Source organism: Enhydra lutris, unplaced genomic scaffold, assembly GCF_002288905.1.
Source record: "Enhydra lutris kenyoni isolate GAN:26980312 unplaced genomic scaffold, ASM228890v2 scaffoldscaffold15, whole genome shotgun sequence".
Taxonomy (NCBI): Eukaryota; Metazoa; Chordata; class Mammalia; order Carnivora; family Mustelidae; genus Enhydra; species Enhydra lutris.
The window spans coordinates 34,558,733-34,698,143 of NW_019154099.1; the positions used below are offsets into that span (position 1 = coordinate 34,558,733).

The 139,411-nt window shown below is 37.9% G+C and overlaps 1 protein-coding gene across 1 annotated transcript; it reads left to right on the top strand.

Moving 5' to 3' along the window:
* Nucleotides 1-12,201: 12,201 nt before the first annotated feature.
* Nucleotides 12,202-77,407, top strand: LOC111146923 (Nedd4 family interacting protein 2). The gene is made up of 9 exons (XM_022502686.1): nucleotides 12,202-12,286; nucleotides 12,516-12,775; nucleotides 45,762-45,927; nucleotides 51,670-51,803; nucleotides 56,536-56,629; nucleotides 66,528-66,652; nucleotides 71,383-71,449; nucleotides 74,115-74,220; nucleotides 76,996-77,407. The coding sequence occupies exons 1-8, from the start codon at nucleotides 12,202-12,204 to the stop codon at nucleotides 74,216-74,218; spliced, it is 1,035 nt and encodes a 344-aa protein (XP_022358394.1). The 3' UTR covers nucleotides 74,219-74,220; nucleotides 76,996-77,407.
* The last annotated feature ends 62,004 nt before the right edge of the window (nucleotides 77,408-139,411 follow it).

Genomic DNA, 139,411 nt, shown 5'->3' on the forward strand with positions numbered 1-139,411 from the left:
ACCTTTTGGATATGCCATATCTATATGACCTAAGATGACTTTTTCATAAAGCAGGGGATGCAAGAGATACATTAAGTACATGGGTCTGGACTTCTGAGACGTATGGAACAGACTTTTGAATTGTTTACTATCAACATGAATCATTATGTTACTAGCTACCTTTTATTTAATACCAATTATATGACAGGCACTACACTAGGTATTTTGTTATCTTATTAAATCTTCCCTCCAGTGAAGTGGGTAATTTCATTTCCATTTTATAAATGGGGAAATTAATATGCAAAGAGAAAATTCAAAATGGGCAGAGTCAGTTGCTAGGTAAGTGACAGTCAATTTTCCAATTCAGGCCAGCCAAGGCTACTAATTGTGAAGGTTAAATAAAATAACCCAAGTGGAAACAACCCAAATGTCCACTGATGGGTGAATGGATAAATAGTATATGATATACACATTCAACGAAATATTATTCAGTCTTAGAAAAGCAATGAACTTCTGACACATTCTACAACATAGATAAACCTGAGGTCATTATGCTAAGTGAAATAAGCCAGATACAAAAGGATGAATATTATATGATTCTACTTATATGAGGTACTCAACAATAGTCCATTCATAGGGACAGAAAGTAGAATAGTGGTTGCTAGGAACTAGGAGGAGAGAGGAATGGGGAGTTAGAATTTCATGAGCACAGAGCTTCAGTTTGGAATGATGGAAAAGTTCTGGAGATGAACAGTAGTGATGGTTGCACAACAATGCAAAAGTATTAGTGCCACTAAGCTGTACCCTTAAAAATAGTTAAAATGGGAGACCTGGGTGGCTCAGTGAGTTAAGCCTTTGCCTTCAGCTCTGGTCATGATCTCAGGGGATCCTGGGATGGAGCCCTGCATTGGGCTCTCTGCTCAGCAGGGAGCCTGCTTCTCCCTCTCTCTGTCTGCCTCTCTGTCTCCTTGTGATATCTGTCTCTGTCAAATAAACAAATAAAAACTTTTAAAAAAATAGTTAAAATAGTAAATTCTATGCTAGGTGTATTTACCATAACAAAAAGTAACTTATGAAAACTCTTTGGTAGACCTATAGGCCATTATAGGACCAATACAAGGTTGAAAATCATGAGATTCTATTTGTAATAATAAATGAAAGTGGGAAGGTGATCATTAGTGAGATGTCATTTAAGTGATCAGACCTAGTTCTACTTATGTTTACAATAAAACAGGGAAATTGTCAGGGAGAAACATTAGAAATTTCCTAAACTTATTTATGGAATATGACATTTTTGGTTATCTCTTGGAATGTTTTTTATTGATACTAAAAATTCTTAAAAAACAAGACAACATTCTATGAAAGGATACCACTCTGCCTCTATTGTGTAGCAATCAAGTGGAGGCTTCTGTCAGTTGTAGTCAACAAATCAATAATGAGGACTTACTGTATGCAGGGTTCCATATTAAGCACTGAAAGCTGACACATACATCTTATCTTTCTCTGCAGCCCATGCCTGATGCCAGGGAAAGTAAGCCTAGAGAAAAAGCTGTAAAAAAGAGGTGAGTCAGCCAAGTGGCTAAAGTCTTTTGAAAGGAATGTTACAAAGGGACACAGAGATAGTCTGATACACAGATGAGCATGTACACTCTCACTCTCTGAAACTAAGTCAGATTTTTAAAAAAGTTCTAGAAGACCAGGGGCGCCTGGGTGGCTCAGTGGGTTCAAGCCTCTGCCTTCGGCTCAGGTCATGATCCCAGGATCTTGGGATCAAGCCCTACATCGGGCTCTCTGCTCAGCAGGAAGCCTGCTTCCCTTCCTCTCTCTCTGCCTGCCTCTCTGCCTACTTGTGATCTCTATCTGTCAAATAAATAAATAAAATTTTTAAAAAATGAAAAAAAAATTCTAGAAGACCAGATGCTGATGGATAGTTTTTGCATCAATTTTTTTCCTCCTGTCCCTATTTTAGGGTATGATGTTTCCACCTTCTACCTTTAGCATTTTAAACACATGCCTAAGAGAAGCGTGCAGAAAGTGAAGCAAATCACCTCCATCTGTCCACTTGCCTGAAGCCAAGTTCCTAACTCGGAGTGAAAAGGGATATATGTATAGATACAAAGTACCCATTATTTCTGGAAAAACATTGAATTATTGCAAATCCAAGACAAATGCAGTTACTTCAATTGAAAAATAAGCAAGGGACCAGATCAGCAAAATGATCTCCAGATGGTCAATAAAGATATCAAAAAGAAGTTTAACTTTATTAATTTTATTAATTTATTAATTTATTACTCATCAGAGAAAGCCAAATTGAAATCACAGTGAAATACAACTGTATTTTCATCATAATGGTTTAAATTAAATGGTTGAAATTAAAAAAAGACACTATCAAATGTTTGAACATTTGGAATGTTTGAGCCATGGAATTCTCATATGCGTATGGAATTCTCATATGCTGATGAGAGGATGAGAGAAGGGAAAATTAGCATAACCATTTTGGAAAACTGTTTGGCAGTTTTCTGCTCAAGTTGAATATACATACATAAATATATATATTCACTCTAAAATCTAGCATATCCACTTGTAAGAATATACTCATCAGAAATAATTACATATATTCACCCAAACATATATAAGAATATTCTTAGCACTGTTGGTCATAGTAGCCTTGTTATGGGTTAAATTGTGCCTACCCCCCCACTTATTTATTTATTTATTTATTGACTACTATAAAAGTTTATTTAACAAAAAAGTTCGATATGAAAATGCACATGACCTGATGTTTATATTGTAGTAAAACAGGTACTATGGAGAGGGGACATGTGGAAGCAGTTGATTCTTCCGATGAACACATCCATTGTATATACTCCTTCTAAGGCTTCTAACATGATGATACTAGTTCCTCGTATTACCACCATCCCAGTATTTGCCACTAGTTGCCATCTCCACACATTCATCTATCACAAGATTCATAAATGGAGCGAATCCCTGCAATATTCCTTGAACATGTCTGCCACCATTTAATTTCAGTTATAATTTCTTGTCCATAAATTTTTTCAACTCGGGAGGGTGAGCTTTGCTCATGGTATCTACTGGCAAGCTCAAAGATGCCTCCCCCCTGCCCCCAATTTATGTCTTGAAGTCCTAACCCCCAGTATCTCAGACTATGGTCTTATTTGGAAATAGGGTCATTGCAGATGTTATTAAAGTGAGGTCATAGTAGGGAGTAGCCCTGATCTGACCGGTGATCTTTAAGAAGGGGAAACTTTGGACACACACACACACACACACACACACACACACACACAAACACACACTCAAGGAGACTGCCATGTAAAGATGAAGGCAGAGGGTGGGGTAATGCTTTTACAAGACAAGGAATACCAAAGTCTGTCAGACAACCACCAGTAGCTAGGGGAAAGGCCTGGGACAGATTTTCCCTTATACCCCTCCAAAGCAACCAACCCTGCTGACACTTGGTCTCAGACTTCGATCCTCCAGAACATGATATAATAAATTTCTGTTGCTCAAGAAACTCAATTTGAGATACTTTGTTATGGCAGCTCTAGGAAACTAATACAAGCCCCAAATTAGAAACAAGCCAAATGTCACAGTAAAACAGGTAAATAAAGTAGGGTATATTCCTGCATTGGAGTACTATACAGCAACAAAAATGAACTAGCTACAACTACACTCAACTATATGGATAAATCTTAGGAATATAAAGTTAAGTAAAAAAATCAGACTCGAAAGCATACATATAGTATGACTCCATGTATATAAGTCAAAATGATAAATTAGCCAAAACGAATTTGTGGTGTACCGAGTCAGGATTTTAGTTACTTTTGTATGGAAGAAGAGACAGGAATAGGGCCAAAGTTTCTTCTGAGGTTCTGGAAATATTCTATTTTTTTTTAAATTTTTTATTTTAAAGGTTTTTATTTATTCATTTGTCAGCAAGAGGGAGCCCAAACAGAGGGAGAGGCAGGCAGAGGGAGAAGAAAGCTCCCTGCCGAGCAAGGAGCCCAACACTGGACTGGATCCCAGAACCCCAGGATCATGACCTGAGCCAAAGGCAGATGCTTAACTGACTAAGCCACTGAGGTGTCCCAGAAATATTCTATTTCTTAATATGGGTCCTGGTTGCATGGGTTTGTTCGGTTTATAAAAAATCATTGAGCTGTACACTTACGAATTGCATACTTAACTAAAGTATGTGTATTTCAATTAAAAGTTGTTAAAGTGGAAAAAAAAACAAGAAAATCCCTTTTCCTTCAGTTGTTTGTGTCCTTTGGTAAATTTCTTAAGACTCTAAGTGTCAATTTCCTAATACATAAAATGGTAGTAACAATAGTACTTATTCCTATTGTTGTGAAATACAGGGAGATAATATATATGATGCACTTGTCAAAATGGCTCCCAGCATTTAATAAATGTTAGCTATCATTACCTTAATTATAATGATTGACAAATATACTATGGAGTAGTTTTACTTCTAGGTAAACAACTGGTATATTTTCTATGGTTACACACATTGGAGTCTTTTATTTATTTTACGATGACTCATGCAGAGCATAAGCCGAGACACTTAGCCTAGAAAAAATATGATGTGGCCTAACTTAGGAGGCCTAACCAGCTTCTGGGTTCTTTGACATAATCTCTGCCATCTCTAAATTGTATTTATTACACATTTTAACTATAAAAGGTGTTAAACATCACTTTTTTTCTGCAGTCACTAGAAAGGAAGAGAACCTCCAGGATTAATATTATTTTATATTTGTTTGGTTGCATTTCATTTGAGCTTCCCAACCAGTGAGACAGCTAGGGAAGGAATTTGTATTCTGATATTTAAGATGAGCAAACCAGCTCAGCCGGTTAAATGACTTGCTCAGTAGCTGCATTGCTAAGTTGTGCAGAGCTGGGAACAAAGCTATAAGAAAATTATGTAGATAATTCAGGAAGTAAAAGGAGGATAATTTAAGGTGAATAGTAAGAATCTTTGCTTGAGCAATGATGCCCAATGGAACTTTCTGTGATGATGTAAATGTTCTTTATTTGCTCTGTTCAACACAATAGCCCCTATGCACTTTTGGCTGGTGTCACCCAGGAACCAAGTTTTTAATATTAATTTAAATGTAAATGGTCATGTGTAACTATCGTATGTATATGCAACTGTATCGTTTCCAGGAATCATGGCCAAAAGGTTGGGGATGCACCGAGAGCTGGCATCCTGTTCACTTTACCTGTCTAGGTCATCTTATCTGAATGGACATGCATGTATGGGGTTGGGATTGTTTGGTTTTTAAGCTTGTATGTATACAACTAATGTTAGGTATCTATTGTATGTTTGAAGATTGTCTTTTGGGAGGGCTTATTTACTGCATTTTAAAAAGTAGACATTCATAGGGAACCTGCTGCTAAACCAATTTTTAGACAATCTTCTTCTGGGTTGGGGTTTCGTAGTTAGCAAAGGAGCTCCCTTGCTGTGATCTACTGAAAGTCAACCCTCAACACTAGGGTTTAAAAAAAAAATAATAAGAAGAAAAAAAAAGAGAAAACAATATCTAATATATGTTTATAAAATAAAAATTAATCAAGCAAAAGAAGTGGTTGTTTTACTTTTTCAAAAGCAGCAACCCCTGAGAGAATTAGCAACGATCTTAGAATTTTATCCTGTTAGGTGGCAATACATTTGACTATATTTCTTCCGAAAAAAATGTTGAGTTCATGATATTGAGCTCATGATATGTTTATGTTCTATATTTAGTTTTATTAGTACTGTTTCAGAGGGCTCTTTCTTGTTGGATGTGGTAGGAACATCAATGGAACATCAATGGAGTATTTTTTATTGTTTTAAGAATTACCACATTTAAACCAAGCTGGAAGTGGGGTGATAGATTCACAGATAATCACTTCAAGGCTGCATTTACCTCTCTGAGCCTCAGTTTCGATATATCCAAAACAAAGTTTTTGGAATAGGTGACTAGGAATGTCCCCAGAAAAGCTAAAGTTTTATGAATCTATGAAAACACACATTTCTCTCTTTTCCAGATAGTTGGGTTCTAAGGAAATTTCAGTGGCCTGTAAGTAAGCCAAATCATCTGTTCCTTCAAACCAAAAAAAATTAAATTTGATTTTCTACTCTATGTGCTATATTTGCATGTACACATGTGTTTTTGTAATATTTATGTTTTTTATTTTTCAATGTATTTATATTTTAAAAAAATATTTTATTTATTTATTTGGCAGAGAGAGCGAGATCACAATAGACAGAGAGGCAGGCAGAGAGAGAGGGGGAAGCAGGCGCCCCGCTGAGCAGAGAGCCTGATGCGGGGCTCGATCCAGGACCCTGAGATCATGACCTGACCCAAAGGCACAAGCCCAACCCACTGAGCCACCCAGGTACCCCTTCTTCCAAGTTTTTACTTTCTCTACGAGGCCTGTTATTTTGCCTGCCTGGCATCCATCCACCCTTTTTCCAGATCAGATTTAACTTGGAGACAAGGGGCGCCTGGGTGGCTCAGTGGGTTAAAGCCTCTGCCTTCAGCTCCGGTCATGATCTCAGGGTCCTGGGATTGAACCTTGCATCAGGCTCTCTGCTCAGCGGGGAGCCTGCTTCCCCTCCTCTCTCTGCCTGTCTTTCTGCCTACTTGTAATCTCTCTCTGTCAAATAAATAAATAAAATATTTTTTAAAAAGTTAATATCTGAATGCTATGATCTGAATGTTTGTGTCCCTTTCCCCCAAATTCAAATATTGAAAATCTAATGCCCAATTTGACGTGTTAGGTGGTGTATCTTTGGGAGGTGATTAGGTCCAGAGGCATGGGATTAATGCCATTATAAAAGAGTCCCTAGATAGATCCCTCATGGCCCCTTCGGCCTTGTGAGGATCCAATGAGAAGCTGGCAGTCTGAAACCTGAAAAGGGGCACTTACTAGAACCCAACCATGCTGGCATCCTGATATTGGCCTTCTGGCCTTGAGAGCTGTGAGAAATAAATATCTGTTTATAAGCTATCCAATCTATGGTGTTTTGTTATAGCAGTCCAAACAGACTAAATACTATAAGGAAGAAGGTTTGAGCTTGAGGTCTTTACCTTTATTGGGGAAATCATACCAGATTTCTCAGTGATCATTCTTCATAAGCAGAATTTATAGACATTTCATGGGAACTTTACATATTATTGACAGGTGAAGTGGGACAGTATAAATATTTTATTTTTTTTTATCATATCTAGCAGATATAAGAGGAACTTCCTTTTTTCATTATCTTGGCTTACTTTGGCTCTGTCAGTCCACTCACTTTTCTCTCCCTATTTGAATCTTAAGACCAGGAAATGGGTACGAATTTCTTCTTAGTTCTGGAAAGGCAACATCTTGTGAGTCACTCCATCTAAATACTGTCATCATTTTGTCCCTTCAGATATTGAATGCCCTTTATGCTCACTACTGAAGCCAGGCAACTTTATCATACGGAAACCTTATTGTCGTACTGTGTTGTTAACTATGAAGAGCATTCTGACTTCAGATGATTTAACAAATGAGGCCTGGTTCTTGTTATGGAAGAGTGTTTAACATGTTAAGAATACCTTGATATATAGAAGACATTTTTCTCTCCTAGTATTTTCTGCACACACCTACACCCACATATAAACACAAATAGTATTTGTCTTCTTACACAATGATCTTGCATTAGTCAGTCAAGAGAAACGTGTCATAATAGGCAAGATGCTCAGTGCCAGCCCTGCTCTTCTGTGATGAAAGTGATTATCAGGCTTGCAGAGAAAACAGGAGACAAAAAAGCACATAAAGTCCTGCTTTAATATGGTCAAAGAACAGCCTTCTGTATGCAAGGTAAAGCAAAGAGCGTATTAATAACTTATGATTTAGCCCAATTTAAAATAAGTAATCCCTAAGGCAAAATGGCTGCGGATTTGCTTACATTTGTTGCTCATGACTAAACAAACAATGAAAATGCTAAATAAAAATAGTGTTAGGACAGCTTCTCAGAATTCAGATCTTTTCTAATTGCTACCTGGTGATGCCTCCATATATAATAGTACATATATAATATAAGGCTGATAGGAAATACTTACTATGGAAATTTATTTTAATCTCTAAGCTTAGTCTCTGGTACTTTTCTTTCTCCCTTTGCTCTCTCTCTCTCTCTCTCTTTATCCTTTATTGTATAGAGACTATTTCAGCTTGTAGTATTTAAATAAACATGCGATAGTCAGTTTTCTGTGTCAACTTGGTTAGGCTATACTCTAATTACTCACTCAAACACTAATCTAGGCGTTGCTGTGAGAGTAGCTTCCAGATATGATGATCAAAGTCCAAAATTGTTGACTTTAAGTGAAGGAGATTATTTTGTATAATCTGGGTGGACTTGATTTAATCTGTTGAAAGGTCGAGAGCAGAACTGAGGCTTCTCTGAGGAAGAAGAAATTCTGTCTGTAGACAGCAGCTTCTAGAATTCTAGAGTTCCAGTGGCCTGTACTATGGATTTTGGAGGCTTAGCTAGACCTCGCAATAGTGTAAGCCAATTCCTTGCAATGAATCTCTTAATATGTATGTCTACTGGTTCTTTTTCTTAGGTTGAACCCTGAATGATAAAAAAACATTAGCTGTATTTTAGGTTCTTCCAACATAGTGTATGAGAATAAATAGAGGAAAAGGAAGTAGATACCTGATTGTCAAATTGCTCACTTAGATATTCTCTCTAAAATTACAGAGCTGAACAGATGACAGGAATTTCAGAAACAGTTAAATAAGGAAAACTATGTGAAACTAAATTGAGGTCCAAGCCTCCAAACTGCTTAAAAGATCCATATACATGGTAACAGAGATGAAACGTTGGGGTAGTAATTATGCTTATTTTCATTTACCAAAGTGGCAATAATTTCTTGTATTTTCTAAAACCTAGTTTAGAATTTAGTGTACAGAAAACAATGGCTAGTGAATTTTTATTATGTAGAGATAGAAATCTTCACAGAATGCAATTTTATCTCTTTCAAACATTCTCTAGGTAATTATGCAAAATCATTTATATTCCAAATACAATTAACTATTAGGACCTATGGTCACACTTACCATTAGCAACTACTTGAGGAGTAGTTCTATGTTGCATGTTCTATGCTGTCTGTTCTGTGTTGTAGGGGAAGTGATAAAACACTAAAAATCACTGAAGAAGGAAGGAAAATTTGGAACATTTGCCTACCTGTGATTTAGGCCTGTGTGGAAAGCCATCTGCAGGCAATAGCATGTCTGTCCACTGCTCTTTAATTGGTGGGAATATCAACAAACAATCTTGGCACATGTATATGCAGTTTATCATACCCCGTTTGAACCGAGAGGAGACTATGGAGGGTGTAAGAAATCAGTTTACCTATGGCGGGAATGACTCTGCTTCTGGGAAGATAGGAGGGATTCCAGTGAGAAAGTATCTCCCAGGAAAAGGGGTTCCTGTGACTCGAAAGCATCACTCTACAGAAAGCATCAAAGTTATTTTTGGGGCGCCTTGGTGGCTCAGTGCGTTAAACCTCTGCCTTCAGCTCAGGTCATGATCTCAGGGTCCTGGAATTGAGTCCTGCATTGGGCTCTCTGCTCAGCAGGGAGCCTGCTCCCCACCCCCCCCCCCCTTTCTCTCTGCCTGCCTCTCTGCCTATTGTGATCTCTCTCTGTCAAATAAATAAAATCTTTTAGAAAAAAAGTTATTCTTAGTGGGAAGACGTTATGTTCACATGAGAAAATGGTAATGATGGGGGGTACCAGGGGTTATTCTGGAGGTGAAACATCAATTATGTGAAAGGACCTTTGTAGTCATTTCACGCAATTTTGATATTGACAATGTTCTATCACTTTACATTTTGCCACTTGTCTAGTTTGGGTTCTCCAGGAAGAAAATGCAGATATGAAGTTATGAGTGCAAGAGATTTATTGGGGAGTTAACATCTGTGAAAGGAAAAAGGACCGAGCAGGGAGATTCATTACAACACACTGCAGAGCTAACAAAGGCTCTGCCAGTTTAGCAGGGCATTCTGAAGCAAAGATTGCCCCTAAAAGGGTCAGTGCTAGGCAAAAGTGATTCAACCTGTACACACCACTCAATGACCAGATGCCACGCTGAAAATAACAAACATCTCAGGTTGAAAACTTAAGGAAACCCTGACATAGCTAACAGCTGGAGGTTGTTGGTTAATCACACTCCTTGCAACTGGTCAGAGCGTTTGCTGGATGGGGCATCTTGGCAGTTTATCTCCATGTCTGCCCCAGCACTGCAATGTGGCACTCATGAAATTATAGTTGGCTGTGTATTTGGAGATGAAAATTGGTGAGGTGAAAAGGGTATTAAAATTCTAACTTTCCACTTGAAGTAGTTTATAAAGAGGCACACTACCACCAGTTCCTTAGGTAACTTGAGTTGTCACCATGGAAAGACCAGGGATTGAATATATGGGATTTTGCTTAAATCCTCTAAAATGATAAGAATATTGTTACTCCCATTTCATCCCAAATAAGTTGCTCTTAGGGGACCGTGTAGGGCCTCCACTTGCGAAGGCCTATTGCAGGTCCCACTGGCTTAGTTGTGCAATAGATAAAAGGAGCTCAGAGTGGCTTTTTTGGGGATGATGAGAAAAAAATCATTTATTTCATATAGATCAAGAAGGTGGATTTAAAGAATCCACTTTTTTTTTTTTTTTAAAGGGCATATTATAGTATAGTGCTTAATATGGAGGTGACTCTGGAGTCTGTGACCACTTGATAGTGATTTGGCTTTTGACAACTTCCTGAACCTCTTGATGTCTTACTTACCTGATTTGTTAAACAGGAATTATAATCGTGCTTACATCATGGAGATGTTGTGAGGATAAAATGATATAACACATGCAGCCCCTGGCTTGGGAAGGGTTCAATATCCATTAGTTATTCTACTTCTTTTCCCTCTTCCTCTTACTCTTTTTCACTGAAAAAGTGCTTTTCTGTTGATTTCTGTCTTTTGCTCTCTAGATTAGCAAAATGTTCACAGAACTTGGGAGGAGGGTAAAACTGAAAGAATCTGCTACCCTGACAGGATTCAGGATGTTGACTTTTGTGTCAGGTGTTTAGCTTTCACCATTATGTTCTCAGTTCTCAGTACTATTCTGGGTGTGTTAGGCATAAAGAAATAGCCTCTGCCCTGAGTAGTAGTGTATTTCAGAAACAACAAATAGACATATAAATGATTAATGAAAACACAAGCACATATAAAATTAAGTTCTAAAGGAACCGTATAGGCCATAAGTGATGCAGGAATCTAATTTCATTTTGCTGACACTGTCTGCTGTTTTGACCATGAAAGATGATATCATTTGGGTGAAATTGTGAGGGTGACCTCTTGTACAATAATATAATAAAATGTCCTATTTCATCGTCTTCAGATATGAAAAATATGAACTTAGATCAAAAGAAAACAAGTTTAAAGACATTTAAGTATGATATTATTGCCTCTTTTTGTTGTTAGCCTATTCATGCTCTCTACCACTAATGTGCCAGGATGGTAAAATAGGAAGAACTGGTCAATGCTTTGAATAAAATTGTCAAGAAGGCTTAAATTTTTTTGGTGATGATCTCTCAATGAGTTTCTGTCTTTATTGTATTTTTGCTACTTTAACTAGCTGATCAGGCTCATTCAGGGGCCTTTTTCATTCCATGAAGTAAAGTAAAAAGAGATAGCTGGGCCAGATTATGTGGGATCATAGTTTTCAGGGCATAGAAAGCTGGTCTTTGGGTTAAAAGATACTTTATCCTATCATACTCTTCTACTTCCTAGGGAAATACGCTTTGTGGCCTTTGGGAAATATTCACACATAGTAGGTCATGTATGGTTAACCAGACAATGAGATGGTCTTACAATGTTGCATACAAAGTGATTCCTTACTGTTAGATCCTTAGAAATTATTGGAGTATGATGACAAAACAGCCCTATCTTAGTATTTTTTTGGTATCCTTCTAGTAACCTAGGGCTCTCTAGAGGCCACCTTCCTACGGGAGATATTAAAGCTATGATTGAAGAGTCTCTGTTAGATTCTTAAAACTCATACTGTAACCAAGAGGGGGTTACCATTAGTGAGGTATCCCTTACCTCACTAGTGATTTTGAATGCGCGTTATAGAAACGCCCTAGAGACGGATCTCCCTGTATTGTCCTATGCTGGGTGGGGGATTAGAAGACTTTGGGTAAATGGGTGACCTGTCCTCAGGTGTTCTGGGTACGCGTTCCCTTTCTCCTCAACTCTGGTCTCTGCGTGGTGTGACTGTGCCCGCCGGTGCGTGCGCGAAACCGTCCAATAGAAAAGACGCATTAAGGCCCGTGATATATATATATTTTTTCCGTTCGCTTTACCACCGCCCACTCTCGAAAACCTAAACAGTTCCCCGGACTTGTCTTACTTTTCCATCTCCTCCCACCCAGCCCAACCCCCCGCCTCTCGCGACGCGAATGGGACGCCTGAGGACCCAATGAGCATGCGCAACCATTCCGAGCATGCTCAGTAGCGCGCGGCGTTGTGGGGCTTCACCTCGCGGTGGCGGACGCGGAGGTTTCCGCGGCTGCTGCGGGAGCGACAGGAAGTGAAGCGGCCCGGCCGGGCAACCGCGGCGGCAGAAACAGAGGCGGAAGGGGAGCTGCGGCAACGACGTCGGCGACTGGGGTGGACGAGGGGGTCGAGCACCGAGAGGACTCGTCCGCTCGGACGCCGGATCCCGAGCCGGGCAGGATGGATCATCACCAGCCAGGAACTGGCCGCTACCAGGTGGTGAGTTCCTGCGCCCCCGCCCCGGCCTCCTGCCCGGCGCTGGACCCGGGGACTGTTCCCGTGGACGACCAGGGAGTCCCCTTATTCGGGCTAAAAACTAACTTAATTTTCTTTTTTTCTTTACACCTCTCCTTTTGGAGCTTGCCTCTGACTCCTTCGAGACCCCTCGACCCAAGGCTGCTCCTATCTCCCCACCCCTCTCCCGCGCAGTATACCTTGCTGTAGGACACGCTCCGTCCCCCGCTTTCTTCAACTTATATTTGTTTTACTTCTCACTTTCTCGATCATTTCCTTATTCCCTGGCCCAGTCACATCTGAGGTATTTCCAGTGGATTGTCTTCTGGACATGGTTTTGAGTTCACATATCTGCTAGGGAGATGATCGCCGTCATAAATGGAGCGGGTAGAGGGGAGGGAGGTGTAAGCGCGATGTAGGGTGGGATGTGGATTCGGTGAGAAATGTGGGTTGAAAAAATTGTGTAACTATAGAGAATAATGGTGCTGATCTCGTGTCTCAGCTCTAGTTAACCTTGTCATTTTGTCCTCCTTCATTTTGTTAGTATTAAAAGTGACTGTTTTTTCCTATTCCGACTTGGTGGGGGGTAGGAGAGGAAACAGAAGTTTTACTAGGAAAAAATGGAAATCTTGTTTGAAAAATTATTTTTCACTACATACAGGGTTTTCCATTCAACCACATAAGCCTTTGTATGTTAAAATGTGTGAAAAGTGTCCCTCTCTGTTTTCAGTGTCAATTTTTCAAACGTAGTTTTTCCTCTAGCGTTAATTATGGTCCTGGAATTGGAGGTTTCTATTGTAAGCCCTCTTACAAATGGACTCAGCAGTAGTTGATTCTATTGTTGTTAGTAGGTAGCCTGTTAACAATATAAACTTTCAGATGGCAATTAAGTTAAACCTTTTTACTGAGGAAGAGGAGGAAAACGTTAATATGTATCATTGATGGTGCAATTAATAGTACTGTTTATGAAATTTTACAAATACAGAGCAGATTTCACTCAAGTATGTATTTGCACATGTGAGCCTTAGTTGTGAACTAAGAATTTCTTTTAATAATTGCATTTTGACAAATATGAAGGCTACTGAAAGATGAAATCCCAACATATGTGATTTTGCGTTTTTCTGAGATAAAAGCTCATGATGCTTTCATTTCATGTGCTATACATCTTGTAAATCTTCGAATGATCTGTGTTGAATTTTGTGAAAATTTGTATTTTCAGAATGCTTTGGAAAAAATTGCTGCCAGTATGGAAGGCATTTTCCAATTGTCAGTGTATACACTTCTGATAGTTTATTTTTTGTTTTTAAAGGTATTCTTATTTTTGCAGATGTTAGCTAAAGTAAAATTCAGTAGGTTGATATTGAATACTATTTCCATTGTCTTTTTTCTAATCTCTTTTCTTTCTTGTTCCTGTTTTTTCCCTTAAAGGCATTAGCTGATTTGAAGTCTTTCTCTTTGGGGATTTTGCTTATTAGAATCAACCATGTTCTCATACACAAGTCACTACTTAACATTTTTAACTGATATAGTTGTGCCTTAAAATAATTTGTTATATTGTCATATTTGCTTTCAGTTAGGACTTGACTTAATTATCACACAAAAAAATTACTAACACCAATGTTTTAGGATACTTTTTTCCTTTTCTCTACAACAATAAGTGGACAATATCATATTTTATTGCACCCCCCCCCATTGGAGATGTGTCCTACATAGACTTAGACATAGACTTTGATTGGGTGGAAGCATTCCTTCAGAGCAGAGGGCAAAAATTTGTATTTTTAAAGTTACTGTTCACTTTAAGTAGGTATGATATTGATTTGTTTTCTTTGTAAGGCAAAGTGTTTGGGAATCTAAGCATAGTTTAAATTTGGATGTTGATTCCTGTTGCTGTGTAATTATATGATTATTTCATTTGTCTAGTATAACTCTTGGTTTTATTGAGAATGGCCTGATGAATAACTATATCTAGTTATTCCAAAGAAGCAACTGAATTGGTGCCTAGTAGACTTTTTGTCAAGGACAGATCTGCAGCTCTGGTTTGTTTATGTGATGAACACAACTGCTGTGTTGCTGTCTTTAGCTCAGTTTTTTTGAAAACTCTGGAATAATTAGTAGATCATTGAGCAGCAGTAAACAGTTTCAGTAGTTGAGTGTTTAGAGATGACTAAGTAGGAGACAGGCACTTTGGGGTGAGATAGTATGTGATGTTAATTTATCACTGATTGATAGAGTTAAAATTTAGCTTTCTGTATTGGAAAGCTGGTGGTGATGCCCAGGACCATCAGAATGACTCAGTATCATTAACCTGTGCACAGGTTTTATGTGGAAACTGGTTTTTCTGTGGTCTTTTCTTCTTTCTCTTGTTAATGTGGATCTGAATTTTGTTAAGTAAAGCAGTAGAAAACAATGTAGAGCTATAAAAACCTTAATTATTACCCTTCTAATTTCAGCCAAAGCTAGGTATGCCCTATAGTTTCCTTGTGTTATGGGGAATTAAGTCTCGTTTGGTAGAAAATGAGCAATGTTGCCAAACTATGTAGTAGTTGCTTTGGCTTGAAGCTGTTAGGCACATTCTAACTTTGATGTTCTCTCTTTTAAAGGATTATGTACCTGAACCAAGCTGACTACTGAGGTTTCAAAGATAATTCTGTATACAAGTCAGGTTGGCACTGTTGATTGTAGCAGTAGTTTCCCAAACTCTTTTCCAGAAAGATGATAATAGATGGTCTTAGAAGATTTATGACCTATATTAGCTTGTTAAAACATATTTGCATTTTAAAACCATGAGAATTCTGCAGTAGAGACAATCCTTTGGATTGTTTGACCTAGCTCTTCCTAAATTTTGATCACGGAATTTTGAAGAAAATTTTAAGATTATCACTTCCAAAATGTTAATTTTTCTGTGAACATAATGAAGTTTTCATACTGCAGGGGTCTAGGTACTTTGGTCTTATATCTGAAGAATTAGAGTTGTCCTTGATAAATCAGCTGAAGAAGATTGACTATTGATGGTTAAAAAAAAACCACGTTTTAAAGGTATCTGGGCTTGTATTTAGGTTATGCTGTTTACAGCTTGTGAGCGCTTAGCTTATTTAGTTTACTTAATATATGAAGCCTCAGTTTCATCATATTAGTACCTACCTCATAAGGATTAGTACGAGATGTATATATTGTAATATATGTAAAAGATATAATACAGAGGCCATTACATGATAAATAATATGAGTAACATAAGGTATATAAAGTGTTATATATATTTCAGTTTTTGTTTGTGACCACTTTTGTGTCTTTTTTTACACAGCAACATGAATATCAAGTAGTTCTTTGTTGCTCATTTCAAGTACTGTGCAAAGTCTTAAGATGTGATTTTACCATATTTATAGACTAATAAGTTAGTTTTGTTAATGTTTAATTGTTGCTAGCAGAAAACAGGAGACTTCCAGATCAGAAACAACTAGCATTATTACTCATAGCACAGCAAGCTGCATGAACGTCAGCATTTTTGTGTAGGTTTTCCTTATACCCAGGTCCCATCAAGGTGATGAGTCTGGATGGATGCACGTAGTGGGTCACAGTGGAGTAACTCAGGACCAAGGCTCCAGCACTTTTTAAGCAAGCAGCAAACATTTGAGCGAGCAACAAACATACTCTCTCTTGGAGTATAGTTATGTGCTGTGGTAAACTTGACCTTCTTTGTTGCCTAGGTGACTTATTACAAGAATCCACTCAGTATCAGGAAGTAGATAAGTTTTGCAGACTTTCACACTCAGCAAAAATAGGCAGGGACAGTCAGGCCTATGGCAGACAACCTTACTCAATAGTACATGTTCTTGATGAGATAGTGGATGGGGAGTTTTAGGTGTAGTCGTTACTTTTGTTTTCCATGTTAAAGAAATACTTCAGTCTCTTATATTGCTCTCTAGTTTTTGCTTTCTTGGCTCACCTCTATTTCTTTGATCCTCACTTGTTTGTTTCCTTTGAATTTATCAGTATTCTTTATCTGGTTTATATTCTTACCACACCACTTTTACATCATCGGTGTTGCCCATTGCTTAATCTAAGAGGTATTTTTCTGTGTTCATCTTGCTTGATTTCTGTTACATTGACACTGGGAACTTCCTTTCTCCTTGAAACTCCTTATTCCTGATAGGAAGAAGCTTTCTACTATTCTCTGACTTCTCTTTGTGAACTCATTTTGTACTTTTTAAATGTTAATACTGTCTGTGACATCGACTATTGTAAGAGCCTACTTACTACTTTCTCCCTTCATCTGACCATCCTTCCGTGTCTTTTGCATTGTGAGTCATATTTGTAGAGCATAAATTAGTATATCATCCTTTTTATTGCTGAATAGTATTTCATTGTATAAATTGAATGACTGCACTACAGTTTATTCATCCATTGCTCTGTTGATGGACATTTGGATTGTTTCCAGTTTTTGGCTATTATGGATAAAGCTGGTAGAAATATTTTCGTACAAATCTTTTTATCAACATACATTTTTATTTCTCTCGGGTGGAATTACTGAGTAATAGGATAGGTGTACATTTACTTTTATAAGACACCACCAGACTTTTTTCCAAGTTGTACATTTTACACTTGTACCAACAATGTATGAAATTTTGGTTGCTCCACCAACTTGCCAAATCTTGGTGTTGTCAGTCTTTTTTAATTTTGGCCATTTTGATTGGAATTTTGAAATCTAAATTTCTGGTTTTCAACATACAAGTTCCTTGAATGGACCTTTGCATAACTGTACAGTACAGTATCTTAGCAGTTCCTCCTCTTAATTTTTAGGCACTAACTTCTCTTTTCTAGCAGGACCTCCTTATTACTTGTTTTTCAGCCATGATGTCTTCTCTTTTACTTCTTTGATTTTATGTATGTTCTATTTCTCATCTGCAGCTCTGTACCACACCACGCTGGTTTGTTTGCTTGTTCTTAAATGTAAAAACTCCTACAGAACTATAATTGGAAAAGGGAGAGAGGGCGAGTTACTTGTATCTCATCTGCATCAAGGCAGAGAAAACTTGAAAATCACAGTATTAGAGAACTTGTTATAATGAAATGTTTTTGTGTGTCTTTCTACCTTCTAGACCTGGTGTATTTCAAAGGTGCTTCAGGGTACAGGGTTCCTGTGAATGTCTGATTTTTATATCAACTTTAAAATAGGTTTGAAACTTACAAAAACTGTAATTGAGGAAATTCATACTCGAATCTATTTTATACCAAGTTTCCACAGGTTGAAGACTAGTATTATGTTGTGTGTTGCCAGGTTTATTTGTTTTTGATCAAATTAAAGTTTCTCTGGCTATTTCTTTGCTTGTAGTGATATTAAATGAAAGTGTGTCACTGATTTGATTGAGGGCAGCTCTTTTTTTTTTTTTTTTTTTTTTTTTTTAGTTATACAAAACAAGAAAAACTGTTGGCGAGGATGTGGAGAAATAGGAACCCTTGTGCACTTTTGTTGGGAATGCAAACTGGTGCAGTCACTGTGGAAAATGGTGTGGAGGTTCCTCAGAAAGTTAAAAATAGAACTCTGCAATTCAGTAATTGCACTACTGGGTATTTACCCCCAAAATACAAGAACACTGATTTAGAGAGGTGCATACACCCTGTGCTTATGAAAGCATTATTTATAATAGCCAAATTATGGAAGCAGCTCAAATGTCCATCCATAGATAAATAGATACAGCAGATGTGTGTGTGTGTATACATACATATATCTATAAAATGGCGTATTAGTCATAAAAAGAATGAAATATTACTATTTGTAATATGAATAGAACTAGAGAATATAATGCTAAGCCAAATAAGTCAGAGAAAAAGAAATACTGTGTGATTTCACACTCATATGTGGAATTTAAGAAACAAAGCAAACAAAAAAGAGCGAGACAAATCAAAAAGCCCGTTCTTAACTATAGAAAATAAACTGATAGTTAACCAGAAGGGAAGTGGGTTGGGGGATGGGTGAAATGGGTGAAGGGATTTAAGAGTACACTTATCATAATGAGCTCTGAGTAACGTATAGAATTGTTGAATCACTATATTATAGACACCTGAAAGTAATGTTAACACTGTATGTTAACTGTGCAGGAACTAAAAAAAAGCTTAAAGCTTTATTAAAAAAATAAAGTACAGATGAGTATACTACATTAGCACACCCAATTGATGCTGAATCAAATGCTAGCCATTGCTTAGGCATATTTGAGCAGTACATGATCTAGTAATGACCAAAGATTCGTGCAGTAACAAGTAAGTGTGTGGAATTATGTCATGAAAATACCACATTATAGTTTATATGCTTATTTTATGTTTTGAGTGCTTCTTGTCAGATTTATGCTTAAGGTATGGGAACAGTTTTTGGATATCGTTATTAACTATGAAACAGAGCTCCTGAAACTCATTTCTTCAATATATAATAATTTATGAAGTATCTCTGTCTGCTCAATTCTGTTTTAGGTGCTGGTGAGTAAGACAATAGCCGAATGTTGTATGGCTCATACTTTGGTGGAGGAGGGGGTGCAGATAAATAAGTAAGCATAATTTCAGACAGTACTAGGTAGGTTTTTTTTTTTTTTAAATAAAGCAGTTGTGGAATAAATAATACATTTTATCAGTACTAAAGTAGCAATAATAGAACAGTAATGACTTTGCATTGTGTTAGGAATATGCTGAGAACTCTGCTAAGCGCTTTACACATATGAGTACATTTAATCCTTAGACTACTTCTGTGAAATAGGTGATATCCTTATCCTCCCTTTGCAGATGGGATAAAATGAGACATAAAGAGGTTAAATAACAGGCTTAGCCTTAATGGATTTGGCATTCAGATTTTGTTTAGTTTTATATTGCTTTGTAAAAAACTACTGCATATGCAGGCATTTTATTATGTTTCAAGATTCCATGGGTTGGCTCTGATCAATAAAGAGGTTCTTCTGCTCCATGTGATGATAGCTGGGGCTGCAGCTGTTTGGGGGCTTGATTGGTTTGGAAGGTTCAAGATAACTCATTCAGTTGGCTAGCAGTTGATGCTGTTAATTGGGAGCTCAGTTGGCACTGTTAACTGGATTATTTCAGTTCTCCTCTGTGTTAAAGTTTAAAGTAGTCATAGGTTCGGCCCTACTCAAAGGGAAAGGAAATAAACTCCATCTCTCAGTGAAGGAGAGGCAAGCATATACATGCAGGTAAAAAATTGGTGGTGACCATCTTTAGAGATGTCACACCAGTTGGTTTGACCCCTCAGTTGATTGGAATCAGGTTAATCAGAGAACTTCATCCATTTGAAGAATACGGCAGTCAGGCTAAGGCTTGATTGAACTGTTCTAATTGATGAGTATTTCAAGTGATAGTAGCTTATAGTGAAAATTAGTTCGTTGGTTTAAGAATGTGAAGAAAACTGTGGCTAGAGCAAGATGAAGGGAGTTGGCTCAGAGTGAAATGGGACAAACTATAGAAATTTTATGAATTTGATAGAGGAATGGAACTTTGATTTACAACTGTGGTTTATAATTTTTCTTTTGTGAAAGCAGTGAAGTCTAGCTCCATAATTTGTAGGTCCTAGGGCCAAATGAAAATATGGAATCCTAGCCTGGGGCAGGGAAGCCATTTACCTTCCTATAGGTCTGCTGTCTCAACTCACAGCAGAAGGACAACTCCCAAGGGATTGCATCCTCCATGCCAGGACTTGCTTCACACCTGAATTAGCCAGAGAAGGAGACCTTGCTGGTTTGCCTGAGGATGTGTTATGTTGATGCCAGCCTGGAATGGGGGTGGCTGGTGCCTTGTTATACCAGAGCCAGAGGGTTTAGCTGACTGAGGATCTTTCCTGGGGAGGCAGACTTACGGCTTCTTAAGAGCCCTGGCATATGCTCTGTTTCCCAAGTGGGGTTTACTTATAAAACTCAGATTCAGAGATAAAATTATTAAACATTTTAAGATGGTGACCATAGAGCATTAAACCCCAAGCATGGGGCCTTCCTGAGGCAGGGTTCTTAGTGAATACACTGGTCATGTGCTCATGGAGATGGCCCTGAAAGTGGTCTTACTGTGGGGGGGGGGGTGGTGGTGATGAGACCAACTTCTGTGAAGGGCCGGATAGAAAATATTTTAGGCTTCCCAGGCCATGTGGTCTATGTCATAACTTCTCAGATCTGCTCTTGTAGTGCCAAAGTATCCATACTTAATACATAAACAGATTAATGTGGCTCAAAAACAGTGGGCTAGATTTGGCTTGCTGGCTATAATTTGCCCATGTCTGATATAGATGTTATGGTAATGTACCTCAAACAGTCCTGAAGCTTGGTCCTGTTGCCAGATGGTTCTAACAAACTTTTTATTTCATCCAGTCTAGAAGCAAACCCTTAGGAATGTGGTAAGGTGGTTTTGCATCACTTACTTCTACCTGGTAATCAGTCAGCCTGTTCAGCAGGGAGCCTGCTGAACCCCTAGAATTGGGGTAGAGATGAATGGGTAGTGGAATAGAGTGTAACATTTTTCTGTGAGAATGGCAAAGACGAGCTTCTGGTGTCCTGTAGAATCTTCATTCTGTTGGAGTGGGCTCCTCATTGAGGCCATTCTTGGCCATTTTATTTAAAATAACTATACCCTGGGGTGCCTGGGTGTCTAAGTAGGTTGAGCCTCTGCCTTCCGCTCAGATCATGGTCTCAGGGTCCTGCGATCAAGCCCCACATTGGGCTCTCTGCCCAGTCGGGAGCCTGCTTCCCTCTCTGTCTCTCTGCCCACCTCTCTACCTACTTGTGATCTCTCTCTCTGTCAAATAAATAAATAAAATCTTTTAAAAAAAGACAAACAATAAATAAAATAACTATACCCTTTTCACAGTACTCCCTAACCCCACTCGCTGTTTCAGTTTTTTCCATAGTACTGATCACTGTCTGATATTCTAAATATTTTGTGTATTTAATTTCTACCTCTTCCCTTCACCCCAGGTGTAAACTTCATGAGGACAGGGATTTTTGTCTCTTTAGTTTATTGCTGTATCTTTCAGTACCTGGTGTATGGCAGGCATTTAGGAGTATTTGTTAAAAATGAATGAATGAATGAGTGTTGCTAGCTCAAGACCAATTTTGTACACTCAAAATCTTTCTTATTTTATTCTGTTTTTATACTTGTTTTTTCATTGCTACTAAGACTTGGGCTGGTGGTGGTGGTGGTGGTGGTGGTGGTAGTTGTGTGTGTATCTGTATTACCTTCCAGTTTAGTGTAAATTGCGTAGTCTTTCTGTGTGTGTGAATGTGTGTATATGTGTATGTGATTGGCACACCCTAGAGTTAGTATGACCTGTGAAGCCATATGCAGTGGCCCTGCTTAGTCTCTTTTTTGATTGTGGAGTTGTGGGTACTCCTTTGATTTTCTCGTCTGTTTTATTTTATATTGATTACTTTATCAACTATTTTCTTTTTATTCTTTCCTTTATGTTAGACTTACATTCTAAAACATTGTCTCATTGTATATCTATTAATAATATTTTAGAATTTTATGTTTTTAATGTATGTAGGCCTGACTTAAATTTAAATAGCTATGAAATACATTCTGCTGACATTTATTAAATGTAAATTTACTGACAAGATCCTTGTAATTAGGACTAGCCTAACTAGCATGTGATTGTAAATCATCCTGCATCTGTGTTTTAACAACCATATTGTTATGGTTCCTTCCAGAGTTTGATTACTTAGCTGGAATTAAGGTGTGGATAAAATTCTTGTTAAAGACATGCTAAATGCAAGTTGGGAAATGCTGTAATGGTCTAATATTTACTATCAGATTATCTCAAAGGTTTGACTCGCTTACTTTAAGATTTGTTGGAACATGAACTGTTTAATATTTTCGAAGTTTAGGAATGTGCTCTGGTTTAGTTTGTCTATGATGTTTCTCTGTAATTACCCATTACATTATGTAAAGAAATTGTGCTGTTTTGTGTAGGCTTAGAGTCAGGAAATAAACTGGATGGTTTTACTTCTTTACTAATTTTGAGGTGCTTACGACTTGTAGACTTTAGATGTTAGATTGAAGAAATCCAGCAGTGACAGTTTTTACAGAACATTTGTTCTCACTTAGAGCTTTCATTTATCAACGTGACTTTTTGTGTGATTTCCCCCCAAAAAGGAAGGGTTTTGAAATAAATCTTGACCCCTTTTAAGTTTTTGTTTGTAACCTTTAGAGAACAACATGAGCTTCTGCTTAGCTCCTCCCTGCTTGGTTTGTTATTGCCCTGCACATGAGCCAATTTTTTAAAAAAAATTTTATTTATTTATTTGAGAGAGAGAGTGCAAGAGAGAGCACTTGCGGGGGGAGGGGGAGAAGCATACTCCTTGCTGAACAGGCAACCCGACGCAGGGCTTGATCCCAGGACCCTGAGACCATGTCCAGAGCCGAAGGTACTCGCTTGACCAACTGAGCCACCCAGGTGCCCCCATGAGCCAAATTTTGAACTATATTACTTTTGTTCTCTTGCTCTGCCCCTCTCTAACCACCACTATAAAACATGCCTTCTGGCCTTTTGGCATTTGAACATATTATTCCCCTTTTTCCTTTTCTCCCACCTTTCTCCAGGATTAATTTCTGTTCTTTGTTCAGATCTGTTTAAATGTTCTTTTTTTCCAGAAAATCTTCCTTCACCCGTTGCTCTCCCTCCCCCCTTCATTTCCCACCTTTTACTACCAAGTTCTGTGTGTTCTTTAACACTGTGCACTTATTCCTTTCTTTTCTTTTCTTTTCTTTTTTTTTTTTTTTTTTTGAGATTTTATTTACTTATTTGAGAGAGAGCATGCACTAGCTGGAGGGGGGGTGAGTAGGAGTAGCAGAGGGAGAAGCAGACCCTGCTGAGCAAGGATCCTGATGTGGGGCTCGATCCTGGGACTCAGTGGGATCATGACCTGAGCCAAAGGCAGACGCTTAACCAACTGAGCCACCCAAGTGCCCTGCACATACCCCTGTCATAGTTCTTATTCCGTGGTATGTATTTTGTAAACTCAGTGGGAAATAGCGCTTAGGTTTCTCTTGTTTATTAGCATAGTTCTTAGCCAATTATAAGTGCATACTACATATTTACTGAAGAAATAGATGAAAGTCTTTCTCAGTGACTTCAAGTGTATGCATGAGGTTACTGGTGTATTATCTTATTTATGAAGTGAATAGTTTTGTAGAGTTAATGTTAAAACAACAACAATGTATTGCCTAGCCTATACAGTGATGTTCTTGGTGTCCATAGTTAGGGTAGGTATTTTCTTTTTAGAATAGTGCTGAGGGATTATTTAGATGAATTCTGCTGTTTTTACTGATTCATCATCTGACTGTTGGCTTATGTTTGCAAGATAGTTAACTATGGTTAGGTTATTTGGTCTACCTATGGAAAGAAGGAAAATAAACTGTTTCCAAGTATGTAAGTTAGTGATCATTTTCTTCAACCTTTTCATTTTAGAGAAGATTGACTGAAGGAGGGACTAGTTGAAAAGCTTGGAGGACAAATTTTACTTTATTACCAGCAAACATATCAGTTAAGTTAAAATGTTACATATTATGATATATACTATATTAATATAAAATAATGAGAAATATGAGTCTCCTTTTGTCCTCCAAGCCTTTCTCTTGGAAAGAAAAAGAAGCAATCTTTTTAAGCTGCTTTAACTGTGTTTTTAACATATATGTATATTCATTTGTTTGTTGATTTATTAACCTTTCGTGTTAATTTAGCGTGAGGGTTCGGGGTGCTGCCTGCTTCCCCCACCCCCGTCAGCCCAGATGCTTGTATAACTTGACTCCCCCAGGACTTAGCCTATTGCTGACTAGAAGCCTTAATGATTAACAACATTTAATTATCACTTATTTTGTATATGTATTACATACTGTATTCTTTTTTTTTTTAAGGTTTTATTTATTTGACATAGAGATAGAGAGCACAAGTAGGCAGAGCAGCAGGCAGAGGGAGAGGGAGGAGCAGGCTCTCTGCCGAGCAGCGAGCCCAATGTGGGGCTTGATCCCAGGAACCTGGGATCATGACCTGAGCCGAAGGCAGCCACTCAGCTGACTAAGCCACCCAGGCACCCTATTATATACTGTATTCTTACAATAAAGTAAGCTAGAGAAAAGAAAACCTTATTAAGAAAACTGAAACTATCAGTACTGTACACTATCAGAAACAAAGCAATGTGTAAGTGGACCCACACAGTTCAAACCCATGTTGTTCAGAGCTCAGTTCCACCTTGTTCCTTGCATGTCCCTTTTCCCCTCCCAGATCGTGATCTCTGTAGTATCACCTCTGGTGTTCAGATTTTGGCTTCTCACTTAAAGCAGTGTAACGTTGGGCCTATTACTTCACCTGTCTATGCCATTGCTTCCTCATCTATAAAGTAAGGATAGTACAGATATAGGACCTACTTCATAGAATTATTGTGAGGATTAAATGTATGAAAGGCACCTAATTTTTGGCTGAATCAGTAGTTAGTATTTCTATTTTATGACATGACAATATATTGTTCACTACTGAGTCAGGTGGTGTAATTTCTCTAACTTTTTTAGAATTTTTAATGGAGTTGCCTAATTTTTATTTCTTTATTTTTCTTTGTATCTTTGTTAATTCTTTGCATATCCTGTGGTGATTTTTCAGAATTTGCTTTTCAGCTGTATTCTTTGTATGGCCAAAAATTATTTGTTCCTCTATTTTGTTCTTTGAAGATGTTCTTTTATTTTATTTTGTTTTTTATTTTTTCAGTGTTCCAAGATTCATTGTTTATGCACCATGCCCAGTCCTCCATGTAGTATGTGCCCTCCTTAATACCCACCACCAGGCTCAACCATCCCTCCAACCCCCCAACCCCCCAACCCTCCCAAACCCTCCGTTTGTTTCTCAGAGTCCACAGTCTCTCATGGTTCGTCTCCCCTTCCGATTTCCTGCAATTCACTTTTCCTTTCCTTCTCCTAATGTCCTCCATGTTGTTCTTTATGTTCCACAAGTAAGTGAAACTATATGATAATTGACTTTTTCTGCTTGACTTAATTTCACTCAATATAATCTTCTCCACTCCCATTCATGTTGATACAAAAGTTGGGTATTCATCCTTTCTATGGCTGAGTAATATTCCGTTGTATATGGGAACCATATCTTCTTTACCCATTTGTCTGTTGAAGGGCATCTTGGCTCTTTGAAGATGTTCTTATAACCCTTCCCGTTTCATCTGTACTGTTTGTTTTCTAGGCCTAGTACAGAGCTATCATTTTCATTGATTTCAAGGTAATTTTGCTTTACTTCCTGGAACATAGTTAGAATAGCTGCTTTAAAATCCCTGCCTGGTAACTATAATCTGAGTCACCTTGGAATTGGCTTCTCTTGATTGCCTTTTCCTCAGAGACTGTTTTATATTTTCTAGTATTTTTTATTTCTAGTAATTTTGGATTTTATCCTGGATCTTCTGAGTTTTGCTGTGCTCCTCTGGAGAATATAGATGTTTTTGTTTTGGAGGCAATCAACTCAGCTTTAGATTAAGTACTGTTTCACACTCTGTACAGTGCATTTGAATTATATTCAAGTATAATATTAATTCCTTAGGCCTTTAGTAATCTATTTTGGGTCAGTCTTACACATGCATGATTCCAGAGTTAGTGATTTCTCTTCACTTTCTGGCTGGGCTCCATTTCATGCTTCCCTTGCTAGAAATAGCAGGATTTCTATTGGGTTTTTGTAGCTAAAGCTATGGTGCTTTTCCACAGCTGTGGTTCTGCCTTAGCCAAGCTGCGAAAAGAAAGGTGGGGGGTGGGGTGAATTTCTGCTGGTTGTTTCTTCAAGTTTTAACTTCCCTCCACATCCCTGTTTTTTTTTAACGATCAGATTGTTCAGACAGTTGGGTTGTTTTATGTGTTGTCTTACATTTATAGTTGTAATCAGTGGGAGGCTTGAACTGTAGGGGGCCTGTACTGCCATGCTGGAACTAGATCTCACTGTAGATTTTTGAGATTTTAATATTTCTACTTCCTACATTAACTTTCTTCCTAATATTTTTGTTTTGTTTTTCTTTCATGTTGGAAGTTTTCTCTAAATTTGGGTCCTCCTTCTCTGCCCATATGTATTTTATAAGCTGTGTTCATGTGTTATTGACTTATTAATTGGTGGGCTTCAGTGTTGGTTTATTTCTTGGTGAACCAACCAATTTAGTTAGGAGTGTCTGCAATTTAGTTAGGAAGCTATGGCAGTAGTTGAGCTAAGAGAGAGTGGTGGCTTGGATTTGAGTAGTGCCATTGAAGGGCAGTAGATAGGAGGATTCAAAGATACGTGCAGTGTATGTGTGTGTGTGTACTCCATCAGCATTAGAAGTACTCATGAAGGTCGTATTGTGGCAGAGTAGACGACTACTTTTTATTTTTTATTTTTTTTTTGGGGGGGGGGAGGCATCTTGAAATACAAAGAGCCTGAGTTTGGAGACAGTATAACCTGTGTTCGAATCTTAATTTTGCTTCTAACTAGGTGTGTCAGTTCAGTTAGCTCAAGTTTGTTTCACCATAGTTCTCATACTCAGAAGGTTATGGTAGAGACTAAAGTTGATGATATATATAAAGTGCCTTTGTTTTTTAAACCAACGCTTAAGAGGTTTTTACTGTCAGGCATTATTCTTAGTATTTACCGGTGTTAATTTTTGTCATCCTTACAAAAACCCTATGAATAAGTATTTCCTGTTTTAGATGATAAAACTGAAGCCCAGACAGGTCACCGAGTTGGTAAGTGCTGAAGCCTAGATTTGAAACTAGAAAAATTGATTCCAACTCTCATTATTTAAACCTACTATGCTTCTTATTCTTAGCCCAATACAGGTGTTTGGGGATAGGTTCAGAACTATTTGTGCTAGTATTTTATTTCATTTATCTGTGTATATGCCTACACAGTGCTTTTCATTGACTTAGTTAAAAGCAGAATTACTGTGTAATGAAATACTTTAAGTCTTCATCAGTGGTTAGTTATGCTAACTAAAGATTTCTCTTTAAAGCAAAATGCAGTCTTTTAAGAAGTAAAGCATTTAGATTACCAGGTTTTTCCCGTCCTCCAAAACTATTTGGTAAATTTTTTTTATTATGTGTGCTGAGGTTTGCTGACAGTTGGAATTTGAGTATCATAGAGAACCACCTACTCAGTTTCCTTCTGGAAAGTAATTTTGCTTTGTTTTTTTCTCTCTGGAAAGTACTTCTGCTCAAGTTATAACATTTTTTTGTCTTGTACATCTTTGTTGCTAGTGCAAATCAATATAGTAATGGAATTCATTTGTGTAAATTTTTGTTAGAAAATGCCAGTCATGTCAAGTTGTGTGGAAAAACTTCAGTATAATTGTGTTTCTGTATTGACCAGTATTTAGAAATGTGACATTATAGTGATCTCTATGAGGATGATATTATATATATAGGAATAAGGAAATACATGGAGTGAATCAGTAGGAGTACATGATTGCGGCCTTTTTTGAAAGGAACAGAGGGAGAACGTGTATGTTTGGCTTTGAATATTAGGAAGTTATTGAGATTATGTGTTTAGATTTATTAGCCAACTTTTGAGGGTTTGCTTTTTCATATAACACTGATGGATGAGTCTTTCAGCTTTTGCCCGCAGCGGCATCTTGGCATTTGCTGTGCTTCCTGGATGAATCATTAACAACTTCTCTCTGTAATTTATATTATTATACTTAGTTTTGCTTGAGGATTCTGTTTGTAGCTTCTCTGTGTTTATTGAGGGAAAACTGATGTTTCACGGGTGGGTCCTAACTGGTCTTGGCTCTCTGGTCTACCTGTGATAGAATATGCAGACTTTTATTTGCCTTTATTCTCTCTGTTGCAGCCCTAGTCACACTGTATTGTGGCCTTGCCTTAGAGCTCCTGCTTGTTAGAAGCTAGAAGTACTGGGGATTGATGGGTTGGGATTTATACCCATTTCTTGCAACCAGTGTATGATCTAGAACATAGAAGGCACTTAGTAAATGTTGGTTAAGGAACTGTTGGGTAAGTGGCTACTGAATGGAAATGAATGATTCACAGAAAGAAGATGAGACTCAAAACCCAGTCAGGATTTTGCAGCTAGAAGGTGGTGGAGATCTTGAATTTATATCTTCTGGCATCAGATTATCTTCTTTTCTAGTTTATTCATTTAGCAACCACCCAGTCATCTAAGAGAATGTAAAATCAGAAAGACAGTACACCACACTGATTTTTTAAATGACAAATAAATGCTTGTAATAGTAACTTTAACATTATTACAGGGGCTAGTTGCATTATGCCCTCGCAAATGAAACGAAATCATACCAATTATACACTGTTCAGCTTCAATCCGGTCTGTGTGTTAGATGCAGTTTCCACAGCTCTTGATTCAGTTTTAGCTAAGTCTCTTTAAAGTTAGCAGAGTAAAATAAGGACCCCTACAAAAGAAACAAAATGAGTCGTCAGAGGTAGGAGGAAAACCAGAAGGAAACAGTTCTCTGGAGGCTAAAGAAAAACCAATTAGAGGTACACTAAATCGTGTTGAATGTATTAAAGATTTTCTTAGAAGAAGGACTGAAAAAAAGACTTTTGGATTTAACAATTAGGAGGTAGGTGTTCTTAGCAAGAGCTCTTTGAGTAAAAGCCAGTTGGTGATAGATTGGGAGAAAATGAGAATTAAAAGTGCACAGAATAAGAATAGCGCTCTCTCTCTCTCTCTCTCTGTCTCTCTCTCTTTTTTAGGATGTTTGTCACCGAAGGAAAGAAAGGAGAGATGGAAATAGTTCAAAAAGCACAAGGGGAAAAAACTCCCTTTATTTTTAGCTAATGGCAGTTTTTCTCTTTTTTAAGTATGGCATGAATAGAATATACATGTGGGTAGAGAAAAAGAAACTGTGGAGAAAGGAAGGAGAGACATAATTTAAAGCAAAAATGATCCTTTGGGAGGCAGGATCTTCTCTGTACAGTTGTCTGGCATTTAGGAGCAAAGAGTATACATTAGGATGGATTCCATAATGCTAAATTTAGAGATGCAGGGGAGAGAAATTGAAAGAATTTTTGCATGAAAACCTGTTTTCCTCTGTGAAGTAGGAAGCAAAGATTTTGACAGAGAGCTCCAAGGTTGAAAGTGAGGAATAGGAGATTGGCAGAGCTGAAACACCTGCCATGGTGCGCACTAGTTCTGATGGCCCTGCTGGGATTAGAATCAAAATTTGTAGTGGCGCAATAGTGTGATTTATTTTCCTCTCTCTACCAGGAGAATAGCAGTCAGACTCATTCCAGGTTGGATTCAATGGGGTAGATGTAGTTAGAGGATACAGGAAGTAGGAAATTGCGTGTGAGTGTCATGCAGGTTTTTCACTTTATAATCCCGACTACGTATGATAGCACGTGAAACATGTGGTAGTGAATGGAGGCCCCGAAGAATTGATTTAGTGGAAGTTAAGGGAGAGAGAGAGGTAAAAGCCAGGAGGTTGTGACCAAGTTCTAAAGTGTAGAAATCTATCTTTTTTAGTAGAAGAGGAATAAATGAGTATCATCAGATCAGGAAAGTAGTGAACTAAAGTAGTCTCTGGACCAGTCAACTCTGAATATTATTACTTTCTGTCTTATAGCTGAGGTGTTAAGTTGGTTTAGTGATCCTGTAATACAGTAGGATTTAGGGCAGGGGGGATGATATTGGGGATGGTTAGAGAGCTGGCTTGTAAGTCTTGTTGACTGGGGAATGAGTTGTGACCCTTGTAAATAGTAGTAACAGGATGCGAGTGGGTCTGACAAACTGTATAGACAGTGTGAATTTTAAGAGAGCCTCTTTATCTAGAATTGGCAATATCTAAGAAAACTTTCCTTGTCTTCTTGTTCCCAAATAAGGGGAGCTGTGGGAGGATTAACACTTTTGAGAGGTCTTTGAGCAATATAATGCCATCCAGGGTAAGTTAGATTTTGATTAAATATAGAGAAATCATTTTGTACAGTGATGGAAGGTGTAGAGGTTTTTCATGATCTACAGGATTTCTAACACTGGATTGAAAATTGTTAGAATCTGGATTGTAGAGTTTAAATTAATCTGTTGGTTTTTATGTAATATATTGTTCTTTTTTCTTATTATATAGCATTTTTTAACTTTAATTTTAAAATAATTTTAGACTTACAGAGAAGTGTGGAAAAATATTGCAAAGAATTCCTATATACCATTTATCCAGTTTCCTCAAACGTTGACATTTTATTATATTTGCTCTGTGATAATCTCTTTATATGTATGTACACATACAAACATATAACTATGTTTTTTTCTGAAACATTTGAAAGTAAATAGTGGACATGCTGTCCTTTTACATCTAAATATCTCAGTGTGTGTTTTCTAAAAACAAAGTCATTCTCTTGTAAACTACAGTGCAAATTACTGAAATCAGTTCTAGTGGTATAATAATATGACCTGTAAACAAAGTTCACCAGTTTCCCAAAGATCTTTTAGAGTGAGAGAAGATACATTTTTTTACAATATCAGGATTTAGTTCTCGATTAAATATTGTGTGTATTGTGTCTGTTAGTCTTTTTTTTTTTTTAAGATATTATTTATTTATTTGACAGAGATCACAAGTAGGCAGAGAGGCAGGCAGAGAGAGGAAGGGGAAGCAGGCTCCCTGCTGAGCAGAGAGCCCAATGTGGGACTCATGGGGCTCAATCCCAGGACCCTAAGTCCATGACCTGAGCCAAAGGCAGAGGCTTACTTAACCCACTGAGCCACCCAGGTGCCCCTCTGTTAGTCTTTTTTAATCTTTTTAGTCTTTCATGACAATGATTTGGAAAGATTTGCATTGGCTGTTTCATGATATACCCTACAAATGTCCATTTTTTTTTTCTAATTTTCACCCATTGGCTTTAGAGTTCATTGGTTATTATTGCCTGAAAAATAGTTGTAACTATGATGGTTGTCAAATGGTGATTTCCTAATTCTGTCATTTCTTCTACCTTTATTTAGAATTCTATAAGGAGACATTTTACTTTTGTCCTATTTATTTATTTATATCAGTGTGAATGGGATTCTTATTTTATTCTACTAGTTATAATCCGATGCTATTATAATTTATTATGAGGCTCAGCTCATCTCAGGTTTGACCAGAGCGTGCCTCTTGCATTGCCATCTATGTCCTTTGATATGTCCCCATCATGTTTGTACTTTCCTACCATATAGCATCTAGATAACTTGAAGTATCTGATTTCTTTTCCTACCATATAGCATCTAGATAACGTGAAGTATCTGATTTCTTAAGAGTTGGGTTGGGTTGAAGAAGTACTGTTTACACTTACACATAGGGCTGTAGTGGAAGCGCGCTGACCAACAACACAACAGTTACTGCCACAGTAGCTTAATACTGCTGTACTGGGTGCTTAATGAGGATTTTCTCATGGAGTTGTTTGTGGAAAGTTGGGAGTCCTTTATCAGCTGGGTCGTTGAATAAAGCAGTTGGAACATTGGTGGCATGTTGCTGACAGTGTTAGTGTGCCATCCTTAAAATTGCAGTACTAAGGGCTAGATAGTATTACTGTGAAAAAAGAATGCCTTTGTAGATTATGTAGGTGAATATGTAATGTGATTAGCAAAGGCAAAAGGACACCATGAAGAAAAATCTGTTAATAGATGGAGAAGAGACAAAGAAAAAGCCCTTATGAACCATTTTGACCTTTAAAATGGGTTTCATTAGAAAATCATCACACTAAAATGGATACATGTTGGTATTTAGTACAGTTAACTGATTGATAGAAAATAGCAAACATGATCATATCAGGGTTTAGTGCCTGACTTTTCTTGTAAAGATAATGGTTATAAACGGTTATTGAATGGATGTAGAGTCTGTGATAATTTTTTTCTTTCAGTATCATTAAGAAATTTTACAGTGTCAGTTTTCTGATTTAGAGAAACTCCATTAGGCATAGATGGAAATCTTTAATGTATCACACTGTCTTACATTAAGAACAGAAAAGAATGCTTCTTACTTTCATCTCAGTTCTAGAGAACTTAGAAAAAGTGGAAAAGTAAAAAACAAAAACAAAAAATACAATTTGCACGCATTCATGCTGCCCATTTTTAAAGATGTCATTTTGTAACTTTTTCTTAATTTAAAAATAGAATAATTTGATTTAGCACACACACGATTTTGTTACTTTTTAAATACAATATCATGACCATTTCCTTATGTCATTAAGTATCTTGTTAGAAACACCATCTTAAATGGCCATATAGTGTTCCATTATATTGATACTGTGTGTTTATACTCTTTTGGATGACTAGATTGTTTATAGTTTTCCATTATCATAGAACTGTGGTTGACCAGCTTTATAAAGAATCCTGTTTTAACTTCCTGATTAGTTAGTGTGTAGTCTCAAAATAAATGTGTTTTTGTAATGACCTTTTTAATTTTTATAAAAAGTGATGTCTGCTGATTTTTAAGAATACAGGCAGTTTAAGTACAAAGAAAGAAGCAATCTAGGCATCCATACCTTACCAATCAGAAATAACTTAGGCAAGCATTTGGTGAGGATGATTTCATTTGTGGTTATAGAATGTTATAAAAAGAGGATAATGCTATTTATGCTGTTTTAAAAAATGAAAACATGAAATATGATTTTGTTTGAATTTAATACCAAGGAAAAATATCGTAAAGAACTGTTGAATTCTAGATTAAGGTTTCGTTAACACAGCCATTAGGTTATGTAAGATTTCACTAAAATTAAGAAAAATACAAAAACCAGTAAGAACTTAGGGTAATTTAAAAAGCAGTCTATTTTAATTTTAGATATTAGAGAGTAAATCCCTGCTGTGATAGATGAGGTGAGTGATACTAATACTTTCTCTCATCTCTTTTCCCTGTTTTCTGATTTTTATGTTGCATACATTTTTACTTTTTCAGGGTGTATGTTTCCTTTCTCTTTGCCAGCAGCTATTTAGTCGTTAGCTCTATATTTAGCATTAGTTCTGTAAGAGGATTCAGTGCTAGCCGGTGTAGCCGCCGTATCTTTTCTTTTTCTTTGATTCATTTTCTGATTGCCTGGTTTTCATTACGAAGTAATTTTTTTTTCAAGGAGTCATGGGCGTTTTAAATACTTTCTACATGGAAGACGACTTGGCTAGCTCAACTTTTTTTAAAAATGTAAACATTAACACGGAGGACATTGGAAGTTGGAGAGAAGGGAGTTGGGGGAAATCAGAGGGGGAGAGGAACCATGAGAGACTGTGGACTCTGAGAAACGGAGGATTTTGGAGGGGAGGGGAGTGGGGGGTTGGGTGAGCATGGTGAATATTAAGGAGGGCGCATATTGCAGGGAGCAGTGGGTGTGGTGCATAAACAATGAATCTTGGAACACTGAAAAAAAAATTGAAATAAAAAAATAAATTGCTTGGGGCTCCTGGGTGGCTCAGTGGGTTCAAGCCTCTGCGTTCGGCTCAGGTCATGATCCCAGGGTCCTGGGATCGAGCCCCGTGTCCTTCTCTCTGCTCCGCAGGGAGCCTGCTTCCTCCCCTTTCTCTTTCTGCCTGCCTCTCTGCCTACTTGTGATCTCTCTCTCTGTCAAATAAATAAAAAAATCTTAAAAAAAAATTGCTTAATGGAAAAAAAATAAGATTACGGAACATTTCAAATATAAAGAAAAGTACAGAAATATAAAGGTAGTTTTATATTCACTGTGGAGATGATGGCAAATGGGGATAATAGGATTTTGGCATATGTGTTTCAGGTTTTGAACATTTTTTGCTTGCTTTAAAAAAAAATTTTTTTTTTAAAGATTTTATTTATTTATTTGACAGATCACAAGTAGGCTGAAGGCAGAGGCTTAACCCACTGAGCCATCCAGGTGGCCCTTCCTTTTTTTTTTTTTTTAAAGGAAGATAATTTTAAAGCCTTACATTCATGCCTCTCCCTTCTTCCTCGAACACTATCTTGAAATTGATCTATATGATTTTTGTGATATTTATACTGCATAAAATAGACACGTTAGTTTTAGATTATGTGAAAATGTATTTGTTACATTTTGAAAATTGAAATACATATGGAATATACATTGTGTTTGTATTTGCTGTTTATACTTCCCCAGCTTGCTTTATTCATCTAGCAGATTCATTTAGATCTGATCTACCAATTTGAAAATCGTGGAGTAATGCTCATTTTCTACTGGCAGACTCAGTATCTTGCTCTTACAAATAGTACTTCTGTGAGCATTCTTGTACATGTATCTTAATGTCCAAGTGTGGGAGTTTTCCAGTGTTGATATCTGGAAGTAGAATCATTGCATCCTACACTCCTTCAGCCTTACTAGGAATTGCCTCATTGCTCTTCAGGGCAGTTGAGTGAATTCATACTCTTATTAGTTTGAGTCCCAACTCCATCCTTTTTAACAGACAGTTTCTGCTCTTTTCATTATTAGGAATATTTTCTTTTATAATTTAATAATTTATATTCCTTATGGTAATACTGTTTTATTTCTTTTCTCCAGTAACATTTGTTTTCCTGGAGTATTCATTTCTACTAGCCTTTATCAAAACATCACCCCCTTTATGACCTATTTTTGGTTCTCTACCTGTATTCTTTTGTAGTAAATTATTTTTTGATGAATAAAAATCCTGTGTATGACTGTTTGTTACTGTTCTGTGCTCTAAGTCACTGGGGACTTAGGGACCCTTGGCAACCTATCAACGTATGTAGAGTCTCAGGTAGTTTATCTCTAATTCAGTGACCTCAGTGATCTTAGCTTTGCTAACTCATTGATTTTTGTTGTGGGAGAGGATAGCTGCTTGTGATTTTTTGAATTTCTTTGTTGTTGGCTATCTTGTCTAGCTGTGGTAAGAAGGGCTGTCTCTAGTGTAGTTGTTCTAAAGACTTGGATGATGTGGGATTGGAATTTATTTTCTTGTTTAGGATGTACAATTCCGGGTTTTTGTTTTATTTTAAATATGGTTTGAGGGGCGCCTTGGTGGCTCAGTCGGTTAAACCTCTGCCTTAGGCTCAGGTCGTGATCTCAGGGTCGGGATCGAGCCCCCATTGTGGGGGGGGGGTCTCTGCTCAGCAGGGAGCCTGCTTCCTCCTCTCTCTCTCTGCCTGCCTCTCTGCCTACTTGTGACCTCTCTCTGTCAAATAAATAAATAAAATCTTAAAAAAAAACAAAACAAAACATGGTTTGATATGGTAAGCTTTTAGGCCCAGCACTTGCTTATTAAGTTACGGTGAGTGCCCATAAAGTTGAATGATTAAATAAATATTTCAGGTTTCTACTATGTGTAAAGCACTGAGGAAATTGTAATAATAAATGAGGATGATTCTTGATCTTGAGTTGTTCCGTGCATCCATTAGTTGACTAGGCTCCCTTCCCCATTTTGGTAAAAGAAAAACTGGGAGGCTTAGAAAACAGTGAAGTTTACTGGAAGCTCTAAACTCGGCTACCTGTTTTAGGAGGTACCAGGATGAATAAAGCATACTTACTAAATTTCAGATGGTTATGATCTGATTGGAAAGGTAGAAACATCCCCAAATCTAATTAGAGGTTGCCAAGGGTCCCTAAGTCCCCAGGGCATCATGAAGCACATACAAACTTGCAAGAGATAGTTTCCTGGAAGGAGATGTTGCAATTAGAATTTACTAGTTCTTGTTTTTCATTTTTGTGCCTAAACAGTTTTGCTTTTAAAAGCTCTTGATGTTCAGACTCTGATTGCTGAAAGGGTCTTATTTCATGTCTAATGATGTGTATCTTGATGTTTTTACTCTCTTTTAATGTCTGAGATCTCAGTTTGTTATTATGAAGCATACTCTTTAGCCAGTTTTGCTTTTTAAACTTTATCAAATACCACATTTGCTGACTTATTTTGGTGCATGCAAATCAGAAAATCTATCAGTGCCTTCTTGTTTAATTTGATAAAGGAAACAAAACATTTCATTACAAGTTAACATTATATTATCAATGGCAATATATTGTCATTGTATTACTAATGCCTATGTGAGAATACTAGTATGTTAGCTTGTAAAAATCAGGCCGCTGGAATATTTTGAAAACCAAGGATTTGAATAGTTTTATCAAGTCAAACATTAAATTTTTTTTCTGCTTTTGAAACATGCATAGGAACACCTTTTTCATTGGGGTTTCTAAATCATGAGCCCTAAGACACTTATGGAAATCTTAAACACTGGCGTTGCTCCGCATCTTTGTTTCTAAGAAAGAATAATTTAATGGAAGTTGGGTTTGTCTCAGAAATTACTATCTGTGTTACTCTAGACAAATAATAAAAAGTGCAGTGGTGTTTCCTCAACCACGTTAAGGAAGATGAGGGTCTCATCTCTCTCCCAGCTGCATCTTTTTTTTTCTAGTCATCAGTCCTCCCCTCCTACCCCCCATTTATGATACTTTGGGTATCCTTTAAGTGAATCATCTTAAGTTATCTTATTGCCCACCCTTGACCCAGGCACCCTGCCCAGAAGGAACTCCTTGCTGATTGGGAAGCACTTGCTGTGCCAAAGGAGAGAATTGTCCTGATTGATGTAGTCAGTCAGGGTCTGGTCCTTGAGTGGGATGGGCTCAGTCTTACCTAAATTACTGTGAATCTGTAATGAAAGAAGGATGGAAGGGATTTTAGAAAGACCATCACATGTCTACCACAGATACCCTAGATGCTTAAGACCATAGTATAATCACTAACAGATCTCAAAAAGTTACTTGCTTTGATCAAGTCACGATAGACTAGAGACAGAAATCTAAGTTAGTGGCCAGAAAAAAGGCAACCTTTATAAAGCAAACCTAAAATATTGTTACATGTAACATATTTTGGTATAAAACTGCAAATAGGAGGCTGAACATCTTCCTCTGATGAACTGTATAGACATTTACGGCATATATTATGCTCTTTTCATACTAAATTGATGTGAGCTAGATTGTTAGATAGGAGACTTTGAGAAGGTCTGTGAAGGCTGACAAGCAGTTACCTGAAGACAGACATCTTTAGATGAAAGGAAGTAATGAGAAGGCATCAATCCAGCATGCTTAAATATTTTTCTCTCCTTCTGTCCCCCTCCCCCTCCTTTTTTTGAGGACTGTGAGGTCAGGCAAGTTGTTAACAGTCTGAGTTAAGATCATAATGACCTTTTGGTAAGGAGATAACCTTGTAGGACATATTTGTAATAAATCGATATTAGGTAAGATCTGTGTAAGCTGAATAGACTTTGAGGAAAAAAAATTTACTATTTATAACAATTTAAGAATTAGGTCACATATTTGTTGTTAATTAAAGAGCTATGAATGCAACTAATGAGGGTGCCCTATAGGACCCTTCAAATTGGGGTGCCTGGGTGGCTCAGTCGTTAAGTGTCCGCCTTGCTCAGGTGAGTCCTGCGTCAGGTCAGGCTATCTGCTCAGCCGGGAAGCCTGCTTCTCCCTCACCTTCTGCTTACCACTCTGCCTGCTTGTGCTCTCTCTGTGTCAAATAAATAAATAAAATCTTAAAACAAAACCAAAACAAATCCTTCATATTTAAAGAGGGAATCTTAGGGTCTAGTTTGTTGACATCGCAACTTGAGCTTATGAAAAGAAATTTAACCAGAGGGTGGCTGCTTTTGAACTTCATAAAATCTTTACCCCATCTGTTTAGCTTCTTTGTTCTTTGCTGGTCTTAGGGGTGTAAATATGCTCCAACTTTTTGTCCTTTAGTTTACTTAGTAACTAGCTCTTAAAGACTTCAAAGTACGTAGGTTAGCAAGGTTATTCTCTCTCAAGGCTTCCAATTTTACACTGTTTGACTGGTGACCTATCTTTAAAAGAATTAAAATTCTTTTTAATTTTAATTAATTTTTTATTTTTAACCAAGGCTGACTTCAGATACTTTGGAGCTTTTATTTTGATAATTCTCTGCAAGGCAGATATAACCTTCATTGTGTAAAACTCTTACTGCAGCTGGGAAAACAGATTGGAAATGAATGATTACATAAATAGTTTTCGTGATAGGTACTCTGAAGAATAGGGTGCTTTAAGATTACATCAGAGTCCTATTCTACTTTTGGGAGATGGGAAAGGCTTTTGTGAGAACTTAATTTTAATCTGAGATCTGAATGATAATGTACGAGTTAGCTAGGCATTTAATGTGTGGTATGGGAGGGAAAGAATTGAACATATATAGCCCAGAGTTGGTTTTTTTTTTTTTTTTTGGTATGTGATTATGTTTAATGTTTCAAGAAATAAATTAATACTAATAAGTGGATGTATAGGTCTGAAGCTCAGAGAAACAGTCTAGTCTGGCAGTATACATTTTGCCTTCTATTCTTTAATCATTCTGTTGTCCCATTAATTATCCCTCTCCTGATTTTTTCCTTAAAAAAAAAAACAGATAAAGATTCTTTATTACATTTTTCAAGTGTCTATTTTTTTTTGCTATAATTCCAGATTATTTTTAATAGAAAATTGCATATACATAAACCTAGGGGAACTATTATAATATTATGTAATATTTTATGTTGGAGAAAGCTTTTTATCTTAGAATACAGTGCTTACCTTTATTACCTCATTGCTTCTGAGATACACCAAGACAGAAACTAGAGGTTTCATTTTTTTTTTTTTTTTTGCATTTTGGGTTTATTAAAAGTTAAAAATTTCAAATTAACTTATGCTTAGTGTAAAAAATTCAAATAGTAGAGAACGATGAAGTCACTTTCCTCACCTGCAGCTCTTTGCTGTTTCTTGCTTATCTTTCCAGAAATTTGATTGCACATATGTGTTTTACACAAATAACATCTCTTATTATTTTAAACATTGTTACACTGTATGTACTCTTTTGCATGGTTTTTTTTTTTTAGTTGACACATTGTGAGCAGACGATAGCAGTTTTAAAATGAAACAGCCCTTTAAAATGAAACACCCCCCTCCCAAAATGAAACAAACCTTACTTACTTAAAAGCTTAGTTGTGCCTTGATAAAATATCTGATGAGGCTTGGTTTTAAACAGTTTTTTTTTTTTTTTTGCAGACTTGTTCAGGTGGTGGAGCATCTGGAGCTCATGGTACTTTTTGTGGAACACCATGAATTAATGATATTCTTTCATACTAAGAAGAAAGGTTTTACTTGCAGAAGTATGTTTATAGTATGAAATATAAAGCCAAACCAGAATTCTGTACTTTCAAGAGAAGAAACTGAAAACTGGGCATGATTGCCAACTCACAGTTTTTGTTTTTGTTTTTGTTTTTTTTTAATTAATACTCATTTGTTGCTTATACATTCTTCCCTAATTGTTTATGTTTTTGCTTTATCATAAGCTAGCTCTCATTAGTGGAAAAATGTCCAGAGACGGCAAAGTTTTAGTGTAAAAATCCATAAAATTAAGACAATTCTGTTAATGTACTTAATAGTGTGTTTATGTACATTAGGAAGACTCCTGTAATTTAGTTTTATTCGTAGACAATCTAGCTTCATTTGCCAAGCAACAGTGCTTTGTGGGAACCTGTCTTCTGAGCATATTGGTTTCGATCACTTGGCTCTCTGCAGGGATTTCTTAGCTCCTGCTATTACCTTATCCCTAGCAGCACAGTTAAGATAGCTCACTTCATTCTTGGGTGATTAAAATAGGTAGCTTGACTCTACCAGTTGATTTTATTGCAACTCTAATCTGTTTTTTCCTCTAATTCAGGTGTTAAATAAGGCAACATAGAATGATAGAGAACTACCACAGGTTTTTGCTAGAGCCTTATCATCTTAGAGTTCATATTAATATCATACAAAGGGCAAAAATCCCATTATATGTAGGTTGGCCATTCAATTTTCTTGAGAATGGAAGGGGTGGAGAAAATGCTAAATTGAATGGAGCCCTGAAGTAGTAGGTGTCGAGTAGGACTGTCCTGGGAAAAACAGCTCTGTGGTCATTGTAGGTATACAGCAGCCTTGAAGGAGTCATCCAAAATCTGCCTGAAATTATTTGTTGCCCTGCAGAAAAGTTAGTGTTCTAATAATTTAAAAGATCTAATGGGGAAAAAAAAGATCTAATTAAAATTTTAAAGATCTTTTATTTAGTTAACATTTAACTTCTTGCAATTACGAACTTTTCTTCCCAGTTTTTGTCTTTTGGTACTAAATGTAGTCAGAATATGGCAGTATACAAAATACCTCTTCACATACTTTTTTTTTTAAAAGATTTTATTTATTTATTTATTTGACAGACAGAGATCACAAGTAGGCAGAGAGGCAGGCAGAGAGAGAAGAGGAAGCAGGCGCTCTGCTGAGCAGAGAGCCTGATGCCGACTTGATCCCAGGACCCTGGGATCATGACCTGAGCCGAAGGCAGAGGCTTTAACCCACTGAGCCACCCAGGCCCCCCCGCCCTTTTTAAACAACCTTCATTTTTTTTTTCCAAACACCGCTTGCTGAACAACACTTTATAGTATCTCCATATATTGTCATTTTGATGTATTTAGAAAACATTTGTTGAGGTCTCTAGCTTCTCAAAAGCAAAGGTTACAGTTATTAATCTTTTATCATTTTAAGATAGACTGAAGTGCTACAGTAAAGGAGAGCTGCCAATGAAAGGAAACCAAACTGTAGTTTACACATGGGAAAGTTGGATTTCCAGCCAGATATTTCTTATGGTTGTCTTACCATTAAAAGTGATTGATAAACATCAAGTCAGGACTAGCTACAGACACATTTTAAGACAGCCAGCCCTCTTGTTATCCTTTTATCCTTCATGCTAAAAAATGGTGGCTCTATATGCAACTTTTCATCCCCCTGGTCACTGTATTAAAGACATATTTTAGTATTCATATGCTCTTGCCCATGTATTTTCCAGAAGGCTCAAAAATAGAACAAGCTAGGAAGATAACTTTTGAGGTGATGTGTGGACAGGATACAGAGCCTGGTTCATTATTGTATATATGTAGTTCCCACCCCACTTATCTCTGCCCCGCCCCCCCCCGTTTTGGCTATTTATGATAATCCTGAAAGAATGTAAAATAGAACCATTGGATAGCATGAATAAGGAAAAGTTTCCAAGATGGCGTTAATTTGGTGAACATGTAGTTTTGTTATGCCCCAATAATGGGTCCGTGATTAAAGGAGCGAGACTGATACAAAGTGAAGGTCATGTAAAGCTTTATTTCGCGCCAAGCATCAAGAATCTAACCGAACGTTCGGGGACGCACCTCTTACAAGAGAGGGCAACCCTTCTCTGTTTCACAGTCTAGCTTTTAAGGGCAAAGGCCATGCGGTTGGGCCTGGCCACGCACAGGTGGCCAATGAGATTGTAACACACACAGGAAACTCCACAGTGATGCTAGGTGACTAATTGAGTTACACTTTACCCTAGTAGACATTTGAACCAGCCTATTACACCTTGATTGGGATTGGCGCCCAAAAGGCTCCCAAAGGGCAGGGCCCATACTCCTTGGTAACCAGGGAACAGTATGCAGCCCCCCACTGATCTGGTGTCTCCACCTGGCCTGACCCACCTTTGTATCTGGGCTTTGTTACCTTGTCTCCAAGTAAATCCCCTGGGGGAAGGGGAGCAGGGACAGTTTCTAAATAGGTCCTTACAGTTTGATTTTAACTTTTTTTTTTTTAAAGATTTTATTTATTTATTTGTCAGAGAGAGAGAGGACAAGCAGGCAAAGTGGCAGGTAGAAGCAGAGAGAGAAGCAGGCTCCCCCCCTGAGCAAGGAGCCCGATGCGGGACTCTATACCAGGACCCTGGGATCATGACCTGTGCTGAAGGCAGCGGCTTAACCGACTGAGCCACCCAGGTGTCCCTGATTTTAACTTTTGAATGAATTTAGTTAAAAGGCAACCAGAGTATGTTAATTTATAGAGACACCAAAGATATCAAAATTAAAAAGTTGAATTTTGGAAGTTCTCTGTTATAGAGGTAGAGATTATTGACTGAGTTATTGGGTTTTACTGTTGATACATGGCAAATGTTCACTGTATATTATAATTTTGTAAAAATGAAACTGTGAAATGTGAGATAGGGCAGTTGAAATAATTTAGGGTGTGTTTTACAAGTTCCAAAGCTTTACTTCTGAGATCATATGTAAAAGTATCTGTAGTTACTCTTTTTTGTTGGTTTGCTTTTAAATATTTTGTTTATTTATCTGAGAGAGAGCATGAGCGGGAGAGCAGAGGGAGAGGAAGAAGCAGACTTCTTGGTGAGCAGGGAGACCATAGCAGGGCTTGATCCCAGAACCCAGGATCACAACCTGAGCTGAAGGTAGATGCTTAACTGACTGAGCCACCCAGGTGCCCCTCTGTAATTACTCTTTTTATTACAGTTATTTGAATACATTTAAAAAAAATACTTATTTTAGAAATTTGCTTACGAGCACAGGGAGAGGCCGAGGCAGGGGAAGAGAGAGAACAAGCAGATTTTCCCCACCGAGCCCAATGGTGGGGAGGGAGGGCTCCATTCCAGGACCCTGAGATCATGACTTGAGCTGAAATCAGGAGTCAGCCACTTAACCAACTGAACCAGGCGCCCCTGAAAACATTTTGAAAGGTTTTAAAAATGAGTTGGTCGTTCTGGGGAGCACATTCATGTATTTGTTATGGTAGGGAGTATTTCCTATGAGGAACCAGAGGAGAGCAATTTTGTTATACAGGATCTTTTTCCTTAGTACAGTTCATCCACATTTGCAGCATTAAGGGTAGAGATGGAACAGTGGTTTTCTTTTTTTGACACCATCACTGTTAATTGTTTAGTTGCTAATGCTAAGTATATACCTATACTTTACTTTTATTTGCCTTAACTTGCTCATCTAACATTTTTGCTCTTTGAAGTATGATCAGAGATGACTGAGTTAGGAATTCTCCTGGGTACTTTGTTCCAGGAAACATGGAAGATGCTTGGTGACACTGAGACAGCGTACAGGTAGTCAGGAGAATGCTCATGTAGGGCCAACGTAGAAAACTGTGGCAAGTAAATACAAACCTTCTAGAAAATTTACTTTATGATTGTTTGACCTTACAACTCAGTTTCTGTGACGGAATTTTATTACCTAAACCTTGGTGCTATGGAAAAAAAACCTGTCTTATTAACTTGAGAAATGATTTTAGATATGTTTATGGCAGTTCTGGTAAAATAAAATTTATGAACTCACAGAAGTATTGTGCTAGTGTGATCACTCACTAAGACATGCAAACAGCAGTGAAGTAAATTTTACTTTGTATTTAGAGGCAAATGAGTGACTATTTATTGGACTGATAGCACCAAATTATAAAGCATATTAAATTAAAGGGGAAGAAGGAGGAAACCAGTATTTCCTGTGTGCTAGGTGTTAGTGCTAGATGCTTTTCAAATATTATTTTATAAGTCTGTGAGGATTTTGGCTGCATTTAGAACTTAGACTTGAAGACACTGAGGCACAGAGAAGAGGTTTATCAAAGCTCCTTAAAAGGCAGAACAAGAATTTACATGCTCTTCTTTTTTTTTTTTTTTTTTTCTTTCTTCCCACCACATCACAAAACTCAGATTTGTGTGTGTACAGATTTGGTCTGTGACAAAATTTATTTGGGGGATTATTTTTAACATGGAATTTCTTAAAGGACAAGAATAAATTAAAATATGAAAATCGAATAATGTTGAAGGCCTGTATTATTTCTCCAAACCAAGATTCTGGTGGATTTATAAAAATGTTTTAAAAATTTTAAATAATAACTCTTTCCAAGTATATCTAAGGATCAATTATAGTACCTTTTTGATGAGCCACTTTTTAAAGTACTGATGCTTTTGGTTGACCTACAGTTAGGTTGCCTACATGTAGTTATTATCACCGCCTAACAAACGAGCATTTAAAAGATTACTTATAAAGTAAGAAGTCTATAGCCCTTACCACTTAGGTTTGATTCTTGGCCCTACCCTTCCTAGCTGTTGGTTTTTTTTTTTTTTTAATTTTATTTATTTATTTGACAGACAGAGATCATAAGTAGGCAGAGAGAAAGGAAGGGAAGCAGGCTCCCTGCTGAGCAGAGAGCCCGATGCGGGACTCGATCCCAGGACCCTGGGATCATGACCTGCCTGAGCTGAAGGCAGCGGCTTAACCCACTGAGCCACCCAGGCGCCCCCTAGCTGTTTTGATGTCTGGCAAGTTACTGTAGGTGTCTGCACTTCCGTAGGTTGTTTCCACTCCCACCCCCATTTTAATCTGTCAAATGGGGATGACGTTCTCTGTTTCATAGATTTGTTGTGAGGATTAAATGAGTTAAATGATTGCAGATCCAGCATATTATCTTGCACTTCCTGAGCTTTCGATAAATTTGTTGTGTTGAAGGACATCTTCCAGGATTTTGTATACACACTGATTCATCTTGCTTTGTAAGTAACTCTTTTGGTACTTGAGAAGACCTCCTTTAGAGTATTTTACATTTTTAGAATGTTTATTATTATTGCATTTTATTAATTCAGGTTACATTTTCAATTATTCTAGATACTAGTGTAATAGAAATGGTATGGTGGTTTAATTTCTAGATGCTTTTCTTTTTTTTCAAGGTTTTATTATTTTATTTGACAGATCACAAGTAGGCGGAGAGGCAGGCAGAGGGGGTGGGGGGAAGCAGGCCCCCTGCTGAGCAGAGAGCCCCGTGCAGGGCTTCATCCCAGATCCCTGGGATCATGACCTGAACCAAAGGCAGAGGCTTTAATCCACTGAGCCACCCAGACACCCCAATGCTTTACTTTTCTTTGTAGTACACAGTGATTAATATATTGTAGTCAATATTTACTGTAAGATTGAATGAATTTGAATCTGTTTGTAGTCATGATTTTTTTCTTTATAAATTCTTAATTTGAACTTCCTTTTCTATTGTAAAGAAACTACCAAAGTCTAAATTTCTTAATGACTGCTTTAGTCTCTTCAAAGTTTTGTTCTTTTTAAATGTTATTTCACTTTGTTTTTAGCTAAAAGGTGATCCTTTGCCTGAAATAATCTTTAAAATTTTCCTTAAAATTTTTAAAAATAATAATCCGAATGACATTAATGTTTCTTTTTCTTTGTTCTCTTAGCTCCACAATGAAGAGGATAATTCAGAGTCATCTGCTGTAGAGCAACCATCAACTTCAAACGCAGTGCCACAGAGCGTTCAGACTGCTCCTTCAGCATCAGTACTTGAAACGGACTCTTCTCCTCCACCTTACAGTAGTATTACTGTGGAAGTACCTACAACTTCAGGTATTATTTTTAGTATGAGACAGCTAGTAATATTTTTAGTAACTCAGTTTTTTTTTTTAAACCAGTACAGTTTTATTTAATTATAGTGTCTCTTAACATCTTCTAGGTTTAAGGATTTTTTTTTTTTTAACAAAAAACGTTTTCCAGAGGATAGTTTGTAAAATATTAACTTAGATATTACTTGTCTCATATTGTTGTTTTCAAAAAAAATTAAAAGTGTAAACTTCCTTATGCTTACTAGAATCTGTTTCCAATGGAGTGGCATATTCCTTTTGGAAGAAATAAATAAATGTGTATATATATACATTTATGTGTATAGATGCACATTATCTATAGATATATAGATATATGCATAAGTGTATGTGTATATATATATATACATATGTATTTGTGTTTGTGTATACCTACCTACATAGTTACAAAATAAGGTGTGAGCGGACATGTGGTATGTGTGAACGGAGGTGAAGGGTGTACATAAGATGACCATATACACATGGTAATAATTCCTGGACACAAGGCAGTGTTTCCTGCTTCCTCCTATTCATTTTATCCTTTCTAGTCATTCTAAAGAACTACCCTTATTTATTTCTCTGGCCACAATTTATATTTTCCCAATAATGCTAAGTTAATCATCATACAATTTATTTTTTATTTTTTACTTATATTCCTGTTACATTAGTTTCAGGCATACAATATAGTGATTTAGATGTTCTATATTTTACTTAGTGCTCATCATAATAAATGTATTCTCTATCTCCTTCCTGTTTCACTCATCCCTCTACTCACATGCCCTCTGCTAACCATCTTATTTATTCTCTGTGGTTAATAGTCTGTTTTTTGATTTGTCTCTGTTTTGTTTCTTAAATTCCACATATGAGTGAAATTCTCTGGTATATTGTCTTTAACTTATTTAGGTTAGCATTGTACAGTCTAGCTCCATCCATGTTGCAAATGGCAAGATTTCATTCTTTTTTAAAACGCTGAGTAATAATTCCACTGTGAGTGTGTGTGTGTGTGTGTGTGTGTGTGTGTGTGTGTGTGTGTATCTATCTTCTTTATCCACTCATCTGTCTGTGGACACTAGGGCTGCCTCCATAATTTGACTATTGTAAATAATGTTACAGTCAATACAGGGGTGGATATATCCTTTTGAATTGATGTTTTCCTATTCTTTGGGTAAATATCCAGTCATGATTACTGGATTGGGTAGTCTCTCTCTCTCTTTTATTTTTTATTTTTATTTTTATTTATTTATTTTTTTAAAAGATTTTATTTATTTATTTGACAGAGAGAGAGAGAGATCACAAGTAGGCATAGAGGCAGGCAGAGAGAAGAGGAAGCAGGCTCACTGCTGAGCAGAGAGCCCGATGTGGGGCTCGATCCCAGGACCCTGAGATCATGAACCGAGCCGAAGGCAGAGGCTTAACCCACTGAGCCACCCAGGCGCCCCTCTCTCTCTTTTTTAAAAAGATTTTATTTATTTATTTGAAAGAGAAAGAGAGCATAAGTACAGGGGAAGCAGCAGAGGGAGAGGAGGAAGCAGGCTCCCCACTGACAAGGGAGCCCAATGTGGGGCTCAATCCCAGGAACCTGAGATCATGACCTGAGCCCAAGGCAGACGCTTAACTGACTGAGCCACCGGTGGCCCAGGGTAGTTCTATTTTTAATTTTTTTAATCTCCGTATTGCACTAGTTTTCATTCCCACCAGCAGTGCATGATGGTTCCTTTTTCTCCACATCCTCACCAACACTTGTTTCTTAAAGTTAATCATTATATAATTTAAAAATATTTAAAATATGGTTTTGTATACTATTATAAATGATCTCTAAATATTTTATATGTTCATTATGAAACATTTTTTAAACCTGTTATAAAAAAATGCTTTAGTGTTAAAAAACCCTTCACTAGAGTATTTCATCTTTCTTATTTCTTATTCTGTAATTAATATCATTATTTCTCTTAAAATCATCCCAGCTTTCTCTGGTTACTGTGGTTTTATCTAGATCATAAAGGTTGTGTAAAAAGACCAAACCGTTTACTTTTTTCATTTATAATATTATGCAGTTACTGAAAATCATCTTCTGTATGAAGGTATTCTCACTAATAAATTAGCAGATGCTTACTCCTTTTATTTGTATATAATGTTTATTTGATCACTATGCTTGTTTAGTGCCCAGTTTGACAGAGAGTTTTTATATTGATTTATAGCAGTTTTATTTATCTTAAAATTTAATAGCTGTATTGGTGCTTGCTAAAATTTATAATGGGCTAAATTTTCTTCATTATTCTTCAAGTTTCCAGAATACAGTTCAGTGAATTTTCTACCCTTAAACAAACAAACAAAAAAACCCAAACTATTGGTAGTCTTGAAGAAAGAAAATAGAAAATTAGTTGTTTTGCTGATGCCTATCTGTGTTTAAATGATGGAAGATGCTAAGATTGAAATTGTAATTTTTTTTTGTTGTGGCCACCATTGCCACTGCTGTGTAACAAACCAAATGAAGTGCAGTATCAACCATTTTTATTAGTTCTTACGGTTTTTGTGGTGGGCTAGGCTCAGTTATGGAATTTTCTCCCAGGATCTCATGTGATTATCATCTTTTGGTGACCTGGAGCTCGAGTCACCTTGATGGCTTCCTTATTAACATATTTGGCCGCTGATGCAGGCTTTAGCTAGGGCATCAGATGCGACTGTTGGCTAGAACACCTCTGTGTGGCCTCTTATTGTGGCCTGCACTTCCTCACTGAATGGAGGCTGGGTTCCAAGAATAAGCATTTTGAAATCCAGATAGAAGCTGTATCACCTGTTATGGCATTGCTTCAAAAGTCATATAGTATCACATCTGCCAGGTTTGGTTTGTTAGAAGTGAGTCACTAAGTTTTATCTTTATTCAAGACAGTTGAGGAATTAGTCTCGACCTCTTGGTGGGAAGAGTTTCAAAGAATAGAGTAAGTTTCAGCACCGTCACAGCTGCCTACTGTCTTTCCCCCCATCACCAGACCTTTCCCTTTGTCATTCTTCTTCATTTCCATAAATGGCTCCAGGAGGCCAGAAACCTTGGAGTCATCTTTTTGGGACTGTATCCAAAATTGTATGTTTTTTTCTCCTGTAATTTTTTATGTAATTAAATATGTTACTAATTTCTGTAAGCCAGTCAACTTCTGTATTCCTAGAATAAATTGTCACTGTGCTCTAATGTCTTCTGTATTTAGATTTGTTAGTATTTTTTAGAAGTTTTGCGGTTTTATTATGGGATCTTTATGTACTGTCCTTATCATTTTAGTATTAATATTGTGGAAGCAACATAGCATGAATTGAGAAGCTTCTCATTTTTCTTTGCTCTAGAATAGTTTTGAAAATGAAGCATGCCGTTTTTAAAGGTTAGATAATTTTCAGTTGTAAGACAAGTGGAGCCTGCTACCTACCTGGGTGTTCAGTTATTCTTATAATCTGTGTTATTCCTGGTCCCAGAATTTTATTTTTACATCTATACTAAAATGACTGTAGTTGAGCACGAGAAAGTCATTCTAGAAGTTTGCATGTCTTTAATGAAAACCATTGATACTATTTTTCAGCTTCTCTTAGTGTTGTATTTGAAGCATCGGCAGGACCAATTTTCAGTGATTATGTTTTTCAGTAGGTCACTTTCTGGCTGGTTTTATAGATCTCAGCAGCATCAGTAATAATAGTTGACATTTGTATAAGGCTTTACAGTTTACAGAGTCCTCTTGAATACTCTTAAATTCTGTCATAATAGCAAGTAATAGCCTTGCTGGCTCAGTTTTATGGATGAGAAAGTAGAGCTTCATAAAGTGCTTAAGTGATTTGCTTGGGGTCATACAACTTAAGGAGCTGGGACTGGAGCTCCCCAGATGCTAAGTTTTCTGCTTGAGAACCGCTGCCTTAAAGGGTAGGCAGAAAATAAGTAGAATTAAGCAGTGGAAACTAAAGCAGTAGTAAAACAGTGCTCCTTCCCCAGTTTCATCTGTTACTGGATAGGATATTTTTGTCTGTTGAGGGAGTTAAAGCTTTTTGAAAACTCACATATCTGTTGTTAATGTAAAAGATCTCTCTCTTCTTGGATAATGTATGTCATTGTTCCAGTTTTTAAATTTCTAATTTTAATGTTAGTGCCTTAAAATTCATAACAATTGCTTTCACTTAAATTTTTCTTCTATTTTAGTCTTCAGACCTAAAGAAATCTGTTTACTTGACTGTGTGTTATGTTTTTACATCTGAATAACCAGTCATTTCTAAGAATTTATGATTCTTTTTTTTAATTTTTTTTATTTTTTTAGATTTTTTTATTTTATTTTATTTTATTTGACAGATAGAGATCACAAGTAGGCAGAGAGGCAGGCAGAGGGAGAGAGAGAGGAGGAAGCAGGCTCCCTGCCGAGCAGAGAGCCCGATGCGGGGCTCGATCCCAGGACCCTGGGATCATGACCTGAGCCGAAGGCAGAGGCTTTAATCCACTGAGCCACCCAGGCGCCCCAAGAATTTATGATTCTTATGCCTTTTTGGTGGATAACGTTCAGTATTACACTGCTACTAGCATTGGAATAAAGGTTGCCCAGCTTCAGATCCTTCGCTCTTATTGATAGCATTTAAAAATTTTATTTTAAAGTCAATATCCATTACAATACAATAGGAAAAGTATTGCTAGAATGAAGTGTGTTTTTGTGTTGGAAATGCAAGAAATTCTGATGGAGAAAATGTACAAATACTATAGTTACAATAAGGAAATCACAGAAGTGATGTCAGACATTATAGTATGGACTACTATGAGAACTTACCTGTTTTTCATGACAGTGATTCTAGCATAAGTCTAATCAGTTTATTGATCTGTATGTATCATTTTACTTGTACCATTCAATTTGGTGATAAGTGATGCAGGTTTTTTGTTTTTTTTTTTTTTTTTTAATTAGCATTCTGCACTTACTCTACTGTGTTATATTTCTGGAGATCATACTTCAAAAATAGTTTAAAAGTTGGGGAGGGGGAGAAATTCTTCATAAAAAACTAGATAGATATGGGGAAGAATGGGAAGGGAGGACAAGAGTAAAAAAGAGCTAAAAATACTCAGTTTTTGTTTGTTTGTTTTGTTTTGTTTTTAGCGAAGAGAAATACTGAATTTGCTGAAGAGATTCAGGCAGTTTCTAAAACTGACATGTAGAAAAATGAACCTCACGTGTTATCAGAACAGATAATGGGATTCAGGAAATCCCAGGGTTCTGCTACTTAATGGTTGTGCAGTACTGGGCAGATTACTTCTTTGGACCTCAGAGTTGCTAAGATTAATGTATATAGCAGTAGTATATTACATGGTTAGTACTATGTAAATGTTGTTATTCCTGATATTTTTGCTTTTTGGGCTATGAGATTATGAGCAAGTAAATTAAATTCTTTGAGCATAGCAGTGGGTACAGAGGATGCCCATATGTGGTGAGTTTCTCATTTCCCTTGTACGTAGATTTTTAGAATTTCATTCTTGATATTTTTGTTTTGTATATCAGCCTGTAGGTGATAGTTATCAGTCTTTTCCCTTTGTAGTAAATATGGGGCTAAACTACCATGTACAGTTGTAGTAGTCATTTATGTTACATAGTTTATAAAATAGGACTACAAAAAGCAGTAATAGTCTTTAGTGGCCTGTTGCAAGTTATTAAATTACATTTTTGGCTGTAAAAAATTTATGAAATAGTTTAATGGTTGTCCTTTTTTTAATCCCTTTCTTCAGATACAGAAGTTTACAGTGAGTTTTATCCCGTGCCACCTCCCTACAGTGTCGCTACCTCCCTTCCTACATACGATGAAGCTGAGAAGGCCAAAGCCGCTGCCATGGCGGCCGCAGCAGCAGAGACAGCCCAGAGAGTAAGGCACCCGATGGCTTCCTTTTGAGAGTACCGTTTTTAGTGATTTTCAGTACCTTTAGTAATGTTAAAAATAGTTCTCTGAGTTTGAGAGTGTGCATGTATTGTTTTTAGTATCTTCTCTATTCCTATTTATGTGTGTCGTCATTTTTTGGTGAAATTGGCACAGTCCTATCCATTCCTTTACCTTATTTCTGTTTCTGTTTCTATTTATTGCTATTTCTACCGATCTTTCTTTGTAGCCCATCTTAATTCGTGGGACTCCTCATCCTTATCTGTACCAGAACATTTCCCAAGTCTTGATTTCTCTCCTTTCATGTGCTTTCACCCTTCCATCCTCTGACTTCCTCACTCTAGATGCTCCACCCCATCGATGTCTTCTCTGTTGAAGTCCTTATCTCCCTCCTCATATAGTTTAGATTCTGTGATCCCTAATTAAAATCATAAATTATCTTTTTTCCCTACTCATTTGTATGTATTAGAGCCAGTCTGCTCTAACTCCACGAATGAGCTCAGTGTAGGTTAAAAATCACAGAGAATAAGTTACAAGTTTTCAAATTACGTTTGTCAGCTCACTTTGTGTGTGTGTGTGTCCTTTTACACATCCCACCCTAGAATTTTAGAACGATGGTCAAGGATTCCACCTGTCCTATCTTCTCTTACTGTCTTTGTAGTAGAGTCAGTGATAAATATGTGTATATTCTTGTTCTGGTAAAAGGAGTGACTGTCTCAGCAGTGGAGAATCAATGAGATGCATCCATGCTATTCTATGGTCAGAGAATAGATGGAAGTTATTTACATTTTATTTATTTATTTTAAATGATTTTATTTATTTACTTGGGGAGAAGAGACCACAGAGGAAGAGAGGGAGAAGCAGACTCCCTGCTGAGCAGAGAGCCCGAGGAGGGGCTTCATCCCAGGACCCTGAGATTATGACCTGAGCTGAAGGCAGATGCTTAACCGACTGAGCCACCCAGGCCCCCATTATTTACATTTTAGTGTGGCTGCAGGCAGGGCTAGAGTTTGTTGCCTTTTTTTCTTGCTTCAGACTTTTTACAGATATCATTTCAGATTCCTAGGTTCATCCCATGTTGTTTAAGAAAAGACACCCAAAAAAAATCACTTTACACAAAAAGCTAGAATCAGGTGAGGGACAAAAGGAGAGAAAGGTGATTCTATGTAAAGCATTCTTCTTCTGCCATTAGGCCAGAGCCCAGCGAGCAGATGATCTGATAGGTGAGCGTTTTTTCCTGGATGGGTTTTTTTCATCAGTACATACCTTTCCATGACTGTTCCCACTCCCATATTCCAACACACAGTTAAATGTCAACATAAATAGCTTTGGGCACATAAGTAAGGACAGTAAGCCTCAAATTTATTATTTATGCCATTTCCCTTGGAGGGTGAAAGTAAGTCTTTGTTAAGACAGTGGCATAAGATATAGCTCAGTCAATAAAGATTTTTGATACTTGGAGGAGAGAATCAGGGAGAAGGAGAATAGATCTGTAGTGTGGAGTTTCTGTCAAAATCAGTTTTAGGTTGCTTCGCACATACATGGTTGTACATGCATTATTTGCATGCATGCACTCTCCATGAATGAGAAGAGCATAACTCCTTTTCTCAGGGAGTGTCTCCCTAGAGAACTTGGAAATGGCAAATGTCCTTAAAAGGATGCTACTGACCTTGGGACCTCTACTGGCCTAACTTCCACACTATAGAACTCTGAAGAGAAAGAAGCAAGCATTGTCTTGCTTTCTGTTTTGGGAAAAGCACGAGGCTGATTTTACCTTTTGGAGAGAAAACTCTGAAATATTTCTACTCCAACCTTTCATTGTCATCATTTCCAGTGTCTTGTTTTTAGAAAGTAATATGATTCCAGTCTGAACTGGAACATGTCCAGAAGAAAAATTTTCTGTTTTCAACTGTTTCTGATATCATCGTAATGCCAGCTTGTGAAGACTGTGGAAAATTTCATGGAAAGCAAAATATAATTGAACAGAAGAGACTTATTTATAAAGACTCTTAAATTCATCAGTTTCTAATGCAGTGCTCCAGCACCCTCTTTTTGGCAAAAGATGATTGAGTATGGGTTTCTATACCTGATTCAGATAGAAAACTGGTCAGATTAGCATTTGAGTATGTATTCAGTTGTAAATGAATCTCACTTTTCTTAAATCCATGCTCATTGGGAGAATACAGGTAGTAGCCAGGAGACTTGGGAACAACACTGTTTTCTACTATTTCCTGTTTCTGATGTGCAGGATTGCATGCAAATTATGGGATGATTAAATAGATTTATAGATACGAACTCTTTTTTAAGAAGATTTATTTATTAGAGCATGTGCACTAGTGCGAACTTGCACTAGAGTGGGAGGAGGGGCAGAGGGAGATACTCTTCAAGCAGACTCCTCCCTGAGATCAGGACTTTGAGATCATGACCTGAGCAAGAGGCGGATGCTTAACCGACTGAGCCACCCAGGCACCCCAAACCCAGTATTTTCTAATGGTCACTACACATGCCCACATCTCTCTTCTGGGGAACGACACTCTTCCAAAGCTGTCTGCAATGTAAATAGCCTTGAAAAGATAGTACGAAAGAAGGGTGGCCAGTGCCTCTACCTCAAGGATGTATGGAAATATTAAGGACTCGTGGAGAATTATCTCCTGACTAGAGCCCACTATTGATGGGCATTTAGATTGTGTCTAATCTTTGCTCTTAATATTATTGCTGCAGGGCACCTGGATGGCTTACTCTGTTAAGAAAGAGTCTTACTCTTGATTCCGGCTCAGATCGTGATCTCAGTAATGTGATATCAAGCTCTGTGTCGGGCTCTGTACTAGGCATGGAGCCTGCTTAGGATTCTCTTCCTCTCTCTAAAAAAAAGCGAGCAAATCCAAAAAACATTGCTGCCATGAATTACCTTTAATACATCATTTCTTGTAAGTGGGAATATATTGTATATCTGTACAGTATATTTCAAGAGCTGGAATCGTTGGGTGTGTACATATTTTTCTTTTTTTTGAGTTTTTATTTAAATTCTAGTTAACATATACTGCAATATTAGTTTCAGGTATACTTCTTAGTAATTCAACATTTATATACAAAACCTGGTGCTCTTCACAAGCGCACTCCTTATTCCCCATCATTTTTTTAACCCCCTTCCCCTCTGGTAACCATCAGTTTGTGTTCTGTAGTTGAGTCTGTTTCTTGGTTTGCCTCCCTCCACCCCCCGTCTTTTTAACCCCTATTGATCATCTGTTTTGTTTCTTAAATTCCGCGTATGAGTGAAATCATGTGGTATTTGTCTTTCTTTGACTTATTTTGCTTAGCATAATACCCTCTAGCTCCATCCATGTCATTGCAAATGGCAAGATTTCATTTTTTTTTTTTAAATGGCTAAGTAATATTTTACCATATATATACACCACATCTTTATCCATTCATCATTTGAGGAACACTCAGGCTGTTTCCATAACTTGGCTATTGTAGATAATGCTGGTGTAAACATTGAGGTGCATGTATCACTTTTGAATTAGTATTGTTGTCTTCTTTGGGTAAATACCTAGTAGAGCAGTTGCTGGGTTGTAGGATAGTTTTATTTTTAACTTTTTGAGGAACCTTCCTCCATACTGTTTTCCAGAGTGGCTGCAATAGTTCCCACGAACATTGCAGGAGGGTTCTTTGCCAGTACCCATTGCATCTTGTGTTGTTGATTTTAGCCATTCTGACAGGTGTGAGGTGATATTTAGTGTAGTTTTCAGGAAATCTCGATGATGAGTGATGTTGGGCTTCTTTTCATGTGTCTGTTGGCCATCGAATATCCTCTTTGAAAAATGTCTTCATGTCCTCTGTTCATTTTTTAATTGCATCATTCATTCTTGGGGTGTTGAGTTTTTAAGTTCTTGGTATGTTTTGGATACTAACCCTTTATCAGATATATCATTTGCAAATATCTCTTACCATTCCGTAGGTTGCCTTTTAGTTTTTTCGATTGTTTGCTTCACTGTACAGAAGCTTTTCATTTTGATGAAATCCCAGTAACTTATTTCTGCTTTTGTTCCTCTTGCCTCAGGAGACACATGTAGTAAGAAGTTGCTACAGTTGATGTTAAGGAGGTTACTTCCAATGTTCTCCTCTAGGATTTTAATGGTTTCCTATCTCATATTTAGGTCTTTAATCTGTTTTGAATTTTATTTTGTGATGGCTGTAAGAAGGTGATCCAGTTTCATTCTTTTGCATGTTGCTGTCCCGTTTTCCCAACACCATTTGTTAAAGAGACTGTCTTTTTCCCACTGGATATTCTTTCCTATGTTGTTGAAGATTAATTGACCATATAGTTGTGGGTTGTACATTTTTATTTTTGATAAATATTGCCAAATTGCCAGCCATAGAGATCATACCAGTTTAGATTCCACCACTGATTATAAAAATTCCTCTTTCCCGTTCGATGCAAATATGTCAGTCACATCTTTCTTGATAAAATTTTCATTAATCTAACGTTCAGTTTTTATCTTTTTTTGTTTTCTTTTAAAGTTATTCTTTTCAAGTGAGCTCATGAAAAATTATTTGCTAATGTTTTTGAATACATACTTTGTGCCAGACATTGTACTAATTGTATCATTTTGTCTGTACAAGTTGAGAATATCTGATTTTATTTCAGTTCTAATCTTTATACTTAATAAAGTTATAATTAGTTTTTTAGTGAGCTCTTCTAATGTTATGTGTTTTACAGATTCAGGAGGAAGAGTGTCAACCAAGAGATGACTTTAGTGATGCAGACCAGCTCAGAGTGGGTAACGATGGGATTTTCATGCTGGCATTTTTCAGTAAGTGATTTTTCATTTCCAGATTGTTTTTTTGCATATACTAGCTGTGTTTGTATTTAAAGTAACCTAGTGAAGAAAGACAAATACTGTTCTTGTGTGTTTACTTTGTTTAAAATATAAATTGTTCCTGAGACTGAACTGTGTGGTCATACGATGCAATAAAAATCCTAGTATTTAGTATACTTATAGCTGTGTATTGTGGTCATAATGCTAGATGCTGACTCTGTGGAATTATATAAGTATGTTTCAGCTAAGTATGTTTTTGCATGAGAAATATTTCATGTCCATGCAGTGATGTAGGAGCATGCAGAATGAAACTATAAATTTTGCTTTTGGAGCAAAGGACTTCCATTTGAGTGTCTTTAAGCAGGGAGGAGGGTTGGAAAAGGAAATGTTCTGGGCAACTGAACAGAGAAATGCAAACATACTTTGTCTGGGGGGGTAGTGGTAAGGAATTAGAAGATCAGAAACCTAAGTATGATTTTTTTAACATGTTGCAGAATTCTTAAATACCTGAATTTGTAAAATGGACTTTATACTTTGAGGGAAGACTGCATTACAGTCTTTTATTTCAGTTCCTAACATAGGGATTGGCAGATAGTATACTTAGTATATAATATTATGACACTTGAATTGTTTAATTGCTAAAATTAAGTTTTTGAAATCCAGTATTTATAGAAGAAAATATATTACACTAGATATGATAAATTTCTGTCCTCAATCTGGTTAAATGATCAAGCACTCATAGAATGCTGATTTAACTCATTTTAGTATAAAATTTATTTTGATAATAAAAGTGAGAAATTACTTATTTAAAGTACTTTAAAAATAGAAAATAAGGAAAATATGTATTTTGAGTTACTTTTACGTCTGGGTAATCATTAACTCTCCATTTTGAAAGACTTTCTTGCTTCTTTTCCTTCTTTCATTTCATCTGCTGAAGTATAGAAGTAGATAACCACTCAGAAGTGGGTCAGTGAGTGGGAAAGCAGTTACATTTTTCTCTTCAAATTTAATGTTATGTGTGGCCACCAGCTAATGTATATGCAGTATTTAAATCTTGTGTCTTTAGTTAAAATTTGTAGTTAGATATGATGTACCTGTAGGTATCATGGAAGGGAAAATGAATACTTTGATTACAAATAACTATTGTTTTGTACTATTAGTCTAGTAAATGTTAATTTTGTTCTTAGTTTTAGTTGAACAGGTAAACCTTTATTATTAGTAACAGTCTTCCCACATATTTTGTTTATAAAAAGATTAGCATAAATACTAATTCTTTCAATGGTTATGTCTTAAAAATCTTAATTGGAAAAGGAAATTTAAATTTATTGTACTATATGTAGCATAAATACCTGTTTCTTAGGTATAAAAATGTGATTTGATATCATCTGTATGACTCAGAGCTTAGTGATTATTTCTCTTATTTCTATATTTCACTTCTACTATCTTCTTTTTAACCTTTTTTTTTTTCTTTAGATTTGAAAACATTTTGATGATAAAAACAGTGTTGCAAATGTTTGGTAACCTGCACACTTAGTTGCCTTTAGTTTTGACCTCTGGTGGTATATTAATGTAAATACATATTTATATTTCATATATTTAAATTACCTGCCTTTTCTACGTTTTTACTAAGTGATGTCTTTATAACTTTTTTATGCTCTATATTCTACAAATACTGCACCAATATTATAAGAGTAAAATTATAAATTATTTTCAGTCTTCATTTCTTCATATATTTTTTCTGGTAGGTTGTAGCCCAGTGTTTGAGCTTACTTGCTTTGATAAGCATAGATTTATTTGTAGTCACTACCATCTAGTGGCTGTTCTTCATATTGCAGCTTGCTATGTTTTTCATGCTGCTTCAGCTATCTAATAGCTATTATTTAGATTCTGTTTTCTATTTCTGTGGTTCAGAAATATATTTTATTTTTAAAATTTTATTAAGTTTTTAAATTTAATTTCAGTACAGTTAATATATGGTGCTGTATTAGTTTCAGGTGTACAATGTAGTGTAGCAACTCAGTAGTTTTGTATATTGCTCAGTGCTCAGCATGATAAGTGTTCTCTTAATCCCCTTCACCTATTTCACCAATTCCCCCCACCCAACTCCCCTCTGGTAACCATCAGTTTGTTCTCTTATGGTCTGTTTCTTGGCTTATCCCCTCCCCCCTCCTTTTTTTTTGACTTTGCTTATTTGTTTTGTTTCTTAAATTCCACATACAGGTGAAATTATATGGTATATTTGTCTTTCTCTGACTTATTTCACCTAGCTCCATCCATGTTGTTGCAGACGGCAAGATTTTATTCTTTTTTGTGGTTGAATAATACACTTTGTGGTGTGTGTGTGTGTGTGTGTATGGGTGTTTACACACTTCTTCATTCATCTATGAATGAACACCAGGGGCTGTTTCCATAATTAGGCTATTGTAAATAAGGAGTAAACATAGGGGTGCATATATTCTTTTGAACTAGTGTTTTCTTATTCTTGGGGTAAATACCCAGTAGTGTGATTATTTCATCATAGGGTAGTTCCATTTTTCACTTTCTGAGGAACCTCCATACTGTTTTCCACAGTGATTCTACCAGTTTGCATTCCCACTGACATGTGTGAGGGTTACTTTTTCTCCACATCCTCACCAATACTTCTTGTCAGAAACATTTTCTTTAACAGGGTTTATAACTTAAACGGTTCAAGTGATATAAGTTCAAGTTGTGTGAATAAAACTGCAGTGAATATCAATAAAAATATTTCAGATCAGAACTTTTTGATGGTTTAATTCTTCCCTTCTCTCTTACAGCATCCACATTTCATTCTCTTACCACATGTAATCTTAAAAAGTTTACACATAAATTTGGTAAAATAATAGCATGTTGATGTTCAGAAAATGTAAAGAAAAAAACATACTGTATCTCTTGATAATTTTTGCTTCTCATAATTCCTTAAAGTGTCACAGCAGAATGCCTTATCTATGCATAATCTGCTTGTATCTGATCTTATTTTTAAAAGTTTTTAAGACAATGGAATGGGAGTCAATTATTTGTTAGTTAAAAGCTAGAAATTAAGATTTAGTCCATTGGATAATTGATAGTCTGTGGAAATGACCTTGAACAATAATGCTTAAAAATGTAATGGACTCTGTTTAGAAAACTTTTCTTCTAAGGTTTAGCCTTTTGTACCATGTATGAATCTTCATATATGTGTGTTATGGTAAAAATTAGTTAGCTATTATATTATTTATATACTACATATAGTAAAAATTAATCGGCATTATTCCCTTTTTATTTTATTTATTTTTTTTTATTTTTATTTTTTTAAGATTTATTTATTTGACAGATAGAGATCGCAGGTAGGCAGAGAGGCAGGCAGAGAGAGAGGAGGAAGCAGGCTCCCTGCTGAATAGAGAGCCCGATGCGGGGCTCGATCCCAGGACCCTGAGATCATGACCTGAGCCGAAGGCAGAGGCTTTAACCCACTGAGCCACCCAGGCACCCCCCTTTTTATTTTTTTAAAGATGTCTCAATTTATTTGAGAGAGAGCATAAGTGGGGAAGGGGCTAGAGGGAGAGGGACGGAGAGAATCTTAAGCAGACTCCTTCCTGAGCGCAGAGCTCCACATGGGGCTAGATCCCACAACCCCTAAGATCAGAACCTGAGCTAAAATCACAAGACAAGACATCTGACTGAGCGTCCCAGGCACCCCCATTATCTCCTTTTTAGACTCGAGGAAAACACAGTTAAAGACATATTAAATTGTTGTAATTTTAAAAGGAATTAGAATATTGTTTTGAAATGTGAATTCGGAATCGTGAGAAATTGCCAAACTGTCTTACCAAAGTGATTGTACCACTCTGCATTCCCACCAGCGGTGAGTGAGTTTCTGTTGCTCTGATTCTCATTTAGCATGAGGTATTGCCAGTTTTTAAAATTTTAGCTGTTATAATGGATATGTGGTAATATCTCATTGTGGTTCAATTTGCATTTCCCCAAGGATTGATGATATTGAGCATCTGTATTCACTAATAAGCATTTTTGAGCACCTACTATGGACAAGTCATAAAAGATACAATTCTTAAAGAGGTTGTCTGGGCATTACACATACTGAAGAACAATACATTGATTACTTGTTCTGTCCAGGTAAAGCTATGTTTAGGTGATGTTGTATATGGTAAGTGAATCCAGAAAGGGAAAACTATAGGGCACCTGGGTGGCTCAGTCAGTTAAGCCTCAGCTTTTGGGTCAGCTCATGATCCCAAGGTCCTGGGGTGGAGCCCACATCAGGTTCCCTTCTCAGTGGGGAGTCTGCTTCTTTTCTCCCTCTGTCCTTCCTCCGGCTTGTGCACACACACACACACACACACACACACACACACATATTCTCTGTTTCTTTCAAATAAATAAATAAATGAAAATCTTAAAAAAATTGTAATTATACCTTAAGAAAGTCATATAATATTTGTATTTTTTTTTTTTTAAGATTTTGTTTATTTATTTGTCAGAGAGAGAGAGCGCAAGCACAGGCAGACAGAGTGGCAGGCAGAGGCAGAGGGAGAAGCAGGCTCCCTGCCGAGCAAGGAGCCCGATGCGGGACTCGATCCCAGGACGCTGGGATCATGACCTGAGCCGAAGGCAGCTGCTTAACCAACTGAGCCACCCAGGCGTCCCATATTTGTAAAGTATTAAAGTTACTTTGTTTATAAGGAAAAATTCGTTTTGGTCATCTCATTGCTTATAATTTAGCTGAAATGTCTTAAAACTAAAAAATGTTAGCTTGTCTTTCTTAATGACTAATTGTTTAAATGAGGGGAATTGCTTGAGGTTAAGAGAGAAATTTACCAGTATGCAGTTCGGAATTAAGTTTAGTGAAATTGATTCCTTGTCTAGGAACTTACTGTCTTTGAAACTTGGTGCATTTATATGTATTGAGAATTTTTCTGTGATTGAAGAAATCAGTGCTCGTTGTTAGTATTATATGTATATTCATTTATGATTTTCATTTGTTTATTTTCAAAACAAATATCAGATTTTTAAAAATGTAAAACTTTTTAAACTTTTCATCTTTAAATTAAAACAGGAGAAATTTGCAAAAATAATAGTTGCCATGTAACTTTCGTGTGGATTTCTCAAGTGTTAACATTTTATGTAATGTCAGTGCAATGACCAATATTAGGAAATTAACATTATGAAATAGTACTAACTAGTTTACAGACCTTATTTGGTTTTTTACTAGTTGTTCCATTGGTGTCCTTTTTATAGTCCAGGATTATATATTGTATTTCACTGCCATTTTGCTCTAGTCTGGCCTTAGTCTGCTCTTAATTGAAAAGTTTGTTAGTGTTACTTTGTTTCTTATGACTTTGATTCTTTTGGAGAATATGGGCCAGTTTTGTTTAATGTCTCTCAATTTGGATTTACCTAATATTTCCTCGTGATTATATTGAGTTTATGCATTTCTTCTTTCCTCCTCTCCCCTCCCCCTCCCTTTCCCTCCTCCCCCCCCTCCTCCTTCCACCCTTCTTCTCTCTCTCTCCCTCTTTTTTTTTGTTTTTTGTTTTTTGTTTTTTGTTTTTTGTTTTTTGTTTTTTAAGAATACCATAGAAATGATGTGCCCTTCTCAGTGCATCATATCAGGAGACAGTGATCTGGTTAGGTCTTGTTGATGGTGATGTCAGCTCTCCTCAGGTTAAGGTGGTGTCTGCCAGCTTCATTATAAAGTTTTCCCCCTTTGTAATTAATAAGTGTCTTGTGGCTTTTGTAAATTTAAAAGTAAAGTCTTATTAAAGAATAAACTGTAGTATTTAATACTGCCTTCTAGGTTATCCTGCTGCACTCTTTATGTAGACGGGTGTTACGATAAAAAGATCACTGGCTATGAGAGGTGAAAGACTTGGATGCTTCTGTCTTACCTATAGCTCTTGCTTTGTGAGTTATGTGGCACTTTACTGTTCTAAGTCTCCTGTTAGTGGAATTTAATTTTGACCTTGCTCTTCTTAAAAGACTAACGTGAGGATCAGTTAAGTTAAAATATGTGGAATGTCATAAATTACAGATTGCTGTTAGGTTAAGGTAGTAGTAATGTTCTCCTTCCCTGTCCTTACTTGAGCATTCACCTTTTAGAAAGAAGGTAAGCCTTCCTTCAAATCTCATTAACTTGTCTGACTCACTTTCTTATAAAGAAGTGCACTGGGAAGGTGAATGTGGAAAGTGTGACTGGAGCAACACTAAGCATTCTTTTCACCAACTTTTCTGAGTTAATCGCCCTGCTTCTTGCTACCCCAACTTTTTCTAAGGAATATAGGCTATATGAGCCTATATAAGTCTTTTGCTTCTGTGGATTCCATGTTGGGCCTTGCTGTGTGGGGAATAGATGCCTTAAACCTTTTAAGCTTTCTAATTTGTCTTAGGTTTCCAGGGAAACATGGCATGAATGAAGTACAGCTAAGAGAAAAGTGTTCTTGTCTTTTTTTCTAGGCATGTATATGTTTGCTTGCCTCTACTATATGTTGTTCCTAATTTTATGGATTTTACACACTAAAAGTTTAGCATACATTTATTAAATTCTTTTTTGCCAACTCAGGCATGTCATAGAGGATTTAGAATTGAATGTTTCTGCCCTTTCTGTATTTTAAAGACCTGTGCAGCTCTACTTGCTATCTTATAGGACAAGGGGCATAAAAAGTGAAGCTATCTGTGCTTCAGTAGTTACCAACTTCACTGTTTTCCCAGTGTTTAAGCCAGGTGCAGAATACATAATGTTATGTATTAGTCTCTTAGAGCTGTCATGACAAATACCACCAACTGGATGGTTTAAACAGTGGAAATTTATTTTCTCACAGTTCTGGAGACTAGAAGTCCAAGATCAAAGTGCTGGAAAATTGGATTTCTGGTGAGGGCTTTCTTCCTGGCTTGTGGACAGCTGTCTTATTGCCATGTCCTCACATGGTCTCTTTTCTACATGTGGGTGGAGAGAGTGCTCTCTGGTGTCTCTTCTCTTCCTATGAGGACACCAGTCCTAGTGGATTAGGGCTCTACCTTTACAAATCTTCCTGAAGGCCCTGTTTCTAAATACAGTCACACTAGAGGTTAGAGCTTCAGTCTCTGAATTTTGAGGAGATACAGTTCGGTCCATAACACATTATATCACATGAACACAGCTTCTAGGAATCCATATTTCTGACAGCAAAAAGAAAACACAATGACTTGGTAGGTACTTTTTTGTTCTTTTGTATCTTACTTCTGATGTGAGTATAATTATATGTATAGTAGATATTGGTAAATCTGCTTTGAGGAAAACAGTGTTTGAATTAATTTTCCCCAAAACTAAATATACACGTACTCAGAGGTAAAAATGCACTTCTGGAATACTTTGCTGTTTTGTATTTTCTCCATCAGTACTTCCTATGTTTTAACAACGTGACATGCTTACAAAATGATAGAGTATTTATAGCATACTGGGATACAGGAATAAGGTGCTCAGGTCTGGTGGCTGTCTGTGCTCTGCCCCAGATCTCACCTGCTTGCTGAGGAGGAAGAGAGGAGCTCTCTCAGCCTGTCACTAAGCACATACATGGCACACTGGTTTGGGAATCTCTACTGCTCTTCATTACTGTACATTATTTTAAAGACCAAATTATTTTTTGATCAGCAGTTGCATGTTTTTCTCCACAGATAATACAAATATTAACCAATTAGATGTAGAGCAGCTGTGTCTAATACTGTATTCTATGACCATGGAAATAGTCTCTATCTCTGATGTCCAGTATGATAGTTAAAAGCTCAGTGTGGCCGATGAGTGCTTCAAAAGTGGCTAGTGTGACTGATGGACTAAATTTCAAATTTAAATTTAGTTTTAATTAATTGAAATTTGAATAGCCCCCTTTGTAGGGTAAGGTAGGTGGAACAAGTGGAAAAAGCAGTGTGACTGGTGGCATTAGATAGCATAGATGCAGAGGATAGCCAGATGCTGATCAGTATCTAGGTTTATAAAGAAGAAAATGTAGAATGTAAGTGAGTTTTATCTCCAGTAGTGTCTCCTGAATTTTTTTTTTTTTTGCAGAAAAGATATAACCTACTCTAAAAATATCATTTTGTATGGGTAGTAATAATGGTTAACATTTCTTAGCAGTCACCAAGTGCCAGGTTCATTATCTCACTTAATCCCCTTACCAGACTTGTGAAGTAGGTCCTGCAGATCGGAGGTCTGTGGCTCACAGAAGTCAGCAGCGAGTCTCATGAGTGATACCTGTCACACTGTGACTCAAACACAAGTCTCTTATTTCAATTTTTTTTTTTTTTAAAGATTTTATTTATTTATTTGACAGAGATCACAAGTAGGCAGAGAGGCAGTCAGAGAGAGAGGAAGGGAAGCAGGCTTCCTGCTGAGCAGAGAGCCCGATGCGGGACTCGATCCCAGGACCCTGAGATCATGACCTGAGCCGAAGGCAGCGGCTTAACCCACTGAGCCACCCAGGCGCCCTCTTATTTCAAAATTTATTCTCCTGACTGTTGTACTGTATAACATAGCTTACCATAAATGATCAAGAAAGCTGTGTCCAGGATGCATTAGGAAGGAAGAAATTATCGGAGTAGGGGAATTGCTTTGAAGAAATAGCTATTTCATTTAAACTTATCCTAAAATGTTTCCTCTTTGTCTTCATAATTCTGAAAAATCAGCATTTCTTTAGGTAATTTACTTTGTTTTCCCTGAGGTTTGGTTACTTCTAACCAAGAAATATTGAGAGTGAAAGGATGGGCACTGAACAGGACCAAAGTTCTGCTTAAATTGATCTTCAGTTTCATTATTGTTACTATTATTATTTTGATAATGTTAATATCTTGAAAGATAAGGCACTCTGATTATAGCTCAGGGACCTGTGTCAGAATGGTTTCTGTTACAAGTAATAGAAAACCCTTACTTGGCTGTTTTAAATAGTTAGGAGATTATCTCACAAAACAGAAAATCCATGGACGAGCAGACCTCAGCCACAGTAACTATCAGTTTTGGGGCTCTGCTTTTCTTTGATTTTCTTCACTCCTTAATCCATGTGAAGTTACACTTTTAATTCTCATCCTGATAGCACAGTCCCTGTAGCAGTTCCAGATGTTATATCCAAACGGACATCCAGTGGATAAGGAGTTTAAAATAAAAAAAATTTATTGTAGAAATTCTCAAACTAGGCAAGACTATAATAACCTCTGTGTATGTATCACTCAGTTTCAACAATGATCAATTTAGAGCCACTGTTACTTAACTATATTCCATCCCCTGTCTCCTTGATGTGTTCTTAAGAACCAAAAAATGCTGTTCAGATGTCCTATTTAAAAAAAAAAAAAATGGCAGGGAGTTTTGGCCTCCTGTGATTTTCCCAGACTACCAGGACCCACCTTTTGGGGTTAATTATGGGGTCCAGCCTTCCTTAAAATACTCTGTAGGTAGGTGGGATCCTGAAAAGGGGGAAAGGCAGATAGGAGGAAGAGGCAATGAACAATACCTTCTCTGGAAATACTGTATAATTTATTTGGCTCATCTTTAATACTGCTTTTAAAAAAACCCAATTTGGTTGGTTGATTGGTTAGGTTGGAATTCTTGGGTGGGGTCACATGGGAGCTACCTTGTGACTTGGTTTTTTTAGGTGGTTTAAAAATGCAGCTTCACCTATTGGTGATAAATTTTAAGGAATTGATTCCTGTTGATCAAACTGACAAGAAACCAAGCTTATCTGTTTGTTAATGCATAGTTAATTAATATATTTGCAAGAGGTAAACTATAGTCTATGAAGAAGACATAGTAGGTACAGAGTCAAAAGAAAGAGAATTGTTATTTCCATTGTACAATGAAGTACTGTTAATATTATGTCCAAAAGGTGGTCTTTAAAAGAACTATTTCTCTTGCTTTTAGTGGCATTTATTTTCAACTGGCTTGGATTTTGTTTATCCTTCTGTATCACCAATACCATAGCTGGAAGGTATGGTGCCATCTGTGGATTTGGACTTTCGTTGATCAAATGGATTCTTATTGTTAGGGTGAGTGTTTTAATAACTTCTATCACTTCTATCTCTAAAATTAAAATTTATAAATTTAAAAATTTCTTGTGTGGTTCATAAATGTTTGTTTCACATATATGGATCAGTTATTTTGAGACTTATTCTTAACTTTTATACTTATTATTGTAGTGATCTCTGTGGTGTGAACATGTAACTTTATTACATGAGAGCTTGTTACTAGGTGGAAAGAGCTTTGAAGTAAAAAATTTGAGTTTGACTCTTATTTATATCAGTGTTTTAACTGTATGTTTTTAAGTTGTTGTGAGCATTTCTTCATAATAAGCTGGTAATACTGCCTGTTAGGATTTCTGTGTGGTCTAGAGGTAATACTGTTGAAGCACGTGTCCAGTTGCTGCACAAATGCAGGTGCTTGGTAAACCAGGGCTGTGACTCGTGTGATAGAACGCATGCATGCCTACTGTCCGTTAAAACAGAACATTTTCTTTTGGTTAGTGAAATTCTCAAGGATTTAATTATCTTTTTCCTTTTCATAACATTAAGAGCTCAGAAGTTAACTAAGACCTCCTAGGTAGCTCTCAGAAGTTTTTTTTCCCTTTTGATCCTTCTCCACCTTTCTTATTTCCCTGTTGTTCTGGAATTTACCCTCTGTCTGTTTCTTATCACTTACAAGACAGGATGTAGGGAGATAATGCTAAGTCCTTTTCTTTTTCTCTTCTCAGCACCTTGTCCCAAAATAGTTTTTCATAACCATTCCATGGTAGTATTATTATCATAGTCTTCCCCAGCTTTTTCCCTTTGTCTCTCAAAGGCCCTTTTTGGCTTCTTTTTATAAAGCCTTATCCCTGGTTTCTTTGGGATAAGGCCTAGGAGAATGATCAAGAGTGGTTTTGGGGCACCTAGGTGGCTCAGTAGGTTAAGCATCCAACTCTTGATCTCAGTTCAGGTCTTGATCTCAAGGTCATGAGTTCAAGCCCCACATTGGGCTCCATGCCCCGTGTTGGTCCCCACACCACAGAGATCACTACACTACACTACATGACATTGTCACTTAAAAAGAAAAAGTGGTTTTATTTATTGTTTTAATAAGTTTTCTTAAATGTAACCCACATATCTCAGTGCTATTGTACAATTGATAAAATGCTTAATTTCTACAAATCATATTTATTTAAACATTGATTTCTAACTGAATGAGTCACATCCTCCTAAAATTTTCGATAGAATCATATACTAAAATGTCAGCTTTACTTAAGTGCTGCAGGCCTTCAGTTATGCACCTAGATCATCACATTGATTTAAAAAAACTGTAGGCTTAATGTGTTTCTTCCATTGTTTTGAAGCCTACCATTTCCCAGAGTGTTAGTAATCTTACCAGACCTTGGCTCTGTTCAGACCAGATTATAGGTTTTGGTTATTAATCCAGTGATTCTTGGGTAGTACCTGTGACTTGCCTTCTTCTCAGATGATCAGAATCTGAGCCAGTGTAAGAACAGCCCCTGACAGATTCTTTTTCTAATTTCATTTTTAAAAATATGAGGTGGATTCTCACCGTGAGCATAAATCTGTTAAGGTGTTAGGGAGCACACAAAGATAAAGCACAATCCCTGCTCTTACAGAAGTGATTACTAGAAAAACCATCTAGTTGAAGCTAGATGTGTCTAGTGATTATTATTATGTCAGTAATAATATTACTACTAACTATAACTATATTATGTTAGTAATAATAACTATTATTCAAATGGATCTCTCATCGTAGTCACAGAACACAAAAATGATTTGAGGACTGCTTTCTCAACTCTCCTAAACTTAATAAGTTTGTGTATTCTGGAGTCATTAAAAAAAAAAAAAAAAGAAGTCCAGTCCGTAATATGCAACCTATGCTTTCAGGGTATTAGGGCCTAATTCTCTCATAGTACCCCTAGTTGAGAGGCAGTTGTTTATCTGGTAAGTAATGTGATGTGGTAAGATGGGAAACCTAAATTCAAAGACTGGGGATTCTCAGAGTTTTCTGAGGTATATATTAGCATCAAGTTTGGTCACCAGAACTGTTTCATTTCCCTTTAAAATACCACTACTGAAGGGCATGAGGCTAGCTCAGTCTGAAGAGCATGTGACTCTCTGTCTTGGTCTTGTGAGTTTGAGCCTCACGTTGTGTGTAGCGATTACAAATAAATAAATAAGCTTTGGGGGAAAAAAAACCCCCACAAAATGTGCTTTAAAAAAAAATACTGCTATTGGATTAAGGTTAATATGTCTTTGGTGTATACTGAGAACTGATACAAGAAAAAGATTTTTAAGAATCTTTTTTATCGAATAGTAATAGCCGCCTTTCATTGAATACGTGCTGCGTTTCGAGCGTAATTCATTACAAACGCCAGGTTCTTGACTCCTCCTTGCATCAGTGACACTCATGATAATCCAGCCGCTTTGTTGATGATAAAGCTGAGACTAAAAAAAGTTGAGTGAGTTGCTTGCTATCCCAGAGGTTGATGGATTTGAATCTAGTTTGGTCTCAATTCAGTGCCTGTTGTCCTAATTCTGTCCTGCCTCTGTGACCCTGCACTTTGACTGCTTTACAAGGCTGGAAGCGGTAAATGCTCTGTGGAGTGCTGAGAGAAAGGTTTTCTTCTCAAAGCCTGGTGTTTTGTTTTATTGGGCAATAAGTAATTTATAAATTTATAATTTATAAATCATAGCTTTTCTTTTTGTTTTTGAGTTCCCATGACACTCAGATTTAGTGTAAATATCTCTCACTGATTCTGGTATTATTTCTAAGGCTTTTGGTGTTTTTTATTGTTTGTTTAAAAATGAGTATGTGTTTTGTTAAAAACTAACAACCCTTTTTGAAAGTAGAATGTAAATAGTAAACTACTGGTGTTATATTAATAAAATAAAATTAGATAAATTCTTAGTGTCAGTTTGGAAAACTTTATTTTCCAAAGTTTGATTTTTGCATCCTGTGATTGGCCAATTAACATGATTTTTGCTCATTAAATAACCCCAACTTGGCTCAGCGCTCTGACTATAGGTATTTTAAAACATTTTTGCTCACTCAGTAATGAGCCCAGAAGCTTATTTAGGTTATCCATTTTACATAGTGAGTCTTTCTTTGACTTCAAGGTGAAAGTGATTTTATTTTTTCATTTGGGAGTAAATAAAGACTAGCTTTGGCAAATATTTTTGGTGAAGAATGATGTTCTTACTTTCCTGGTTGCCTCTTGCCAGGTACTATTATTTATTAAGCATTTTCTACAATATATTTAAAAATTAGAAAGTTAAAAATGTATTGCCTTGGTTCTTTATTTCTTTTCGTTCTTATAGACTCTAAAGCCTATATGAAAATCTTCTATTTTTAATTATTAGTCACTTGATTAAAATGTGTAGTGCAGTCCTACTTTACCAGCTATATTTCCCCAATTGTTTAGTTCTCCCTTGTACATATTTTAAAGATGTTGAAGTGTGTGGGATCTGCATCTATAATGGTACTTTAGAAATTTTAATTTTTGAAATTTCTAAAACCCTAAGCTGGTAATTTAGATTATGGTTCATTTATTAATTGTAAATACTTCCTGTAGAAATACTTAAAAGGTTTTAAAAAACAAATCATTAGTACATATGCTTCCTAAATAGTGTTGTTATTTACAATTTGTAAGTACTTTGGTTATTACAAACCTATAGGATTTTTAAACTTTTGTGGAAATTACCAATGAATAGTTGGAAGTAGTTACCAAAATAAAGTTTGAGGTACTTTTAATTTCAGATTTGAGGGCAAATCTCCATTTGACAAAGTTATTTTTAGTTAAATCGGATTCAGTTTGGAGGCCAATGAATGGAAACAGAGTAAATAAAACAAAGTAATTTATAGTAGTTTTAGACTAGGTTATATAAAACACTTTCAAAAAATAACTATTTGGAACATTGTTTAGGTGCTAAAGGGTAATAGGGAAGAATTAATTATCTGAAGTAACTGAAGAAAATTAGATTGGCTTAAAAAAATTTTTTTTAAATAATAAATCATGACATCCAGAGGCTAATCAAGGAAAAGATACCTATGTTCAGTATCATCAAACTCTGCCTTCCAGCTGCCTGTTTATATTCTCATTTCACAGAGAGTATAAAACTGTCTACCATGGTCACTAATAACTGTTGAAATGCCACTTCAAGGTTCATTTAGCTGTTCGCAGCTCACTGTTGGGAACTGAATACTGGAGCATCTAGTTTGAAAATAAAAAGACTAATGAGTTGGGGGTCTTTATGTGCCTAGTATTCTTGGCAGTGATTAACAGTAGGGGGTGTACAGAAGGTCAAAAGCTCTTCTTTTTAGAGGTCAGGCGAACATCCCCATCTGATAAGATTAAACTAATGTGGCTTTTGGTGTTAATATCTAAAGCAGCGGGTTGCTGTAGTGTGTTTGGGATGGTAGTTGTGGCTTTGAGAGATTATGAAAAAAGAATTGACATGTGAACTCTTTAATGAGAAAGTTGGATTCAGATATATAGATTTTACCTTTCTTACAATTTTGAAACTGGTTTTTGTTTCTAAAATATTTTGTATAAGTTTGTTATCATATATAAGATTTTAAAGTTTGTTTCCTCAAATAATTATGTATGTCATTAAGCATCTTTTTCCTCTTTGTGTTGTTTTAAGTGCAAGAGATGATTTGAAGTAAATTGTTCTGAAACTGAGGTTGATTTATGATTTTCAAATTTAGGTATATAAATATGGTTAATATATTTATGTTCACTCCATAGTTTTCTGATTATTTTACTGGATATTTCAATGGACAGTATTGGCTTTGGTGGATATTTCTTGTACTTGGTAAGTTTATTTCTAATGCATTTCAACTTTGAATTTGCATTTAGTTTAACTTTGATATTTCCCCAGATTGTAAGATGTAAATACATTGTGTTGAAACTTAACGTGGAAATAAATTTTTTTACTGTAAAATTCTCATATCCAGATACTTAATATCATCTCAGCTATTGGGATAATTAATTATACATTGCACTCTAGATTTCTGATTGAAAATCCAGAGTCTGTCAATTTAAAAAATCAGTAGTTGGATGATAATTGAATGTCGCAAAACTTGAAATCCTGAAATGATTTAAAAAATTGTCTTCAGCATTTATTTTAGAAAATATACACGCATAATTTCTTTGAACAATCCTAGGATATGTTGAGAGTAGGATAGTTGGATGTTCTATGCATTTTCTTACTTTTGGAGTATTGAAACATTCTTTATACTTTTGAAATGTACCCTGCATTAATCATTAATCAGCCAGGCATAAGGAAGGGCTTCATGCCCAATGATCACAGTACTTTTGTTGGGTTTTCTTTTTACAAGGCCTGTCTTTTTATTAATATTGATGAATTTTATGAATTTCCAATTTTTGTTCTAGTGATTTTCACTTTAGATGTATGATAAGTTAGTCTCAAAATCACGTAATGCCTTTAATCTACATTTCAGATTTATTTACTGACATGAAGAATATCCTCTCTACTGAGGTTTAAAAGCCCACATTTCTTTAGTAACATAATTGTACCAGAAAATATTGGCATTTCAGTAGGTGGCAGTGTTCTCATTGAGTTTTTGTTCATTCCTGGTGTTGGATCTTTAGGATCTTTAGGAAAGCAAATTCTTAGTGGTCAGTTAAGGTCAGTAAAGATCCTGTATTCTTTCTCTTAACAATTAATAGTGAAATTATTCTATGATTTTGTTAGGAAGCCAGACTCTTAAAAGGGTTTAGACAGTTTTTTGTGTTGTTAATTGTGTTCTTACTCCTGAATTTTGTGCCTGTTACTGAGTTTCTTACTTAAAAGTGAAAAACAAAAAGTCTTTTAAGTATTTAAACATATTAAATAAGTATATTTGCTTCTAAATATTGTAAGGATTGAATGTTAGGAGGACAACTATAGGCCCCAATGAAATGCAGAGGACCACCCCATTTCCACATCAGAACCACAGTCTAGCATTTAGGGAATTGTGAAAATTTAATCCGTGGTGAAAATGTTCCTCTCACATACACCCAGAAGAATGTTGAGTACATTGTAGAACACCGAGAAACAATAGCTGCTGAATGATTGGTTTCTAGATAGGAACTGGCTTATTTTAGAAAATGCCTGAGCAGGACAAAATAGTCTTAGAAACAGCAATTTTCATAGACAAAAGTAGGGATTTCACAAATAATTTTGGTTTATATTTTTCAATAATACTTTTACATTTGGATCACAATACCATTATCTTTGAACAGCATCTGGAAGAACATGAGCATGGAATTCAGAGTGGGAGTCACAAATGGAAGGAGTGAGGATATGGGAAGCAGATGGGCTCAGATTTAGCTAAAATTTATACCACTCGCTTAAGTCATTATTTGTGTATCTTCTATCCTTTCTCTTTATTATAACCATGCTTCTTTTTTTAGTGCTTTGGTTACTGTCTTGGAGTTGGGGTACAAATTTAGTTTGGGAGTTTGCATTTTAAATTGACAGACTCTTGATGAGGAAAGTTGCATGCATGTATATCTTAACGTTTTTCTGTTTTTGCTTTGCCCCCACCCATTATCTAGTTAAAAATTTACTGAAGTTGTTAAATGTTTCCCTTAGAATTCTGTGTTTAAAAAGTCTATCAAAGAATTTACTAATAATGCTAATGCTTTTTATACTTTGCTAATATTTTCCATCTGAAACTTTGAAGAATTTCACTGGCATTGTTTTATTAATTAACTACGGATACCTGTTATGTAAATGGTTGTTATTTAAAAAAATCCTGTTATAGGGAATACTAAGATAGAAGATCTGTCCCACATCGTTAAAGAAATCACTAGAGTGGTTGCTTCCCAATTCTTTCCTGATTCTTCTTATCTAAATTTGTATTACAAATTAGTCTTTTATTATTACTTGAAAATAAGAATTAACAATTAAATTTTTATTTAAATAACTTGTATCTTCAAATACAGATTTCATGGATGACAGGCACTTGATATTGGTAGACAGGCTTATTGGTTTTATCCCACAATTTTTAGCAAATTACTTGCATATATTCTTTCTTGAATAACTTATATCAGTAAATATGTGTTAGTTTGCTTAGTCATTATATTAATTGAAAAGTTTCATATAAAAATGGATTTCCCTGAGTTAAATCAGCTTAAATGCATTAGGTATCTTTGCCATTTTAAGAAATCATGGAATAAATGTATATTTTTGTGTAATTCTGGATTTTCATGGCTGACTTTGGTTTACTTTAATTTTTATTTAAATTTAGATACATCTGGACTTAACAAATTGAAAGAATTTGGGAAGGCAGTAAACTTGTATTATATTTTTTCGTGATTTTATCATTATAGTGTAAAATATCATGGAATGAATAGAATTTTACAGATTAAATTCCTTAAGCCAAGAGGATCTTGTTTATAAGTGTCTATTTTAAATTGATGCCCTCTCTGAATAAGAACATAATGCAGCTGTATTATTTTAACGGTTTCAGGCCTGCTGCTTTTCTTCAGAGGATTTGTTAATTATCTAAAAGTCAGAAACATGTCTGAAAGTATGGCAGCTGCTCATAGAACAAGATATTTCTTCTTATTATAGAGGTAAGAAATATATATTAAATCCATTCCCTTCAGATATTCATTTTCACCAGATGAATATTATGTGTACTTTTGTTGGTTACTTAAGCTTAGCATATTTAATATGTCGTTATATTGTTAACAATCAACTAATTAAGATTTAGTAAGTTGTGAACTTTTTAAGATTTTTAAAAATTGAATTTCATAAATTTTAATTTTTAAAATATATGATGAATAAAAAACTTTAGGTCAGACTTTCTAAACTTATTTTTTAAGGATTAACCACAGGATATAAGTAACTATTAGCACACAATATAAAGGATAAAAAAACAAAATACAACAAAGCACTTACACAGAAGGGATGGGGATTTTGTATAAAACAATGAGAAATCCAGACGTGGTTTAAAAAAAAAAAATTGTGGTTGAAAAGAAATTTTCCATGCACTGATCTTAAAAAAAACTGGATCAAAGAATAAAAGTTGTGTGAAGAAAGTAGGAGCTCTGATAGTTTCCTTAATGTCTGTCAGTTTGTATCAACAACGAAGGCTTCAACTTGAATAAATGGGAATAAAGAAATGAGCAGAGTTGTCTTACTAGTTATCCAGTGAATTTCTGGAGGCTGCATTCAGCTTGTTAGTAGTTTCTGCACATGAGGAGACCTCATATCTCTATTTTCTATAATAGACTATTTTTGTTATTGAAATACACTTAACATACAGTATATTAGCTTAGTACACAGTATATGTGTACAACATAGTGATTTGACATTTGTGTATTTTGTGAACTGCTCACCGCAATAAGCCTAGTTACCATTTGTCACCATACAGAGTTAATACAAATACGGTATTACTGACTATATTCCCCATGCTGTAATTTATGTCCCCATGACTTACTTGTTTTGTAACTAGAAATTTGTAGCTCTTGATCCCCTTCACTTATTTTGCCCCCCATCCCCAAACTCCTTCCCGTTTGATAGCTACCACTCTGTTCTTAGTATCTATGAGTATAGGTGTTGTTTTATGTTATTATTGTTTTGTTGTGCTTGTTGTTAATTGAACTTGTAAGTGAAATCATGCAATATTTGTCTTTCTCTGACTTCTTTCACTTAGCATAATATCCTCAAGGTCCATCATATTGTCACAAATGGCAAGATCTTTTTTATGGTTGGGTAGTATTCCATCCTGTATATGTATTCCATATATATGAGTAGTATTACATCATACATAGATCATATATATGAGATACATATATAGATAGATATATCTATCTATCTATCTATATATATAGAACGTACACATATCCTATATCTTTATCCATTCATCTATTGATGGGCACTTAGGTTGTTTTCCATATGTTGACTTTTGTAAATAATGTTGCAGTTAACAGGAGTGCATCTATCTTTTTGAATTAGTATTTTCGTTTTCTTCAGAAAACGAGCTATCTAGCTAGAAGTAGAGTTGTTGGATCATAGGATAGTTCTATTTTTAATATTTTGAGGAAACCCCATACTGTTTTCTAGAGTGGTTGCCTCAATTTACTTTCCCAGCAACACTTTACAAGGTTTCCCATTTCCTCATGTCCTCACCAACATTTGTTTCTTATCTTTTTATTATAGGTGAATATTCTGACAGGAGTGGTGTGATAATCTCATTGTTTTTCATGTGCATTTCCCTCATGTTTAGAGATATTGAACTTCTTTTTATGTGCTTGATGGCCATCTGTATGACTTTGGAATACGGTCTATTCAGATCCTCTGTTCATTTTTTTTTTTTTTTAAAGATTTTATTTATTTATTTGGCAGAGATCACAAGCAGGCAGAGAGGCAGGCTTACCCACCCCCCCCCCCAACCACCCGAGCAGAGAGCCTGATGTGGGGCTCAATCCCAGGACCCGGGGATCATGACCTGACCCGAAGGCAGAGGCTTTAACCCACTGAGCTACCCAGGCACCCCCTCTGTTCATTTTTTAATTGGATTGTTTGGTTTTTTAGTTATTGAGTTGTATGGGTTCTTTTTAACTATTTTGGATATTAACTCCTTACTGGATATATGACTTAGAAATATCTCCTCCCTCTATACTATTTTTATTTTTTATTTTATTTTATTTATTTTTATTATTATTATTATTTTTTTTTTTTTACTATTTTTAAAGCAAGTGCCATATACTTCCTGTCTATAAGTGACTTGAACTTTTAAAGTATTTGAAATGCATAAGCAAAGTGTCTGCTAAAACATTTAACTTCTAGATGTATCTACAAGTACAAAATGTTTCAGACTTACTATAACTGTTCTTTTGGTAAATAAATTGTATGGTTTGGGATTTGATTGCTTAAACTTTATAACATAGGAGTTTTACATAATCTAATATAATTTAGTTATTTCTGCTGAAGAGTACAGTTGTATTTCTGGAAAATTAAAGTATCCTTTTAAATGTTCTTTTACCTCTACGTAGAAGGTGTCACATTTTCTTTTTAATTACTAAAATGTCTTTGTAAGCAGTAACAGTAAGAGTGCATCAATATGTAAGATAAAAGGCAAAGTAATTTTCTCTTGGTATTTGGTGTAATTATCTTATTTGCATTTTCAGGAGCCCTAAAACTTAATGTAAATATTTTCTAGATGTTTTCCTTTAGAAGCTTAAACTTTGGAATATGTTCTGATATATTCTGTTTTATATTATCTTTACCAAAAGAACATTAGATACTTGATGTAATACTGTTATAAAATGTTTTTTATTATATTATCATGTAGACAATTGCAACTTAATATACTATAAGACTAATTCTCTCTTTGTCCCTAGACTGCATCGACCAGACATTCTTTTCTTAAACCAATGTGAAATTTCCAGATCATCTGTAAACCTACAACTTTAATAGGATAGAAGACTACTAAAAGCAGAAGACAAATTAGTGAAGAAAAGATAGATCTTCAAAATTGAATGGCAGGATGGTTTATGCTTAAAAGCCATTTCTGTTCATTCTCTTAAATACTTAAATTTCATTTGTTTTGCACATTTGCATATGTGCCCATGTAAAAGATTTGCATATACTTGAAAGAAACTATAAAGTTGTAGCAGTAAAGTCCAGTCATATTTGGTTAATCAGTGTTTGATATAATTGAAAGGGGTGAGTGAGAAACAGTCTTCCAGCATGTAAATGCCATTGACTTCTGACCTGACATTTAGTATAATAAAAATGAAGTTATTAACCATGTCAAATGCTTTAGTTTCTGGCTCCTAGATTCATCTAGTAACTCTACACATGAAACGCCCTTTGGTATATATAGTTTTTTGAAAACTGCAGTGCTGATTATAGAAAAGCTTTGTCAGATTTTTGAACATGATATTTACATTGTTATTTAGCAAACTCTTTCTGTAAATAACCATGCATAAATTACTTTCTGCATTGTTTTCTTAGAAACTGTGTCTGGATATCTTTTCAATTAATTTAAAATTAAGTGAACTTAATATATAGAGAAAATCTGGATGTTAAAGATAGTTTGTTTTAGGACAGATTTTAAGAAGATATGGGTATTCCACATGTCCTTTAGGAGAACATCTTTTTGTTGTTTTCTTTTTAAGGGACATGCCAGGTTTAGGGATTCTCAGTTGAGAAGCTTGGTTTTTAAGATTGCCATCTTAGAGAGTCTTGCAGGAAGAGATTGTATTAGATATTATATTTATTTCATTTAAGACACTTTTGAAAATTAATTTTCTGAATAAGATATTCTCATTTGCATTTGTCTTTTAAAAAGCCAATAAAAGTATCTTTCAATTTTAATTGTAATAATTTTTTCTTTAGATGTTTAGTTTGTTAAATGAAACAAATCAGAACTTGTACTAATAGCTTCTTGCTTTATGATTGTAGAATTAACATAAAATCATATCTTGAATTAAGATATGCAAAATAATCTGTTTTCAAGTTACAGAAATGTGTCTGTGGAATATGGGAGTGTGGTGTGTGTGTGTGCGTGTGGTAAGAGTATGCGTGTATGTGACCATTACTACAACTGGAATCTACATTCACAAGCTACTACATTTTGCAAATCATTTTATGTCTCATCTGTTTTCTTTTCAGTTCTATTTTTGTTTTTAAATGCCAACATTAAAAATGATGGGAATTACATCATCTTTTAAACTTAAAAATCATTTAATACAGCTACAGAGAACATATAAAATTGGTTGTTTGTTTATAATTAGATACTGACTACTACTAAAAGATACATCTAAAACTATTCAGGGACATTTTTCCATTTCTGAAAAAATAAATTATGCTTTATAACTTCTTTTGTATTTCTCTGTATTTTCTGATTTATTTCATTGTCTTTGATAAATAAAACATGCAGTTTTGTTTTGCTAATTGAGCCTCCTATTTTTTGTTTTCTCTCATTCTCCTTCCTTACATAGAATTTTTGTTGTTTATTGAAGTACCTCTGTACCCCTTGAAGTCAAACTAGCATGGGGGTAAAGAAAAAATATTTAGTTGCCTGATTTGGAAGTTAAAATTAGAATGTACTTATAAGAAATGGAATCTCATGCTAGATTTCTTCTCTGTCTCATATTAACTTTCTGTCGACCTATACTTCATTTTTGTGATAACTTTTAAGTGAAATTAAGCTATCATATATGGTAATTGTAGATTACTAGATGAGCTATCACATCACTTTACAAAATTTATTATTTTAGTTTTTGTGGTGTGTATCCTTGTTTCTGAATATGGATGTGTCACTTTTGATCCAATATCAAAAACTTCACGTTTTGTTTTGATTTTTCTCCCCCGTTAAATCAAGTGTGCATGTTACCTGATCTCCTATAATTGGTACAATTCAGTGGTAGCCTTAAATCTCATCATCCAGTCAGGGGCATAGAATATTATTTTTAAAACTTTAACGTTTTCTTCCAGATCTATCAAATTCTACATACTTCCTTCATTTCCTGTGAGCTTGGATAAAAAAAAGAGCTGCTATTGTGTTTTGGGGATGCTTAACTGTCTTTGCACTCTGTCTTAAAGTTTGCAAATCAGAATCTTTGATAGGGTGTCTAAATAATTTTTGAAAGAATATGACCTGGGGCTTGGAAGTTAATGCAGATATTTATTAAATTATTTTTATTACATTTGAACAAGCTAGTTAGGACTAGGAGAATCCATTTTTATGTATTATATGAAATCAACTGAACTTAAGGTAAAAATACATTTTTCTGTATAGTGTGTTCAGGCTTGAAATTAGAAATTTAAAATTAAAAGGCAAATCTTAATTATACTCGGTTAAAATAAAAATTTCTCTTTAATAGAAAAAATACTAATCTCTAGCCTTTTGAGTCTGTAAGTTATCTCCCATGCCTTTGAGGTGGTTCAGAAATTTTAACCTGTTAAGACAATAATCACTAATACTCGAGCAGAACCACCCACAACAGGAAAAGTGAAATCCAAAAAGCCCAGCTGGAGAAAAAAATTAGGGTTTTTTAATTTAACATTTTTCTTTTCAACTGGTCTGTAGTCCCCCAAAGCACAAAAGTAACGAGAGTGCATCTGATCCTGTATTTAACTGGAATGACGTATGTCCTCAGTTTGTCCTCAGCCCTGATTATTTCTGTTTTCTCAGCTTAAATAGTGCCTCCTCTCTCGAAAGTGTCCTAACTTAGAGAATAAATTACATGATCACCCTATGTATAACTCTGTTACTGAGAAGTGACTGCCTAAACCCACTGCCCTTTGAGAAAAGGAACTGGAGTATTAGGTCAGAAGCTAATTACTGTCACAGCCTTTCCTAGCCAACCCATTTGTCTAGCCTGTAGAATATGCATAGTTTTTTGTTTGTTTTTTTAAATAGAAGTTGTATTGGAATGATTTCCAGCTTATGGTAAACAGTAAACGATGAGCTTTTATATTTTAAAACTGCTGTTAAATGTTATTTTAATTGTTTACTCTCAAGTAGTCATATGAAATGTTAGTGTATTATTTTTAAAATCTCCTTCTTGATAAAGTTCAACTCTTAGATGATAATGTGCCAATTACTATTACAGGAATGTCCTTGCCCGTATATAAAACGTGCTGACATGTGTTTTGCTTATTAATAAAGTTCTATAGATGTGGAAATGTGAAACTGTGCATCCTTTTGAAAATCAGTGTTAGATTCACAACATATCGCCATCCGAGCCTCACAAAATGTTTAAATGGTAGATCTCATTTGAGATGAAAACAACTGGCATGGAATTAAGTTAGAGTATGGAACAATATTAAACTTGCCTCAGTAATCTGAACGTTAGGAGATGGTTCGAGTTTAATACATGCCAAAAAATCAGCCTTGTGGAAATTTATGTTCATTGCTACTTTGCAGAATATCAGTGGTAATATGGGCTTGTATTTTCATTTGGGACATAAGACCTACAATGCAAAAACTTCAAATTATTTAGAAGACAATCAAAAAGCTTATTCCATACTTGATAAAGTTTTTAAAAAATGTTTATTTTGAACTCAGCATGCTTGGTTGTTTTAACCTTTCTTTGTTTTTTTCCCCCAAACTTTATTTATTTGTCAGAGAGAGCAGCAGGCAGAGGGAAAAGCCGGCTCCTGGAGCCCGATGGCAGGACTCCTCCCAGGACCCTGGGATCATGACCTGAACCGAAGGCCGATGCTTAACTGACGGAGCCACCCACGACACCCTTAACTTTTCTTTCTTGATATTTTCAGCTTAGCTTTCATTCTTCTATTTTTGTTTTGAGAGATTGAGCTTTTAAAACCCACTTGATTTTCATGAAAACCATAAAAAAAAAAAAATCCAGTAGCTAAATACAGTATTACTTTTTTTTAAAAGGTTATTTCAGAGAGAGAGTTGGGGAGGGCCAGAGGAGAGGGGGAGAGAATGTCAAGCAGACTCCTGACTGAGTGCAGAGCCCAGTGCCGGGCCCGATCTCACCACCCTGAGAACACGACTTGAGCTGAAACTAAGAGTCGGACGCTCAATGGACTGAGTCACCCAGGCTCCCCTAGAGTATTCCTTTTGTGGCAGTTGAGGTTATGGAAGGCCAAAATCATACACTTCTGGTTCTCAGAAACTTAGAGGTGGCTTCTCTATCTCTCACTCTTGGAAGAAGAGTCACCGTATTACTTTCCCGCTCCCATTTGTGTTTGTTTTACTTAGGTCAACATTTTACCTTCAGTGACACAAGAAGGGATATAGGTTATCCTTAACAGCATAATAACTTCTTTTAGCTTTACCAGAAACATAGCAAAATTAGCAAGTAAAACAACAGTTTAACCAAAGCTCAGATGAAATCTGGAGGAACCTCAGGAGGAGGTTCCTGAGGAGGAACCTCAGCACACAGATTATGAAAAGTAGCAGATAACCTTGTTGGAAAGTATGAGCTCTTCAGAGATTCAAGAACAGTACTTGTACGTAAATCCCTAGTGTGGAAATAAATTTATCATTCCTTTCCCATCAAACTTAGTTTCTCAGCCATCTGAATTCCTGTATGTTGGTGATTTGGTTTGCTTAGGCAATTGATGGGATTTGGGCTCTAAAATTTTTAATTTTCATCTTATTCAGAGATAAGACCTCAAGACTTTTTTTTTTTTAATTAAGTAGGCTCCACGCCCAATTTGAGGCTTGAACTCCTGACCCTGAGATTAAGAGTCGCATGCTCTATCAACTGAACCAGCCAGACACCCCAAGACTTAAAAACCCTTAATTGCTAGTAAGCATTGGTGATGGAGTAAGTGTGAAGTATCACTTCCTAAATCCAGATTTTAAGATGACCAGCAGACTATGGAAAACAGCATCAGTTCATTGAGAGTTAAAGACTTTTAAAAGATAAGGGAGTCTTAACATTTCCTTAATCCAGTGGGATCTCCAGGGATGAATTTTTTTTTTTTTTTTACTTTTATTATTTTTATTTGTTTTAGAGAGGGAGGGGAGGGGCAGAGGCAGAGGGAGAGAGAGAATCCCAAGCAGGCTCTATCTATGCCCAGCATGGAGCCCTTAGGGCTCAGTCCCACAATCCTGAGATCAGGACCCCAGCCAAAATCAAGTCAAAATCAAGAGTCGGACACATAACTGAGCCACTCAGGGGCCCCTCCAGGGATGAACTCTTGATTGAAGGATTCTTAGGACCTCTTCTTTAGAGCTGGGATTGTTATTCAAAATGGTGCATTATAATCAACTGGAAGTTTGAGGGAAATTAACATTCTAGCCTCTATTACCAGAGGATCCAGTGCAGTACACCTGTCCTGTAATGGCACATTTCCTTCCCAAGTTTGAAGTTCTGGAATTTTGGTCTGGTAGAAATCCACTTCTTTTCTTTTTCATCATTGTGTGCTCTCTGTAGCTAGCTCCTTGTACATAGCTGATGGAGAGATACAGTGTTAGGCTCAATGTATCAGACTTCTTTCAGGGAAAGGGAAAGGCACATAAAACAGATCTTAAAGAGTTAATGAGCATTTTTTGAGTTCTTTATGACCTCTTTGAATAGAGTGTTTCTGGTTTTCAGGCCTTTATCCACACAACCTGGCTTCACAGAGCAGTGTGGGAGTGTTGGAACAGAAGTGTTGGTTGTTTTCTCCGTAATCCTGTAAAGTGAGCAGAATTGGATTAATATTCACATAGTTGATTTTTCCTGCCTCAAGAAATGTAACTTCATTCTACTAGCACCTTCCTTCCTCTCTCGTTGAGGAACCTCTGGATTATTAAGAGAAGCAGCTTTACGCAACAGAAAGACTGGGTTTTGGAGCCAGGCAAACTAATCCTGAACTCCAATGTCAACTTCCATGCAAGCACAAATTTCCTTAACCAAAGCCTCAGTTTCCTCACCCGTTTGTTGGGAAGTGCAATATGTTGGGAAGGTTAGGTGAGAATTATGCAGAAGGAAGAGGCATTCTGACCACTTTGCTCACTGTGTTCCCTGACCAGACCGCCGTGTCAGAAGATGCCTCAAAGATTTGAAATAAGCCCTTGCCTGATGTGGGCCTTGCACTGGCTGAGAAGGGTGCTTATAATAGTATCATGCTGACCTAGTGTTGGTTCCTCATATCTTCTCTGCAACAAGTGGAATCAAAGCAAAAGTATCTTAGGTGACAACTGATTTTAAGGGACACAATCATGCAAAGGGGAAGGGAGTTGCCTGTTTGACAAGCAGTAAAACACTCCAGCTGGTGGGGTGGTAGCTCACACAGATCTTTCCAGGCCAAAGTGTGGAGGCCCCAAAACCAGTCCCTCAGAGCTTCACTGAATTGGGATGATGTTACTTCTTACAGGTACCCCCCAGTTTTTGAAAGTTCATGGTATGCCACTTCACTTTCATGAGAAACCTACATTGGTTCTTGTTTCCGCTAACCAGAAGAAATCCAAAGAAGATTTTTGCTTTAATGAAAAAAGGTGAAAAGCAAAAATAGCATTCAGTGTTTGTTTTGCTGTGAGCTATTACAGGGGCAGTGGGCACCCCAAGCTTCTTCCCCTGACCTGCCCTTAAAGCATCGAGCCCCGGAGCTCTGAGTTACATCTGTGAGCATCTGTGTCTTAACCTGATTTGTGCATTTGTTAGCAAGATGCATCCTAAGGTGTCAGAAAAGCCTGAGAGAGATGATTTTGGGGATCTAGGAATGCTCAGAAATGGTAATAAATTTAATGATAATTGCTTTCATATAGATCCATGGTAATCGCTTCTTTACTTTGTACGCTTCGGCTGGCGAAGGTTTCGTAGCAATGCCCTGCTTCCAGAGAGTGGGAGAAACCTGTAATTGGTGCCGCACCGCTTTTGCTCAGGGAGCCAGTGCTCTGAAATCCTGGTTGAGAAGTGATCAGAAAACAGTTTGTAGACAGGTTGTTTCTGATTCTAGGAATTTGAGGACTCACCGTTTTTCTCTTATTGTGGGTTCTTAATCTTGAATTTATTTTCAAAAATGTCTTTTACCTTGGAAGGGAAATACTTAGATGGGAATTAGGTCTCCTAGACTCTACCCTGATAATTGGGGTCAATTAAAAATTTTTGAGTACCTGGGACGCCCGGGTGGCTCAGTTGTTAAGTGTCTGCCTTTGGCTCAGATCATGATACCGGGGTCCTGGGATCAAGCCTCACATAGGGCTCCCTGCTCAACAGGAAGCCTGCTCCTCCCTCTCCCACTCCCTCTGCTTGTGTTCCCTCTCTCTCTGTCTCTCTCTCTCTTTCAACTAAATAAATAAAATCTTAAAAAAAATTCTTTTTTGAGTGCCAAAGGGATGGTGCTGTTGCCTCCACAGGCCGGCCACCCACCCTATTCATTTTTCCACCTTCTTCAAAAAGAGCTTAAATATCATCTCTTTTGGGAAGGTCCATTGTCTCTCATCCTCTCAGTCTGACCCAGTCCTCTTGGTTTTCATAGCCCCGTGTATTCTGTCGAGGCACACATGCCTTTGCATTATCATTACTGACTGTGGTGCTAACTGTCCTCAGTTGCAGATACTAAATCGTACTCAATTTTGTACGCCTCCCCAACACTCAGTACAGCTCAGTACATTGGAGGGGTGGACAGGATGGCTGCTACCACCAGGCTGTGGATGCACCACGATACCTAAAATGCCTTCTGCTCTTTAACTCAGAGTCAAATGGAGGGAGATTTATACTCAGAAAAAATGTGCTAATGTGAGATAGGGACAGAAATCCCCAGTCCAAACACTTGATCTCAGGGAGAACCCTTCACTGCAGAGGTGACACCGGAACTAGAGCTTTATAGAGAACACAGAAGTGGGCAGGTATGTTTAAATGTATCACCAACGTGTCGTATTTGGCCATCTCTTGCACAAGGCTCTGGCGTTCTCGATCCTCCTCGAAAGGAAGGAACCGTTCTTCCAGTTCTCATGGGACTTCATCTGAGCCTCTCTATTAGCCAACCATGTTCTGCTGTGTGGCACAGTCATTAGCATTCATGCCTCGTCACTTCTGCTCGAGGCCAGGATCCATGCCTGGCATGACTACACAGCTTTCAGTGGGCATGGTGCTTGAAAACTCAAGCCCGAGGTTTTCCGCATGTCTCTGTGAACCATCACTTAGCCACTGCAGATACTACGGACCTCAGAAGTTAACAAGGTGCAGGCACCCTCTTCTCCAAATACATGGTACAAGGAGTATATAGAAGAAATAGTGCTCTCTCTCTCTCACGTATCTTCCAATCTTTTTCTCCTTCTCCGGAAGTAACCACTGTTAACTATTTATGATATACTCTTACAGACTTTTTCCACATAGATTTTTTTTACTAGGATGGCCTTGTCTTCTGTGATGTCAGCAGAACTTCTGGTTTCATCTAAAGGTGAGCTGATCCCAGGTACGTCGTATCTCAGGTACAATGTCTGAGACAATGTGCCTTTTTCGCTGTATTCCAGGAGGCAGCTCTCAGAGGAGATGACTGCTTCTTCCTGAAATGCACTTTGTTTTTAACAAACCAGGGCTTTTCTTCTTGATTCTTTAGTCTCTACGTGAGGGATGGCTTGTGGCTTCTGGGCCTATGAGAACTGGGCTAGTCCAGGATCTGATATTTGCGGCATTTAGATGCCCTGCTTTCTGATCTTCTGATAGGTCTTTTTTGGCAAGAATTTCTCTGGTACCGGGTTATTCAGAGGAAGGGGGTCAGGGTTGACAAGACTATCCAGCCTGGGTAGGTTTAGGGAAGAACAAAATAATTCTAGGTTTAAAATTAATTTCCCTTGTTTCAGGACCAAAATTGTGTTCCAGGATGTGGCAGTTACTGTTCTCTGGCTAAACCAACAGACATTTATAACCCCTCCCTCTCTCTGCCCCAATTCTTCCTTACTTGAACTCAAGGGTGACATCTGGAGCTGAAGCAACTATCTTGTGCCACTGAGGCAAGAGTTGGTAGACTAACTACAAGAGCAGGAAGGAAGGAGGAGCCTTGATTTTGCTGACATCATGGAACACTGCATGAGCCTTGGACCTGCCTACATTTTAACCTTCTGCTCACTGAGAAAAATAATTGCTTAGTTATTGTCAGTCATGTTTCTGTTACTGATATTTAAGAACAATTCAAAGTGATACACAGATATAACCATCCATTTCCCCGGAAGAGCTGCTCAGGTCATCAGAAGCCACCAACATGAAAAAGGAGTCATAAGACTTACCTGCCCACAGGGGTCACTGACCATCCAGGCTCCTGGTACTTGGTTTGCGGATTGTCCGTCAACTCAGTGGTTTTACTGGGTTTACATCTACTTTACTCATGCCTTCATTCTCTTTTTTCCCCCTGTTGGGAGTCCCATGGAGTGACTAACCTACCAACAACTGCTTCCAGAAATGGCCTTAGTGAAAATGTCAACAGCCACAATTCAACCACTATCCCCAAGATCATTGGATGCCACCCACACTGCCCATCAACAAAACTTTGCCAGGGGAAGCGGGTGCCATATTCCGATTACTGCTTGGTAAAACAGCAAATTAGAATGGCCCAGGTGCAAAAGGACGCTCCCTTTTGGAATGATCCAGCTCCCAAATGTATGATATTGGTTTGTATTTTCAGAAATGAAACTAAGTCTGATTCTTCAGAGCCAAGGAGGTTTCTAGGTAGAGACCCTAATGCTTAACAGGCCCCAAAACACTCACTGTCTCTCACCTGCCCTGAGTTTGGCCCTCGGTGTAGTACAGGACAAATGACTCGGGTTCATTGGCGTCCATACCGGCGAAGTTTGCACAGACACTTCCCTAAAAATGTGTTTGCAGTGATTACAGCTTTGAGCATTGCTTTGCCCTTCCCCTTAATGTTAGTTGGAAATACATATTTTCTCACTCCAAACTATTCCCCAGAAAAAAATTATTTTCTCAGAGAAGAGTTAAAGGATATGTAATAATTCCTATAGAAATAAGACTTCAGTTTCCAGATTCTGACATTGATTGCTTGACTCTGTGTAGCAGAACACAGAAGAAATGTAGAAAAAAAGATCTGGGACTCTGTACACCTACTTGTTAATAGTGATTATCTCTTCCCCTCTCTCCTCTTTGTTTCTACCTCCCTTACCTCCTACCTTTTCTCCCTTTTCCTCTCCTCCCCCTTTACCATTTCTTTGCTAACACAAACCTAGTTTAGACTAAAGGCCAAATATAAAAAATTCTGAAAGGGAAATTACTTGTAATGTGAGCTCCATTCTGTGTATTAACTTCAGTCATTTGTTTACATCTGGCAAACTTCTGGGTCCTCAGATTCTAGGAAAAATGTTTCTAGGAATGCTAATATTTTACAATTTGTGAACTAGAGGTTTTTTTATTTTTTTATTTTTTTAATTTTTTTTAAAGATGTACTGTACTGTTGGAAGATGGGGGACATTCCTCCACCACTTTTGATGTTTCTTCCATGTGGACGAAATGTAATTAGTATAACTCCTGACCTCCCTCTTTATTAGCTCTTCCTCTGGGGAGTAATTTATTTGATGGGTAAATTTGAAATGTAAATACTTAGGTATGTTCTGCTCAGCCTCTCTCCTTCCTCTGGGGAGCTAGCAGCTCACAGGAGTTCCAGTTGTGCTCTGTTCTTCAGGGCAAGGTCTGCTCTGCCCCTGCCCGAGGGAGGAAGTCTAACAGGAGCTGGGTAGGGTGTATCTGCCTATTCTTGAGTTCATTTAACTAAACTATGCCCTCCAGCCTAGTTTTATCAGCATAGATATTCCACATAGATTTTTTACTAGGATGGCCTTGTCTTCTGTGATGTCAGTAGAACTTCTGGTTTCATCTAAAGGTGAGCTGATCCCAGGTACATCGTATCTCAGGTACAACGTCTGAGACAATGTGCCTTTTTCGCTGTATTCCAGGAGGCAGCTCTCAGAGGAGATGACTTTTATCAGCATAGATATAAATCTATGTGGAATAAAATAAAATGAATACTTTATTTTATTTTTAAAAATTATTTATTTATTTATTTATTTGCCAGAGACAGGGAGAGCAGCAGGCAGAGGAAAAAGCAGGCTCCCCACTGAGCAAGGAGCTCAATGCAGAACTCAATCCCAGGACCCTGGGATCATGACCTAAGCCGAAGGCAGATGCTTAACCAACTGAGCTACCCAGGTATCCCTAAGGTTAATATTTTAATTTCTCCACATGCCACTTTTTTGCTTTATAGCTTACATATTTAAGGTGGGAAAGAGAAATGCTTTACTGGGATCATCAGAAACAACATATGTCCCATGAGACTAGCTGTTGACTAGATGGCTCATTAGCCATCTTCAATATTTAAGACTTAAGTGCAAGACTATCTGAATTCTTATATTTGAAGTCATTTATTCATTTGCTGCCTTTTTTATTTGCTGCCTATTTTATTTTATTCTCAAATTTTCACTTAAATTCTAGGTAGTTAACATATGGTGTAATATTGGTTTCTGGAGTAGAATTTAGTGATTCATCCCTTATATAACACCCAGTGCACATCATAACAAGTGTCCTTCTTAAGAAGTCTTTTTAGAGGAGGATTTTTGGACAGATCCAGTAGACAAAATCAGGACATACTGAACTCAACACCATTGATCAATGGCATATAATTGGCTTCTATAGGACTACTTCATCCAACAACAGTACACACATTCTCAAGCTCACACGGACCATTCACCAAGACAGACCACTTTCTGGACCACAGGGTACACTTTAACAATTTAAAAGAAAGAAATCACACTATGTCTGCTCTCAGATCACAATGGAACTAAAAAGATATGAGTAACAGAAAGATAACTGGAAAGTCCCCAAATGGGAAGATTTAAATAACGTACTTCTAAACATATAGATCAAATAAGAAATGTCAAGAGAAAATTTTAAGTATTTAGAACTAAATGAAAATGAAAGCACGACTTACCAAATTTGTAGTGAAAGCAGTGCTTAGAGGGAAATTTATGACAATACACATATTAGAAAAGAAGAAAGAGCTAAATTCAATAATTTTAAGTTTCCACCTTATGAAACTGAAAAAGAAGAGTGAATTACATGGAAGAGATAATAAGAATTAAAGTAGAAATCAATGAGACTGGAAAAAGGAAATCAATTCAGAGAATCAATGAAACCAAAAGCTAGTTCTTTGAAAAGATTAACAAAATTGATAAGCCTATAGCCAGGCTAAGAAAAAAAGAGGACACAAATTACTAATATCAGAAAAGAAAGAGAGGCATTATTAAAAATCCCAAGGACATTAGAAAGATAATAAAGTAATACAATGAATAGCCTTGTATCCTCAAATTTGATGATCTACATAAAATAGACCAATTCCTTGAAAAACACAATTTGCCAAAACTCACACAAGAAGGAATAGATGATATGACTAGGCCCATATGTATTAAATAAATCAATAATTAATAACTTCCCAAAACAGAAAGCACCAAGCCAGGTGGGTTCACCGGAGAATTCTACCAAACATTTAAAGAAGAAGTTGTACCAATTCTCTATAATTTCTTTCAGAAGATAGAAACCAAAGGAATACTTCCCAACTCATTTTATGAGGCCAGCATTACCCTAATACCAAAGACATTATAAGAAAAGAAAACCACAGGCCAGTATCTTCTGTGACCATAGACACAAAAATCCTCAGCAAAATATTAGCAAATCAAATCCAACAGTGCATAAAATTAAAAAATCACTTAATGTAATCCATTACATCAACAAATTAAAAATGAAGAATCACATAAATATATCAATAGATGAAGACAAAACATTTGACAAAATTCATCATCCATTCATGATAACACTCAGTAGATTAGGAATAGAGGGGAAATTCCTCAACTTGATAGTTTCCAAAAACCTAGAGCTAACATCATCCTTAATGGTGAAAACTCCAGATTTTCCCCACAAAGCCCAGGTACAAAGCAAGGATTTCCCCTTTCACCACCTCTTTTCAACAAAGTCCATGCTAATGTAGTCATGCAAGAAAAGGAAATAAAAGGTATACAGATAGGGAAGGAAGAAATAAAACTGCCTTTTTTTTCACAGTGGAGATGAATGAACAAAGAAATTCCTGGAACTGATAAGGAATTATATCAAGGTTAAAGGATACAAGGTTATTAAAAGGATACAAGGTTAATAAAAGGATAAAGGTTAATAAAAAAAAAAACAATTGCTTTCCCTTATATCAGCATTAAACCAGTGGAATTTGAAATTAAAAACACAATACTATTCACATTAACACCTCTCCAAAATGAAATAGGTATAAATTGAACAAAATACAAACAAGATCTATGAAGAAAATTATAAAACTGGTGAATAAAATTCAAGAACTAAACAAATGAAGAGATAGGCTATTTTCATAGACAGGAAGATTCAATATTGTTTAAGATGTCAGTTCTTTCCAATTTGATCTGTAGATTTAATGCAATCCCAATCAAAATCCCAGCAAGTTATTTTGTGGATGTCAACAGTCTGATTCTAAAGTTTATAAGGAGAGGCAAAAGAGCCAGAATAGCCAATATAGTATTGAAGGAGAAGAACAAAGTTGGGAACTGACATGACCTGACTTCATGATTTACTACAAAACTACAGAAATCAAATCAAAATCAGTGTGGTCTTGGTGAAAGAAGAGACCAATAGATCAATGGAACAGAATCGAGAGCCCAGAAATAGACCTAGATAAATACTGTCAACTGATCTCTGGACAGAGGAGCAAAGGTAGTCTTTTCAACAAGTGGTGTTGGAACAACCAGCCATCCACATGCAAAAAAAAAAAAAAAAAAAAAAAATCTAGACAAAGACCTTACACTCTTCACAAGAAGTAACTCAAAATGGGTGATAGACCTAAATGTAAAATGCAAAACTATAAAAATCTTAGAAGGTAACGCGGGAGAAAACTGGGATAACCTCAGGTATCATAATGACTGTTTCAAGATACAACACCAAGTCCATGAAAGGAATAATTGATGAGCTGAACTTCATGAAAACTAAAAACTTCTCTGTGAAAGACCAGAGAATGAGAAGACAAGTTCACAGAATGGGAGACATATCTAATAAAGGACTACAATTCAAAATATATAAGGAACTCTTAAAATTCACCAATAAGAAAGCAAACAACCTGAATTTAAAAAAATAAATAAATAAACAAAAGGCCAAAGAGAGATTGACATCTCACCAAAGAAGAAGAATACAGATGGCAAATAAGCATATGGAAAAGTATTCCACATCCTGTATCATTCAGGGAAATTCAAATTAAAACAACAATGAAATATCACTACAGACCTATTAGCATGGTCAAAATCTGGAACACTGACACCACCAAATTCTGATAGGGCTGTGGAACACCACAGAAATTCTCATTCATTGCTGGTTAGAAAGCAAAATGGTACAGTCATGTTGGAAGACAGTTTAGCAGTTTCTTACAAAGCTAAACATCCTCTTACTCCAGAAGCCAGCAATGGCATTCCTTGGTATTTATCTAAAGGAGCTGGAAACTCATGTCCACACCACAACCTGCACACAGATGTTTATAGCAGCTTATTCATAATTGCTAAAACTTGAAAGTAACCAAGATGTACTTCAGTAGGTGAAGGAATAAATCAACTGTGGAATATTCAGTGTAAAAAAAAGAGGATTTTGCTTTTTGCCAGATTGAACAGATATCACTGGGATTGTACAGAGAAGGCTCAGAAAATATTAGATTTATCCTCTTAAAAATAAGCTATTGTCCCCTCCAATAAGTTAACTATTTTCTTGGTTGTATGATTTTTGCACCATCATTTGGATTGAGGACTCCCAATAGTATCTTCCACAGTGCCCATTTTCAGTTGGTTATTGATGCCAGACATGTTCTATCATGTCCTTGTAGGCAGTCGCATGATGTAGCAAAAAGAAATCTGAGCTGGTATCTATCTTGTTTGAACTTCCGTAGCTGTTGGACCTTTTAGAAAATGCTTACCCACCCCGCCCCACAATGCGCTTTGGTTATTTCTGGCTTTAACTTTGTCTCCTTTGATGACCCGTTGGCAACACTTGGCCCGTTGCAGCTTCTTTTGTTTTTTTGGTATTCCCATCGTGTTCTTCTGAATTTCAGCAGTTACGTTGAAGAACAGAGAAGGAAGTGAGCAAAGGAACATGGCAGGAAGCTAGGAGGGAGAGAGGAAGGAGAGAAGGCAAACGTGTAGACGAGATCTGGGGCCTTCTTCAGGGTTGCACGACCCTGAAGAAGGCACATGCATAGGAAGGGAACCTGTGTTGTGCGGGTAATTAGGCTGCAGAGTGTCTCTCTGGAGCTGTGGTAGGAAACAGGCTCCATGTGGAGAGTTATAGCAGCGGAACCAAAGGCCCAAACTCGCCCAAACTCCACACGCAGACCCTGGAGTTGCAAAGCTCAGGAAAGCTATTAGAATAGAGGGATATGGGGACTTGGAAAACCTAAGGGTGGGAAATGCAGCTTATAAGCAAAAGGACCTGGAACAAGGCGCTGAATAGCGAGTAGGACTCAAGTCAGAATCACGTTCACACAAGTCTTCCCTGGGACCCACGCCATGGCTTTCTTGTCTCCTTCTCCCTGTGTGTCTGCTTAATTACTATTTTTCTTTCTACAGATTGATTTCTTCAGTTTATCCTTCTTGTGTCTAGCTCATAATAGTCATCTCCAAATGCCTGCCTCAGCCCTTGACCTGACCTTGAACTTCACAGAAGCTAGCTTATGAAGTCTCTCTGTGTCTCAACCTCAAACTCTTAGGAGATACAACTTCGTGTGCCTCTCTTCCAGGCACACTGCACTTCGTCCTTCCATGGTTCTCACCCACAGTGTCATCGGGCTCTGGGGAAGGGCGGGGTCAGACCTGCTTTCATCTGAAGCAGTTTCTTGCTCAGAAATGGAGAAATGGGAAGACAATTATTGACATCTTTAGTACTGTGCACACCCCTAGGAATATGCAGATATCCCTCAACCTAGGATGAACTTTCACATATTTGGTAAAAACTGATTTGAAAGCTATATTTTCAGCCTTAAGCGTAAATGGAGTTTGAGGGAAAATTGTGGTCCTGTCATAATGGTATAGCTTTTCCAGATTTTGTTGTAGGTAAAGTAAGACTGATGAAAGGTTTATATCTGAGGACCCGTGCTACTAGGAAGATGGAGTAGACATACTTTGTCTGTTCCTCCCACTGAGTACAACTAACAACCCTGAACATTGTATAAAACAGACCTAAGAAAGAAGGTGGAGAGACCTTTCTTCTAGGGACCTCAGGACCTGGGAAACAATACCCGAGGGAGTTCCCTGATTTTCTTTTGCCTTGTATATCCCAGATATGGAGCCAAAGATGCCAGCAACCTGGAATTTCAACAGCAACCTGTGCAGACACAGAAAGGCCCCAGCAAAACTCTGATCTTTCTACCCAAGGGACCAGGAAAGGGGCAACCTAACAAGACAGAAAACTTTTGGACAACAGTTGCTGTGCTGTAGCCAGCACCACAGGAAAGAAACCATGTTCTCATCCAACCTCAACCAATGAAGTATGGAGTCTAGACTTCAACACTGGGCAGGCAGAAACAAGGCACTCCACCCTCCACTGGGCTAAAGCCAAGGAAGGAGCTTGCACTTGGGAGTCAGAGGAAGCCTAGTGGGAGGCAAGACTTTTGTCATCCAGTGGTAACAAGGCCACCTCAGTGTTACCATGTGTGGAGCTGGAACACCCTTCCCTCCTCGGCTGTAATGGGGAGGAGGCTGATCCTTGGGTGTCAGTGTGGGCTGAGCAGGGACCTGGACCTTTTTCTGCATGGAAGTAATGAAGCAGCAACTCTCTTCCCCTGCCAGAGAAAGTCAGCTACAACAGAGGCTCCAATAAGGTCCAGAGTCTCATAACAACACAAAATGTCCAGGTTTCCTTCAAAAATCATTCATCATAACAAGGATTTCAACTGTATACTTACCAAAATCTAAACCAGGGGAAAAAAAGTCAGGACATGCTCATGTGACTGTTAAAGTAAGTATTTAATCCTATGAGTAACTTAGATTGGAGAGAAATCCAAGTGACTAGACAGAAGCAGGTGAAGCCTTGGAGCCCTTATGCCCTGAGCTTGATGCTGGCTGCACATGTGGAAGATAGAGCCCCTGCGATGAGAGCTAGAAAGTAGAATGGGAGGAAAGGAACAAGATTTATCTAGAGAACCATGAAGCAGTGGTCTTGAATTATAAGACTAAACCACCAAGATGTACAATGGGATCTATATACTGGGGACTTTTTCTGGAAGTATCTGGAAAATAAAGCCAGGAAGATTCTTGGAAGTAGGCATATGGTTTTGCTTTTACTGGAGAAGTATTTTATGTTTTCCTAAGTAAGTAGATCATCTATTTAGTTGCCCAAGTCAGTAAAAATTAAAAATGCTTTTAAAAATCTTAAAAATTTCCATCTCTCGTGTATATTGATGTTGATTATTCCCCAGATTTCTGGGTGAATTTGGAACATTTTTCAAAAAATGGAAAGGGTTGACATTCTTAAGTGAAGAAAAAACGACTGCTAATTCTTTAAATAATTTATTTTGCACCACTCCCATCCCCTAGGTCTGGCAATCTTTAGCACTCACATATCTGTGAAAAGGTTATAAGAATGAATGACCTGTTTAATTGTATAACCAAGTTTGTCTTCTTTTAATGCCTGAGAAGAAGGGTGAGAGAAAGATCAAATGTGTTGACTTAAGGGTAAGTAATAACTGAATGCCTATTGAGTGGCTAGATGAGTATCAGAGAAATGGTTTATGTGAACTTTGGGTTCTGACCAATGCTTATGCCCACCCAGAATGCTCTCTCTATAAAACCTTCAGCCTTGCTCTCCTCAGGTTCAGCCTTCCTGAATTTACCATATAAACTTTTAATGAGTGCCCTATTTGTAAAACTCCCTTCCGGATTGGCAAATGCAACTTGATAGGGGGCTCTGTCGCCTTTTTTCTTGTAACTTCCCTTTCCTTGTATTTCCCCTGCTGAGCCTTACCAAGGCAGGAATCACACATGTCACACTGAGTGCACTTACCAGCCAAGGCGGGGGGGAACAACCACCAATACTTACAATAGTAGTCTATAGCATTTTTGTGCTGTGATTTCAGAGTGAAATGATGTACACCTACTGCTAATACAATGTTGTCAATGACATCTCACTAAAACTGGAAAAGAAAAAAAAACATTTTAAAAAGGGGTGATGTGTTAGGCACTTTGATTAAAAAAAAAAAATTATCTGCTTTAGCCTATGTGCAAGTTTTTAGCCATAAAACAAAAGCTTCTTATTAAATGCTAGAACACATTTTTTTTTAATTGAAGGATATATTGTTGAAGGATAAAGTGACATATGGTGATACCAGGGAACAAAAATAAGAAAGGATTGGTATCTTTTATATTTTGACTTAAAGTAAGCAACTAGAGTAGCACCTGGATGGCTCAGTTGGTTAAGTGTCTGCCTTCGGCTCAGGTCATGATCCCAGGATCCTGGGATTGAGCCCCATGTCTGGCTCCCTGCTCCGCTTCTTTCCCCGCTCCCCCCAACTCGTGTTCTCTTCTCTGTTTCTCTCTCAAATAAATTAAGTCTTAAAATAAGCAACTAGAATGCATTAATGCTCTTAGCCATCTTTTAAGACAATTTTACAAATAGAGAAAATATTTTACTTACCTGTCCAAACGAAGCTTAACCCTCAGTATTATTTCCTTCTTACTGTTTATTCTGTCCTTCCTCTGGAATGTACATACAAAATGTGAATTAAATATAAATCTGAATGACCGAAGACTAAGATATGAAAAAATTTTTATTCAATTATGTTTAATTAGTAGATCAGCCATTATTGCAAGCTCTCAAATGTGCATGTTTGTATGAACAGGACAATACAAACAGGGTACTTTGAGACTGTTTTTGTTACTGTTATTGTTCGTTGGATACTTTTAAAACTCTGACACCCCAGTAAAAAATGCAAACAATACAAGTCTGATTATGTCCTTGAAAAACTATAATGCTCTGAAGAAACGACATTCTTTTTTCATGTACTCTTTAACCAATAAGGAGAAATACTTTTTCAATGAAAAACTCATGTGTCCCTAAAATCAGAAGACTTCAGTGGTCTTTCTAAAAAAATTCCAGCAAAAGTTAACATTATAAGTTTTAGGGAAAAAAAATCACTTCCAATCTCATTATCATGATACAATTTCATTTTGGCTCATTTTTTTCCAGGTCTTGACCCCATACAGTTGTTACTATTTTTCAGGCAAACTGTGTTCTCTTTTGTCTTCACAGTGTTTTACCCTAACGTCTATTTTTATACAGTTGTCATAAGGTTTGTCATAGTTTTAATAATCTCATTTATGGGAATTTCTCACACAGAAAGACTTCAGCAAATAAATAATCCTTTATAAAGATGTTCATGACACCCTTAGATATAATAAACTGATGCATAAAATAAAAATCATCTAATAGTATTATATTAGTGAATAATATAATAGTTAAATAATGAATACAATCATTGTCCAGCAATGGTAAATCATGGCCTATAAACTGTATGGAGTATGACGTCAGGCTTGGTCCGCTCCGGGGACTCTCATGGTCAAGCTACTGTCAAGTAGGCTGAGTCATATTTCTGTGCTGCCACCTGTGTTCTGTTTCCAGCAAAAACTCTTACCTGACAGAATGTGAGGAGAAGACTAACGAGTAAGGGAGGCCCGGGGATGGCTCAACCATTAGTTGGCATTTAGCCCAACAGCGAAATACATCCCCAAATTTGGCAGGGCCACAAGCAGAGATGAGTTGACAAGTTCTAGATGCTATTCTTTCCCCTCAGGTTTTTATAGAAGGACGGACTAATGTGCTGAGCTGACTTAGGTCACCTGGCTCAGGAAACCAGAATAAAGGAAGAGAAGCTGGTAGGCCAAGGAATGGCACGGAGGGAGGAAGCAGACGTCAGCGAAGCGCTGGAGGCAGGCAGCCTGCATGGGGCTGGTCAGAATGTTCAAGTCAGAATGTTCAGCTCCCAGAGCAAACTGAACTGCTCCTTCAGCAGTAAGAGCCCAGGTCCTGGTGGATGCCCACGGCATCCTTGCCACGCTGACCTGTATTGTACAGGAAGGGCAAATTGGACAGGTCAAATGGGGACTTTGGCTCTTCCTTGGGTGCATTTGTCCCACTGGAAATCTATTTAAGAAACATTTTCATTCAACAAAGGGCCCTCAATACCTGTAAAAATTAAACTAAAAATAAAATCGATCAGGGTTTTTATGAATAGGTTTGCTGTTTGTTGATAATCATTCATAAATGTTCTATTTCACATATTCATGGTAAGTTAGAGGAAAAAGTCTTATTTTTTTTCTTAGAGGTGGGCAGGGCAGAGGGAGAGGAGCGAGAGAGAATCCCAAGCAGGCTCTACATCCAGCATGGAGCCCAGCATGGGGCCCATTCTCATGACCAAGATCATTGTTTGAGCCAAAACCAAGAGTCAGAGGCTTAACCAACTGAGCCACCCACGAGCCCCAAATGTCTTACATTTTTAATATCATACTTATTTTGAAATTAAATGTTAAAAATAATTGTAAAGTATTTTCATCCAAGGAGATAATAGCCTAAAATATTAATCCATGCTTCTTTTTTGGGGTCTCTCCTGTGACCCCTGCCATGTGCTCCTCAGTCAGGCAGCAGGGGAGGTGATACTAACACTTCTCGGTGTGTGGTTCATAGCACAGCAATGGAAGGACCAACACATAAGAAGCTTGGCTTGAAAAAAAGTCTGTGTTCAGTTTCACATTCCCAAATACACATTTAACATTCATGGCAGGAATATCCATTAAAAAAAAAAGTTCTTTGACTTGTAAGAAAATTAGTGTCAAAAATCAGAACTCTGAAGAAACGAAGTGTGATAACATGTCACAAACTGGAAGCGTGGCAAGCTCTTCCATAGACCCAGGAAGCCCACCTACCAAGACGAGACAAGATTCTCGCCATCTGGGGGAAGAAGAGAGAAGACAAGTAGAGCCATGATTAGGGGATGGTATGAGAGAATGGAGGACTCCATGCACACGCTCAAGGCTCCAGGAGGGCATTGGAACTCTGCTTTGTTTCCTTGGTGGGAGCTTGGAGAGGGGCAAGGTTCCAGATTTCTCCTACGTGGTGGTATGGGTCATGAGGTCAAGGCAAGTTGTAAGGAGAACATCTACAACATTACCCTGTCCCTAGGATGGGCACAGAAACAGGCAGAGTGGGCTACTGTACCTATGCCTCTCCACAGTTAAGACAAGAGTGATGGGACTATGGCCATGGGGTGTGGACTACAGACGCCCCACACTAGAGACTAGTGAACCTGAGGACCAGCAGGAAACGCAAGCTTGGGCCTCTTGTTGCCTATGCCTGGATGTCAAAGATCTTTCTGTGCCTTTGATGCAATCTTGGAGAAATAGAAGGGGATGGGAAAAGCATTCTGAATTGGCCAAGGAAATTCTGCTTGACTAGCATTCATTTTATGTCATCTATGAAATGAGGACTCAAAGAAGAAAGTAAGTTGAGTTATAGAAAAATCAATATTTTTGGTCAACCTGAACTTGCAGGCTATGAGATTTAATGCATAGTCATTAGTATAAAGGCCTGGTCAAAAATTTATATCAGAACCTTACACATCCAAATAAACTGAAGTACCTTAAAATACTCACATGTAAAAGGTTAAGTACCAACACTTGAAGGGAAATTTTCATTTTATAAATTCATTCCGTCAAGATTTAATGCCTTTGGAAGGGGATCCCGCTCAGTTTCCACAGTGTTCTTATGACATAAATGTCAGTGCTGCTACAGTAGTTTCCTTTGTGGAGACAAAAAATATTGTAACATAAAACTAAGTTTAAATGAGGACTTTGGTTCAGAGGAGCCAATAGGTTAAAACTGTGCTTTTTCTCCCTTTGCGGAAAAATGTGTATCCCAAATACTGGGTCCTTATTAAGCTGCTTCTGTATCTGTTCTTTGAGAAGAGCTTTCCACTTTGATTGTGGAGGTGCTATTCCAACCATTGGATTTCTACAGTCCCATGGACATAGCTAATTTGTCCAAAGGTGCACAACTGACCGGGCTGGACCAATCAGATTTTCTGTTTCAGAAAATTCAGAACTTAAAAACAGAGGCTAGGAGTTTTGGTAACTGAGAGCCTGTAAACTCATGTGGTGGGTTTCTAGAACAGCCCTGAGTGGGTCCTGAAAGCTTGGTTTTCAGCAAATCTTGGATCTCATCAGCTTCTCTAAAATCCATCATTTTGGCCTAAGTTAACTAGTTCAGTTTCTGGTCTATAAAACCAAAAGTGTCTTAACGCCTACTTACTTATATATTTACTAGAAACTGTTTAGGCAACAAGGCCCTCCTATAGTGTCCTGGGTGCAATCAGAAGGTCTTGCCTCAGATGCTGGCCCTTTTTTCCCTGATGGAATACACATCTTCCTTTAAACATGTGAAAACACACATACACACTATACAAAGGTTCTTTCTAAAATCAGCCTCCAAAGGTGATTGAGCCACCCCGGCAGAACTTAGCCCCAGTCCCTGGATGTTTTTTCTTTAAAGAGAAAAAAGATAATTTCGTTCTTTTATCTGAGTTGTTCTTAGATAACCACAATTACTTACCAATGTGCACCTGTTGGGTATACAGAACTTCTCGAACCTTGAAATCAGATTAGACACCGCCATCCCTGTTTCCTGTTCCAAATTGATGTTTCCAGGTTGTGCTTGCTTATTTATTTATTTTTTTGTAATCACAGCAATCACTGACAACTCAGCTTCACAAAAATATGGTGTTACAGAAACAGTGTGATCTCGTGTTGAAGTTGTGAAACTAATTTGAATGAGTCATTTGTGCATTGTATGATATATGGGGCTGTGTTTCTCTCAAAAATTTAAACCAGCCTGTGGCCCCACAGTGGCTGGGCTGCAGTAATTCTGCCAGCTTTTTGTTTGTATACATTTTGAAGCTAGGTCACTGGCCATACGGTATTATAATTATAATGGCGCTCGTAGTGGATGGGACACTTTACCATTATGAGAAATCTGTCTCTAAAAATATTTCTTGTTTGATAAGAGGATTTCCCAAACCTGTCTTTGTGTTTTAGAGAAACTGTTCCTGACAGCATTTTAAACCTGTTCTTTTTTTAAAAAAATATTTTATTTTATTTTTAAAGATTTTATTTATTTATTTGACAGAGAGAGAGATCACAAGTAGGCAGAGAGGCAGGCCGAGAGAGAGGGGGAGGCAGGCTCCCTGCTGAGCAGAGAGCAGATGCGGGGCTCGATCCCAGGACCCCGAGATCATGACCTGAGCTGAAGACAGAGGCTTTAACCCACTGAGCCACCCAGGCACCCCTTTAAACCTGTTCTTGAGGCTATTTGTACCTGCCAATGTGCTTCCTTACAAGAAAATATTAGAGCTGCTGCTTGAGAGTGAAATGAGGTACTCTTTTAGGGCTTATTTCTGTCAATTCTGTAAAATGGTATTTAAGAAATTAATACCAAGTATTGAAGAGCACTTACTGCCCAGCATATCCTTTTGCACAGGTGTGCTCTTTGGGTCTTTGCTCTGTCCCACGGAGTGACCCATCGGGGACCAGTGGCCCAATGCCTTGGCCATTGGAGGAAGCCTCTCATCCCAGCCCATCCCAATACTTTGGATGTTGCCTCCCTTCCCTCTTCCCTTGGAAACTATAAGTGTATATTTAGGTAGAAGGGGAGAAACTGTAAATGTCTTACTTACAAAGTTTTATTTTAAAATTCAGAAGTCTACAGAGTATATTGTGAGCTACCCATTTCCTGTCAGACATGGGAAGAGCTTGCATGTCCCTCCTGCCCTCACAACAAGAAAAAGCTGAAGAAACTGAAATCAAGTACGGCACTTAGATCTCTCAGGTGATGGAGTTCACCAGGTAAGATGTTGCCTCAAGCACTGGAGAGACAGGTGAATACAGAAAATCATAGTTTAAAGGGTGCAGGAGGCAGGGCCAGGGTAGAAAAGCTTCAACTAATTGACGAGTTGCTGGAGAGTCAATGTAGACGAGCTGGAGAGTTGAAATCTCCAGGTGGCTCTGTCTTAGAGGGTCTGCTCTTCTTTTGTTAGTTTTATCTCCCAGTGCCCCTGCCAAGTTCTTTGGGTGAAGATCAGAGAAAAATCCTGTGTTTCTGGTGGCAGGACATGGTGAGTCATTTTGAAATCTGCCCAGAGAATTATAGGGAAATTGTTGACCAGAGCCCACCTGACTTAGGGGCAAGGAAACACCCAACTGTACCTTCCCCAGCCTTCTTGTTTCTCTCTTTTTCTTCTTTCCTTCCTTCCTCCCTCCCTTCCTTCCTTCCTTCATTCCAAAAAAGAGAGAAAGGGAGAGAGCACACAAGCAGGGGGAGCAGGACAGGAAGAAGCCTGCTCCTCCTGCTCCCCATTGAGCAGGGAGCCTGACTCAGGACTTGATCCCAGGACCCTGGGATCATGACCCAAGCCAAAATCAGATGCCCAGCTGACTGAGCCACACAGGCGTCCCCAGCCTTCCTGTTTCACTAGGCAGGAAGGAAGCTGAGAAGCTCTTGTAAAGATGACATCCCGTGGCATAGGCTCACTCACAGACTGAGACCAAATCACAAGACTAATGGAACCCTTCCCCTCTCCCCACACATTACCGCCACATAAACTGCACTCCTGATGTAATCCAGGGATTATAACAGAAAGGACAGTAAACCACAGAACCGATGTAAGAAGGAGTGTCTAGGGAAACCCAAAGACAACGGGAGACAAAAATAATAATGGTAGAAGGAATTTTAGCCTCTGACAACCGGCAGCTACAGTAGTAAACACAGTCTGACTTCTAAGCAAACACGAAACCTCACACTAGAAGCCTGTTCACCTCACATGTCCAGACATGAGCAAAAAACTCTGAGTTGATTTGACCCGGGATCTGATCCCACCACCTTAGATTAGTGTAGGAGGCCTTACACTTCTCAAAGAGTCATAGTAACTCTGTTCTCCAAATAAAAATATTCCAGTATTTGCAAGTGTCCTAACTGGTTACTTGACAACATTTCCTTTTCCTTGTAAATAGTTTTTTTTTTTTTTTTTTTAATGACATATTGAATACTGTGCAGGAATACCTATAAGCTGTAATGCATAAAGAACAACAGTAACATGAACACATGAACACCCGTCTCCCAACTCCCATCTTGAGAACAGGATAATCCCAACACCCTTGAAGGCCTTGTGGACACTCCTCGATCTTGTCCTTCCACATGAACCACAAGGGAACTTCTGAACTTGTATTTATCATTTTCTTGCTTTTTTTTTTTTTTTAAGATTTTATTTATTCACTTGACACAGAGAAAGATCACAAGGAGGCAGAGAGGCAGGCAGAGACAGAGAGGGAAGCAGGCTCTCTGCTCAGCAGAGAGCCCGATGCGGGGCTCGATTCCAGGACCCTGGGATCATGACCTGAGCCGAAGGCAGAGGCTTAACCCACTGAGCCACCCAGGTGCCCTTGATCTTCTTGCTTTTCTTTATAGCTTTTCTTCATCTTTATAACAAAGAGATTTTTTTTTAGTTTTGGCTGGTTTTGAATATTATGTAAATGCAGCCACCCTACGTGGATTCTTCTGCAGACAGCTGTTATCCATGCTGAGAGTCATTCACAGTCATGTACGTGGTTATAGTTCATCTGATTTTTTTATGTTTTTGGCATTAGACCCTCTTTCATTAAGGTGTGTTAATGCTTTGTAGTTTTGGTTGAGTCCTAAAGGATCTATGGCAGCCCATTATTATTGTACATTCATATATGTTTTATATATGTTTATCTTATATATATTGTCCACTGGTCGTAAGTATTTTTCCCTTCTGTTTACTCCCTCCCATTCACTTACCTTAACATGTGGGTCTTGGGCCCAACAACCCTTCATGGGTTCACTTTCTTCCTCTGTGACTATAACATTCAGAGGTAGGAAAAGAGAGAGTTCTCTCCAGGTGTGTTTTAAAACCTCTCCAGAGACCCCTCAGAAAGTTCCTTTGCATCTCTTTGCCATTCTTAAACCAATCACTGGTGAGAGCAATATAATTATCACAGGCGAGACTGACAAGATGGTGGACTCTCCAGCTTCCCCCGAAGCGTACGGCCTCCCAAAATGCAGGCTAAGGCAACACTCTCTCGGAAAGAAGTGGAACAAAAGGAAAGGGACACCTGCTGCACAACCCTGCTTACCCCATAGGATTATGGTGCAGATGAAGTGATGAAGATAAGCCAAGTGATGAAGATAAGCCAAAGATAAACAAATGATGTTAGAAAAAACAAAAAATATAAGGCATTATTAGATTCAGAATCTTAAAACATAAAATATCATTTCCTAACTACTAGCTTAGCAGTTTTCAAGAATACTGTGAACAACATTAAAATTAATATTTGTACAGGCAGTTTCTGAAAGAACAGTATTTGAAATGTGCCTGATTTCAACAACCACCATCTAGGATACAGTGGAAACTAGAGTCTATGAGAGGAAAGAAAGACCCTATAATTTCTGGGGCTTTAATGTTGTCATAGAAAGTTGCTGGCATTCTATTAGATTTTCTGAGGTGGTAGACTAAATTTCCTGTTCTTTGTGACTTAGGAAAAAGAAAACTTAGGAAAGGATTTCATAAGATATTTAAGATGCTTAGTTTTTTTTTTTTTTATAAAGGAGTATCTTTCCTTATAAACATTGTTGAGTTATTTTAAAAATCAGCTTTGAGTTTAGATTTTAGCTTTTTTTGGGGCAAATATTGTCTTGAACAAGAACTTTTATGACAGGATTCATCCATTTGAAGTCTTCTAGGACAGATTACACTGGCCAAATAATTTGAGCAAATTAAAAATATTATATTAGATATAGTAATTCTATAGTTATTGATAGTCAAAAGATCATTATATTAAGTATAATATGCTTTGTAAATATTTTTATTGTTTTCCATCTCTTGAAGAAGTTAGCACTTTACTTATCAGTAAGACAGGATTTAAATATTTAATTTGTGTTACCTGTAAATATATAAGTTACATCTACTGAGAGTGACTTAATATTGTGGCAAAAGACATTTTTACACATTTCTTTTACCTGTTGCTCAGAACTGAGCTTTTGGACTTAATAGTGTTATTGCCAATTTTATAAGTCCACAAGGCATTTTGATGCAAGAATGGAAATAATATAAACAAAATTGATAATAGATATTTCAAGAAGAGCAGTAGCTGGGAATGAGGGATTGTGGTAAAGCTGAGCAAAATTACATATGCTGTGCCCATTTAAAATCGGAGATCTTAAAGAGAAATACAATCTCTTCTCTAAGGCCCATAAGTTCTTTCTTCTTCTTCTTCTTCTTCTTCTTCTTTTTTTTTTAATGAAGAAGGGAGGCAGAGAAAAAGAATTCTAGACAGAGAAAAGACAGTGAGCAATGGTAAGAAGGTGACAGAAGAAAACAGATGTCAAATCACAAGCAGGTGAGTGTTGCTGAGCACAAAGTCTGAGGAGGTGGGTAAGGGAAGAAGAGCCCTGGGACTCCAGCAGGGGCTGGTGAGCAAGTCCTAGAATGAGCCAGGGGAGCCAGAAGAGCTGGAAGAGGTTGGGATAAGGGAGAGAGGACATTCCTGCTGGATCGCGTTTCCTCATGGGACAATGGGTGATAGAGTGAAGATTCCAGGTGCCGGCATCTCAGGGGCACGGTCGCAAGAGAGCTTGACGAGACTGAGCAGGTGCCTTTAATCTTCTCATTGACAGAGCACCGTTTTCCCAATTACAGTATGCTTCCATATGGTAATCACCTTAAGTGGTATGTGGATGAACATTTTTAATAGTTGTGTTATAGAAAAAATAGCTCATACAGCACAGCTGAGACCGTCTGGATGTTATTGCTCATACATAAATTAAACATTCTAATGACTTAAAGAAAAACATTCAGTGATAGTCCCAGAGTCAACGATGAGGGCAGAAGTCATGAAGGTGCCATGTGAATGATGGAGGTCGGGGAACCTGCATGTAAGAGGTGGAGGGAGAGGAGAGAGCTCAGGAAGGTCTGGGGGCCTGAGGGGTGTAGAGAGGGTTTAAAGTAGCCACTGCAGTGGTGGGCCATGGAGTTGTAGGTCGATGGAAGAACTAATGGGCAATGTTATGGGCCCAGCTGAGGCTGGAGATGTATGACATGGGTACTCTGGCCAATCTTTGTGGTTGTGAAATCTGACCCAAAAGCCCAGCCAGCTGTAGCAAGGACTGACCCTGCAGCATTTTGCTGGGAGGTTTTGCTGGGAGACCTTGAACAGAGGTTGTAGATGCAGCGGAATTGAGGGAACCTCTGAAAATGGAGCCAAGTGATCCAACATCTAGCGCAATCCCACTGCTGGATATATTTGTGATACTGATCCAGGAATCAGTGTCCTGGCCTGTGGCACCCACTATCTATAACCCTGGGCCTGGGTAGCCTTTTTCTGTCAATTGAACTATACAGGCAGCCCTAGTGCATGGCTGATCGGAAGGGTCTGAAAAATACCACCATGATAGCCATGGGTGGCTATGCTCAGATCTGGGTGTTGGGGGCTCACCCCAGACATTTGAGCACCCAGGCATCCCGATGTTGGGAACAGAAAAAAATCACTCAAAACAGAACGAACCCAATTATACCAGAAATTTGGGATGGACGCTGCTAGAACTATGTAATCACTCTATCATGTTGAAGGATAGCGACTGGGTCAGCGCGACGGCTTGTGCCGTCCAGGTGTTTATCAGGCGGCCCCAGAGGCGACCCAGTGATTGTAGTGCACAAATGTTTGGCCCTGCTTCCATGGGGCTGACTGAGCCGCTGCAGCCTGGGCTGTCCCTGGAGACAGGGGAGAATCCACCCCATGGCGACAAAAATCGTTGACCTCCCTCTTCTCAAGGCCAGATGGGCACGTTCGGTTTGTTACTGGTATGATCATTTGCCCACTGTCTTTGTCCCCTCCGTAGAGGACATTATACCACACCTAGGAACCCTTATTAATTCACCCGATAAGCCCTCAATGATAGTCGGCAAAGCCAGTCTTTACTGAACACCGAAATGTCTCTATCGAGAAAAACTGTCCTCCACAACGTCTGTCCTTATTATCTGCCTTGCAAGGAGGAACCTATGCCGTTATCCAAACAGAATATCGTTGTGTTCACACATACTAATGTATGATCATAAATAAATAGATGATTAATAAATCATCTTTATTAAATTGCACAAGGACACAAATAAGTGCCCTGAAGGATCTGATCCCCAGCCTAGGGGACTTAATAAATCAAAGTTCAGATCCTGGGGCTCTTCATGGCAAAAATTCTTACTTACTTTGGGAATCCTGATCGTAGTCTGTGTTTCCTCTTGCTTGTCCTAAATTGTTACTGGGGTATCTGCCTCTCATGCAGCCAGACAGCTACCAAAGGAGCCACTGCCAGGCAAAGAAAACCCCTTGCTGAGGGCTCAGGGCACACTTCCGGGCTGGGAGGGACGTGTAAGATTGGAAGAGTTGGTGGGGAGGGCTGCAGGGTAGGAGGATGTGGAGGTCATGGAGGGGATATGACCTCTGGTTGTCCCCAATCTGGATTGGGCAATCAGAGGTTGCCCACCCCTCCCCTGTCCTTGGAATGTGCCTTTTGCTTACAGTCCGGGGGTGGGGGGAGTGGGGGTTGGTTTTCCAGGGCACAGCCTTGAGAGTGCAATGTGGTGTTTAGACCATCCAGATAGTGTACGAGGCCGAACACCACCGTTATGGTGTTTATAAACCTTTAAGATTCTGGTAGGCGGGTGCGGGACCGGGCTGGCCTTATGGCTGCTGAAGGCAAGACTCCTACGTCAGCTCCCTTGCTTATGGAAAACTGTTGCCTAGCAGTCTGGAAGGTTCTGCCACTGCCACTTTCTTCCCTGTCTCCTGCCACTCCCTGTACCGGGCCAGTTTCTGATTTCACCTGAAAGCTTTGGAGTTTGAAAAACCAACACCTAGAACAGTCCCATTCTGTAGAGGCAGAAAGTAGAATAGCAGGTACGTGGGTGGGGGTGTTGGGGGTGGGCTGAGGGAGTGGGGACGGAAAGTAACTGTGTAATGCGTCCGTAGTTTCCTCTCTGGAGATGGATGGTGGTGATCATTGCCCATTATTGTGAATGTACTTAACGCCATTGAGCTCTACACTTAAAAATGGCTAAAATGGTAAAAAAAATAAATAAATAAAAAATAAAAAATTAAAGTAAGCTTCACACCCAGCATGAAGCCCAACATGGGGCTTGAACTCCCGACCCTGACATCAAGACCTGAGCTGAGATCAAGAGTTAGATGCTTAACCAGCAGAGCCATCCAGGCACCCCTAAAATGGTAAATTTTATGTTATGTCTTGCCACAGTAAAAACAAACAAACCAACCAACCTAGGCTTTGTATTAATTCAGTGACAAATCACCAACACCATAACATGATACCTGAAGTCCTATAGACCGTGGCTTTACCGTGACTTTACCGCTACGCCTTTGATACAGCCCTACCGTTGCTGAGGGTCTTGAAAAATCTTTCAGTTACTTAACTCCATCCACTTCTCAATTCACTCCTCCCTCAGACTCAGAATGGGGCCTGGGCTGTGTAACAGATACCAGCCTCCATTCTCTATCCCTCCCTTTCTCCTTAGGACCCTCAGGGCACTGAAAATGTAACCTTTGCCTTCTTCTTTGCCTATATGTCCCTCCCCACACCTCACTAGAAAAGCCTGGAGACCACATGCCATTCAGGTCAAGTAAATAGGTGCCCATGGACACAGGGCACAGGGGAATTGCTTCCTGATTTAGGATACCAGTTTCAGCCAGGGAGGACCTACTAGTATAATAAATAAGATAGATCATATTATTCTGAAATGAATATTTTACTTTGTGTTTAATCCCCTTAGAGGAAGCTAGTTGTGGGGGAGGCATTAACTGTGTAGTTCCTAGGTTCTATCACTGTGCCAGGCATTTAGGAGAAGGTATTCAGGAAATTTGTGCAGCTGAACTGGGAATATTCATATCAATTAAACCAATTAAGCTAACATTTAGTAAGTAAGTACTTGTTTCAATTATCTATTACTGTGTAGTAAATTACCTCAAACTTAGTGTTTTGAATCAACACTAATCATATATTATCATTTACAATTTTGTGGGATCAGAAATTCAGGCATAGCACAAGAAAGAGGGCTTCATGCTGACTGGGACCACAGGCAAATGACTTGAAGGCTGGGTGAGGACTGGAATCATCTGAAGGCTCATTCACTCACATATCTAGTGCTTGATGCTGGTGTTACCACCTCTGGCTTCTCCATGTGGCCTGGACTTCTTCCCAATATGGTGGCTGGGCTTCAAGGGTAGGCATCCTACGTGAGAGAGAGAGAGAAAGAGAGAGAGAGAGAGGCAGAAGCCATATATTTCCTTGTATGACAGCCTCAGAAATTACACAGCATCATTTTTGCAACTTCTGGGACTGTCATAAGGTATTTCTGCCTAGATTCAAGAAAAGGAAACAGACCCCAGTGGAAGCGTGTCAGTCTTACTTGGTAAGAAGAACCTGTAGGATGGATCATGTCAAATGTGGCCATCTTTGGAGAATCCATTTGCTACAAAGTCTATAATGTATCAGGCACTGTGTTGATGCCTTTCTCTAGGCTTTTCTTTAGAGTATCTAAGTTCTTTCAGATGCTTGGGTAGAGGTCAATGATGGTGGCATTCTTTTGTTCTTGTTCTTTTACTTCATACTCTCAAGCGTAAAAATGCAGAATATAATTGGTCATCTTTTTCGTGGTTCAATGTTGATTTACTTATTACCTTTTTGCTTGGCAAGTATTTATGGAGCACTCGCTGCCAGGCACTAAAGTTAGGTGCTTTAGGAGAGACATGAGCAAAACAGATGTAGTTTTTGCCCACACAAAGGTTGTGGTCTGGCTGGTGATGGAAGGAAGCATTGTAGCCATCATTTCATTTATGTGCAGAATGAAGACTGAGTCAGATAATATAATCCTAGATTGACAAGGATATAAAAGATGTTCCTGAGGGCCACCCTTCTTTCTTGTAGGCTGCGTCGACCAGATGGTTGCCCATTCTAATTTTTTTTTTTTTAAACATATAATATCTTTTTATCCCCAGGGGTACAGGTCTGTGAATCGCCAGGTTTACACAATTCACAGCACTCACCATAGCACATACCCTCCCCAATGTCCATAATCCCACCCCCCCAACCCCCCTCCCCCCATTAACCCTCAGTTTGTTTTGTGAGATTAAGAGTCACTTATGGTTTGTCTCCCTCCCAATCCCATCTTGGTTCATTTATTCTTCTCCTACCCCCTTAACCCCCCATTTGCATCTCCTCTCCCTTCTAATTTTAAATCTATCTGGGTTGTAAGAGGACATTTCTGATGATAAAGGCTCACGGCAATTTAAGCTCATTTTTCTCTTGTCTAGTTTTCTGTCAAGCCACGTAAGTGCTCGGTTCTCTCCTTACAAAAACTTGTTATATATTAAGTGATTATTACCAAGTCACTTATTAGCTCTTCCCTTTTCTGGCTAAACTTCCTCAACCTTTAAACTTTTCCTCATAGGACTGTGTTCTAGTCTGTAATCATTTTATTATTTTGTCTTGTTTCTGTAGGGAATCTCAACTTGTGCACAATATTTTGAATAAAGCTGAGAAGCCACAGGAGTAAAGAGATAATGTGTGGGCTCCAAATCTGCTTCTGTGAGTACACACTGATAAGCCTGACTTTTCATGTGACCCCACATTGTTTGTATCGTAGGATTCATTGACTCTTCTATTCCCCTCCTTTGTGATGTGAGTTCCAGGTCATAATTGTTAACTTTGCTCTTGTCTGCGCGTTGTTCTTTTTTTTTTTTTAATTTTTTTTTTATTTTGTTTTGCGTGTTGTTCTTAAATGACCATGTTTAATGCCACCATTGGAATTAACACTTTACCAATGAACATGGGCTCTGGGATCTTGTGTTTTTATTTTGATAACTTAAATATTTTTACCATCCTTTCTGACCTAGGATTGAATGCTTGAATCTGTATGTTTAGACAAACGAGTTCTAAACACTCTTGAACCTAGTTTCATTCATTCCACAAATATTTACGGAGTACCTACAATATACCAGGCAGTATGTGAGGTGTTTGGGGGTCTAATACCCAGCAAAAGCAAGCTGGATCCCTGTTATTACCGTCTTACATTACTATGGTACATTTGTTACCATTAATGTACCATTATTGGTATATTTTCATTGAAATCCATGATTTATTCAGATTTCCTGAGTTTTTACTGAATGTCCTCTCTCTGTCCCATCATCCCACCTAGAATGCCATATTACATTTAGTCATCATGTCTCCTTAGGCTTCTTTAGGCAGTGATGATTTCTCAGATTTTCCTTGTGTTTGATGATCTGGAAAACGTTGAGGACTACTGTTCAGGTGTTTGTAGAGGGTCCCTCAACTGGAATGTGTTTATTGTTTTTCTCATGATCAGACTGGGGTTATGGGTTTGGGGGAGGAAGACTGTGGCGGTCAAGTGCCATTCTCATCACATCAGATCTAGGGTCTGTGCTATCAACATGACTTAATTGCAGTTGGTATTGACCTTGATCACTTGCCTGACCTTGTGTTTGTTAGGTTCATCATTGTGAAGAACACCATTCCACACCCTACTCTTGGGGAAGAAGTTACTATGCATAGCCCACACTCAAAGAGCCGGGAGTGAGGTCCCACCTCCTTGAAGGCAGAGCATTTCAGTAAATTATTTGGAATTTTTCTGCATGATAGGTTTGTCTTCTCTCCCCTAGAAAGTTTATTTTAATAGCTAGCTTTGTTGTTAGTTAGCCTTGTGACCTCTGGCAAGTCACTTTATCTCGATGAGTTTGCTTCCTTATCTTTAAAATCTGTCTTCTTCACATACATTTTTGAGACATGGTAGGCCAAAATGCTTTGTGCTTTATGAACTGTGACTATATGAAGGTCTTGGTAATTGTTTCTCTAAGTTCAGGTTTCTTGTTCCCCAGGACAGCCTTTCCTGAAGATGATCTGTGTGGTGCTTTCCCTCCCGCTCTCAGGGGCGGGTGGTGAGGTAGGGGGTTACTTGAGGCCTCAGGGGCGGGTGGTGAGGTAGGGGGTTACTTGAGGCCTCAGGGGGCAGTTGCTGGCTCCGGACACACCCACAGGCCTGAGTAGGGAGCTCTGCTTTGCTTTACTTACATTCTTTCCCTTCCTGCCAGGAAAGCTCCTCATCTGGGGTGATGGCTGTGGTTAAGATTACCCAATCTAGCTGTTTGAAGGCTATTCACCAGGTCAGAGGTATGAGGAAGGGAAGGGCTTTTTCTAATCAGGTAACGCGAAGAGAGTCCAGATTTCAGTAGCCTACTTGGTACTCCTGGCCTACTCTTTGGGACTTCCTTTCTTTCTCTGCTTCTCCCTCACACTATCTTAGGAGTATTTTTGGTTTCAGTTTTGTGCAAGTTCCAAACACAGTTGCAGGTTGTGATTAGGATGATTGTCTTTAGAAAAGACACTTGAAAGTCAGGTTCAAACACGGCACATGCACGTTCTTCGCGGAGGCTGTCAAGCTTGTTGACTGGAAGCTGGCCTGCCAGAACAGGATCCTTCTGCGAACCCCAGGAACAATCTGCTATTGTCTCCTGGGATAAAACGGTGCCAAGAAAGAATGAAAACTCTGAGCCAAGAGCAGGAATACCGCATTAACTGCTTCACCACTAAAAGTAATTATGGGAAGAGAGAGAGAGGGGGTAATACCCTCTCCTTTGTGTTTAGCTTGCCAGGACACACAGAGCCCAGATGTGACCAGAGCAAAGCCTGTCATGGGTCCTGGTACAGGGGAGAGAATGGTTCACTCCTGTGTGTGCCCATGTCAGGCCCGAGCCCTACCTTCCCCCTGAGCGTGCTTGATGCAGTCGGTGGAGTGAGCCGGGCGCCCCCTCAGTTTCCTTTCCGCTTGACTGTCTCGATTCCAGAAGCTGTTACCTCAGGTACAGTCTGTGCCAGCGCTTAGGGGAAAGGTGGGGGGAGCGTGCCTAGCTTTAAGGTACCTTAAGGGAAGGGGATAAAATGCAGTGTCCATGGAGGGAACTCAGGAAGGAGAAAGGAGCGGGAAAAAAACAAAGAAAATACACTGAATTAAGTAATGTCAAGGCTTGTCTCAGTTTTATTCATTCTTCAATTTGTGACTTATTGAGGGTTAGGGGCAGGAAAAGTTAGGGACGGGGGCCTAAAATTCTCCAAGCCCCCTCTTCCATGTCCTCCCCTAGACTCTGCTGAATGAAAGTAAAGGGATCTTAATTAAATCTATGCAGAACTCCATTTTCTCCCTTCCTATAGTCTGTGTCAGAGTCTGACCCCACGGCAACACATGGGAAACTCTCTGGTAATATTCAGAGTGCCCGGTCTTCAGCTGACCACTAAGCCGGGCCATCCTAACGCCTGTCCTCACCCAGAATTCAGCTTTACTTGAAAAATTCAAAGACTGTGCAATAATTCAAGCCTGTGGGAGTTTTGGGGAGGCACTGACCTCATGTGAGTCCTCACTAAGGGCTAATGGTTGAGCCTCTGGAACAGCAGTCAGACTTCCCTCCTATGACTCAAGGTTTCTCCACACTGACAACGTCTTCAGAAGAGAAGCCCTTTTCTGAGTTACCAGGATTCCCAGCCAGGTCCCATTCTAGTTTGATGCATGACAAGTTTGTCTGTGACATTGGATGAACTCTCTGTAGCGGGGGGGCTGGGAGGCAGGGAAAGTCTGCTTTTGCCTTAAAATTTGGATCTGATCATTTCCATACCTAAATCAAAACTGTGTCTGATTCTATTAGTATTTTTAAATTGTAGTTCTCTCTGTGGGTGTGTGTGATCATCGTCCAAGGAAGGTTTGGGCAAAATTATGGAAGGTCTAGGTGATACTCTCTTTCTTCAGGGAGGATGTTGTTTTGTTTCCGGAAGGCAGCTTTTGGAGGAGCAGATCACCTTCATCCCACTGGAGGGACACTCATTTGAGCCTGAGTGTCTGTCTGTAAGGCCCTGACTCTTTAGGTTTTGCCCTTACTTCTCAGGTGTAGTAAGGTTCAAGTGAAACCCTGGTGTGTTTGCCTGGGTACATCCACCACGGTGACCCTGAACTCTATTTTTTTCCTTAGTGTAGTGAGGTTATCCATAGCTCTTCTCAGTGTTTCAGCCTCTTAGAAAGCACTTTCTGGATCGGCATCACTCTCCCGTGGCCTGCACCACAGACAAATGGAGAACTGTCCAAGAGGAAAGGTGGCTCAGACCATTGGAATGTTTCCCTGCGGATCCCTTCTCTCTAGGATCCTGGCTTCATGTATCTTGGGTTTCTCGATCCTCCTGAACTCCCAGTTTTGACTCTCTGGTTCCATAAGACCGCTGAAAGTTTTGCTCTGTTTCTCTGCACCTCAGCAGTCACTTTCTGCCCACCCTCTTCATTAACTTTTCTCCTTTCAAGGATCTTGACCCCTCAAGTAGCTACTTCCATAGTTCTTCAGCACTGTTAAATAGGGGTATGTGTGTGTGTGTGTGTGTGTGTGTGTGTGTGTGTGTGTGTTCCTGCTTATCTGGTTTTTCTAAGTAGAGTTAGTCTGCTGTAAGCCAGAGAGCAAAGTCCTGCCCTTATTTTAAATGTCACTGGTGGGAATTGTACTAAAGTTTCTTTTTCTTCGTCCTTGTTTTGAGTCTTTAGTTTTAACGCCGGGAACCAAAAAGGTACTTGTTTGACTTTACTTAGAGTTTAAATGTGTTGTCTCATATTTGGGATTGGGTATGTGTTTCTCAAGGACAGGAGCTCATATTTCTGACTTCTTCCATATTTCTGACTTCTCCCTACTTACCGAGTAGGTACTCTAGAATAACTGGCCAGTGAATGGGTTTTATAGTGACCATCTTACTGGCAAGAAATTTCCTCTCCATCCCTCCAGGAATCCAGCTGAATCATTCAGGGTGTCAGCCAGACAGATTTCCTGCCTAAGATAGGACCATCTGCATCCCACTTGAGGCAAAGGAGAAAGGAAGCCAAAAGACAGAGCACATCAATTTCTTCAGCTATAAAATGAATAGGATGGTTCTAGACAGTATCAAAGTTTCTTCATACTCGAATTGTGAACCTGTTAGTGAACCTACCCTCATTCTTTGGTCCCTTTACTGAGGAGTTTGTTAGAGACATCCACACCTGTGTTTCCCCAGGCCACTGCCATGCCCAGGGACAGCTGTGATAAGAGAGACTAGTCTGTGAGCTGATTTTTCCTTTAACTCTGTCTTCTGCTGTATTGGTTTCCCAGGTTTGCCATGACAAATGGCAATAGACTTGATGGTTTAAAACAAATTAATTTATTCTGTCATAATTTTGGAGGCCAGAAAGTCTGAAATCAAGGTTTCAGCAGGGTTGGTTCCTTCTGGAGGCTCCGAAGGAAAACCGTCCTACGCCCCTCTCTTGGTTTCTGGTGGCTGTTGGCAATTCTAGGCATTCCCTGGCTTGTCTCTACACCGCTCCAATCTCTGCCTCCATCTTCCCATCACTGTCTTTCTGTGTCTCCCTGTGTCTGCTCCTCTTATGAGGACACCAAACATTGGATTTAGGGCCCATCCTAAACCCAGGTTGACTTCATCTCAAATCCTTGGTTACATCTACCAAGACCCTATTTCTACATTCTGAGGTTCTGGGTAGGCTTGAATTTTTGGAAAACACTCGTTAACCCACTGTAAACACCAAAATCAACCAAACAAGACATTTGATGAGGGCAATAATTATGTATGTCTTGTTCACTGTAGTATCCTCAATGCCTAATTCAAGGCATTTAATATTTGTTGAATGAATGAATGAATAAGGTTGAAATAGGGTCTAGATGGTAGGAACTCAGTACATATGCCAGCTACATTCAAAATAAGATGTTATTCATGGGCTAATCTTTTAGAGTGCTTGTTTTTTATGAGTTTCCAATGTATTTGTGTAGTTCTCTGCCTCGGTGGGTAGGTGGAAATGCAATCCATTAGTGAAAATTGCATAACTTTGTAGTCTACTTTAAAAAAATTAATCTTTATATTAATTCTTTACTTCCATTTTGTCCTGTCTCCTTTTTCTTTTGTTTTCTTCCTATTTTCTCTAAGAATTCTTCATTATTACGGGTTACAGGTCCTCTGTTTTCTTCTCAAATCTCTTCCTTTGTTATGTCTTTTCTTTTTTTTTCAAATCCTCATATTTTGTTTTCAAAGGCTATGGGTCTGGAATGTAAAAAATGTCTATTTTTCATATAAATATGTATTTCAATATATTCAACAAATGTGTATTTCAGTATAACTTAGATGAAAGGGATCCCGAGGGTTCAGGTAGCTTAATCTGGAAGAAGAGAATGATACCTATTTAGTGACTTTTTTTTTACTGTTTCTCTGAAGAAAGGAGACACAGCTTATTGGGTGTTTTAAATTAGCCGTAAGAGGAAAAGAATTCCATGTTTTCCAGCATATAGTCTTTTAAGGTATTACCGTCTGCATCTCTTCCAACTAATAAACGAGGACATAATGAGGGAGGCGACATCATACATAACAAGCAGCTAGCCATCCAACTAAGAAATCCTTTCTCACGCTGTTTCCTGCAGAGTAAGATTGTACAGATGTCTGAGAATATCTGAACTTGCTGCCCTGTTTGAACATCCCGATTACCTTGCTGAGCCTCAGATCGAAGTTCTTTGATTTGTTCTCTCAAGCTCCTTAAAGCTTCTTCTGTGCCAGTTTGGATAGTATTTAGGAATCTTGATGAATATGCTCATTATCTAATACAAAGTGACATAAAACACTCCTGCCACGAACTCTACCACATAACCATACCCTGCTGAACTCCCTCGATTCATTCGGTGCTAGATTAATAGCATTTATGTTATTCATAGATCTCGGTTGACCTTGATCTGCTAGAAACTCCCTCCTTTTTATCTCTGTTCCATACTGGGAAGGTTTTGTCCCACATGAACAATGGTTCTTTTGTACATCAAAGCACACGCCTCCCTTCCCCAACATCCAAGTTTTAATTTTCCTTGCATGCATAATATGTATCTCTCTTCTGTTCAATGTCTGTTACTTCTTACCTATGTTTAATTGATGGATAATAGAATTTTCTATTTATTTCGCAAAAGAAAAGTACTTAAAAATGAACCTTTTAGTATCGGAACAACAACAAAAAGACTGCAGCTCTGTGAATGAAACAAGTTCACAAAAATGGCATTTCTTGTTTTTCAAATTGGTGACATACAGATTAGGCAAAGATCTCGTCTCCTACCTCCCTTTATTCAGCATCTTCCAAATAACAGGACTTATTTGCCTTGGAAAGTAAAAGACTCTCAACCACCCTGAAGTATCCCTATTTGGGTTGAGTATCATATAATGTATCTCTATGTATGTCGTGTATATGTGTATACATTAAATATATGTGTATATATGTAAACACATACACCATCTTTCAGTGAGTAATGATACAGACACTGGATAAAAGTTTGTCAGCAATAATTGAGAGTTTAATTCACTGAGTCAATTCTGCCATTCCTTTTAGGAAACTTCTTTGAAAAGTGCTAATCAAAAGCAAACACACACATGAACAAAACAAAATAACCTAATAACAAAAACCTTATAACTTAAATTACTCTGTATCATAAATCTTTCCTCCTCTCATTAACACCTTAATTATAAAGTACCTTCTTCAATTGGCTTATTTTTTGCAATTAGTGAATGCTTACCTGTAGTTAGTCGTCCTGTGTACAATGTTTGCAACGCTGTTCCCCACCAGTTACTCTAGTAGTTGGGTAAAATCTTTTAAAGCCTTGTTTCAGGGGGTCTAATTCAGAGTGTTCAGTCTCATGTTTTTACTTCAGGATTCAAATTTTAATTTATTTATTTAATGTATTTATTGTTCTGGTATATTGCTTCTCTGGGAAGAGAGATTCTGTAACTATTTGTGGTAGCAAAACGTGTAATGAAAATTACCTACCATCCTTAAAATGTTTTTCCACATTCTCAAACTTTAGTCTGAAAAAATAACACCTGGACAGCTTTTTAAAAAAAAATGCAGACTCCTGGGCCCCATTTTGAGAAATGCTGACTTAGTAGATGGGAAGGGGGAGGGGTGGTCAGGGGCCAAGCCTACATTTTAAGAAAACAGCGCTCTTGATTCCAGTGTGCTTGCCTGCAGATTGTACTTTGAGAAGCATTTTTCTAAACTATTAGGGAGCAAAGAGCTTAGTCCCATTGCTGGGGAACCAGAGTCTAAAGGCTCGAAGGGTGCAGTGAAAATGTATTCTGGAATGCTAATGGTACACCTGACGTGCAACACAGAGACAAAAAATATATGAACGCTGGTGGAAGAAATACTTGATAGGCCTCTTAATACCTTGCCAAAAGTAGGATGGGGAAGCCCTTACAGAAATTGGTGCAGCAGGTAATGTGGAATGAGGAGTGTTGTTGGAGGTGGAAGGGGTAGGACATTATCTTCTTTACCGCTGTTGGGCTTATTTACAATAAACTGCCCCCCCAACCCCATTACTCATGCAAAAGACCAGGACAGGCTAAAACTGCTCCATGGGGATAAAATTCCTCACCAGCTCATCTCTGCTTGTTTTTGTTTTTTAAGTCTTCCCATAATCATACCATTGGGATACTTTGGAAATGAAGTGGTTCAATCATTAGTTTTTAACTCCTTCAGGATAAAATGCTCATGTCCTCAGACGAATGGGTGTAGGCTATTCATAGTCCAGATCACCATAATTAGTGTAGAGCCTACTTTAAAATTAGGTCATATAGTTAATTGTTTTTATCTGCATTGGGCTTTGGTTAATTACACAAACTAATACACGTGAAAGTGCCTGGCATGGGCTAAGTACTTAGATCCGAATGCTTAGTTAGCGCCCCCTCCTGAATATCTTGCAGTCACCTCAAACTCCGTATAAGCCAGATGGAACCATCTAGTGTGTCTCCTTTCCATATGTTCCCTATACCAACCAGTCACTCAAACCAGAAAACTTTGCTTTATCCTTGATGTCCTTCCCCCTTCCAAGTCCTGTTGATGTGACTTCCTACATATTCCCTAAACCATCCACTCATTCATTGCTCAGTGAACCAGTCATGGTCTGTAAGAAGTTTCTGGGCATGTTGTATAGGATGGCCCTCAGGTCCAAAGAACTTAATACATACAAGAAACACAGAGGTTCAGCGTGTAAGGGGAAGGAAACCAGAACACAAAGCACCCTTTAAGCCACGTTAGAAGTTCTTGAAATTTTATTCTAAGAACAATGGGTAAAGTTTCAAGAGTTTCAGGCATGGGGGTAACATGATCAGATTTGAGATTTAAAAAAAAATTTTTTTTAAAGATTTTATTTATTTAAGAGAGAGAGAGGGAGAGAGAGCAAGAGCGGGGCAGGGGGGTGGGGTGGGGCAGGAGCTCCCTGCTCAGCGGGGCGCCCAGTGCAGGCCTGGATCCCAGGACCCTGGGATCATGACCTGAGCTAAAGGCAGATGCTTAACAGTCTGAGTTACCCAGGTGACTCCAGATTTAAGTTTTACAAAGACTGCTCCCTTCCATCTTTCAGACTCTGTCACCATGTAAGACAAACATGGGTCACAAACCCTCTCCTCTGGTCCCTTTGACCCCTTTTTTCTCCTCTCAAATGCGTGCTCTGCATTGCAACCAAGCGAAACCCACAAACGAAACCCCTAGGGATCTGATTATATCATTTTCCTGTTTCAAGTCTTTTAATGGTTTCCCAGTGCTCTTAGGATAAAATCCAAATTCCTTGACGGGGCTTCCATGGCTTATGAGTAATATTTACCTTCCCAGGCTCTTCTCTCAACCACTTTCCCTCATACATTCCAGCCACACTGAACATCTTTCAGTTATTCTAACGAACCATGCTTGCTCTCGCCCAGACCTTCCTGTTCTCCATGCCTGGGCACCAGTCCTGCCCAGCTCTGTTTGGACTGGTGAATTCTTTAAGCTTTCTTCTTACAGCCTTTGACTCTGTGGAATACGTCACTAATGATTGCCATCTTTCCCAGTTGTAACATTTATCACATGTGTTCCTACCAGACTGGGGCTCCACCGGTGTCTGTCCTGGTCATTACTTCGACCACAAATCCTCCCACAGCCCCTGCCCTGGTAGGCTCTCAGTAACACGGTCCTGCAGAATGAATGAAGGAGCAGTACCTATCAGCTTCCTTCCCTTTGCCTTTTATATTGTGTCTTCCTTCTGAAGAGTTCATTGGAAAAGGATTATCTCGATAGTAACATACCTGTTTTGAGTTTAGATGGCACATTTTGTTCTATTTCAGTATTGGGAATAAAAATAACCAAGTTAAATTTTAGACAGGGATGTGAAATCTGATGTTAGGCAAACAAGGAAAGATCTAAGGGGAATTTTTTTAGTTCTAAATGGGGGATGCTAAATAATTGTTAAATACAATCAATATATTCAGTTGCTTAGGGTTTTCACTTATTCCTTTCAGAATCATAATTAATATTTGGAAAAGGCTTTATATTTTATGAAGTGCTTTTCACCCAAATGACCTCATTATCATAAAAATGCTCTATTATCATCACTTACCTTATAAAGTAGAAAATCAAGGTCTGCCTATGGCACAAAGTGACTCCCCAGCGGTAAGTGGTAGGGCAGGACTTGAACCCAGGTCCTGACCTCAAATCCAGTGTTCCTCTGTTATATCACATTCCTTCCCTCAATATCTGAAAGCAAAACAAATGTAGTTGGCTACTTCTGGGCATGGTTTTGTGTGTATGGTAATTTAATCCAGTAAAAGTTGAAAATAATTGGGAGGAAAAGAAAAGCAACTGGGAACATGACTGTTTTGACTGGGAATGGAACCTGCTTCTGAAATATTTACTTGTAGAAGGAGCAATGGCGGTGGGGCCGATGTGCCACACCTGACTGCCATTCTCTTTAAGCAAGTTTCCCACCTGAGGGGGAAGACCCTGATGGAGGGAGGCCTCTAGCTGCTGTCAGACTTTTCAATTTTTTTTTTATTAACATATAATGTATTATTTGCTTCAGGGGCACAGGTCTGTGAATCATCAGCCTTACACAATTCACATCACTCACCATAGCACATACCCTCCCCAATGTCCAATACTCAGCCAACCTATCCCTCCCCCCCACCCTCCAGCAACCCTCAGTTTGTTTCCTGAGATTAAGAGTCTTTTATGGTTTCTCTCCCTCCCGATCCCATCCTGTTTCATTTTTTGCCTCCTACCCCCCACGACCCCCACCCTGCCTTTCAAATTCTTCATATCAGAGAGATCATATGATAATTGTCTTTCTCTGATGGACTTATTTCGCTTATCCTAATACCCTCTAGTTCCATCCACAATGTTGCAAACAGCAAGATTTTGTGTTTTTTGGTTGGCTGCATAGTATTCCATTAACAGCAGATCAATCACCAGAAAAGACTGAGAGTCAGCTAGGTTCTTAGTGAGTCTAAAGGGAAGATAGAAGACAGAGGTAAAATAGAAAAAAGAAAAGAAAAGAAAAAAAAAGAGAAGAGAAGAAAAGAGAAGAGAAGAGAATAGTAGAGAAGAGAAGAGAAAAGAAAAGAACATTCTTGCTCTGATGAAACTTCTCATCTGTTGGGCGGGAAATGCATAAACCTTCAAAACCTCTACCAACATGATGAGAATAGCAATGACTGAATTAATAGCAGATGATTTAGTGAAGAGCCTAGGTCAGGGGTTCTTAGGCTGGAGCTCCTCAGAAGTCCCTCTCAAGTTCTGCTGCTCAAATGACAGCCCAGACCAATGAAGCCAGAATCTTCGAAGATGGAACCCAGGCAAGGGAACCTTCCCAAACCTGCCCTGTGATTCTAACCTTCTTGTAAATTGGAAGTATGAGAAGCATGGCCCAGAATACTCTTCGTTTGCTAATTTAATAGAAGTTAGCCCGATCTTAGTTTTATGACCACTGATGTGGTGTTTTTGATTATTTTGAGATATGCTGAAAAATTCCTGAAATATTGAACTGGAAGTTCACTTAAATCTCCTTTAATTCAGTGAACGCATTACAAACAGCCGCTAGAGCAGTCATGAAAGCTCAGCACAGAGCTCAGGGTCTTTATCTAATTTAACTAATTGAATTCTCACAGTCTTGAGGTTTCATTATTAGTCTGTTTGAAGATAATCAACTGAGGTTCAGTTATTATCCGACTAAAGTCACAGAGCTGGTAAGGAGTCGTAGAGACAGAATTTGAACTTGCTTGCCTAATTTCTGTGGTCATCAGCCTCTATATATTCACTGGGGTAGGGAGAGATGCTATTAAAACAAATGACAGCAAACTTTGCTGTGGTTTACAGCTAGAGGACAGGAGATTCATGTTGGATTTCTACTACAGTTTTCAAAGTCTGTGAAAATTTCATTTTTAGGCCTCAGGTTTTAAAATTTAAAAAGGGAGGAGAATGTTATTTACAAAGTTTATGGTTTTTTTTTTTTTTCATACGTACATGTCCTTGTTGAAAATCCAAGGAGTTCAAAGGGGTATTTTTTTAATAAAGATTTTATTTATTTATTTGACAGACAGAGATCACAAGTAGGCAGAGAGGCTGGCAGAGAGAGGAGGAAGCAGGCTCCCTGCTGAGCAGAGACCTCCCCGCCGATGGGGGCTCGATCCCAGGACCCTGGGATCATGACCTGAGCTGAAGGCAGAGGCTTTAACCCACTGAGCCACCCAGGTGCCCCTCAAAGGGGTATTTTGAGAAAAGTAAATCTCTCCTTTTGGCCCCATCCCGCAGCCACTGGATTCCTTCAGAGACAGTGGTCTGGAGATTTTATTGTATTCCAAGGAGAATGAAATGACCACGATTGATTTAGTCTCTTCAAGATTAATTTCCTGGGGTAGGAGACAGGACTAAAACACCATGGCCTGGGGCGCCTGGGTGGCTCAGTTGGTTGAGCAACTGCCTAGTTGAGAAACTGGAGTCCCAGGATGGAGCCCCGTTTTGGGCTCCCCACTCAGCGGGGAGTCTGCTTTGCCCTCTGACCCTCCCCTCGCTCATGCTCTCTCTCTCTCATCCTCTCTCTCTCAGATAAATAAATAAAATCTTAAAAAAAAAAAGAACACTATAAGCCTATTAGCCAAATAGAAGTTGGAGAACGATCAGTGGATAGTTAAGTAAGAGTGTCTGCCATGGTTTAGATGACCAGCCACTTACTTAAGCAATGCCAATTGATGTCAGTTTCCAAACTTCTGCTGATATAAACAATGTTCCAGGGAAGAGCTTAAAGAAACGTCATTTTGCACAAGCCCAAGTATTTACATTGGGTAAATTCTTAGAGGTAGAATTTCTGTGTCATAAATATGTGCATTTAATTTTTGGTAGACACTGCCAATTGCTTACCATGAAGGTTGGATTCATTTACACACCCATGAGCAGCAATAGAATTCCTGGTCCATTATGTATTTGCCATCATTGTACTTTGCCAGATTTTTTGAACTCTGCCAATCTGATGGGTGAAAAATGGAATTTCCATATAGTTTTAATTAGTGTTTTAAAAAAAAATTTTTTTAAGATTTTATTTATTTATTTGACAGACAGAGATTACAAGTAGGCAGAGAGGCAGGCAGAGAGAGAGGAGGAAGCAGGCTCCCTGCTGAGCAGAGAGCCCGATGGGGCTCGATCCCAGGACTCTGAGATCATGACCTGAGCCAAAGGCAGAGGCTTTAACCCACTGAGCCACCCACGCGCCCCAAGTTTTAATTAGTGTTTTTAAAAATCATTCTTCAGGGGCACCTGGGTGGCTCAGTGGGTTAAAGCCTCTGCCTTTGGCTCAGGTCATGGTCCCAGGGTCCTGGGATCAAGCCCCACATCGGGGTCTCTGCTCAGCGGGAATCCTGCTCTCTCTGCCTGCCTCTCTGCCTACTTGTGATCTCTGGTTGTCAAATAAATAAATAAAATCTTAAAAAAAAATCATTCTTCATTTGAAGATCTTTTCATATTTTTAAGAGACATTTGTATTTACTCTTGACTTATCTGTTTCTAAATTTTGCTTACTTTTTATTGGACTTTTCTTACTGATATCTGGAAGTTCCTGATGTTAGATAATTACATATTTTTAAAATATGAATTGCAAGTATTATTCCCAGTTTGTTTTTGGCTGTGTGTGTGTGTGTGTGTGTGTAAATATTACCTCTCTGATCATTAACTAGACAGACTACAGATTAAAATCTTTTACCCTACTCTTTACAAATATATATAGGGCAATATTTTCAGAATAGCTGTAAATTTTCAGTGAACTACATATATGTTTAACCATCTATATCCATAAGGTCTCTAATTGTGTTTCTATAAGGTAAAGCTTAATAGCATTTTAAAAAGTTTTGTTTTTAGTAATTTTTATTTATTTATTTTTATGTAACTTTGACTTTAATTCTTTTTTCTTTATTATATTTAAATGATTAGATCCAAAATGAGTTCCTTACCACCATAGATATGATGTCTCAAAAGCATTTTCCACAAACTATTTTACATTACATCACATAATAAATATGTACATCTAGTGTTTTAATCTCCCTACTTGTTACAAGTATGCAGTCTATCCCAAGAATGCTATTTTTCTTTCTTTTCTTTTTATTTTATTTTATTTTATTTATTTATTTGACAGACAGAGATCACAAGTAGGCAGAGAGGCAGGCAGAGAGAGAGGTGGGAAGCAGGCTCCCTTCCGAGCAGAGAGCCTGATGTGGGGCTCGATCCCAGGACCCTGGGATCATGACCTGAGTCAAAGGCAGAGGCTTTAACCCACTGAGCCACCCAGGTGCCCTTTTCTTTCTTTTTTAATACTTAATATCCTACTCACCTATTTCTCACAACCACTCCCCTCCCCCAGCAACCACCAATTTGTTGTCTGTATCTATGAGCTTGTTTTTTTGTTTTGTTTTGTTTGACTTGTTTGTTTTAGATTTCACTTATAAGTGAGATCACATTTGTTTTTCTCTGACTTATTTTACTTAGCATGACACTCTCAAGGTCCATTTGTATTGTCCCAAAATGGCAAGATTTCATTCTCTTTTTTGGCTGAGTAATATTTCATTGTATATATTATATACAGGCCACGATTTCTTTATCCATTCATCCATCGATGGACCCTTAGGTTGCTTCCATATCTCGGCTGTTAGAAATAATGCTGCAGTAAATGTGGATGTATATATCTTTCAAATTACTGTTTTTGGTTAATTGGTATAAATACCCAGAAGCAAAATTGCTGGATCCTATGATAGATCTACTTTTAGTTTTTTAAGGAGACTTTATAAAGTTTTCCAGAGTGGCTGCTCCAATTTACAATCTCACTGAAAGTGCACTAGGGTTCCCTTTTCTTCACATTCTTGCCAACACTTGTTACTTCTTATCTTTTTGATGATAGTCATTCTGACAGGTGTGAGGCGGTATCTCATTGTGGTTTTGATTTGCATTTCCTGGCTTATGAGTCAGGTTGAGCATCTTTTCATTTACCTATTGGCCATCAGTATTCTTTTTGGAAAAATGTCTATTCAGATCTTCTGCCCATTTTTTTTTTCTTTTTCTTCTGCCCATTTTTAAATCAGGTTGTTTTTCCTATTAAGTTATATCAATTCTTTATCAATTTTGGATATTTACCTCTTATCTGATATATGATTTGCAAATATCTTCTCCCATTTCCTAGGCTGCCTTTTCGTTTTGTTGATGCTTTCCTTTGCTGTGCAGAAGCTCTTTAGTTTGATGGTCCCCACGTACTTATTTTTGCTTTTGTCGTTTTGCTTTTGGTGTCAGAGTCAGAAAATCATCACCAAAACCTGTGTGGAGGAGCTTACTGCCTATGTTTTCTCCTAGGAATTCGGTGGTTTCAGTTCTTAGGTTCAGGTCTTTAATGCACTTTGAGTTAATTTTTGTCTATGGTGTAACTCCGTGGTCCAGTTTCATTCTTTTGTACGTGGCTGTTCAGTTTTCCCAACACCTTGTATTAAAGAGACTATTCCCTATTGTAAACATGTACGACAAACATTATTCCCAGTTTGTGTTTGGCACCTTGACTTGATTTATATTACACACACACACACACACACACACACACACATTTATAATATTATTATGTCATCAAATTTAATTCTCAACTTTTATAAATATTAGAAAGATTTGCCTGCTCAAAGATTACTTAAATTTTTCAATACTTCTTTCCTAATGTCCTTAACAATTTCATGTTTAAATCTGAACTGGGATTTCTTTTTTTTATTTAATTTTTTAAAAATTTTTATTAACGGGGCGCCTGGGTGGCTCAGTGGGTTAGGCCGCTGCCTTCGGCTCAGGTCATGATCTCAGGGTCCTGGGATCGAGTCCCGCATCGGGCTCTCTGCTCAGCAGGGAGCCTGCTTCCCTCTCTCTCTCTCTCTCTCTGCCTGCCTCTCCATCTACTTGCGATCTCTCTCTGTCAAATAAATAAATAAAATCTTTAAAAAAAAATTTTTTATTAACATATAATATATTATTAGCCCCAGGGGTACAGGTCTGTGAATCGCCAGGTTTACACACTTCACAGCACTCACCATAGCACATACCCTCCCCAATGTCCATAACCCCACCACCCTCTCCCTACCCCCCTCCCCCCAGCAACCCTCAGTTTGTTTTGTGGGATTAAGAGTCTCTTATGGTTTGTCTCTCTCCCGATCCCATCTTGTTTCATTTATTCTTCTCCTACCTTCCAACCCCCCCATGTTGCATATCAGAGAGATCAGAGAGATCTTATGATAGTTCCTCATATCAGAGAGATCATATGATAGTTGTCTTTCTCCAACTGACTTATTTTGCTAAGCATAATACCCTCTTGTTCCATCCATGTCATCGCAAATGGCAAGATTTCATTTCTTTTGATGACTGCATAATATTCCACTATATATATAGATAAAGAAGATATATATATATATATATGTATACCAACCACATCTTCTTTATTCAATCATCTGTTGATGGACATCTAGGTTCTTTCCATAGTTTGGCTATTGTGGACATTGCTGCTATAAACATTCAGGTGCATGTGCCCCTTTGGATCACTACATTTGTATCTTTAAGGTAAATACTGAACTGGGATTTCTTTTAATGGAAGTTATGAAGTAAGGAATCCAAAATTTTTTTCCCTGATTGCTACCTGGTGGTATCCAATAGTTTTATCAAACACTATTTCTCAACTGATTTGAAGTATTACTTATCAAATATTAAGCTCTTTTACATTTATTTCTGCAATTTTGATTCCATTCTGTTGATCTGTTTGTATGTTCATATGACAGAACCGTATTGTTTAGAATAACTGGAGCTTTATATTTGACTTGATATCAGGGAGGGCTAGTCTTCATTGACCATTGTTGTTTCAGAAATTTTGTAGTTGTTTTTACTGTCTTAGCTTTAAATTTTTATTTAAATTAACCAGAAGACCATTCAGTTTATCTGGTTAAAATGTTCCATGTGTATGATTATTACAATTAAGCTACATTTGTAAACTAACTTAGAAAAATCCCAATTGATATTTTGCCTTTCTACCAAAGGGCATGGCAATATTCTTCTGCTCGAGTATAAATTTGAATTTTTTCTTTTTTTGGTTTTTGGTCTTTAGAGTTGGTCAAAATGTTACCTGAAGGCACTCATCAGTTTTGGGACTGCCAATATATAGGGGAAAAAAAGCAGAGCAGGTAAATGAATCCTAACAATGCCAAGTCTGTTTTTTGTCTCAAGAGACTGGGCTGAGAAATATAACTGAAGTTGTCCTTGCTGTTTCCCAGCGCTGTTTGGAAAACTCTGCTAACGAATCCTGGGGCTGTATTTCCAAGGATGAGTCTGCTGTGCTGTGGCCTTGGGACTCCATGCCAAGCCTGTGCTGTGGCCTTGGGACTCCATGCCAAGCCACCCAGTTCAGGTAACGCCATGACAATCAGCAAATTAATATTTCCTAACGAGTCTCTCTCTCATAACAACAGTCAAAAAGGACAACTTAAACAAATATTTACTCGTTTAGATCTTGTCTTCACTTCTGCAAATGAAACCTGAAGTTTTTGAAGTCAACTCCCTGAGTAATGAAAACATATTTATGCATGTTGGGCATGTGTCGTTCTCACTTGTGTCATTGTTTTGGGAAGTACAAAGATTCTGGCCAAATAGGCCTTTCAGTTTGTGAGGAGCCACTGGGCAAATCTTATGAAAGTGTTCTCACTTTTCTGCGTGCTCTGACTTGCCATGAAGTGAAGGACTTCTCACAGTTAACCAAACTTTCTGGATTCCTCACTGCTTTAAGTTTTAAAAGGGCCCGCTTCTCTGACGTGTACACCCCTTATTGGAACTGTTCCTGTTGGCAACACGTAGGCCAACACCTGTGTTCCAGGGATCAAGCATTTTTTAATTTCTTCTCTTAAGTATATGTTTAATTGATTGCATGTTGGGGATGAATGGAAAATTTGAGTTTAGTGCTCCATTAACTTTATTAATTTGTGCAGATATTTAATTTGGGGAAAACATCCTGAAATGTATTTGCTACACTCATTTTTTGCTGTGTGTCTGCACGGAATCCAGTCAGTTCCCGTGGGAGCAGTAAAAGTTGACATGAGTTCCATGAGCAGATAAAAGCGGGGCTCTGGCTGCTCTTGATTTATTTGATGCTTCATAATTATGGGGACTCAGTCCACCATCTGCCTGTTAATTTGGCCAGCTCTACGTGTTTTTCTTGTTGCTTGTTTTGATTTGATTGGTTTTGTTTCTAGCGCTCTAGAAAGAATCAGAAAGAAGGAATGACTGTTTTGGTGACTTGGTCCCAAGCCCAAAATCAAACAGGGTAATGGGATAGAGAGGGACTAGAGGTGGGTGATATGTTTAGCTGGTGTGTTCAGGGAAAGGCAGAATGTCTGAACAGGGACATGGACTGTTGAGGGAGCTGGTCACAGGTAGGTCTAGGACAAAGTTTCCCAGGTAGAGGAACAGCTAGGGCAAGGAGGTAAGGTAAAGCGGAGCTTAACATATTCAAAGGAAAGGTCGAAGGCCAGTGTATCGGGAGCTGGAGGAACAAAGGTGAGGGGCCGGGGAGATAAGGTTAGAGCAGGTATGGTGCGCAGCATCTGACATGCTCCCAAGGACACCTACTTCCAGTGTTCACACCCTTGTGCAATGCCTTCCCCTTGTGTCTGGGCTGGACTGAGGGACTCACTTCTAACAAACAGCACATGGCAAAAGTGATGGAATACCACTTCTGAGACCAGGTTGGGAAAACCTGTGACTTCCTTCCTGCACTCTCTCTCTCCCCTTTTCTCTGCCTGTTTTTCTGACTCACTCCTCTGGTGAAACAAATAGCAAAGTTTTGAGCTGCCCTAAAGAGAGACCCATGTGGTAAGGAACTGGCAGGATGTTTGGCCTATAGTCAGTAAAGAACGGAGGTCCTCAGACCAACAGGCCACGACGCACTGAATCCTGCCAAGAAGCATGTGGATGAGCTTGGAAGAGGATCCTCTCCCACTGAGCCCTGAAATGACTTGCAGCCCTTTCTGTCTCCTGGAACGCAGCTTGGAAGGGCCCTGAAATGGAGGACCTGGCTGAGCTACTCTTGGGTTCTTTACCTACAGAAACTGTCAGGTAGTAAATATTGTTTCAAGCCTCTGAGTTTTTGGGTAATGCGTTACTCAGCAATAGATAAATAATGCAGGTGGGTAGGGCCAGATCACATAGAGATTTGAAGGCCATGGTAAAGAGTTTGGATTCTCTTTCATTGCAGTGCAGGGAGGGCTGTGATCACTTTTAAAAAGATTACTCTGGGGGCGCCTGGGTGGCTCAGTGGGTTAAAGCCTCTGCCTTTGGCTCAGGTCACCATCCCAGGGTCCTGGGATTGAGCCCTGCATTGGGCTCTTTGCTCAGCAGGGAGCCTGCTTCCCCATCCCCCCATCCCCCCGTTTCCCTTTCCACCTACTTGTGATCTGTCAAATAAATAAATAAAATCTTAAAAAAAAAAGATTACTCTGACTGATGCATGGGGAATGGAAAGCACAGGGACAAGAGCAGGAGCAGGAAAATGAACTAGGAAGCTCTCAGGGAAATTTAAATGGCAAAAGGTCAGAGTTAAGAAGTATTTGTGCCTGATGCTGTTATGTCTTGCTGGGGAGCGCATATAGGAGATAAGGGAAGCAGGAATTACCAATGACTGGTACATCTTTGGCTTGATCAGTATTTATGTTGATGATAGTAAGTCTATGTGGAAATATAAATGGGGAAATGTCAGGGGTTCAGATGAGTCCATGTATGTCTGGAGGATAGGTGGGGAAGGTCTTTGGGGCAATCTATTTACATGAGGGCTCTGAATCTTCTTGAGAAAGAAATATCCTAAGAGAGGTCAAAATGCTCTCATTTGGTTGAGAGAAAACAGGGCAGAATTAGAGAAGGCTGGTGATCTTGTATAGAGCATCTTCTCCTCTGACTTGGTCTACATTTTCTAGGGTAAAGGGAATACAATAACAGCTTCCATAAACATGAAAATAAACACTTTCCAGAAATATCCATTGATTCATTCATCACCTCTGGTGCCAACAGTTCACCAACAGAGATGGTGGACTCAGCACAGAGATCAAACTGATAATATGAGGAAGACTTGACTTGGGTGTTGATGAATCTTAGCAATATGTAAGTCTCTTTGTCAACCATTGGTGATGGCCACTTCTGTGAATGATGGTGAGGTAGCTGCCATGTTTGGCTTCAGCAGTGATAGGAGCTATCACTACAGAATAGAAGAGAAAGAAAATGGTAAATATGAAACTGTAGCCAAGAAGACCCATATTGGGGACTTTTTCCTTGTTGAAAAATTTGAAATGGGTTGCATTCTCTCAACTGGGATGGATTTGGAAAATACTGTTTTCATGACCGTATTTTTATCTCCAGGGTATGTTCTATGGAAAACAGGAGTTGCAAGAGTGACTTAAAAGGACTTCTGTGTCAGTTGGGAAACTGTTGCCAAGAACATTAGCTAGTGAGCCATGCAACGCATATATATTAATAATATTTACCATTTTAGTCAAGAAATTCATGTGCTTCCACTTTTATGTTCAAAGGACTGACATAGTTGATTGTGTTTCCTACCTTAGCCCAGTTTCTTAGGAAGATCTCAGATAAATTTTACTCTCAAATATATGTTTGGAATATTTGATTTCTTCTCAGGTATAGTTTGTATTTTTAAAAATCATTTCTTAATCTTATTATGATGAGGTCTTTTTCTGTGAGGTCTTTTTCTGTGAGTTCTTTCGACTTCTTTTTCCTTTTGAGAAAAGCAGCATTTTAAGGTAACACAAGGTTGTATTATAAATGTCCTAAGTGTTTTCTATACTGTGCAATATGGCTCAAGGATTTTTCCATACAGCACCAACCCTTTAATTTCAAATAGTTCTCATTTCTAAATAGGAAAAATAAATTAAACTGGTTATATTGAGCTCTTCTGTCTTTTGACATTTTTTTCAAACATGAATGTTTGGGATACCGGGATTTTGAGAGCTGAACATTCTTAGACAAATCATACAGCCTAAGCAAGGTTAGAGACTTTTGTTGGAATAAGAAAGTTGTTGACTGAGGAAAAGGAGTTGAAAAGAAGTTCTGAACTGGATATATTTTCACATAAATACCAAATATTGCTTTAATATAGCCAGATTAAAAAACTAAATGTGATATGTGACTTAACATGAGATCTTTTTTTCCCCAAACCACTCTTTTCTTTTAAAAGAAAAGTATATGGCATAGTACATGCCATTGTTTTTCCCCAATATAGTATTTTTACTTCTGATATGATTCAGGCAGTCAGCAAACTTGATGACATAGAAAAAAATTACTATTTCTTGAAATTTCAGATATGATAGGGTAAAATTACTAAACATGTATTATTTAGTAGGTATATAGGAGGGATATAGGGATAGGAGGGATATAGAGTATTTTATGTCACTATTTTAAAAAATTTCCACACTCTTATCTACTACTCTTGTGTTGAAAATTAATTAATATCATATATAATTCATTTAGGACAACTGATGGGAATAAAAGAACCTGGAAAGAGCTACTCTTGTTAAAATTAAATAATACTCAGGGATTTCTTCCTGTTTGGTACCCCAGACCTGACCCTATGCTTAACCAGGATGAGTTATTTACTCCCCCAAAATGTTCCAGTCGGCTTAGGTACTGCCTGAAAAATCAATAGTTTGTGACATATTCAATGGTCTCTGGAATCATGCCAACCTAAAAGGTTTGTTTTTTTTTTTAATCTCTTTCACACATGGGTAATCTATTCCTTGTTGATTTTGTACTTGTTGGATTTGTTGCCTCTGACTTTAGACTCAAAAGGCAATTTATTTTCCTTATTTAGAAAATCTCAGAGGACAATCTCACTACAGTTCCTAAATAATTGTTTCAATAATTTCTATAGGATGAACAATTAGTGAGAATACCTTTTTTTCTTTCTCTAACTTAATTTTCAGACTGAACTATTAACTCTTCTTTTTCCATGTTAGTGAATGTCAGACAGACAAGACTACATTATATTAACCTGTTAACTTCTTACCAGAAAGTTCCTGATCTAAGTTTCTAGTTTGCTTAATATAAGATTATTGGATAAATGAATTAATGAGTAAGAGAAACAATCTCCCTTCAAATTGAACCTTTCAGATCTGGTTCGTCTTCTCCATCCATTACAAATTAGAAGTTCACTGACTTATTCAGGAATATTTCTCCCACAGTCTGAAGCATAGTTGACCAATGACATATGCTACCTAAATGTGACTTTCAGGTTTTATAACCAAACCACGACCCTACAGACTTAGAGTAGGTCTGTTGTGAACATTCTGTCTCTGGCCAGCTACCTATGTATGCTAAAAATGTCCAAAGTGTTCTGGGATATGTTTCATACTGAATCTTGCCTTGTACAAATTTAGTTTAAACTTGACAGTTTTCTTTGGAGTGTTGCTATATAAAATAGTGACATACTATAAGCCACATAAGGTTACAAATGTTCTCAATTAGATAGGCATTAAACATTTTTTTCTCCTGTGGGACTTGAACTCATGACCCTGAGAGCAAGACTTCAACCAGACCAAGAGTTGGATACTTAACCAACTGAGCCACCCAGGTGCCCCAAAAGACAGACATTAAATATTTAAAGATAACTTTTAAGGACTAGTATCCTTTTGTGGCATCTTTAATGTTAATGTTATAAAAACTGGCACTGTATATACATGAACCAATATTTGCATATCTACAAAAAATATTATATCAATTTCACTTGAGATAGAATTCTCTTGAAAACCAATCACTAGTATTCTTTTTGAACACACTTTGTTATGATTAGAAAGTTACATGTTCTGCTCAGATTCATAACCAAATTTAAGAAGGCTTAAATGTTTCCTGAAAGTAAACCTGAGCTGCAAACCTATGTCATGATCTACTCTGTTTTAGAATATGCTCCATCTTAGAGCAAAACACAATAATCTATCAAGAGTTTTCAACTTGAATGAGAGGTTTTATAAATGATCAGGTCAACTGACCATTTCAACAGATGGAGAGAAGTCATGGTTGCCAACTGAGAGGGTTTTTTTTTTTTTTTTTTTTAAGTAACTCTACAACCAACACGGGGCTTAAACTTACAACCCCAAGATCAAGAGTCATGTTCTCCACTGACTGAGCGAGCCAGGTGCCCCTGCCAACTGAGAATTTTTTAAAAGATGACATGAGCTCCTTATTTACTGACTCAATGGTGTGATGGACTACAGGGATCAGTTTCAGTATTTTTTGAAGGCTTTAGTGTCTTGGGAGATGGCTGTGCTCACCAAAGCAAAATTTGAAAAACTTACAGTAAAATATACATTTTAGAGTTCATTTGTCCCATGAAATCTGTTAATATGCTAACATCAAAAGCTCTAATTTTTCTTCTATAAAATGAGGGAGTTGGACTAAATGAGTTCTCAAGACTATTTGAGTTCTAAAATTCAATGATTTAAACATATAGCTGCCATTGCAATCTTAAAATTTATAAGATGCGGTAGATGCTTGATATTTTAAAGGGTTATAGTCTATGATCTTCATCAATTCCCCAGTTCTAGTATATGGAAATACGTCACATTTCCTAAGTATATCTTCATGATACAAAATAACAATCTCTTCAATATTAGCTCAAGTTTTACATCTCACTTCATGGACATTAAAAAAATTTGAGTGTGCATGATGAGAGACAGAAAAAGAAAGTTTCATTCTTATGGGAGTTCTGGGGTATTTTCTAGATCTGACATCTGCCTTTGCATCATTATGATCTTGGAAATTGAAAAAAGGATAGTTCCTTGGGCTTTATCTCAGATCCATGGGTTCAGAATCTGCCTGACAAGTAGGTAAGTACCCAGATAGGTTTGGTTTTATAAAACTATGATTCTGATACATAGCTTGATTTAGGAAATATACAAAGCTCTAGCTAAGTGATTCACTTGAAACTACCAGCTACATCATTTGATCTCTTCAGAAAATCACATGTCACAGTTTTGAATTATTCTACAAGATTTTATACCTCAGGTATCTACACCCTGAATGGCAAAGTTCTATATTCAAGATTTACAGTGGGGAGGTGGTAGGAATCCCGTATTCTGTTTGGGTTATCGCACATCTTTAGGGATGTTAAGTTTTGGGCTGTATGTTTACAACAGGAACATTGACCCCACGAGTTTGAAATCTAGCACATTGATTCCATGCTAATCTTTCTTAGGGAAAACTTGTCAGTGAGTTTGGGTAACAGGGTTAGAGAGATCCTTGAAAAGCAATATGATTCTTTTATTATCTACCTCTAGATTTACCAAGAATTAAATGAATTTCAGTTTTTATGGGTAAATATTTACAGTATACATTTTTATTCCTAATCTAATTTTATATATTTTTATGTACTGGTCAGCTGACTTTTACATTACTGATCCAATATCTATGCCAATTTTTTTTTTTTGTATTATTTGCTTTCACATTGGAGTAGAAATTACCCAATAACCAAGGATATAAATACAGTAAAAGAGGGTTGGGGGCCCCTGGGTGGCTCAGTCAGTTAAGTGTCCCACTCTTGATTTAGGCTCAGGTCATGATCTCGGGGTGGTGAGATCCAGCCTCATCAGGCTCTATGCTTAGCAGAGAGTCTGCAGAAGATTCTCTCTCCCTCTCCCTCTCCCTCTGCCCCTCCCCCTGCTCAAATAAAGAAATAATTTTTTTTTTTTAAAAGAAGGTTGGGTTTATCACCCCCCAAAACAAGTATTTAGTAAGATTCTAAGGGCTTGTTTACTTTTTTGGAGGTAAGCGCTAGTTTCAAATAGCATTGTAAAATGGAATTATGTTATGAAAAGAGGTGTTTGTTTGTGCCAGCCCACATCTAAAAGAGTGCCCAGCACATAGTAGAGGCTCAGTGATAATTTTTTTTTTTAATTTTATTTTTTTTAAACATATGATATCTTTTTATCCCCAGGGGTACAGGTCTGTGAATCGCCAGGTTTACACACTTCACAGCACTCACCATAGCACATACCCTCCCCAATGTCCATAATCCCACCCCCCCAACCCCCTCCCCCCATTAACCCTCAGTTTGTTTTGTGAGATTAAGAGTCACTTATGGTTTGTCTCCCTCCCAATCCCATCTTGTTTCATTTATTCTTCTCCTACCCCCTTAACCCCCCATGTTGCATCTCCTCTCCCTCATATCAGGGAGATCATATGATAGTTGTCTTTCTCCGATTGACTTATTTCGCTAAGCATGATACCCTCTAGTTCCATCCACGTCGTCGCAAATGGCAAGATTTCATTTCTTTTCATGGCTGCATAGTATTCCATTGTGTATATATACCACATCTTCTTTATCCATTCGTCTGTTGATGGACATCTAGGTTCTTTCCATAGTTTGGCTATTGTAGACATTGCTGCTATAAACATTCGGGTGCACGTGCCCCTTCGGATCACTACGTTTGTATCTTTAGGGTAAATACCCAGCAGTGCAATTGCTGGGTCATAGGGTAGTTCTATTTTCAACATTTTGAGGAACCTCCATGCTGTTTTCCAGAGTGGTTGCACCAGCTTGCATTCCCACCAACAGTGTAGGAGGGTTCCCCTTTCTCCGCATCCTCGCCAGCATCTGTCATTTCCTGACTTGTTCATTTTAGCCATTCTGACTGGTGTGAGGTGATATCTCATTGTGGTTTTGATTTGTATTTCCCTGATGCCGAGTGATATGGAGCACTTTTTCATGTGTCTGTTGGCCATCTGGATGTCTTCTTTGCAGAAATGTCTGTTCATGTCCTCTGCCCATTTCTTGATTGGATTATTTGTTCTTTGGGTGTTGAGTTTGCTAAGTTCTTTATAGATTTTGGACACTAGCCCTTTATCCGATATGTCATTTGCAAATATCTTCTCCCATTCTGTCAGTTGTCTTTTGGTTTTGTTAACTGTTTCCTTTGCTGTGCAAAAGCTTTTGATCTTGATAAAATCCCAATAGTTCATTTTTGCCCTTGCTTCCCTTGCCTTTGGCGATGTTCCTAGGAAGATGTTGCTGCGGCTGAGGTCGAAGAGGTTGCTGCCTGTGTTCTCCTCAAGGATTTTGATGGATTCCTTTCTCACATTGAGGTCCTTCATCCATTTTGAGTCTATTTTCGTGTGTGGTGTAAGGAAATGATCCAATTTCATTTTTCTGCATGTGGCTGTCCAATTTTCCCAACACCATTTGTTGAAGAGGCTGTCTTTTTTCCATTGGATATTCTTTCCTGCTTTGTCGAAGATTAGTTGACCATAGAGTTGAGGGTCTATTTCTGGGCTCTCTATTCTGTTCCATTGATCTATGTGTCTGTTTTTGTGCCAGTACCATGCTGTCTTGATGATGACAGCTTTGTAATAGAGCTTGAAGTCTGGAATTGTGATGCCACCAACTTTGGCTTTCTTTTTCAATATTGCTTTGGCTATTCGAGGTCTTTTCTGGTTCCATATAAATTTTAGGATTATTTGTTCCATTTCTTTGAAAAAAATGGATGGTACTTTGATAGGAATTGCATTAAATGTGTAGATTGCTTTAGGTAGCATGGACATTTTCACAATATTTATTCTTCCAATCCAGGAGCATGTAACATTTTTCCATTTCTTTGTGTCTTCCTCAATTTCTTTCATGAGTACTTTATAGTTTTCTGTGTATAGATTCTTAGTCTCTTTGGTTAGATTTATTCCTAGGTATCTTATAGTTTTGGGTGCAATTGTAAATGGGATTGACTCCTTAATTTCTCTTTCTTCTGTCTTGTTGTTGGTGTAGAGAAATGCAACTGATTTCTGTGCATTGATTTTATATCCTGACACTTTACTGAATTCCTGTACAAGTTCTAGCAGTTTTGGAGTGGAGTCTTTTGGGTTTTCCACATATAGTATCATATCATCTGCGAAGAGTGATAGTTTGACTTCTTCTTTGCCAATTTGGATGCCTTTAATTTCCTTTTGTTGTCTGATTGCTGAAGCTAGGACTTCTAGTACTATGTTGAATAGCAGTGGTGATAACGGACATCCCTGCCGTGTTCCTGACCTTAGCGGAAAAGCTTTCAGTTTTTCTCCATTGAGAATGATATTTGCGGTGGGTTTTTCATAGATGGCTTTGATAATATTGAGGTATGTGCCCTCTATCCCTACACTTTGAAGAGTTTTGATCAGGAAGGGATGCTGTACTTTGTCAAATGCTTTTTCAGCATCTATGGAGAGTATCATATGGTTCTTGTTCTTTCTTTTATTAATGTGTTGTATCACATTGATTGATTTGCGGATGTTGAACCAACCTTGCAGCCCTGGAATAAATCCCACTTGGTCGTGGTGAATAATCCTTTTAATGTACTGTTGAATCCTATTGGCTAGTATTTTGGCGAGAATTTTTGCATCTGTGTTCATCAAGGATATTGGTCTGTAGTTCTCTTTTTTGATGGGATCCTTGTCTGGTTTGGGGATCAAGGTGATGCTGGCCTCATAAAATGAGTTTGGAAGTTTTCCTTCCATTTCTATTTTTTGGAACAGTTTCAGGAGAATAGGAATTAGTTCTTCTTTAAATGTTTGGTAGAATTCCCCCTGGAAGCCATCTGGCCCTGGGCTTTTGTTTGTTTGGAGATTTTGGATGACTGTTTCAATCTCCTTACTGGTTATGGGTCTGTTCAGGCTTTCTATTTCTTCCTGGTTCAGTTGTGGTAGTTTATATGTCTCTAGGAATGCATCCATTTCTTCCAGATTGTCAAATTTGTTGGCGTAGAGTTGCTCATAGTATGTTCTTATAATTGTCTGTATTTCTTTGGTGTTAGTTGTGATCTCTCCTCTTTCATTCATGATTTTATTTATTTGGGTCCTTTCTCTTTTCTTTTTGATAAGTCTGGCCAGGGGTTTATCCATCTTATTAATTCTTTCAAAGAACCAGCTCCTCGTTTCGTTGATTTGTTCTATTGATTTTTTGGTTTCTATTTCATTGATTTCTGCTCTGATCTTTATGATTTCTCTTCTCCTGCTGGGTTTAGGGTTTCTTTCTTGTTCTTTCTCCAGCTCCTTTAGGTGTAGGGTTAGGTTGTGTACCTGAGACCTTTCTTGTTTCTTGAGAAAGGCTTGTACCGCTATATATTTTCCTCTCAGGACTGCCTTTGTTGTGTCCCACAGATTTTGAACCATTGTGTTTTCATTATCATTTGTTTCCATGAATTTTTTCAACTCTTCTTTAATTTCCTGGTTGACCCATTCATTCTTTAGAAGGATGCTGTTTAGTCTCCATGTATTTGGGTTCTTTCCAAATTTCCTCTTGTGATTGAGTTCTAGCTTCAGAGCATTGTGGTCTGAAAATATGTAGGGAATGATTCCAATCTTTTGATAACGGTTGAGACCTGATTTAGGACCGAGAATATGATCTATTCTGGAGAATGTTCCATGTGTACTAGAGAAGAATGTGTATTCTGTTGCTTTGGGATGAAATGTTCTGAATATATCTGTGATATCCATCTGGTCCAGTGTGTCATTTAAGGCCTTGATTTCCTTGTTGATCTTTTGCTTGGATGATCTGTCCATTTCAGTGAGGGGAGTGTTAAAGTCCCCTACGATTATTGTATTATTGTCAATGTGTTTCTTTGATTTTGTTATTAATTGGTTTATATAGTTGGCTGCTCCCATGTTAGGGGCATAGATATTTAAAATTGTTAGATCTTCTTGTTGGACAGTTCCTTTGAGTATGATATAGTGTCCTTCCTCATCTCTTATTATAGTCTTTGGCTTAAAATCTAATTGATCTGATATAAGGATTGCCACTCCTGCTTTTTTCTGATGTCCATTAGCATGGTAAATTCTTTTCCACCCCCTCACTTTAAATCTGGAGGTGTCTTCGGGTTTAAGATGAGTTTCTTGTAGGCAACATATAGATGGGTTTTGTTTTTTTATCCATTCTGATACCCTGTGTCTTTTGATTGGGGCATTTAGCCCATTCACATTCAGGGTAAGTATTGAGAGATATGAATTTAGTGCCATTGTATTGCCTGTAAGGTGACTGTTATTGTATATTGTGTCTGTTCCTTTCTGATCTACTACTTTTAGGGTCTCTCTCTGCTTAGAGGACCCCTTTCAATATTTCCTGTAGAGCTGGTTTGGTATTTGCAAATTCTTTCAGTTTTTGTTTGTCCTGGAAGCTTTTAATCTCTCCTTCTATTTTCAATGATAGCCTAGCTGGATATAGTATTCTTGGCTGCATGTTTTTCTCGTTTAGTACTCTGAATATATCATGCCAGCTCTTTCTGGCCTGCCAGGTCTCTGTGGATAAGTCTGCAGCCAATCTAATATTTTTACCATTGTATGTTACAGACTTCTTTTCCCGGGCTGCTTTCAGGATCTTCTCTTTGTCACTAAGACTTGTAAATTTTACTATTAGGTGACGGGGTGTGGACCTATTCTTATTGATTTTGAGGGGGGTTCTCTGAATCTCCTGGATTTTGATGCTTGTTCCCTTTGCCATATTGGGGAAATTCTCTCCAATAATTCTCCAATATACCTTCTGCTCCCCTCTCTGTTTCCTCTTCTTCTGGAATCCCAATTATTTGAATGTTGTTTCGTCTTATGGTGTCACTTATCTCTCGAATTCTCCCCTCATGGTCCAGTAGCTGTTTGTCCCTCTTTTGCTCAGCTTCTTTATTCTCTGTCATTTGGTCTTCTATATCGCTAATTCTTTCTTCTGCCTCATTTATCCTAGCAGTGAGAGCCTCCATTTTT

What these genes read in the sequence shown, in the direction of transcription:
- LOC111146923 (XM_022502686.1), top strand. Translation starts at nt 12,202, where the DNA reads ATGGGTGACCTGTCCTCAGGTGTTCTGGGTACGCGTTCCCTTTCTCCT. An exon ending in GAACTGGCCGCTACCAGGTG is followed by an intron (nt 12,776 to 45,761) that starts GTGAGTTCCTGC and finishes TTGTTCTCTTAG; the next exon opens with CTCCACAATGAAGAGGATAA. An exon ending in TTTCATGCTGGCATTTTTCA is followed by an intron (nt 56,630 to 66,527) that starts GTAAGTGATTTT and finishes TCTTGCTTTTAG; the next exon opens with TGGCATTTATTTTCAACTGG.